Here is a 111,279-nt window from a genome sequence, read left to right as displayed (position 1 = left end):
ACTCAGGAGGCAGTTCTCCTCTGTGAGGCTGCTGTGAAGTCAAAGCATCTGAATTATGTGTCAGCAGGGAGGATGCTCAGCCAGTTGCACTTCTGCATGAGAACTGAGAATCTCATCTCGGGTACCTCCTAGTGAAGTTTTCCAAGGAGGCTGCCATATTCACCCCAGACCAAGGTTCAAGGCTCTCATCCTCCTCAGATCCAGTCCAGTCATAGGGAGTTCCTCAGACCTCCAGGAGCTCTGCCACAAGGCATGGCATTGACCTTTGTCTCCAGTCTCCATTTCCTTCCAGAGGGTGAGAGGAACACAGGAGGGGATGGAATCTCTGTCTCCGCACTGTGCTCTTGGTTTCATTCTTCTCATACAAGGATGCCTTAGGGGTTCTTAAGCAGCAGCTTAGCCACCCTTACCAATCCTTTCTATGCTAAATTCTAAGCAAGTAGCTCAGAACAGCCTGGCACTGAATGCACTCAAGTTCCCATGTTTCAGTTTTGGGGCAGAAGACACAGTTGTAGTTATCAATCCCTGTCTTGCGTGTTAGGCGAGTTGTGTGCCACTGAGCCATGTTGTTAGCCCTTCACTTTCAGTTTGGCATCCCAGGCTGGCCTGAAACTCCTGATCCTGCCTGTCTCCCTAGTCTAAGGATTACAGGCCTGCTCCATCATGCCCCATCCTTCCATGCCTTTTAGTATGTCTACTTTTAAACAGTTTTACTAAGATTGAAGCCAGGTAAAAGCAAGCGAACCAGCCACCCCATTCATTCATTACCTTCCCTGCACTCTAAAGGGCCCCAGGGCTCCAGAGAGACTTGAAAACTCCCCTGCTAGTTTACATACTGAATGACGCTCACAGCTTGCTTGCCCTTTTAACAATTTGTTTTTGTCTTGAGACAGACCATTCTAAAACCACCATTGACCCACTTAAGAGGGGATGCGGTGGCACACACCTTTATCCTAATGCTCAAGAGGCAGAGGCAGATGGGCCAATTCCAGGACAGCTAAGGCTACACATGGAGAAACCCTGTCTCAAGAAAACAAAAATAAGACTGCACCGTGGGCTGGGCTAGGGTGGGCTCAACCTCAGTCTTAGATTGCTGGTAATGAACAGTGGTGAGTTCATTTAGCTTCCTGCTCTGCTGCCGGTCTGACCCCCACCCTGGTGGACTCTTACCCTTCCAGAACTGTAAACCGTCTGTAAGCTCTCTGTTCTAAGTCAAATTTTGGTTGTTTTATCACGGTTACCTTCTTCGAGGCTATAGGGAGGAGAGTTCTAAATTCAGGGCCAGCCTGGTCTACATAGCAAGTGCTAGATCAGCCAAGGCTACATAGGAGACCCTATCTCCCCACCCCAAATAAACCCAAAAAAACAATCTGTTAGGTCCAAAGGAAACTCCAATTTCCAAACTCCAAAAGGCAGTCGAAATATCCAGAACTATAGTCAGGAGGGTTTCTGGCCCTTAGACAAAAGCCAGTGTTCCTCAGGAACTTGGGAAGCTGGTTCCCTCTATCAAGATGAGTCACTTCCCTTACTTCTGGTGGAAGGGACATCTGTGCTCATGGTGGCCTCCAGGCTCCCTCACACCTGTCACACATTTCAAAGTTCAAGCTAACATCCTAGCCCTTCTCTTCCCTAAACTCCCTCCAGCTCCTGAGCTTCCCTCCCCACTGCTGTTTACAATCCTGCTTTCTCTCCCTCTTCCCCTCCTGCCTTCCCTCCTCTCCAGGGTCTCACTGTGTAGCCCTGGCTGGCCTGGAGCTCAGAGATCTGCCTGCCTCTGCCTCCTGTGCAGCCTTAGGATCCCAGCACCTACACACAAAGGCAGATGTGGTCTCACTTGCACCTATAATCCCAGTGCTATGGGGCCAGAGACAGAAAGGTCATTGGGGCTGCCCTTTATGTGTGAACTATTGGCTATGTGCAGGTTCTCAGGAAGGAGGAATCACTCCTCAGTTGTGTGACCTACTACTGAGCTCAGAAGGGCTTGAAACCCAGTCCACACAGATGGCTCAAGAAATTGTGGACGTGAGATTTTTATGAGACAGGAGTCAGGGTAAGGGTGGTCAGTATGTGAGATTTTTATGAGACAGGAGTCAGGGTAAGGGTGGTCAGTATGCAAAACTACTATTTAGGCTTGATGAATAAAAAGGCAAGGTCTACACCCTCCTGTGTGGAGCGTGTTTGTCCCCTGCTACACATGAACCTAGTGGTCTAAAGAGTTGGGCTTTTAATTTAAAACAGTTGACAGGGCTGGGGGAAATAGCCATTTCTTACTGACAGAGCTGGGGGTGGGGGAGATACCTGAGACCCCCAGGCAAGGGGTCATAGCATAGTGGGTCACTGCTACTGTGGGAACTTGAAAACCTGCTCCAAAAGGGGATGAGAATAATGACTACTGAACCAGCAGGCTTCTGAAATTTAAACATTTTACAGTGTTTATTTACTGAACATCACTGCCTACTTTTATAAACATAGATTTAGGGTAAAAAAAAATAAAATCATAGTTGTCAGGGTAACTGAGACCTTAATCTTTTCCGTTCCTGCAGCTATCCAGACCAAGTAAGACCTTTGTCTAACCAGTGAGCATGGAACTGTCTCTAATAATACCTACCCACATAGACCTATATATGGCCCACACTTGAATCGTTTATAACAAAGGGCAAAGTGGAAAAACAAGCTTGTTTTTCCAATTCTAGACAAAATTAAGAGAATGCTTAAGTTATTTCAGAATGTTCATATCCAGACTGTCTTGATGACAACCTGTCACAAACTAATCACATAATTTGTTAGTCTTCATAGCAGTGGCCAAACACTTGGGCAGATATTAAGTCAGACATGTAAAAGTTAGAGATAAGGTGATTTTCAGTACTGAAAAACAAGAAGTGCTTCTAGGTAAATAACTACTTTTTAATATAAACTATAGAATATCCTGGTTTGGCAGCAGTGACAGGGTGCTTTTCACAGTCATTAATCTGGTTGAGGTGTTGCGGACTGGCTTACCCATGCATCAGCTCTGTACACTATACATGAGCTTCAAGCTGACTAGATCTATCTAGAATTGAAGCTTATCAAATGGAGCCAATGAGAGAGCTCAGTCTCAGTGGGTAAAAGCACTTGCTGCCAGGCCTAATAGGGGTCCACAATGTGGAAGAGCCCTGAGCCCTGTAAACAGCCCTATGACTTCTGCATGCACAATGGTACGCACACACTAAATCAGGATTAAAAGCAGGCTTCTGTTTTTTGTTTTTTTTTTTTTTTTAAAAAAAAAAAAGAGTTCCTGTAACTGGTTCTAGCACTTGAGAGGTAGGCTCAAGAGTTCAAGGTTATTCTCAGCTACATAGCTAGTTTCAGGCCAACCTGGACTGTTAACACGTTTTGCAAATTCTCTCTACTAATAAGACCTGTGTCTGCCACATCAGGAGCTCTGCAATCTGAACCCTTCCTTCCTGCCTTTGACATCTGGAGATGAGAACATGGCCATTTGAGCTACGTCAGTAGATACTATTGATCCCATGCACTCTCTAGGGGTCCTGAACATATATGATACTAAACAGATGTGCTCCGTTTGCCTGTTTGAACAAGGCAGGCCATTAAGTTATCTAAAGAAATTGCCTAAAAGAAGGTGTTATCCACCTCAGCAGCTAAATATGGCTACCCACTTTGCCCAGGGCAATCCATGCAAGTGCCAAGTGTAGAACAAGCAGCAGCCATGGGCAGTCGCTGGAGTCCCTCCTGACCTACATCAATCAATCTAAGGTTCAAGTTGCAATGCCTTATGAATTGATATGATCAGAAACGATCTTGGAAATTAGCAAAGCAAGTTTTAGTATATGTGGAAGTGAAGGTTTTTAAAATATCTTTATAAATAAAAGGCATATCTGACTCTAGAAAATGTAACCTGGTATTAAAATTATGAACCAGAGAACTGTTGCGAACATCTCCACACAAGCTGTAGCAGTTACTGTGCTGCTCTGGCCAACTGCCAAGGAAGTTCCAGTCCCCAGCAGGGATTTGGAGGGGGCTATTTTAAGTCCCTTGGAGGTTTAAACTATGACCAGATTATTGATGTGTGTCTTCTGTCTCCTGAGACCATTTCACCAGGCAGGCCAGGCTGGGTTTGGGTATCCCCAACACAAACTTATCTGCCTGCCAGCATCTATAACCATGTCTGAACTATAGAATTTAAGCTGTATATGTTCTTAGAAATAACCTAGTTTACCACAATCATCTGGACAGCAGATCTGGAGGTTACAAACCATCTGCTGACTCACTTTCCTTGCTGAATGTCCAGCACCCACACCAGTGCAGTTCACTCAAGCCTAAAAGACAAGGGTAACACTGTATCTAGGCAAATGCTATGCCGGCATGTTTATTAGTTACTAAAGACAACTGGAAAACCAAAGCTTGTAAGTTTTCCCGCTGCATGTAGTCTTTCTGGAATCAGCTGGTGACGCTCTATGACATGTGACTCAACAACAAGTTCAAGTATTCTTTATTCAAAGTTGAAAAATGTACCACACTGCATTATTGCAAAAGTTCACTGGTACAAAACACTTTGCAGCTGGTGAGAAGGCAATAAAAAGTCGATTTTAAACTCATTACTATAAATTACTGTTACAGTACTTTGCAAATTCAGAATTTCAAACTGCATTTTCTTTTTCTAAATTGCCCACAGTACTCAAGGTTCCTGAAGCTAAGGCAGCTGTTTCAGAGAGGAGGGGAAGAGGTAGTGATGTCAAGGGATTTCCATTTCTCTTTCGATGCCCACATACTTCAGGGCATCAGCCTGGCTGTATCTGAAATGACATGAACAAGAAATGACTACTGTTCAATATTAGGAAGAACAAGCCTGCTGACGTGGAGAATTATGTCCCTAAAAACACACACACCCCACCCCAATACACAGCTGCAGGCATGAAGGGAAGCATGCACCCGCCACTGATCACAACTAGTGGAGAACGCCTGTGCTAGAAGCATCCCCAGCCCTCCCTGTGCCCTGCTGCACTCTGCTCTGAACCAACTCCACCTTGTGATGTCTGGTCTAATACTGAGAAAGCAAAATCATGATTTGGAAAGAATGGCTAGTGCCAAAGAGCAACCCCATTGGCTGTGCTGAGTCAGAAAATAGGCGCCAAGACGGGCACTAAGGAAGCTGGACAGCTTTGCTTCTAACCCTGGCCTGCTCGTAGTGACCTCCCCACGAGGACCCTGTTCCAGTCGCCAGATGTCACCTAATTCCCTCCAGCTGTACACCACAATGTGCTAGAACTAGGCACACACAGGCCCCCATTGCAGCAACAGAAATTCTCTGACTAGAAATCTTTACCAGATCACCTTAAATAACTTTGGTCAGGTTTGCCCCACAGCCTGGCGGGCTACACTGCCAGCCTGCCTCCTGCCAGTGGAGCTCTGCACTGTCAGTGGTTGGGAATAGCTTCCCCCAAAGAATCCAATGACCACAGGGTAGCACACGCTAACAAAACAATGAAGATATAAATGTGCCACCCATAAAGATATAAAAACTGCATCATCGAGAAAGGGTGCTGTAGAATACAGATGTGCCGTGAGACATCGTAAACCCCAGGGGCACAGCAGGGTGCTAAATGCAGGTTTTGGCATGGGTTTTGTTTGGTTTTTTTGTTTTTTGTTTTCAAATAAACATTGTATAATCAACACACGAGAACTTACATTGAGGGAACATATACCTCTCTACTGGTGCCCATGGCAAACAGGGACTCGAGTTAAAAGAATGCCCCTTCCAATGACGATGGCAGATCTGGTAAAGAACTTAAAACTAGCCTTTTACCTCAGCCCACAGTACAGGAAGGGAAAGCCCGTAGATTATACTAAGAGTGTATTTTACCAACCTGTAATCAAAAAACAGCTCTTCACCAGTCTGGATGGCTCTCTTAGCAAAGATGCCTATCCTGTGGTCACCGTTCACCATCATAACTGCAAAGAGAAACAGGGGGCCGGTAGTGAGCATGAAGACAGGCAGGGACAGGGACCCAGAGGTACTGAAGTCTGCTCTCACTTGGTTGGTTTAAAAAAAAAGGAATTTTTACATGAAATTGGCAATTCCAACTTAAAAGCTTACCTTTTGCATAGCAGTTTGGATTTACGGAATGATTAGCAAAACGAATTTTGTTGCCCTTGCGGGTTGCGTCCACCACAAAATCTAAAAGGAAAAAACAATCCAGTGAGTAGTTTCAATCATGGATCAGCTATTACCATTTTAGGAGGAGTTCTTCGGGATTCTACTTCAAAGGCAAATAATACATTTAATTTCATTCAATATGAAATGACATTTGGAAGAAAATGCTATTCTAGATTAAAATGAGTCCTTGGTTGTTAAATATGGCTCTCAAATGCCATGACTTCTAAATTATAAATTGCTGAGCAAACATGCCTTAAAAATGTGGTCCTGCCAGACTTTTCTGAACATCAACAAGTAGACATATGAACATTCAAGATTACAATATTTCTATAGAACATTTTCATTAAAAAGCAAAACAAAACCGTTCTATTGGTCTAGCTGTAAGTTTCTCTGAATGTATTGCATACACATTTTCACAGACTGAGCTGCTGCCTTCCTCACAACCCGTGGGCAGCATCCTGGGCCGCGGGTGCTTCCCCAAATGTGCCTGTCCTCCCAGGCCAGAGGCACTGACTGAGAGGGATGCTGAACTACACAGACTCCACGTCCCAGGGAACATGCAGCAAGCCACATCAGTGGGAGACACAATGTCCCCTCAGAGCCAGAGTCTGTGGCAGTGGCTTGGACTCATTGTCTCCTGCAAACATAGCCCTTCTACTCAATGGGGACTTCCCCTCTCCTCACACAGCCCCAAGCCTAGGTCTGGTGATAAGCAATTCCAGGAGCTGTTTCTGTGGACAGATGCCTCATTTCCAGCATCTTGCTGACCTCAACCAGCAGTCAGATCCCAAACCAATTCCAAAGCTCAGAACATACCATTGTTCAAGTTGAACAGGAAGCTGCACATATATTTGTCATACACTTTCCCTCTTCTGTCTGCTTCATCCTGAGAGATGATCTAAAAGGAAGAAGATGCAGGGAAATTGTTTGGATCAAGTGATCACACCTGTTAGGACATGACCAACCAACAGAATTTTGGTCCCTCCTCAAAGGGTCACAGTAGCCAAATTCTCTTCCCTTTTTAGGAATGTACAATAGTAAAGAATTTTTAAATTTCATTACATTTTATTTATTAATTTATGGGGGAAGCAATTGTGTACTCATGTGTATGTGTATTGTGTATGTGTGAAGGTCAAAAGACAACCTGTGGGAATCATTACTCTCCTTCCACCATGTGAGTCCTAGGAACTAAGGTCAACTTGGCAGCAGGTACCTTTACCACTGAACTGTCAAAAATGACTTGTTTTTTGTGTTTCAACACAGGATTTTTCTGTGTAGTTTTTGGAGCCTATCCTGGAACTCGCTCTGTAGACCAGGCTAGCTTCAAACTCACAGGCATCCGCCTGCCTCTGCATCCCAAGTGGTGGGATTAAAGGCGCGCACCTCCACCGTCTGACACCAAAATGACATTTTTTAAGAATTCCAAATCAGAGAGACTTCTAAGTCCTAAGCAGTATGCCTAGAGAAAATGACGTCTTTCTGATAAGCAAGAAACAAAAATGCAAACTGTGACTTTCAGGAAGCTATCATACAACCACCCCCCCCCCCCCGCCCTACAACTAAAAGGCCAAGTTAGTAATGTTGCTGTTTCTGGGTCCCCATCAGCTCATCTGCCAATTACGTAGGGCCACACAGCAAAGCTCTGGTTCCCAAGCCCCTTATCTCCGGGCAATAAAAGCCAACATGACAAGGACTAAAGCAGTCTAGCTAGTCACCATGCGAACCAAATCTACACGTAAGCCCGGGCTAAAGGGTGTTTAATATTAGTTCATTCTAGTATGGGCTTGTCCAGGAAATCTGTCCAAAACGACGCAAGTGCTGCTCTAGACAAAACCACTGCATTATGATGGCCTTACCTCTCCACAGTACTCTGAGATGAACTCATTTTTCTGTACAGGATCTTTGATGAAGATCCCCCAGCCTGCTACATCAGACGGCGCCAGCAGCAAGTGCTAGAAAGTAAGCACAGTCACATGTGAGCAGAGCGAGGCAGGCAGACTAGCAGGCTGCAGAGACCGCAGAGACCGCAGAGCCTTCCTTCCAGAGTGATGTGACAGGGTTCAAAGTTGTCAAGTGTGTCCGGAAAAAGTTCAGGATAAATATCCCCTTATAGGAAACCAAACTAAGCCTTTGGTGTTGTGGCTACTGCAGCAAGGGAGCTATATAAGATCTGCTTCGCCCTTACTTCTGATCCTCCTCTAACTCACTTTCAACCAAACACAATCCAAACGGTCCACGTGTCCTAAGCTCGGGCCCCAGCATGTGGATTGATCACCTAGAGGTGACTGAATTGTGAGGGCTCTGAACCAATTAGCAGATTAATCTCCAGGTAGACTCAAATTGACAGCATTCTTGGGAGGGGGTACAGACTAAGTGAGCTCTGGTTTGGAGGAGGTGGTCACTGTGTGTCTTTCAAATGCCTTCTTCCTGGGTTCCCTCTGCCTCCCGAGCGCCATGGACTGAGCTACTGCCGCTCACTCGTGATGCTCGGCCTCACTCTGCACAGGCCAGGAGCAGCAGACCAACCTCAGCCCTTCAGCTGTTTCTCCTCGGGTATTTTGTCACCATGGCAAAACTGAGAAATACAAATTTTACTTTTGTTATTTATCTATTTAGTGTATTTGTGTATGTGTATGCATGTGTGTGTACATGTATGTTTGCCTATGTATGTAACATGTGCAGGTTAGGAGCACCTTCAGGTACTGTATCTATTGCTCTCCACCTTACTTTGGAGACAGCATCTCTCTCACTGAACCTGGAGCTGTTTCAGATAGACCCCAGGCCCACCAGCACTGGACTGTTGCTGCATGGCTATGCCTGGGTTTCAATGTGGGTGCTGGGATATAAACTTATGTCCCCACGTCAGCAGGCAAGCTGCTTACCTATAGCACCATCTCTCCAGACCCTGGTTTTTGGGTTGAGTCAGACATGGTGTCACTGTGGGACCCAGGCTGCCCTTGAATAGGGGACACCACCACAGCTGTCAAAGCAAATCTTAAGGGAGTGCAGCAGCCACTCACCTCAGCCTTCCACTCTGCAGCCTGCTCAAGCCCACAGCACATTCTGGGGTTTTTGTATTTTTGTTTTGTTTTGTTGTTGTTTGGTTGGTTTTTTGTTTTGTTGGTTTTGTTTTTTTTTTGTTTTTTTTTTTTTGAGACAGGGTTTCTCTGTAGCTTTGGAGTCTGTCCTGGAGCTACCAGGCTGGCCTAGAACTCCCAGGGATCCACCTGCCTCTGCCTCCCAAGTGCTGGGATTAAGGGCGTGCGCCACCACCACCCTGCCATGTTCTGGTTCTTTCCTGGTGTTTATTCTGGAGACACTGCCATTTCCTCCATAGCAGCTTCCTTCTAGCGATTTCTCATGATAACACAGAAAATTGCCATGAAGTGTGTTATGATGTATCAGTCCTACTAAGAAGGCCAAGATGACCACTATTTTCTGTTTTTCAAGTCAAGGTTTCTCTGTGTTGCTCTGGCTATCCTGGGACTCTCTGTAGACCAGGCTGGTCTCACACTCAGAGATCAGCCTCCCTCTGCCTCCTGAGTGCTGGGATTAAAGGTGCACACCGCCACCCAGGTGACATAACTTTTCATCATGGCTCTTTAGCATGCTTCACTCAGAACCTTCTTGTGACCTTTAAAGGGATTCCCAGATCATCCAAATGTACCTATTCCTATTCTGTTCTACCCTTGTCAGGTGCATTTCCCAGTCTTTTACTATGCACAAAATAAATAAATAAATAAATAAATAAATAAATAAATAAATAAATAAATAAAACAAAACAAAACAACAACAGCAACAGCAACAAAAATCCACACGCGGAGAATGGGCCTGTAATCTGACAGAAATCACCATCTGTTTCCACTGAGGGAACAGAATATCTTTGTGCTAAAACAAGGAAGTTTGAACCAACTATTAAAATACTAGATAATAATGCCTATTTCAATTCTGATAGCATTTCCGACTACTTCTCAGAACATCAGGGTTACCTTACCACCTAGTAAGGCATTCATTTTATGGGAAATATGAGAGTGCAATGGCTCAATGAGGTGGCTGACTGTGTCAAGACAAGGCTGGGTATCTGCTCTCCAGCCACCAGCTGTCAAATATACTACTCCCTGAAATAGACGACGAACGCAAACTTCGTACATCTATAGGAAGCTCACCACCACAGAAGAAGCTGTTGATGTGGTCTGCATCAGCGGTGGGAAAACAAAAGAGGATCTCCCATGAAGCAAGGTATCTTGACCTACGGCCAAGTGTGCACCTGCAAATGAGACTGGGCATTCTTGTTACAGACAAAGGAGAACTGGAAAGAGAAGTTCAAGTTTGTTTGTGGATGCCAATGAGTGTTCTCAATTTGGTAATTTTGTTATAAAAAAAAAAAGGAGAGAAGGCTATTTCTGGACTGACAGATACTGTTCCTCAGTGGTCTGGGCTTAAAAGAGCTAGTAGAATCTGAAAGCTTTTCAGTCTCTCTAAAGATGATGATGACCACCAAAGTATTGCCAGAAATCCCTTAAACAAAAAAGGTTGAGGACTAAAGCACCCAAGATTCAATGTTACTCCTTGTATCCTACAACACACATACCAATGTATTGCTCTGAAGAAACAACACACTAAGAAAAACAAGGAGGAAGACACAGAATGTACTAAACTTTTGGCCAAGAGAATTAAGTCAAAGAAAAATGCCAGGAACAGACTGCCAAGAGATGGAGGCTATCCTTGTTGAGAGTTTCCACTTATAAGTCAAGAGTTCAGTCAAAAATAAGTCTTGAAGAGTAACAAACAAACCTTCAATCTGGGATGGGGAGGGGATGACACCTGCATTATCCAAACAACACCTGAGCGTTTCTCTCAGCGGCTGTATCTTTAAGGGTCACTTTTATTTCTGTCATTGCCACATAAAATCTGAGACCATCTCCCAAAGGATGCGGATGAAGGTGAGCTCTTGGTAGAGTGATTATCTAGCATGCAAAGCCCTGGGTTCAACCCACAGCACCATATAAAATCACATGTGGTAGCACATACATAGGTCCAGCACTCAGAAAGTAGAGGCAGGAGGATCAGAAATTCAAGTTCATTCTCAGCTACAGAGAGAGTTGGAAGACAGCACAGGTTACATAAGATGCTATCAAAAAAAAAAAAAGTTTCCAGACATGACTATCATTTACCTTTTTAGAGCCCCGCTGGATGCTGCAGTTCTTGCAGGACACGTTTTTACTGTCCCAGTGGTCGGCAGCTCCACAGGTGAGACAGAGGTCAGGGTCACACTCTCGAACAGCCAGGTAGCATGGACACTGCTTGGTATTGCACTGAGCTTTGCACCGGCATCCAGGAAAGCGGTTTTGACCTTCGGGGATAAATTCATCACCATCACCACCATATCCAGCAATCATCATCTTATACAATCCTTTATAGGAACGTAGCCAATGTCTTGCTGAGCACATGAATCCTCACAGCCTTCCCCTTACTATTCCACTGTAGAGATGAGGAAATGGAACCGCAAACATGAAGCTGCTAGGACTGAGAAGGAGCACTGCTGGGTTTTGTTGTCCATTTTATAGTTATGAAATGGCATATGAGTTTAAGTTCTACGATTAAATAGGTGAAGGGAGGTCTTGGACTGAATGGTATTCATGGCCCTTTACCATTCCAATAAGCCAGCAGTTCTCAACCTGTGGGTCAAAACCCCTTTGGCAAACTTTCATCTCCAAAAATATTAACATTATGGCTCATAACAATAGCAAAATTACAATTATGAGGTAGCAACAAGAATAATTTTATGGCTTTGGGTCACCACAACATGAGGAACTGTATTAAAAGGTCACAGCATTAGGAAGGCTGAGAACCAGTGTAATAAACCATATTTCTAATCCATCCCCTGGTATTCAAATTCTTTGTACAGCATCGTTAAGTGATTCTAAAAACCTACTGCCCGTATGCTACTTTCCTTTACTCTGCAAACTAAAACCCTAACTCACTCCTCTGATGCCCACAGAAGGCTTGGGTAGATTGTCCTTACATTCTATGTCACATTACTGTAATTCAAATGACCAAAGAAGAGAACAGACAAATCCAATCCATTACTACAACTCTGCCTACCTCATGTGTACACACACACTCACATTGCCCAAAAGGCTGACTAGACATTAGCACATAAAGGCTCAATGGTCCTACAGCAAGCAATAAGAGAACACTCCCAGTCCTTAGGTCTTAATATAATCACCATTTCAGTTGCTGACCAAAGGCCTATTCAATTCTCATGCAATTTCACCAAAGCAACAAATACTTACACTCTGAACTACATTGACAAAACTTTTCACAAAAATTTTGTGCTATCACACAAGGGCACGAACTGTCACAAGGCTGTCGTGGATGGTCACAGGGTTGATAGTTGTAAACATGGTTAGAGGAGCCGTCTGAGTAAAGATAACAGCACGCAGCCAATGAATCCAGGGAGATGGGAAATGATCATCACAATTAACAAGACATTCTTCCCCAGTACCTCTGGAACGTCCTTTACTGGCTGCCTTCACTGAAATACACACAGTTCTGTGGAAAAAAATCACCTCCCACCCCCCAAGTGCGTAAAACCCTGCTTCACATGTCAGCCCCCCTGCCAAAGTGCTACTTCCCTGCTTCTCACTGCCTCGCTCCAATCAACTCACTTTCCCTTTCTGAACAGCAGTAACTGGACAGCAACAGACACATTTCATTTAAATTGATTTGCTAAGCAGAAGTCAATTAAATCAGAATAACCAAAACTTCAATCCAGTTTCTATTCTAAAACAAATGACAACAAATGAAGTTCCAGGCTGATAATGAGGTTAAATGGGAAGATGCTGACCCTTTTTCAGCTGTATCTTTCTGCAGTGTGCAGCCCACAACCTGCAAAAAGAGAAAAAGAAACTTCTGTGTGAAGGCGCAAGAACAACCAGCTACAAATCCACCCAAGACCTGTTTAAGTGAACCTGTCTGTGTGATAAACGCGGCAGTGCTGGAAAGCCACGGTGAGCCTGACAGTACCACTCTCTGCTGGCTTGTCAGCCAGACCGACCAGGGAAGCAGCTCAGGTTGCTGTGCCACGCCCAAAAGATGGGCAAGAAAGCACTTGTTCACGCTGCCTATAAGACTATGGAGGCCTTGTGTATATCTACTGATTTAGTCTTGTCTGAATTACATGGATATTGGTACTTTTCATAATTTCAGCATCATTAACCATCCAATTGAACTGCATGGTAAGAAATTGTTCAACCAAAAATTTAGAAGCATCTACTAAAGCCTAAATTCCTGTTCCTATGGGAAAATTTCTCTAAAGTTTTAAATGATTTACAATAGCAATGAATCACATACAATTTGGGCCTATATAGAATTTTTGAAGCATAACCTAACTGCTCCCATACCTGAGTATATAGTTGAGTAACTACATTTTCATTTTAAAAACAGTGGGTTGGGGAGGGGGGTCCAGTCATGGTTTCCCTGGCTCTACATTTACAAAAGCATCCTGTATAGTCATTCACTGTACGTATTTGTGAGCGGCCATAGCCACAGACTGGGAGGAGGCTCACTTTAAATATCAGAATGTAATGGCACACACTCAGAAAATCCAGACTCCTAGAGTAAGACACTTCCAAACACTGGCCCACAGAGCACAGCAGGAATCCATCTTACAACATTCCACACCAAATGGCTAAAGGAACTGTTTATGTAGTATGTACTTCAATATGTTATTCTCAACCAAAACCAATATGGTAACCAAAATTTTTATGACTTGACATAACAAATATACTGAAGTGACCACATATAAAAAGTCACAGCAACCATGAGAGAGAAATGAGGTTTCTCTAGGTCTATGTCTGAGGGCAGTTTAAAGCCTTTTTCATAATCACTCAAGTGAAAACTGACTCCTGTCCTTGGGAGAAGCCTGGCAGCAGCACCGGCTCCTCAGCAGACTCACCGATGTTTTCTTTTCTTCTTTCTTGGCGGAGTATCCACATCCTCAGTGGGGACAGGCGCTATGACACTGGACTCTTTGACTCTGAACTCATACACCTAGGTGAGAGGCAGAGTAACATGAACAGCCATTCCATGCTTTTTTATACTGGGAAGATGTTTGTCTCTTGCGACAGTGCCAGGTATACAGATACACAGTAGAAACCACTGCTGTCCATCACATTGGGAGCATAGCTAAATTTAGAGTCTGGCCAAATTTCAATTCTGTCTATTTAGATCTACCACATTCAAATTGAATTCTAAACTGGGGAAATTCAGAAACTTAGCTAGAGAATACTACTGTTTTAATTTTCTTAAGGGAAGGAGAGAAATAATTCTTTTCAGAAGATGAACAGAATGCAGTTAAGACACCCCAAGTCTGGACAGTGAACACCTATTATCCCTGTACTTAAATCTCTTTGAACACACATGCTTACCTGTCTACATGTTTTGGTCCCAATTAGCCTAGCAATGGCGCAAAAATTATCGTAGTAAGTACCGATGAGCACTCTAAACATGGAGGCTTCAGCACCGCTCCACTCCACGTTCTCAGGAGGTTCAATATTTGGCTTCATCTTTATTGGTGTTTGACACCGAGAATTTGCTTCTACAAAACCAAATGTTAGCACTAGTCAAGAAATAATGACTAAGAGATTGGGGAGATGAGTCAGTGGGTAAAAGCTTTTATCATGCCACCAAAAGGACCAGAGTTCAAATCCTCTCAACCACATAAAAGTCAGACACATAGCACAGGCATCTGTTATCCCAGCACTCCTACAAGGAAATAAGACAGAGACAAGAGACTAGCCAGCAGTTCACAGGCCAGCTAGCCCAGAGAAGGCAGTGAAAAAGCAACCAGAAGATCTTATCTTAAATAAGATGGAAAGTGAGGCCCTACCCAAGAGTTTATTCTCTGTCATTCATATGTACACCATGGCATGTACACACACACACACAATATGAACAAGCAAAAATCGGGGTATGCTTAAGAAAAACACAAGGCACATAATTATATTTTAGAATTAAGTAAAAGCTAGAAACAATATCAGAAAGATCTTCATCCTCCCCGACAGAACCCATGAAATTCTGCTTCCTTTAACACAGACTTATCAAATAAACACATATGGGGTCTATTGTCATTTACAGTATTGTTCACAGAGTTGAAAGAGCTAAAACTCAGTAAACAGAAGATAAACTCCGCAGCAGTATTTATTTTCTCCCTACCAAAACTATGCATAGACCCTCAGTTTCATCATGCTCCAAAGACAGATGGAACAGGGAAGGGTACAACAGCAAGAGCAAGGTGCGACCTTCCTGCTGGAAGACAAGGCTGGCAGGAGGTGCAGTGGGGAGAGAGCACAAACCATTCAGCCAGAGCACTGAGAGAACTCTCGGATCTTAGCAATAAAAGGGGAGAGAGGTAAGAGCCCCGGAGAGACGGCTCTATGGTTAGGGAGCATACTGCTCTTGCAGAGAGGATCTATATTTGGTTCCCAACACGCACATCAGGTGACTCACAGGTGCCTGTAACTCCAGCTGTCTGAACCTACATGCATTCGGTGATCTTAACCCTCAGAAAGTTCAACTTTCAAAGCAATAGCAAACTCACTCATCCCACGCATCTTACCAGAGGAGCTAGAAGTTTCGTCTTTCTTCTCTTCTTCTTCCTTATCGTTGTTCTCTCCCCCAGTTTCAGTCCCTGCTTCCCTGTCACTGTCTGTATCCTTTGACTCCAGCACACTGATGGTGGGGGTGCTGGGTCTGCTGCTGTTATTTGGAAGTCTTCCTCTTCTGCGGCCCCCGGGGCGTTTGGGTGGTGTCTTTATCCTCTCAGCAGTAAGGGCAGCAGCAAACTCCTTAGCTCCCTCCTGCAAAATGAAAAATGGAGGAAGCATCAGGGTAAAGTTCTGAACCTTATTTTGGTGGAATAGAATAAGACATCGCATAACACAAGTTGGTCACGAATCTATCACAGTATCCATTACCAGAGTCATTTGTATATCAACATACCCAACTTTTCGTCTGCTTTTGATAGTTCCAAGAGTTCAGAAACATAAAAATAGGTTCAATATTTTGTTCTAATGATGCAAAATCAGGCAAGGCAGTTCTACACGATGAATTTATAAAATATGTTAAAAGTTAAAATATAAAAGTATTTTGCATAATAAAGGTATTTTCTCTACATATACATACAGTACACTTAAAAGAGAATCTCACAAACTAAAGTGTGTCAAGTCAGACTTCCTATTTCAAAGTTTAAAATAATACATACCTCTTTAAAGGTATTATTTAAAGTATACAAGGACACAAAACATATACATGCATGACTTAGTCACTTCTGGTCTTACTATTAAAACATCCAATATTTTTTCCTGTGAAGGATGCAAAGTCACAGGAAGACATGAAAGAACTTTTAGGAACAAGAGAAGGGTTACATTTTGCATTCTGAAGTATCACAATCCAATCTCAGAAAGTATAAAACAATGGTAAGAGTATGGTTTGTAAAAGAGACCACAGAAACATTTTAGATGAGCCAATAAAGTTCTGCCTTATAAAGAATATAAAACAGTGCTCAAGAATTCCTTTTTGTAATTTTTATTTATTTATTTTTTTAGTGGAAATAGAAGGGAAAAGTTTGAAAGGAGCCAACAGTTTTATACTTCACTCTACAAAACCAAATTGCTTAAAAATAGGATACCTTCTGTAGGTGTCATTCATTGAATCTTCTGTCCAAAATCCAACAGGCAATATATACCCACTTAGTTCCTAGGTAGGAGTGGCTTGGTTCAAAGAGGGGAAATGGTAAAAAATAAGATAGTACCCGTAAAAAACAACTTTCCTGCCTCATATTTCCCTAATCCCTTACTCCTAATCTCTGTAACTTAAAAAAAAAAAAGAAAATCTGTGGGATCTATGGTACAGCTCAAACTACAAGTGGCCTAAAACATTCACAGAAGGGATACGTCCATGCGAAAGGCTTAGGAATGCCTGCACACGATTACTGAGTTTCTGGTGTCTTAAGTGGGCTATCTATGCCTCATACGCCCATAAACTTTGTAGAGAGTCCTTGATCCTAAAGACCGAGAAACATTGCTGAAGAAATAACACAGATAAGGAAGAGTAATACAAGATTAATAGACTACACTGTGCAGTACACAGCTATGAGAGAAACGAGGGTGAGAACACTGCCTGTCATATGGCCATGTAAGTATGGATCCAGACAGCATTAGCACTGCTTCACCACCTCCACCAAGTTCTTAAGAGCCCTCCAGAGAAACAAAGCACTAAATCTCACCAGATGCTGGTAACACTGTGGTCCACAAGGCTTGTTGTCCAGAGCTGTCTCTGTGTTCTTCCGCTTATATGTATTGGGTGTTGCGTGGAAGGCTGTAAAATAAACACAAAGTATCTGAATATGGCTATAAAGTTTACTTTTTCATTTCCCCAAATCCACTGGAAAAATCTACCAATATCTTTCAAGTGTGTAGTTTATACAACCCCTCCATCTATCACAGCGTATAGATCATTCTTCCTCCAACCTCCAGGAAAGTTAAAAAACATAGCAAACTCTGGAATGATTCATAATTTTTATTTCCCCCTTGCAAGTATGACTGATGGGCATAAAGTATGACTACAAACATTTACTTGAGTATTTAGTATCTCCAACAAGTAAAAATATTGCAAAAAAAAAAAAAACCAAATTTCCTAATTTTATAAAAAATATTCTGGTATCAACAATTTCTCTGTGCAGGGAGGTTTTTTTTTTGCGGGGGGGGGGTGAGATAAAAGGGTTGTATCTTTCCCAAGCTGTCTTTAAACTCAGGGCAATCTTCCTGCCTCGCCTCTTGAGTACTAGAATTACAAATGTTTATCACTGTGCTGAGCTCTGACATGATTCCTTGATTTCTAGAGGAAGGTCAGTTTACTTGGCATGGGGTAGAAAATGGCTCTACCTGGTATGTATCTAGAGAGACGCCCCCAATGGCGTCTACCTGGTATGTATCTAGAGAGACGCCCCCAGTGGCGTCTACCTGGTATGTATCTAGAGAGACGCCCCCAGTGGCGTCTACCTGGTATGTATCTAGAGAGACGCCCCCAGTGGCGTCTACCTGGTATGTATCTAGAGAGACGCCCCCAATGGCGTCTACCTGGTATGTATCTAGAGAGACGCCCCCAATGGCGGGTTCAGTTCCAGGGAGTGCACACCAGTTGTTCTCTCACAAGACGGAAAACACCATAACTATTCAAAATCACCAAGATGAAAATGATCTTAATTTGGCTAAATAAGTGATATTAATGGAACCAACCATGTGGGACTTTTGGCTGTTTTCTCTTTGGTGGTAGAGTTTGTAAAGACCTTTTCCCATAAAGGCTCCGCTCTATCTTCTCCCCTCAAATATTAGGGATCCAAACCAGGGCCTTGTTAGGCAAGGCTCAACCATTGAGCTAAGTTCCCAAGTTGTTTTCAACAAACAAACCTTTTTAGTGGTAGCTGGGTTTTGTTGTGTTGACCAAAGCAATCTTGCTTCTGCCTCAATAATGCTCAGGTTATAGTTCTAATGTGTTGTGAATTTGTTTTAGCTCAAAATAAGTTATTCTTAAAATACACTTAAAGGGACTGGCAAGATGGTTCACCAGGTATAAGGGCGCTTATCACCAAGTTTGATGACCTGAGTTCAATTCCTAGAATCCACACGGTAGGAGAGAACCGACGTCAACAAGCTGACTTCCACATTCACACAAGGCACATGTATGTGCCAAAAAGTAAGCTCACATGCAAAAACAATCACTCAACCAATGCTGTGAATAGGAGAGAGCCTAATAGTATTATTTTGCCAAATGGAGAAAGTATTAACTCAACTTCTAGTAACATCATTATAACCATAAGTCGGTGCATTTCTTAACCGTCACTAGAGAAGCTTCTATTTGCAGTAGATGTGATTAACACAGAGACCCACAACTGGTCAGGATGCAGAGAACAGGAGACTGAAGAATGTTCAGACATAAATGGGACATCACCACACCCCCTTCCTCCAGGCTCAGGGATAGCTGAGGAAAAGAGCGCAGACTTAGTTTAGAGCCAGAGGCAGTGGATGCCTTGAAAGCGTTGTTATTTTGTGTTTTGGAATGTCACTTTACTTCAAGCTTACTGACTGACAGGTCCAAGTAAGGTGCTCACTCACTGTCTAATAGACAGAGGGAAATTAAGACAACTTCCCAGGTACGGAAACTAGCAAAGCATCACTTCAGACGAGGAGCACAGTCAACAGAGACGGGGCTATCAGTGGAGAAACCTTCTTCAAGAATTTCTAATTTAAGATTAAAATACTATAATCTCTCCCCCCCACATACAGACACACTTTAATATTTCCAGGACAAAATTTGTGTTATTACAACAAATTATAAGTGGAAAGACGCAACAAATAGAAACAGATAAGGTAAAAAAATATAAACTAGGTGAAAAAGATATGGCTGTAAGTGTCAGCACAAGCCAGGCGGAATCCCTTTAATCTTAGTGCTCAGGAAGCAGAGGTGGGTCTTGTCTATACAGTGAAACCTTATCTCAAAAAATAAAAAAGGTATGTTCAAGTACTCAAAAGAGCAAATTAATACAGGGCTACTTAGTATAGGAGAAAACAACTTCCCAGAGTCCATGGCTCCTAAGCTATGACCACGGAATTTAAGTACAATGACCTGCAATAGAAAGGCTATTTATGAACTAGACAGCACTAGTAAAGTGCAAACATTCTCAAAATGTGTGCTTGAAACTGACGCTTTTTCTACTCTGCAAGTCTCAAGAACAGGGATGTGACGTGTGCCCAGCGGGGCAAGGCCTTGGTTCAGTCCCTAATACTACAGAAAACAAACCCACAGATTAGCCTGGAGGGAATTCCAATTTTAGTGGAATGTGGTGGTAACTCTGGGAATTCTAGCACTCAGGAGGCTGAGGCAGTACAAGGCTAGCTTTTGCCACTACTGAACGTAAGACCCTGTCTCAACAAACACAAATTCTACCTACCTGGAAATTTTACTAGAAACCTCATTCCCTAGAAATGTCAAGGGAAAAGTAAGTTTTCATATTGACACTAAGAATATTTTATGTTTGCTTTGTATTGAAATGCAAATACTTATGAAGCAATTACTCAGTGGATCAAAAAGAAATAAAATATTTTAACATTAGGCAAGAACTTGTTTATATAAATGCCCTTCAGCCAATTTGCTACTTAGTAAAACTTATTCAGAAATACCAGTGATATTTTTCTGAGCTATGAGTTCTTTCACTGTCAGAACTTCACTAGATAACAGCCTTGTAAAGAGTCGCTGCCTGTACTCCAAGTTAATGGGAAGCAATAACTGGAATTAAATGTGTACAAAATACGTCAGAAGAAACCTCTATCAAGGTAAAAATAACAATACAGGGATGTAACATATTTCTCAACCTTTACTACAAGATATATCGGTACATTCTAGTTGCGATAAATGACAAAACTTGCTTTAATACATATTTCAACAACAAAAATAGAAAATGAAAACGTACAATAATTGCACTTACGATGTAGGAAGCAGTCATACTTAAAACATCGCCGACAGAAAAGTGTATGAAATGAATGTAAGCTCTGCTCCCTCTGAACAGACTTAGCATTTGGTCCATCTATGTTTGGGGTACATTCAGGAGGCAGAGCACCGGGGAGCTGCTGCTCAGTGAGTTCCTTATATCTGTCAACAAGCGAAACATGTAAGTAAAGCAGGAAGAAAAATCACTTTATAAAAATAAAATTTCAAAAAGGTTTCTATGGGTTTGATTTTTTTTAATGTTTACCTTAGCTAAAACACACACACACAAAAATATGTAACCCATAGCAGTCTTTACTTATACAAAGAACCAGTCATGGCAAAGCAAGAATCAAGCTCATTAACACAATTCAGGTACACCACAGAAGAGGGTATTATATTAGTCTCAATTAAATATAAAAATCTCTGCCAGTGCCCAGAAATGGTTTGCTACAATATACTAGTGCATACTGTACATGAACACTCATGTGTACTTATTCTCTATGCAATAAACATTTTATAACACATATGCAGGTGTGTATGAGAGAGACTGGGCTTGAAATAATAGCATGTGAGCTGTAAACTGTGGAATGGCTCAGACACAGTAATTCCATTCAGAATAAACCAAGATGATGAATTACATGCAAGACTGCCCATATTTATTTATTTATTTTTTTAGATCTTACTTACTTTTCTTTAAGTTCTTCTGCTGTGCCCTTATCTGGAAACATTGAGGAAATAGCTTCGAAAATTTTGTCAGCAGGGAACTTCCGAGGTGGGCAGTGCTCTTTATTATCTAAACAGTGAGTTGTGATGAGGGAGGTGAAAGAAACAAGTTTCAGTCATTTTCTCTGCATCACAGTACCTCAACAAAGCTGATTTTCTAAGAAGCTATCAACTTTGGTTCATTTTGGGGGAGGCTGGGGAAGAAGACAAAGTCTCTTACTATGTAGCTCTAGTTGACTTCAAACTTTTGGTGGTTATTTTATTGTTTTTAGTGTGTGCACCGTGTGCATGTGTGTGAAGGTCAGAGGACCATTGTTGAGCCAGTGCTCTTCTTCTGCAGTGGGATTCGAGCTCGAGTCATCAGGATTGGCTCAACACTCTTTCCCGGTGATCATCTCACCAACCCACTTTTCTAGTCTAGTGTTTCTAGCTACGACTGGCTGGGGCTTTTGTTTTGTTTGGTTTTCTTTTTGGGATGGGGGTGCCTAGCGTAGCCCAAAATGACAGAAAGCTCAACACGTAGCTGAGGATGACCTTGAACTTCTGACTCTCCTGCCTTCACTCTCAAGTGCCAAGTGCTGAGATTACAGGCGAGTGCCAACAAGCTCTATCACTTCCTTCTAATGGAAAAGCCTGTGGAGTATTTGATAAACAAACATAAAATTCGTTTTAAGAGCTCTAGAAGACAGAACCCTCAGATTTTGATTATTTGCAACTAACAGCTTTGTGTCAGAGATGATCACTAATCTCACTAATCCACTTTCAGATCTGCCAGCAGCATGCAGAACTTTGCACTCATCCAGTTGATCCTTAAGGTGTGTTTCTGTTACAAAGAATCCAAGCCTTTTGAAATCGCACTTCTCCCCTAAATTCTACTATGCTTTTAATACTAGGCTTATTGAGAGAGCAGTGTTATGGGCTCTGCCATAGGACAGACCGGATTCTAATAATCCGTAACAAGAGCACAGGCAACAGCACAGCTCTAGAGCCAGACCTAGGTCATGGCCTTGGAGCGCGGGGTTCTACTTCCCACTATTGCAATCTTCAGTAAGTTCCTTAGCTTTTAGCCTCTCTGAGCCCATTTCCATTATATAATGGATCTGATAACGCCTGCACTGTAGAGCTGTGGAAGGTGAGTGAGCTGCTGAATATGAAGTCAGCATACAACGTACATAATATATGTTATTAGATAGATGATTATGATAATTGATCAACAAAGTCCAAAAGGATGATATTCCTTTGCCTGGCAAAAGAAATTAGCTCCAATGGAGAATGACATGCTGCAGAGAATATATTTGATTGTACTACTAAGATGTAACATTTAACAAAGCCGGCAGTAGTGGTGCACACCTCTAATCCCAGCACTTGGCAGGCAGAAGCAGACTAATACCTGTGAATTTGAGGCCAGCCTGGTCTATGTAGGTGCCACAGTGTATGCTAATGTGAAGATATGAGGGCAACTTAGGAGTCAGTTCTTTTCTTCCACAGTGCAGGTTCCCAGGGATCAAACTCAATTCATCAGCTTGATGGTAAGCACCTTTACCCACTTGAACCGTCCACTAACTCCACACATTTATTTTAAATGATGGAAGGCCCATACAAAAAACTAGTATTAAACATACCATCTCGACTATCCTCTAGATCTTTCTGTTTTTCTTCTCTTTCATCAGGATCATCTCCATCATCATCATCGTCATCATCATTGTATTGGCCAAGAGCATTTACCAACTCCACAAAAATTTCATCATTTATAAATCCACATTCTAAGGGTCAGTAAGAAAGAGAGGGGAAAGTGTAACTGACACAAGATTATGTATGTGTTTCCTAATCTGGAAGGACAGTCATGGCTATCAGCACCGCACTGTAACATGGGGGCAGATAAGGCCAGTCAAGATCATTTCACAGCCAGCAAGAAAACAGTATCTATCTTAAACATCTATTGCTTTCTCAGGAATCACCCCAACCTAGACGGTCCAGAGCCCATTATCCACCTAATCTTTTAGGACCTGTGGCTTTAGCCTTCTCCCAACCTGTGTCACTGACTGGCCACTTCAAACCTTATTTTCCACTATAATATGACCATAACTCCCTTCTCATAGGTATCAAGGGAGCCTCCTGTACACAGAAACCTGAATTCCGGATTCTGATGACTCACTCAATTTCAGAAGCTACGGCAGCCCTGACGAAAGGCATTTTGAGCAGGGAGGCTTTCTGAAGCACACATCCCATAAATAGAGCCTTAAACCTAATTAATTTTACTATTTAAAGCTTACCAAATACACACACTCCATTCCTATAAAATCTGTATGTCGCTGCTACAGCTCATAACCAGTTACTGGTGGTTACCAAGTAGCAAATAAGATCTTCCAATGGAAAAACAAAAGAAACGCTAAAAATGTAGGTCTGTAAGTCCAGGCTAGCCCTTTAGTGTCAAGCACAAAAATTAATTTTATTACAATTTTTTTTGCAAACCCTATGCTAAGAAACCAAGCATTTCAAGTCCTTAGCAAAGCCTCCAAGAGAATATACATATAGCTCACCTCTGTCTCCATGAACTTTTCCATCATAATTTTTTATTAGTTCTTCAATGAAAGTGCCATCCTGATCTAGTACTTCATCTCCCATATAAGGAATGTTATGTAAAACAGTTTCATCCTCCACCTAAAATTTAAAAAAAAAAATTAAAACCAAGTGTATTCTAATTATTAAAATATTTTTAAAACTCATTGCAAGGGCCAGAGAGATGGCTCAGCAGGTAAAGACGCTTGCTGCCAAACCTGACAACCAGATTTCACCCCGCAGATTCATGTGATAGGAGAACTCCCAACAAGCTGTCCTCTGACCTACACACACACACACACACACAATTTTAAGCCCTCAATATGAGGAGTACTGCAAATATTAAATGGGAGACACTTGTTCAGCATGCTGAAAACCAAGCTCAATTCCCAGCACCACACACAAAAGTCAACGAATAACTAAAAATAGTCTTTTTCAAGAGCACTTGTCTTTACCCAGATCTCTAGAGCAAACTCTTAACTACTATAACTGTATTTAATCTCACATGTAATCCTCCCTTTAAGAACCTCTAAGAGCTGGGCGGTGGTGGCGCACATCTTTAAACTCAGCACTCAGGGAGACAGAGGCAGGCAGATCTCTGTGAGTTCAAGGCCAGCCTGATCTACAGAATAAATTCCAGGACAGCCAGAGCTACACAAAGAATTCCTGTCTTGAAAAATCAAATAGGTGGAGTGGGTGGCAGAGAACCTCTAAGAAAGAAAACTGCTGCAGGTTACATGAGCCAGCACGATTAATAAAAAACCAGAGACAGATACCGGGGTTCAACCTAAAGGTTAGAAAAGCAAAATAGTCAACCACTGGCTCTTACCTCTACCTCAGTTTGAAATAGCGATTCTGCCTCCAGGAATCTCAGAATGAGACTGTGAGAGCTGTCTCCTCCTGTTTTATAATCTTCTCTACAGTGCTGGGATTAAAAGTGTGCACCACTACCACCCGGTTTCTATGGCAAACTAGTGTGGCTACTGAGATTAGATGTGTGCCACCACTGCCTGGTCTGTAAGGCTGACTAGTGTAGCAGTTTTATGATCTTCAGGCAAGCTTTATTTATTAAAATACAAATGAAATATCACTATAATAGCAAGTTTAAGACATTCTTATTGCAGATATTGAAATGGAAGGCATCTGTACTAAAACTAACGAATGTGACTTATCAAAATAAACTATAATCATCAAAAAAGTAAAGAGTTATTGACTTCATTTGATGATCTAGGGAGTAAGGTATTCAATATAATAAAACTCTAAGCAATACTGCGGTAGTCTCAATGAGAAATATCCTCCATAGATTCATATATTTGGATACTTGGTCCCCAGTTGGTAGTGGTGCAGCCTTACTTGAAAAAGCATGTCACTGGGTACAGGCTTTTAAGATTCCATAGCCTTACTTCACTTCTAGTTCTTTCTCTCCCTTTCTGCCCACCTCGTCTCTGCTTTGTAATTCAGTTGAGGATATGATCTCTCAGTTTCTTGCTCTGGCCACCACGCCCTGCCTGCCATGGTGGAGTCTTACCACTTCTGGAAACATAAGCCCAAATAAGTCCTTCCTTCTATAAGTTGCTTGGGAATTGGTGATTTATCACAGCAACAAGAAAATAACTGATACAGATATGAAACAAGTATCAATGATCCTGTTATAAAGTTTATGCCAAAATGGTTTATGCTTATAAAATCAGAATATTCTACAGTGACAGAAAATATTTCCAATACTTTGATGAACAAGACGTACATCAAAGTTGATAGTGCTAATAAACAGGATGGGTAAGTTACATCAAATTCTAACAGACAGCTGGGAAGGGCAAAGAACAGTGTGGAGGAGACTAGAATAGTTGAGAACACAGAGGACAAAAACCGAAAATCATAGAAGGAAGAAAAGTCTCAAAAATGACAGCAACTATACATGACTGGATGGTTCTGAAGCATGTATAAAGAAACCAAGTTACAGCAGGCCTGTACAAGCCCTTGAACAGGTACTAATTAAAATTTGAGATTTAGAAAATTAACTCTGAAAAACAGGACAAACTGGCTAAGACTCACTCAAGGTCACGGGGAATATTTTAAGAATTAAACGTTATAAGCCTAGGACCAGACTACGACAACAATCAACAGGAAAGACCACACTAGAAAAGACCATGATAGACATAGGTGACCATCAGGCAACTAAGAAACAGGAAGATACATTTTTTTTCAAGTGATCACTAGATAACAAACTTTGAGTTTATTATAAGTTTAGATAAAGAAAGAAATGAAAATTGAGACAAAAGCAAAGTCTGAAGTACAAAAGGAAAATGTAGAGATTAATGTATTTGTTCAGGCTCAAACATATCTACACACTCTCTCTCTCAGGTCCACGAATATCAGCACACTCTCTCTGGCCCAAGCATATCTGCACACTCTCTCTTTCTCAGGTCCACGAATATCTGCATACTCTCTCTGGCCCAAGAATATCTGCCCTCAACTCAAGTTTCATTTCATTTTGCATGCACAACTCCCATCTAAACTGAGTACATTTCTTTGAAAGTAAGTCAAAATTAAATATTTGTTCACTTTATCTTCTCAGTGGTAGCCATCCAACCTTTGTTCCTAAAGTATATGTTAGTCATAACAGCCATCTAATTTGCTTTGGTCATTGACGAAAGCCCAAAAATGATCTAAACTACCCTCTGGCAATCTTAAACATTAGATTCTTTCACAATCCCAATCTGAAAATATGAAGCCTCATTTAAGGTACCAAAATGATTCTCAAATGCAGTATTTTTTAGTAAGGCCTTAAATGCAAACATTTATTCAACTTCACAAGAGTAACTTTAACCGACACTGTGGGAGTGGAAGAAAGTCACTAACTACAAATGTCTGCTGTCCAAACAGCAGCAAGACAAAAACCTTCCAGGAAGCAATTCTATACAGTGAGTCTCGAACTTCATCAAGATATTCTCTCAACATTTCATTCCATACATCAAATGAGTAGGTTAAGGTGCTTCTATTTTGTGTGGTGTGTGCGTGCATGTCCGCATGCATACGCGCAGCATTCACATGAGTACATGATGACTGTGTGTTGAGGCCAACAGCCAACTTTGCCTGTTCTTCAAGAGCATCCACCCTGAGTTATTCTGGACTTTAGACTACAGATCACTGATTAGGCTTGCCTGGCTGGCCAGCCAACGAGCCTGTCTCCACCTCCCCAGTGTTAGTATTACAAGTCAAGCCTATACCAACATGCCTGACTTGTTCATGCATGCATAGAGCCATCTCCCTAGCCCCAAAGTGTGTATTTTTATTTAACAATACAAGCCAAGAATACACTCTTCAATTTCTTTTGTTCTACCTTCCTTCATTCTATTTCCATTAAGAATTAAATTAGCAGCCAGGCGGTGGTGGCGCACGCCTTTAATCCCAGCACTCGGGAGGCAGAGGCAGGCGGATCTCTGTGAGTTCGAGACCAGCCTGGTCTACACAGTTAGTTCCAGGACAGGCTCCAAAGCCACTGAGAAACCCTGTCTCGGAAAAAAAAAAAAAAGAAGGAGAATTAAATTAGCATTTTATTACCAAAGTTTGGACTGGTGTTCTTTGTTATGCAGACCAGGCTGGCCTCAAACTAACATAGAGGAATGCCACTATCTCTTAACTTTTCCTTAAACTGTTTGATGACAAGCTCTCAGTTAACAAAATGGAAAGTCAGGATGAGGTCACAGAACACTGCACTTTTAAAGAATAAGAACTATAAACTCCATCTTTTAATGTGTTTACTTCTACTTTTGTTGTGGAAAATGTAGGAAAAGGAGATTAAACAGTTTTCAACTATTATTTTTAAAAAAAAATCACTTCGGGGCTGGAGAGATGGCTCAGTGGTTAAGAGCATTGCCTGCTCTTCCAAAGGTCCTGAGTTCAATTCCCGGCAACCACATGGTGGCTCACAACCATCTGTAATGAGACCTGGTGCCTTCCTTGCCAACAGTACATTGTATGCTTAATAAATAAATCTTTAAAAAAAAAAAAATAAATAAAAAAAAAAAATAAAAAAAAATCACTTCAAGTGATATCATTTTGGTAGCTTTTAAAAATTATTTTATCTTTATCACCATGACAAAAATTAACATGTTTCTTATTTAAGTACATTATCAAACAGACAGAAGCTTTATTACTTACGTACCATGAAATTCTGCTGTAAGGGTGACCAAGAATACATTATGGGCACCGATGCGACCGCATTCAGGGTCTTTAATGGGATGACTTGCGCTGGAAAATCCAAGTCACTGGTCACTGAACACTGAAAAAGAACACAATAAAATTTCCTCTTAAAAATAAAAAGATCAACCTTAAGCTACAGTCGTCATACTGTGAACAGATGCTGAACTCTTAAGTAGCTTGGAACAAGATTTTTACCTAAGATGGAAAGGCTCATAAAATCCAAAAAGAATTCTCTTTTTTCTCAAGGTGAAAACATTTTAGAATTTGCAAGTTTTAAATCCCTCCAGCCTTTTTCATACTTACCATTAACAGTTAGGATCAAGAACAATTTTCATATTAGCCTCAGAAATCTAATCTGCTGCTGCAAACTTTCTCTAAAAACTTAAGCTTATATTAAATTCTGACCCCCCAACCATATAGAATAGAGTGTAATATATATACCAACTGTGTACTTAAATCATAAGATTAAGAATGTTACATTGAGCATTGTTTTTTGAGACAGGGTCTTGTTATTGAACTCAATGTGTAGACCAGGCTAGCCTTGAACTCACAAAGATCGACCTGCCTCTGCCTCTTGGAATACTAGACCCAGGCACATCAACCTTTCTTTTTGATTTGCATACTATATCTTTTTTGTGTTTGTTTGGGTTTTGAGATTGTCACAAAACAATTACAGATCAGGCTGTCCTCAAATTCACAGTCCTCCTTCCTCAGCCGAGAATGCTAGGATCACAGGCAGACATCACCACGTGTGTCTAACCTTTCTTATCTTTTATCTTCCTTTCTGTAAAATGCCATCCTTTCTTTATATTATCAAATAATACATTAAGAGTAACAGATTTAAGTTTCAATTGCAAAACATATATTCTAATCATTTTGTATAATCTCTAACTGTTCTCTTTTTTTTTTTTTTTTTGGTTTTTCGAGACAGGGTTTCTCTGTAGCTTTGGAGCCTGTCCTGGAACTCCCTTTGTAGACCAGGCTGGCCTCGAACTCACAGAGATCCGCCTGCCTCTGCCTCCCGAGTGCTGGGATTAAAGGCGTGCACCACCACCGCCGGGCTCTAACTGTTCTTATGAAAAGCACTACATTGAGCACAGTAAATGTCTCCCCATAGTTCTTATTATAACACTTATAAGATCTACTTATTATAAGACCTACTTTGCAGTGAGTACAGGTAAAGAAAACACAAGTAGTTTGCCCAAGATCATACATACAGCCGTGACATAAACACTGTGGTGATACCGCTCTGACCACTACACGCTGCCATACTTCACCTGTATAATGCTTACACCTTCTGTTCTGGTCCCTTGAAATGCCATTTTATATTGTCTATAATGATAATGATTTAATGTCAGATTTCTGAGGCAGCGTAGGAAGACAGAATGTGATAGATAGAACTGTTTATTATTGCACACAGAGGGGACAGCTTCTCTCGAGAGGAAGAGACTGAGGGGTCCGTCAGGGACGATTATAGGTGTGGAGTGGCTTGAGAGAGGAAACTGTAGCCACGGTCTCTCCTTCCTGAGACTGTTTGCCCGAGGCCATCAGACTACACAACTGTAATCTCACAGGAATCCTGTTTCAGCACTGAGGCTGTCAGATTTCATAGCACACTATTTCTCCTGCATCAGAGAAAAACCTGCCAACTAAACTGTGATGGAATGCTTTCTTATCACGGTGACTTTAACAAGTATGTTCCTTTAAAACTGTTAAAATTTTTGCAACTTTGATTCTAGCACATGGTACAAGTCTGTTCTAATAACCATATTACTTTCTATCCTGGTGAGGACTCCATCTTTTCTTAGAATTCTGTTCTAAAATGTCAAGTCCCCAAAGCCATCATAAAATACCCTATATATGTATTGATGATCTATAACTAACAAAAATAGAACAGAATAAAAGGGACCCGTATCAGTCACATATGTATTCACACATATACAGAGTCAGTGTCTGAGTTTTATATAGTGTGTTTCCAAGTCAGCAAGATCAGAAATGGACCACACACAGGCCACGAGCCCTCAGCTCTACACAGCTACTGGGTTGCTCTATCACAGTGCTCACTGCCAAAGACGACCTCTTCCTGACAGAAGTGAAAGAAAGACAGCACAGTTCCAAACAACTACAACAGTGATGTCTACTAACATGCTTTCCAAAAAGGCAAAGGCAAAAATAACGAAAAGTACGAAAAGCTCAAAGTCAAGTAAATAACGTGGGAATGACTTGCCAATGTTCTCTTCCTGCTAAATGGCTTCACATACAGATCTTCGTCCCTCCATTCACCAAAAACAAGAGTTAGCAGTAAAATTTATTGAGCACATACTATGTTCCAGCCACTGTGCTAAGTGACTGCTTATCTACATGATCGTAAAAAGCTTTCATTATGACTTTATGATAAAATTTTAAGTATCACAATCCAGGGGCCAGAAGTCAAATCTTCCTAAACAGAAAGTAAATTTAGAAGACAGGATTAAAGCTAAATCTAACTGCAACATCCAAGACCTTTAATTTATCGTGCTCTAGTTCTTTCTGCCAGAAGCTCACAGGAAAAACTCATGACAACAGGCTGCGGTGTCCGCTGCAGGGAGCAGACAGCCAAGGTCACACAGCGTCTCTTCAGTCCCTCACCTCTTACTCCACTAGTACAGTTCCTTCCCTTCACCCTAGCCAAGAAAATTTAGGTATGGAAGTGGTTATAATTTTATTCTTAATTTTATTTACTTCTTAAACAGTTATTGATGTTTGTTTTATATTTGGTGGTGATAAACTAATTCTGAGGCTTTAATTCTACACAGCCGCTCTTTTAAAGCTTAAAGAGACAGGTTAGCTCTCCAGCTCTGACTTACCTGTTTCAGCTTGTGAGTCCAAGCTCACACGCAGACAGTTAAATATTCTTTTCAACCTCTAGATGGGGGATAACGGCTCTGCAGAAAACTCTCTGGATATACTAAATAAATGAAAGCTAGGTAGACCATAAGCAGAACTGACAGAAACAGAGAAAACAGGAAGGCATGGGTTACAGCATAAATTACCACACCTCCAGTGCCACATCTCTGCCACACGACAGGCACCCATCACTTCAGTTCTGCGGCATCCACAAGCCCCCAAGGGATGAAACATAAGCTCTGTAAGGGGAAAAGTAACTGAAGGAAAAAGTACGATTTTCCCTCTCTGCCTCAAAATAATGCTCAGCACCGTATCTCAAACAGGTTTATGGAATCACAGACTGCGCTTGCTGATTGTCCCTAGCAGAAAGTTCGGTTCAGAGCCCTGAGAACACCTACGTGGAAAACCGACCTGAGTTCTGCAGCACCTCGGGATCCTACCTCACCCTTAGCCGCTAACCATGCTGTAAGCATACCCATCTCCCTAATGAAATGATCTGGAAATGCCACGGAATTTGCAAGTAAGACAAGTAAGGAAATGTTATGTGTGGTTTTACAGGAAAATTACACAAAACTGCCAGCTACTTAGCAACTTTACCTTCTTTGAATCTTTCACATTCAACACTTTAAATACTCGTAATTTAGCAGGCCAAAAACTGTTGCAAGTCTCCGTAACATTTTTACCGGTTCAGTGTGTCTCTAGGAGGCCTACTTTAGCAATTTGAGTTTCTAATTCTAATTCCAATTTCAAGATCACACAGGACATTACAGATGATTCGCCAGCAATGGTGAAGACAGAAAACTAGTTATAACGGTGCCACATTTTCAGAGAAACACAGCTCACTGCTAAGTAACAAGGCTCTTCTGAGCTTGGAGACTCACAACAACCAGCTGGTACAACAGGCAACTGTGTGGCTGGAGAGGGAAGTCACGCCAAAAATAGTAGTTGTAGGAGTACACAACCAAACTGAGACTCTTGGCAGAAGAGTGGTTCCAAGTAAAAACTGTGTTATGGAAAACCGTAGAGGGAGTGCAGGTGAATGGCCTGCTGGGAAGGGAAAAAAATTAACACATCCTACTACGTGCCAGGCAGAGACTTTACTGAAGCTGACATTAAAATTCACCACTACCCTATGAGTAAATCGTCCCCATTTTAGGTAGGACACCCCAAAGGACAACAAAGCTACACTCATCGCGCCTCTGAGTGATCTTTAGCCTAAGGCCAGTTAAGACCAGTCTCAAAAAAATACATGGGAGTTATACCAACAGCTACCAAGTGTGTAATCATACATCTTGGACACTCGATGGCTCATTTAATTAGTTCATGCTGAGACACAATGAGCTGTCAATAGTTTCATACATACTTCTATTTCTCCAGGAGAACAATGAAGAAGGAACAGGAAAGTGTTCATCCCAAAAGAAAATGTGAAATACCATCAACTCTAGGAAGGCCATCAGCCAAGAAAAGAGTGAGGAGACCTCGCTTCCATCAACCCTAAAGAGAAGCTGAAAATCATTTCTAAAACTACCTTAATTTTTCTTCAAGACTTAAGGAAAGAAAGGGAGCAAACCCAGGTTTTTGTGCCGTGTTTGTTGTTGTTGTTGTTTGTTTATAAGATGTCATGGTGTCCCTAATTGGCCTAGAACTTGCTTTGTAGACAAGGCTATCCTTGAACTCAGAGATCTTCCTGCCTCTGGCTGGGTTAAAGCTATACACCAGCACATCTGGCATTAAAAAAGTTTTAATTAGCTAGGCATGCTGGTAAGAGATTCTGGTAAGGGCAGTATAGATAATTTAAATTCAAGACTACTGTTAGGTGAAACAGGAAGAAAGAAAAGATAGAAAAAACAGAATGTGTTATGTACCATGTATTAAGGAAACTCAATAGCAAACCTGAGTTTCATTACCACTTTTAAGGACAAAAGAGGAGAACTGAAGGAGAGAGTCTTAAGAAAAACAAGCGTCTCTAACAGGAGAGGGTCAGAACCAAAACAAGAATGGTCCTAACTTCTCCATGCAGATATTTAATGAAAGCTAAGAAATAAACAGCAGTCCATTCCAGATTGTAAATTGCTTCCATTTTTGATGTTACACATTAATGTCAAAGAACCATTATAGACTGGAGACTCCCTTGTAACAAAAAAAGAATGAGCATCATGATAATATTAACCAACTTCTAACATCTCAGAATAAAGTTAGGGACAACAATGAACTCAGTTATAAAACTGACCAGCCCTAGATGCATATACAGACTAAAGTAGTGGTTCTCAACCTATTGGTCATGACCCCTTTGGGGGGTCACAGATATTCTGCATATCAGATACTTGCATTACAATTTTCTTTCTTTCTTTTTTGGTTTTTCAAGACAGGATTTCTCTGTAGCTTTGGAGTCTGTCCTGAAACTAGCCTAACTCTTGTAGCCTAGACTGGCCTCAAACTCACAGAGATCCACCTGCCTCTGCCTCCCGAGTGCTGGGATTAAAAGTGTGTGCTACCACTGCCTGGCTTACATTACAATTTCTAAGTGTAGCAAAATTACAGTTATAAAGTAGCAACAAGATGATTTTAAGGGTAGAGCCACCATAACATGAGGAACTGTATTAAAGGATCATTATTAGGAAGGTTGAGAACCACTAGTCAAGGTTTCTGTGTATGCCCTGGAAGAGAATCTTCTCACCAACAGCCACAGCTCAAATTGCAGAAAATCAAACTAAAGCCTTTATTATAAGACTGACTGAATTACAAACAAAATTCAAATCCCAGCCTCAGAGAGTGTTAAAATTAAGGGCACTAACTGGTAAAGAATAAAATTTAACTTGGGATGTAGATGTGTGGAAGGACCTTATTGAAACTGAAAACTTTGAACTCTCAGATTCTAAATAGTTTATTTATCTCACCCAAGGAAAGTAGTTTCTCCACCCTCAGAGGAAAATGTACTCCCACCCCCAACCCCTGAAATAGTCCCTTTACAGTTTTACCTCAAGGATCTATTAACTCTCTGATCCTGTGTCATAACTTAGTTCAAAGAGATTGTGATTGTCTGCCTCTTCTGCAAAATATCACATTGATTCACTATACATCAGTGAAATTCTTAGGAGTCCAGTAGTGTGGGGCATGCAGATATTCCTTCTAAGGTGAAAGATAAGTTACTGCACCTGGCCCCTCCTACCACCAAGAAAGAAGCACAATGTTTAGTGGACCTATTTGGATTCTGGACACAGCACATTCCACACTTGGGTGTGTTACTCTGGACCCACATATCAAGCTTTGAGTGGTCCTGGAAGAGGAGAAGCTCTTCAACAGATCTAGGCTGCTGTGAGGGCTGAGCTACCAACTTGGACCATATGATCCAGCAGACCTGATGGTATTTGAGGTATCAGTGGCAGATAAGGATGCTATTAGCTGCCCCCTAGAGGTGAGTCACAGAAGAGACCTTTGGGATTTTGGAGCAAGGGTCTACCATCATCTGCATACAACTATTCTCCCTTTGAGAGACAACTCTCAGCCTGCTATGGGGTTTTAGTGGAAACTGAATGTTTGACAATGGGCCACTAAGTTACCATGTATCCCAAGCTGACCATCATGAGCTGGGTATTATCTGACCCACCAAGCCACAAAGCAGGCCGTGCACAACAGCAATCCATTATCAAATGGAAGTGGCATATACATGGTCAGGCCTGAGCAGGTCCTGAAGGCACAAACAAGTTACTCAAGAAGCTGTCCAAATGCCTATGGTTTCGCCTCCTGTTAGAATGTTGTCTGCTCCCAAGCATGCACATAAAGACTCATGGAGACCCTGTGATTGGTTGACTAAGGAAGAGAAGCCTAGTCTGGTTTACTGATGATTCCGCATGCTATGCAGGTACCACCCAGAAATGGACAGAAGCAGCATTAAAATCTGGGACAACCCTGAAAGATACTGGCAAAGAGAAATCTTCACAGTGGGCAGGACTTCAGGTAATACACATGGCCATATGCTTTGTTTGGAAGGAAAAATGGCCAGATGTACCACTGCTCACTAATTCATGGGCTTTATCCAACGAAGTGGCTAAATGGTCAAGAACTTAGGAAGAGCACAACTAGATTAGTAAGAAAGACATTTGTGGACAGATCTCTCCAAATGGGTGAAGGATGTGAACATACTTGATGTCCTATGTAAATGGTCATCAAAAGGTTACTTAAGCTGGAGGAGTTCAATAATCAAGTAGATGACTTGTCTTATGGACAGCCAGTCTCTTTCCCCAGCCATTCCTGTCATTACCCAAACTGGCTACGGCTGCTGTTGAATGCCAGATCTGACAACAGTGGACACCAACACTGAGCCCCAGAGGTGGCACCATTCCCCAGGACGACCAGCTAGTGACCTGGTGGCAGGTTGACCACACTGGACTACTTCCTCCATGGAAAGGACAATGCTTTGTTCTTACTGGAGTACATACTTATTCTGGTTATGGATTTGCCTTTCCTTTACCTAATGATTCTACCAAAACTACCACCTATGGACTTTCAGAATGCCTTATCTACTGTCTTAGTATTCTACACAGTATTGTTTCTGACCAAGGAGCTCACTTGATAGCCAAAGGAGAGTGGCAGTTGCCCAAGATCCTAAAATCTACCGATCTTACTATGTTCCCCGCCATCCTGAAGCAGCTGGCCTAATAGAAAGATAGAAAAGCCTTTTGAAGACCAATAGAGCACCAATTAGGTGGCAGTAGTCTGGAGGGCTGGGGCAGAATTCTCCAGAAGATGCTATATGTTTTTAATCAGCATCCAATATTGGTACAGCTTTTCCCAGAGTTAGAATTCATGGTTCCAGGAATCAAGGGGTGGAAAAGGAAATAGTTCCACTCACTAGCATCCCTAGTGATTCACCAGGAATTTTTGCTTCCTGTTCCCGTGACCTTAAATTCTGCTGGCTTAGAAATTTTGGTTGCAGAGTAGGAGTTCTGTCAATAGACACAACAAACATTCCATTGATCTGGAAGCTCAGACACCTCCCTGGCCTCTTTAGGCATTTGATGCCCTGAAAGCCAACAGGCTAAGAAATGAATAGCATTGTTAGGGGAGGTGGTTGATCCAGATTACCAAGAGGTAATTGGATTGCTTCTCCACACTGAGGAAAGACTGTCTGTAGTGCAGGAGACCCTTTAAGGCATCTCTTGGTGCAACCATGTCCTGTGATTAAAGTCAATGGGAAACTACAACAAGCTATTCCAAGCAGGATGACAAAGGCTCCTTCAGGAATGAAGATGGGTAACTCCTACAGGAAAAGACCCAAGACCCGCTAAGGTTATTGCTGAGAGTGGGGGAAATACAGAATGGATAGTAGAGGAAGGTAATTGTAAAAACCAGCTAAGACCACACAACCAGCTGCAGAGACATGGATTATAAGGTACACAAGTAGTTCTCATGTATTTTGTTTAGAATGTGTTTGTAAAGATATTTGTATTTTCTTTCCTCAATTTCTTTATCATGTACTACAATATCAATTAAGAGAATATCAGTGGTCACCAAATTTAAGTTTGAGATACTAAAGATACTATGTCCCTCAAAGGACATAGCCACCTATTCTAAATTTATAATGTTTTTCTATGAGGGATAGTTATATTGTGCTAGATTTAATTATGAGCTAGTTATTATTTTCATTTGGAAATTAAGCATGACATAAGGAGATATGATTGTGTGTCCATCTGACAAGGGGTGGCCTTGTAATAGCTACTACTGGTGTCAACTTGACTACAAATGAAATTAACTAAAATCCAAATAGCTGGGCATGCCAATGAGGAATTTTTTTTGCTCAATTAAATCATCTGAAGTGATGAAATCCACTTCTAATCCGGATCTTTGAAGTAGGAAGATTCACCTCTAATCTGGGCCACACCTTCTGCTGGCAGCGTACATAAAGGACATGGAAGAGGGAAGTTTACAGTCTCTGCCTGCTTGCTCTTACTCTCATTGGCAAGTCAATTCCTTCACTGATCTTAGAGTCTACTTCTTTGGGATTCGGTATAAACCAGCTGAGACATTCAACCTCATGGACTGACTAATACTGGATTCTTGGATCTTCCATTGGTAGATAATCATTGTTGGACTAGTTGGTCAACAGCTGTAAGCCATTCTAATAAATCATCCCTTTATATAAAAGACAGACAGACAGATTCACTATATAAATTCTGTTCCTTAACACCCTTCCTTGCATCCCCTTCTTCAGAAGTTTAATCCTAAATGAAGGGTTCATAAACAACAAACCTAATCCTATGGTAAAATTCAAGACAGTCTGTTGGCTAAGGCCATGAGGTTAAACATATCCCTTCATTATATGCTGTTCTGCTAAAAACACAAACCATTGTGTACATGCAGTCTCAAGTACCTACTTCAATAATGGTGCTGTGGACATAAAACTAAACCATTACTACCACTGAAAGGAAAGAAACTAAAACCTGAACAGAGCATTATGTGAGTTTGGGCCACCTATAAGCCAAACCTGTTTCAAAAACTAACAAAGCAGAGCAGTCCCACTAAACATGAACAGGCAAGGCTATCACAACTCCGGAGTGAGCTACACTTAGGTTCTGGTACAGGAGATCCTGCAGAGTTGGCAGCTTCTGCTGATTTTGCCAACAAATAATTAAGCGCTCTCTACTGTTGACTGACTAGTCAAATAGTATTGAAGCAACCAGACAGCTCAACAGAAAGGTACACCCCACCTTCACTCACTGTTTTTGCCATGAAAATTCTTAATGGGTTAAATGGTTATTAGAATACAAAACCAAAAACAGAAAACTAAAAGATAGGTAATTTATAATCCTGAAGAATTTCTAAGTCCTTGAGGAATAAAAAAAAAAATCAAAAATTTAAAATATAAATAAATTTACTGGAAATATCAAAATGGAAAAATATGAAAGATGTGAAGAATAAAAAACTACTATTTCTAATCCAAATTGTATGAAAATCTCAATTAACTTAGGCCAGATACCAAAGTAGTCAACTACAAAACAGAGGAGCCGGAGAGATGGCTCAGTGGCACTCTGTCAGCAGACCAGGTGGAATTCCCAGAACTCGCATGGTGGATCACAACCAACCCTAACTGATGTGGGATTTCTCTCTGTATGCTGTGATTACCATTGATGAATAAAGAAACTGCTTTGGACCTATAGTAGGGCAGAACTTAGGTGGGCGGGGAACTAAATTAAATGCTGGGAGAAAGAAAGGTGGAGTCAGTGAGAAGCCATGGAGCCGCTGGAGACAGATGCTGGATACTTTACCTGGTAAGCCAAAGCCATGTGGCAATATACAGATTAATAGAAATGGATTAAATTAATATGTAAGAGTTAGCCAATAAGAAGCTAGAGCTAATGGGCCAAGCAGTGACTTAATACAGTTTTTGTGCGATTATTTTGGATCTAAGCTAGCCAGGCAGCAGGGAAGAACAGGAGGTCGCCTCCTACACCTAACTCCAGACCAAGAAATCCAATACCCTCCTCCTCTGGCCTTCATGAGCAACAGACACACAAGTGGTGAACAGACATACATGGAAGCAAAACACCCATATATATAAAACAGAATTCTAAAAATACCTCATAACAAAGACACATAGAAGGAGGGAGGGGAGGGGAGGGGAGGGGAGGGGAGGGAGGGAGGGAGGGAGGGAGGGAGGGAGGGAGGGAGGGAGGGAGGGAGGGAAAAAATGGGGCCTAAAGAGATGTCCCAGTGGTTAAGAGACTGCTCTTGAGAAGATCTAGTTTCAATTCTCATCATCCACATGGTGTCTCACAACTCTTTGTAACTCCAGTTCTAGGGAATCCCACATCCTCTCTGGATTCCTCAAGCCACAGGCATGCACATGGTACACATACATGCAGGCAAGACCCTCAACTACACTGAGTTAAGGCAAACTGTAACAACATGTATCTGTCATACTAGCAATATCCTGTGTTGAGAATAAAGGTAAAGAGACATTTCCATAAAAAGCTAGTATGAGTGAGACAGATGACAGGGAAGGCAAGTACTGGTTAAAATCTGCTTAAAATCACTAGTAATGGGCCTATAAAGTAGTTCTGAGAGTAAAAGCACTGTCATCAAGTCTGGCAAAGTTCAAACCCCAGAATCTACAAGATAGAGACAGACAACTCCCACAAGTTGTCCTGACCTTCACAAATGTACACACAGATGCACACAAAAATAAATGAATAAATACATAAATAAAATGTAAAAAAAATTAAAGTGCATTCTTTCAAGAAATGCCAATAAACTGTTTGTTTCCTTAAAAGCAGACAGCTAAGAATAAGATGATCTGACCCCCTAATTGTCAGCTGTTGGGCAATCCTTTGCTGCCTTGACAGTCTAAAACAAAAAAGGACTGAGTAGAAAACCTAATGAATTACCCTTAATAGCAGTACCAGCTATCTAGGTCACACCTTGGACATCTTGAAATAACAATAGCATGATCGCAGCTGAGGGTCCTCACTCCAAAGGCAGCCTTAGCCAGGGCTGTCTGAGGCACTACCAGACATTTTGCTACCACATGCCTGGATGAACCCAAGATGAACTACAGCCAATTTCATCTAGGCCAGAGAGGGATCACTTTCCCCAAGTATCTGACCAGGGACTACCTGGACTGTGGCTAAAGACAAGGCTCACACTACTGGTACAATACACAAACAGCGATTGGTGCTAAGAAGTAGGCTGGTGGTCCAAAACATGCCTGAGACTGATCCAAACACCCTTTCTTCAGCTATATAAGTAGGCTATTCAGGCTCAGTGACTTGGCTAGGAGACATTCTCCTCTGCTATCTTCCCTGATGTTCTAACAGTTTTAGCCCAATGAAGGCTTCTCTCAAATGGTCCTTCCTTGTCTAGTCTCAATGGTGCAAGGTAGGCTGGAAACATGGAGAGAAGCAGAGCTGGCAGGGACCTCAACAGTCACTTGGCTGAGCTGTAGACCCAGGGCACCTGCCTCTACTGGGATTAAGGCCATGTACCACCACACCAGCTTTAAAACCTTGAGTTCTTATAATCTCAAAACTTGCAAGAAAAATGTTACTGTACTGAAGCTTAAGAATGTATCTGAGGATTGGGGTGTTACAAAATGGTAGTGTCATTTTTAATTATGTGCATGTGGGTATGTACACCTGAGTAGGGGTTCTTGAAGAGGCTCAAAGAAAGCTATGGAACCCCTAGAGTCCCAGAGTTACAGGCAACTGTGAGTCACATAACAGTGGTTCTGCAGCTGAACCCTGCTCCTTCTTTTACTGCATGTATGTCTGTGTGAGGATGCTAGATCCCCTGGAAGCTGAGTTACAGACAGTTGTGAGCTGCCATGCAGGAGCTAGGAATTGAACCCAGATCCTCTGGAAGAGCAGCTAGTGTTCTTAACGGTAATAACAGCTTGCCTACAATATGACTGCTTTTTCTTTGCAAATTGTAACTAAACGTCCTCTTTACAATCACCTGAGTAAAGACACTAAGCCATGAAATCAAGAGTTTACTTACCTGTAAATCAGACCCAGTTTTTCTTCAACAAAAATGATCAGTTTAAATTGCACTTACATGTTCTATTATTTTAACAGAACTTTTAAAAAAATATTACTTGTATCATAAGCCAATAATTTTAATTGCCTCAGATATTACCAGAAAGAGCAAACCTGCATAATGTATTTAAAAGTCCAAAAGTTTTAAAGTTCTTCATGAATATAAAAACTACTATTATCGGGCTGGAGAGATGGCTTGGCAGTTAAGAGCATTGCCTGCTCTTCCAAAGGTCCTGAGTTCAATTCCCAGCAACCACATGGTGGCTCACAACCATCTGTAATGAGGTCTGGTGCCCTCTTCTGGCTAGCTGTATACATAATAAATAGATAAATATTTTAAAATATAACTACTATATCTAATGCTATTTCTATTGCTAACAACCCCACATTTACATGCACAAAGTTCTCACTTTTCTCATTAATAAGACACAGACACTTACAAACACATTCTCCTAGAGATAAATATAGATGGCGGGTTATTTTATTAAATTACTTATCACGTCATTTACCAAGCAGACAGACATTATCTAAGCAAGTCATTCACAGTACAAAAAACAATCTACACTCAAAATAATGAAGGGCAAGTGTAGTGGCATGCACCTTTAATTCCAGCACTCAAGAGGCAGGGGCAGATGGATCTCTGTGCTGGAAGCCAGTCTGGTCAACAACAGTGAGTTCCAGGCCAGCTAAACCTACATAGTGAGATTCTAGCTCAAAAAACAAACAACAAATCACTGAAGAAAAAATACTTCATAGTTTTTAGTGGGGCAAAAATGACAAATATGAGAAAGACACTAAGAACATCAAGAGCAATGCCAATTTCCTTACTAAACCTAGGCGGAAAACAACTAAAAAAGTGAAGATTCAAAAGTTTTCTAGTTGTTAGATAAAGTTATAGTCACTTGAAAACTGTATTTTGGTAAACAGTCACATAATAGCAATAGGTATGTATTCTTGGTATTGCTTAATGGCATCTTAATGCTAAATAATTCTTTAAAAGACTATCTGAAGACCAAAGAAAATTAATTCAAAACATACTGTCACTGCCTTCAGGTCAGAAATATATATATATTAATATGATTCTTGCAGAGGACCTGAGCTCAGATCCATGTCAGGTTGCTCACAACAGCCTGTAACTTCAGCTCCAGAGGATCTGATGCCCTCTTTTTGGCCTCCCCAAAAGAGTAGGAGGATGATGAGTGATGGAGGAGCAGAGCGGTGCAGGTACCAGGGCTAAAATAAATGGTGGTTATGTCCTGTGCAGCAGCCCAGAGCGTAAGCAGATGCAGACTCAGCCCCCAAACAAGCTGACCAGCTGTATGATGTAAAGTCCCCAAATAATCAATAGAAATATGTTGGAAACAAACAAAAGTACAAGCATCATTAACTGGACACAGTAGTGTGTGTGTGGTGTGTGTGTGTGTGTGTGTGTGTGTGTGAGAGAGAGAGAGAGAGAGAGAGAGAGAGAGAGAGAGAGAGAGAGAGAGAAAAATTAAATAATTCATGAATTTACTCCTGAATGAAATACTATAAATTTTAAAAAGGTCACCAGACAAAAACTTTCAAATGAAGGGGATAGAGAGATGGCTCAGTAATTGAGAGCACTTGCTGCTCTTGCAGAAGACCTGAGTTCAGTTTCTAGCATTTACAAGGTAATTTATAACCAGCCTTAATTCCAGTTCCAGGGGAATGGGTTCCTTCTGATCTCTACAGATATAAGGCACATATAGTCCATTTATATACATACAAACACTCATACACATAAAATAAAAATAATTTTTTTAGGTGAGGGCTTTATTATGTAGCCCTAACTAAACTTGAATTCACAGATTATCTGCCTGCCTCAGATGTGGTCTATTATATCCCATTCAAAAATAAATCTTAAACAAATAAACAAACCTTGCAAAAGAATCACCTGAAAGGCCTGTCTTAGAATGTTCAGGCATAGAGAAGCACCCTTTATCCTTCATATGATAATGAAAGCTATCACCTCCAATGTCTACTCTTTGATTTGCATGAGATAATGGGGAAGGTATCAGTATAAAACATGTATTTATAAAATTATAAATCAGACTTTAAAGAGTTGCCACCTAACAAATTATAACTAGGAGCCTTTCCAAATCATGTATTCTCACCAAAACCACACCATTAACAAAGTCACCATAAGGATCATGTATGTAGCTACTTAAGCCTTTGAAGCCTGTGTGTCACACCACCTCCACAAGCTTCATACGACAGCAAATTATGGCTTGTTTATTATAATATGGTATATTTTAAAATTCTCATTGAATAATTACTTTAAAACAAACAGATGTTCCCGTTTATACACTCATAAATAATCTACTACAATGGTATAACCTTAATTCCAAATTACTTCTTTTTCCTTTGGTTTCCATTTAACACCCTATACCAAGTCTTTCTACATAAAACAGGCACCTAAACAGAAATGCTCAACCTGAATGCTAATAATGACCTCTCTTCTGTTTAGACCTTTGCCATGCCCCTCATCTCGCTGGCAGCATGCTTTGGTGAAATATTTAATTACAGACCCTACCATAGGACTTTTGAGATTATAACCTGATGGTGATTAAGATCTACCTCACTCAGAAAAGAAAATACCAATCTCAAGATTGAATTTTTTAAATTCTCATAGAAGCCTTAGCCTTTAAACATGAAATATGAAAAGTTTGCTTACCACATGGCTAATTTATATTGAGACAAGGAGGAAAGCAATTGCAAGTTAGAAGGCTTTGCTCTACATACTGAACTGATGAGCATTTTAGAGATTTGATTTCAAAGTTATTTTTAAGTCTAATATGCTTGGACACACTGACCAGGAATTGTGAGTAGTGTGATTGAAGGCTGCCATTCGTACACACTGAAACCAACAGCAATTAGAGAAACATTCTAAAGCCAGGGACTTCTTCCCAATAAGCAATAAACATTCCAATAAGAAAAAAAAAAACAAATGTGTGGATAATTATCACAACACATTGTGTTCACCAACCTCCCTGGTCCCGCGCAATGAGCTCACGGAAGTCATGATGTGCACGGGTTGTATCCTTCGCTGCTTCCATTCTTGGTTTAAAGTTTCTGTTCTTTCCAAAATTTTCTGACGATTGGAACTAAACATAGTCTTTTAAAAGCAAACAAAAATGGTTCATTGTTACAATATAAAGCATCTCTAAAGCATGTTAAAATCTAGTGAATCCTCGAAAGTACCATGACCACGTCCTCAAATGGACATAGACTGTACACACTACATGACAGTTTCCCACACTCTAATACAAAAACACCGCCCCTACTACTTCACTGTAAATGAGACAGGAACAGGAAATTACTCCCATCCTCTTTAACTTTGTGTTTCAGAAATCACAATGACTTTAGAAACACAAACAAATGTCTGTTTGGGCCCAGAGTCTACACCAGCAGTGCATAGGCACACTGAAAAGACTAATTTCCAATCAGCCTAAATAATCCTTAGACTAAAGTATTTCTGTTACCATTAATGAGCATGATTTTTTTTTTTTGAGAAATCTCATGTATCCCATGGTGACCTCAAATTCATTTATATCCCATGATGATCTTTAATGTCTTTATGATTTTATTACATTTTGATTCACGGGCCTGTACATGTATATGCCACAGGACTTCTATGGAGGTCAGAGGACTTGTGTGACTTGGTTCTCTCCTTCCACCATGAAGGTCTCAAGGATCAAATCAGGCCATCAGGCTTGGCAGTGAGTGTGTTTACCTGATGAGCCATTTCCTCAGTACAGTCCTGAACTCCTGATCCTCCTGCCTCTACCTCTCAGGTGCTGGGATTAGAGGCTACACCACTCCACCAAGCAGTCATAATGCCATTTTAATTAAGAAAGATCAAGGACCATAGCTTTCAAGTCTTTGTTGACTTTACTGTAAATATGACTATAAATTTGACTGAAATGTATCACTTCAAAGAAAAACTATTTAACTTGGGGGGTGAAGGAAACTAGTTTCAATTCTATATGCAATTCTGTAAAAGATTAAAATTACCTTCACTTCATCAGCTCTTCTGAACCTCTTGAGCTGTCTCAGTCTCATGTACTCTGATTTTACACGTTTCCGCCAACAAACCGGTCCCTTCTCAGATTTCTTCCCAGTCTGGCCCATGATTATTCTAAAAGCAATGATTTCATATTAAAATCATTTATCCAATTTGTTGAATAAGATCTTTTAGTCCCAAGAAAGCTGATATCAACAAAACATTTTTACTGATATTTGTAGAGAAATGCTTATGTGTTCTGTATGGTTAGATCTTGGAAATGTGTCATTGAATGATTTCATTTAATGACATCATTTAAAGCATATTTTTATTTATAAATAGTCTATCATCCTAAATAGTAATAGATTTACAGAAATGTGACCTCATTATAGAAAGTATGTATATTATACCACAAGATAGTTTTTACTCCACAAAATTCACATTTTTAGAGAGAAAAAATGTAAAACATTAAGTTTTTAATTGTTAAAAGGCTATTATAGGGGCTAGAGAGATGGCTCAGTGATTAAAGGTACTGGCTGCTCGCCCAGAGGACTCAGGCCAATTTCCAGAACCTACATGCCGGCTCACACCCACCTTTAACTCCATTTCTAGGAATCTGACACCATCTTCTGGCCTCCTCAAGCTTCAAGCACACAATGGTGCACAGACATAACATGTAAGCAAACCACCCACATATATAAAATAAAATACATTTTTAAAAGCTATTATAGAAGCAATGTGTAACTGAATATTATTCCCAATATTCACAGACTTCACATTTATGGACTCAACAAATTTCTGTTCAAAAATATTCAAGAAAAAAAAATATTCAAGAAAAAAATATTTCCAGAAAATAGGAAACAAAACAAAACTTGAATTTGTTACATACTAAGTACTATGCGTTCCACACAAAAAAATGAGGGTAAGCACACACTGCTATAGCCTAGCCACTCCACAGATCCCTAGCCAATTTCCAACACTTGAAGCATTGTCTTCCCATATATCACTCTGGCTCTATGGAGCCAGGTCTACAACGGTCACTTCTATAGTGAACATGTACAAACTTCCGGTAATTTCCCCTAAACAGTAGTAAACAACAAACAGCAACTATTTAACTGTGTCTGCATTGTATTAGTTACAGTAAGTATACTGCAGATAATCTGAAGTACACAGAAGATGTGCACAGGTTATGTCAATTATCTTCCCATTTTATATACCATGGGTTTCAGTATCCAAAGGGCTACTACGATCAATCTCCCGCATATGTAAAAGGACCACTGCAGCTGCAAAAGGTGAGAGTGAAAAGGTGCATTTCATGCATCACTAAGGATAATAGGGGCAAAACAGGGTCAGGTGCGGTGGCGCTTGCCTTTAATCCCAGCACCTGGGAGGCAGAAACAGGCAGATCTCTGAGTTCAAGGCCAGCCTGATCTAAGTTAAGTTCCAGGCCAGCCAGGGCTACACAGAGAAACCTTGCTTGGACGGATGGACAGAACGAGAGAGAGAGACAGAGACAGAGAGAGACAGACAGAGAGAGACAGAGACAAACAGAGAGAGACAGAGACAGACAGAGAGAGACAGAGAGACAGAGAGAGAGACAGAGACAGACAGAGAGCGCGCGATTCCTCCACATACCCCAGACCACACTTCTCCGCTCAGCTCCTGTGATGGCGTCTTTGCTTCTTGTGCTACTTTTATTGTCATGTGGGGTTTTGTGAGCAGGAGCAAAGAAAACACAGCAAATGCAAACAAAGTAAACGCTTCTACTTTAACTTTAGTTGTAAACTCTGAGCCAGTTATTTGTCAATGTGGGAACTAACTATAGTTCAGACAAGTAACACATTCCAGAGCCTGTACCTGAAGTCTAAACCAGTGTCCTTTCCTAGAACATTTCCTTATACGAGTATCAGAACCATGCTGAATCTTCAAGAGATTACAAGAGCATTTCTAGCTGTATAAAATTCTATGATTTTCAAATTTATCTTGAAAGCAACAGGAAACCAGAACACTGCATAAAAGGAGAGGAGAGGTGATTTACATTCTGAAAAGACAAGGCTTGGCAGCCATATAGAAACGGAAGAGGAGACAGAGGAACTGAGAGTTAACTGTGTGGCAGGCTAGATGCCACTACAGAGCAGTCCCTGAAGCAGAGGATACTAGTTTAGAACACAATGGAGACCAGAGAGAAAAGTGATCACTTAGTCCCCAGCTGGTTGGCACTAGAGGTGGAAGAAACTACGAGGCGGGAGTAGCCGGAGGAAGTCACTAGCTACAAGCCTTGAAAAAAGACTTTCCAGGCGCTTTCCTATTCTCTCAGCTTCTTGTCCATCAGAGGTGAAGAGCTGACTCCTCCACAAGTCCCAAATTCCACCAGTGCCATATAACAGTTAAAATCATAATTTTCACTGTCCACTACCCCCACTGTAAACAAATTCCTCACTATCAAGAGCAGGGTTTTTACTCATTTATAAAATCTCAGAGACTGTCTCTGCGTCTAGCAATAATGACTTAAAAACAAATGCAGGTTTATCAGTAATTTAAACTCAGAGTGAGTCACCTGCATCTTATTAACACACCACTTGTAAGGTTTAGCTCTGCTGCAAGGAAGAAAAGGAAAGGTGGACATCCTGGACTATCTATGCAGAAGCCAGAAAGAGGGAAGAAAAGAGGAAAAGGGAGAGGAGAGGAGCAGAGGGGAGAGAGTGGAGAGGAGAGGAGCAGAGGGGAGGAGAGGAGGAGAGGGGAGGGGAGGGGAGGAGAGGAGAGGAGAGGGGAGGAGAGGAAAAGGAAGGGGAAAGGACAAAGAAAGAAATGAAGAAAAAGGAAATGTGCCCAATTCCTAAGAAGCCAGGAGAAAGGAGCATGAATCTCAGGGACACGTAAGATCCTGGCTGAGCTATTCTAATGACAACACTCGAGCCCTACCATCAAGCGAAGAGTAAAATCAATTTCAATAACTGCTCAGTTATATGAGCTTAAAAAAAATACATGCAACCCCCCCCCCCGCAAACACACACACACAACAAACTACTTTGGGTTAGGTTTTCCAACCATCACAGATGGTATCTGACACTTAGTACTGAGACCATATATACAATTACATCAACTCATGTTGGCTGGCTTTTCAAAGCTTGTGTTACCATCATCACAAAGAACAGCTGAACAGTACCTCGGTTCTGCACCAAACGCTTCCTCCATTTTCCCTTTTTGTTCCATAAGGATGGAAGCCCCTATGAAGTGGTAAAATCACAGCTTTCAACCTCTAAGTGACCAGACAACACCATCCCAGGGATTCTATGCTTCCCAAGGAAATCAGGTGCAAAACACACCATGGAATATATAAGCTTTGCCTAAAAGACACACCTGACTCTCCTTACCCAGCTGCCAACAACTAAGAGACTACAAGAATTGAAAGAGTAGTTCCCGCAGTACTGTGGCCCTTGATACCTTCTTTAAAGTCCTTGCTAATCAAGACAGCAGTTATTATTTTCTCTTGCCTAATAAATATTTCTTTTTGTACTTGACTGGAAAACTGATACACAAACTACTTATCTTTCCAACTAAATTAGCAGCTTTAACCATGACTCTTAACTAAATATCAGACTAAATAGGGTCAAATCCAACCCCCAAAAAAGTATAAGATTCTCCGTGGTTTTTACCTTTAAAAAATACTCTTTGGCCTTTCTGTGTCAATATCACCCTGTAAATGGCCTAAGACCCACCAGACTTTCTGCAAGATACGCACTAAGAAGCAGCCCCATGAAGTGCCACAACACATGAAGGGCAAGGATTCTCTGTATGCCCAGGGAAAGAGGCATCACGATAGGAAAGAGTAGCTACAATGGGCACACTAAGCCTGCTTTCTGAAAAAAGACTAAAACTACAAAGAAGCTTGTGCCGGCTTGAGTATGCTGAGCCTAACTGCTGCTCTAAGATGATGCTGGCTAGTAAAAGATTCAAGCATTCTGAAGGGGCGGGGGACAATAAGAGAAGGGGCCAAGTGATCCAGTTCTGAGCTGATTTTGTTGTTATGAAGACAATAAAATAAAAGTTTTTATAGTACAAGGCTGCCATAAAAGGACATATTTTGAAAAACACATCTGTCTCCAACAGCACTTTTTAGTATTTCTTTTGTGTGTATGGGTACACGCTTGCCATGGTGCATGTGGAGGTCAGAGGACATCTTTCAGTTCTTTCCACCATGAAGGTCCCAGGGACTGAACTCAGTTTGTGGGCTTGGCAGCAAGCACCTTAACCTCTTCAGCTATCTCACCAGCCTTTTTCAATTGCATTTTAATATTTAAATGTTTTGATGGCAGCTGTTAGCCTCAAGAGGTCCTGAGTTCAATTCCTAGCACCCATAAGATGGTTCACACCATCTGTAATGAGATCTGGTGCCCTCCTCTGGCCTGCAGGCAAAACACTGCATATATAATTAAAAAAAAAATGGCATTACAGAAAGTAAGCTGAGCAAGCTATGAGGACCAAGCCATTCATGCAGCTCCTCCACGGTCTCTCCTCAGTTCCTGCCTCCATGCTCCTGTCTTGAGTCCCTGTCCTCACTTTCCTCAGGGATAGTTTTTGGTGTAGAAATTTAGGCCAAATAAGACCTTTCTTTCTCATTTTTTTTGCTTTTGGTCAGAATGTTCAATTTTTTTCAGCAGACCCTCCGAGAAATTATTTTTATTTAACAGTCGATGGAAATAGCAGTGAATGCCTGTAATTCAAGGCAAGCAGGACAGGCAGTTCAGGGCTAGCCTCAGTTACATGAGACCATGTTCTCAAAATAAAGGAAAAAATAAGCATTATCTTTATGCATACTTAAGCTTTCTGTTTCTGGTAGGCAAATACTCTCCAAAGACATAAAATTACTTAAGGAGAGAAATGGGATAACTCTAACACTGACTTCCTCTAGCTGTCCAAGCAGCATTTCAATTAGCTACAAGTCCGCACTGATTAATTTAGAAAGGTTACTTCCCCCACCTTCCCTGACTCTAAAATATTTTTTAAAGATTTATTTATCTTTATTTTATGTGCACTGGTGTTCTGTCTGTATGTGTGTTGTGTGAGGGTGACAGATTACCCTGGAACTAGAGTTACAGACAGTTGTGAGCTGCCATGTGGATGCTGGGAATTGAACCCGATTCCTCTGAAGAGCAGTCAGTGCTCTTAACCACTGAGTCATCTCTGTAGCCCCCATTCCTGTGTTTGTTGTTGTTTGTTTAGGGTGGGAGGGGGGTCTCAAGACAGGATTTCTTTGGGTAGCCCTGGCTGTCCTGGAAAACTCTGTAGACCAGGCTGGGCTTGGACTCAAAGATCCGCCTGCCTCTGCCTCCTGAGTGCTGGGATTAAAGGCGTGCGCCACCACCACCTGGCTCTTAAATATTTTTGACAGCCACATATCTTATAAAACAAGTTAGGAATTTAAAAATAAACTTGTCAACTTTGTTTATACTATAAAACAATTTGAATATAATACATCTAAATTAGAATTTCAAATACTACTGTAGCTTTTTGCTACCAAATGATAGACAAATTTTTTTTTTTTTTGGTTTTTCGAGACAGGGTTTCTCTGTGGTTTTGGAGCCTCTCCTGGAACTAGCTCTTGTAGACCAGGCTGGTTTCGAACTCACAGAGATCCGCCTGCCTCTGCCTCCCGAGTGCTGGGATTAAAGGCGTGTGCCACCACCGCCCGGCCTAATGATAGACAAATTAAAAGAACTTATAAAGTTCACATAATGCAAACTGTCAACATGTGTATGTGTATCTGCATGCTCATGTGGGTACATGTGTGTGTGTGCAGGTGTGTATGCATGTATGCATAGCCTGTATTAACCTGAGTATAGTTCCTCAGGTACCAACCACCCTGTTTTCCAAAACAAGAAACTCAATGACGAGGTTAGGTTGCCTCCACAACCCTGGTTTGACAAGCATGCACCATAACACCCAGCTTTTTCATATTGATTCTCAGGATCAAACTCAGGTCTCCATGCTTATGTAAAGTACTTTACTGACTGAGCTATCTCACCCACCCAAGACAATTTTTTATATATACTTGAGAAGATGCTCCTTTCCCCAGTTAAGTGTAGATTTACTTTTACACTAACATGCATGATTTTCAACAAATTCAAAAGTAAAATATTGAAGAGCAAAAGCACGTGAAAAGATGTTGAGAAGCCCTAGTGCAATCAAAACAAACAAGTCAGGCATGGTGGTACTTGCCTATCCCAGCACTTGGAAGGCAGAGCTCCAGGCTAGTCTGGTCTACATATTGAGTTCCAGAGCTACACAGTGAGACTATCTAAAAACAACAAAACCCACATACACATTTGGACGACCACTATACAAAGAACAGAAAAATAAACTGAAAATGACAACACATAAACAAGCTGGAGATGGTGGAGGCAAGAAAATCATGAGTTCAAGACCAGCATGAGAGAAGTAGGAAGACTCTGTCTCAAAATACTTAGCAGGTATAGTGGAACATGCTTGTAATCCCAATAGTTAGGAGGCAAGGGGTTAACCCTAAGTTTAAGGTCACCTAGGCTACATATTGAATTCAAGGCCAGCCTAGGGTACATAACTGGAACCTTTGTGTCGGAGGAGGTGTGGTAAGGAGGGGCTGTAAAATGGCATACTCATTATAGAAAATAGTGCTGAAGTTCCTCAAAACTTAAAGAGAATCACCTTGTGACTGAGCAGTCTCCCATTTGAATGAATATATAACCAAAAGAATTCCAATCACAGCCAGCATACGGGACATAAAGCAAGAGGAGCCAGAGTAAAGGGTTAGGGGAGAATAAATTCAGAGCAGGGGGAAGAATTTGTCCAATATGCATTGCAGCACCATTCAAAACAGCCAAAGGACAGAAACTACCCACATGTCCATTGGCTCATAATATAACAGATTTGAAAATATGGTTTATATCTATCATGGGATAGTAAAATGCCTTTTAAAAAGACAATTCTAGGGTTTTTAGTTTTTGATTTTTTGATTGTTTGTTTGTTCATTTTGCCTGTTTGCTTTTTAAAGACAGAAAGATTTGGAGTTGGACTAGTAGGGAGAAGCAACCATGATCAGAATAAACTGTATCAATTTTTTTGATTAAAAAAAGAAGAAAATTGTGGCACACCCTACAACACAGACAAACTTCATACACTAAGAAAAGCAAGCCAATCACAGGAGAACAGATAGTCCATTTTCATTCATACAAAGTTGATGTGAAGGTAATTTCAGTTTTTAACTTATTGAAATTTGTCCTGTGTTCCTGGAACACATTGTTAAATAAACATGGTTCTGTTATACATCATTTTAATGTGTTTTTCTTGCTTTAAGTCTTTTTCTATGACTTACTCATTGCTATTTTGCATTTATTTTGTACTACTTGAAATGATGTTAGACAAAAGGTAAATTCAAAAGATTTCATTATTCAAGTTCAAAATGGGTCACAAAGCAACAAAGACAGCTTGAAACGTCAGCACACATTTGACCTAGTAACTGCTCAGCGTGTACCAGGAAGTAGCAGTCTAACAAGTTATGTAAAGGAGATGAAGCCTTGAAGATGAGGAATGAAGTGACTGGCATTGGAAGCTGACAAAGCCAACGGAAAACAATTACTGAAGCACCTCTCACAACTACACAAGAAGCTGCCAGAGCTCAGTGTGCACCACCCAATGGTCATCCGCATTTGAGACAAACTGGAAAGGTGAAAACGTTCAGTAAATGGGTACCTCATGATGAAAAGTCAACCCTTGATGTTTTGAACTGCTCTCCTCTCTTTGACTATGCAGCACTTACCTATTTCCCCACCTGACTGTGATATACAAAAAAAAAGGGGATTATACACAACAACCAGGATAACCAGCTCAATGGAAGGACCAAGAAACTCCAAAGTAATGCCCAAAGCCAAGCTTGCACCAAAAGGTTATGGCCACATTGCAATCTACTACAGCTTTCTGAATTCTGAAAAGATCTTTATGTCCAAGACGTGTGCTCAGCAAATCAACAACATACACCCAAAACTACAACACTTGCAGCCAGCACTGGCCAACAGAAAGCCCAATTTTTCTCCACGGTAACACCTGACTGCATCACACAACCAATACTTCAAAAGTTGAATAAATTGGGCTATGAATTTTTACCTCATCCACCATATTCCCCTGACTTTGCGCTCACCAACCATCACTTCTCCAAGTACCTCAACAACTTCTTGGAGGGAAAACACTTCCATAGCCAGCAGGATGCAAAAAATACTTTCCAAAAGTTTGTCAAATCACGGAGTGTAGCAATGCAATATTCTGAAAACACCTCTTCCATTCTAAAAGCCAATACTTTCCAAAAGTTTGTCAAATCACGGAGTGTAGCAATGCAATATTCTGAAAACACCTCTTCCATTCTAAAAGCCTGGAACCTTTGGTGGACCTCACACCCAAGTTAATAATATACCCTGAGGTCACTTAAGACTTAAGACTGCTAACCTACTGTGTACTCACATTGTTTACCTGCCTTTAAGAGAACAATGTAACAACCAACCTTACTTGCCTTGGATTTCGCGTGTAATCAACTTTTACAACTGAAGCTAATGTATAGCTGGAATCTTAAACTGTATATTCTTCCATGCCCCTGACCCAGAGTAATACATGTATGTCATTTACTGAGAGCAGCAAATACAGAAGTTGAAAGCAACTTCCTAAAATCTACCATGAAGGTTGAAAGTAACTTGTGGTTATTGGTTGATAAGCAATGATGTTTGTTATCTGGGTCAGTTGGGTTCAGTTGGAGCCAGTGACTTAATCCCTTGTAAAACTCTGTTAAAGATTTCTTTAAAAGTATCCTATTCCTTCACCATGTGATGCTTTCTGTGCATTTCAATAAATACAGAGCGAAGGACAGTCTGTTAAGGACAGACCTATACAGCTGATATGACAGGCACACAGCTCATACAATAGACACAGAGACAGAGTCACAAGACAGCTCTTCCAGCAGGTACAGGTTCAGATTCATGCAACAGACAGAGGACAGAACATAGAGCAGTTATGAAGCAGAAGAACCACTCTGTTGATTAAACAACTCCAAAAGGAAGTGCTTTTATTTCTTTCCTTAATGAGACATCAATGCATTATTGACAACTCAAGAGTGAATCCCGATACATTATAATCCATTACATAGAGCAGTTTTTTGTTTTGTTTTATACACAATAGAAAGAAATGAAATTTATCTTGCTTGCAAAAATGTGTTGACTGTAATAGTAATTAATTTTGATTAATAAACATGTGTGAGCCTGTTATAATATTTGAAATTCAGCCCAAAACACAATTCTTTTCACATTAACTTAAGAGTCAAAAAACTCACAGAAACAAAAAGTAAAAAAGTACTTTCCAAAGATTGTGGACAAAAAAATAAAAGTTCTAAAGATATGTTACACATCAGTGTGAATATATTTAACATTAGTGAACCAAACACTTTAAAACAGTAAACATAAGGGCTGGACGAATGGCTCAGCTGTTAACAGCACTTACTGCTCTTGAAAAGGACCCAAGTTCAGTTCCCAGCATGTTGCGGGAGGTCCTTCCGCTCCTCCAGCCAATAGCCACTGAGATACCAACCCATTGGGGCGTGGTCTCTCTTTAAAAAAGCGGCCACTTCCCTCCTTGCTCTCTGCTTCCTGCTCCATTTCCGGCGACTAGACTCCTTCCTGATTGCGCAGAGGGCTGTTGTCTGGGACCGTGATCTGTAAGTTTTTTCCTCTTTAAATAAATACCACCCTATTAATCATAATTCCAAACTGGTGTGGGATTGTTTGTGACTTAAACGCCTTCTTCTGGCGCCCGTTTGGTTTTAGGAGCCCTCCTTCCCCCGCTCGGCTGCCTGCCGCCAGTTCGGCTTGGTGCGAGCCCTCCCTCCCTCAGCCGCGGCCTGTGCCTTGCGGCCTGTGCCTTGTGCGTGGAGCCAGCAGTTTAATATAAATTATTACGCAGTGGCTTTTCTTGCTGCAGTTCTTTATATTTTCCCTTTAGACACCTCAGATTGACTTCAAGTCCCCACGCACTCTATCGTTTGCCTCCCCACATGGACTTAAACTCCACAGGCCTTTAATCTAACTCGGAGTTTTGTGGTAGTGAGACACAATTGCTCCTGGCAACACCGCTCTATTCCCGAGAGAATGCTGAGCACCAAAGACACTCCACCTGGAGCCTTTCTCTTGGCTGAACTGGCCTTTGGGTAAAGAAATGCCCATACCTCAACCACTGACAGAAATACAGAGTATCCGTGAATGGAAAAAACAGGACTGTCATATCCTGCCAAGACAGGGTAAGATAGTTTTGATAGTTTTCTTGCCTTTGAAAATGGTATGTCAGTTATGTTAGGCCTTAGCTAAAGTTGGTTGCTTCAACGCTGCAAACGTGACCTTGGGTGATTGCCCAGGTAGCTAGTTGTCTCTGTGATTTGTTGCATGTTTTGGAAGTTGTTTGATTGCACTTCCTAATTACTCAGGTAACATTATTTCCCTTCTCAGATCTTCGATGGGGTTGAAGACTATATAAATGTAGTTACTTTCCACTCATGACTTGGCCAAGCTATTATATAAGACCTAAGCTAGTTAGAATAGGATATTTGTACTTATTGTCTATAATTTCGTAGTAGGTTTAGAACTCTCTTACTTAAACAAAAGGGGGAGGTGTTTCGGGAGGTCCTTCCACTCCTCCAGCCAATAGCCGCTGAGATACCAGCCCATTGGGGTGTGGTCTCTCTCTTTAAAAAAGCGGCCACTTCCCTCTTCGCTTCCTGCTCCGTTTCCGGCAACTAGGCGACTAGACTCCTTCCTGATTGCGCAGAGGGCTGTTGTCTGGGACGGTGATCTGTAAGTTTTTTCCCCTTTAAATAAATACCACCCTATTAATCATAATTCCAGACTGGTGTGGGATTGTTTGTGATTTACGCCTTCACCAGCACACATCAGGTGGCTCACAACTGCCTGGAACACAAGCTCCAGGGACTATGATGCCGATGGTCTTCGCAGGTACCATCACTTATGTATGTATTCCCCAGAGAGACATGCACATGTGATTAAAAATAATCCTTTTCAAAAGATGGCAAACATGTCTGTAATCCCAGTACTCAGGAGGCAGACAGGTAGAAGAACCCCAGTCAGTTTGAGTCCACCTGGCCTACACAATTAAGTTCCAAGCCAGCCAGGGTTACACAGTTAAGACCCTATCTCAAAAACAAACAAGGATAGGAGAGAAGGCTCATCATTTAAGAGTGCTCACTGCTCTTCTCTTGCAGAAGACAGAGGTTCAGTTCCCAGTACCCACATGACAGCTCACAATCATCTGTATGTAATTCCAGTTCCAGGAATCCCATGCTTCTGACCTCTGTAGGCTCCTGAACCAACAGGATGCAATACATGCATACTGTCAGGCACAACCCAGGCACATAAAATTATATAAATACTTTAAAATATATTTCTAAAAACACAAAAATATAAACGTGGTATCGTGATATTTCATTTGTATTTTAATAAATAAAGCTTGCCTGAAGTTCAGAGAGAGAGTAAATCAGTCGCACTGGTCAGTCTTAGAGACCAGGCAGTGGTGGCATACACTTTAATCCCAGTAGCCACACTAGTTTGCCATAGAAACCAGGCGGTAGTGGTACATGCCTTTAATCCCAGCACTAGAGAGAATTATAAAACAGGAGGAAACAGCTCTCAGTCTCGTTCTGAGATTCCTGGAGGTAGGATCGCCATTTCAGACTGAGGTAGAGGTAAGAGCCAGTGGCTGGCTGTTTTGCTTTTCTGACCTTCAGGTTGAACCCCAGTATCAGTCTCTGGGTTTTTATTAATCGTGCTACAATGTGGTTTGGTTTGGTTTTGTGGTGCTCTAGTGGATTAAACCTAGGGATCTGTGTATACTAAGCACATATTTAACCATCAAACTATCCCCAGCACTGTTCTGAGTTGTCTTTTCTAAAGAGCACTGTTTCACTTAGAAATTTCATCTACAGTAGGCACAGTAGAGGTCCAACAAATAATTAGTTCTATTTTTTACAAGCACATGGTTGGTACTCATATGTCAACAAACTAAATACACTTAAACTTCCCTACAGACTATTAACATCGAACACTAGAAGGAAGACTTCAATGATTTATGTCAGCTCTCCCACTCCCTAAAGAACATCAACTACCTCACTCAGTTTTTGTTTCTTTTCCAGTCCTCAGTCTTTGTGATTAAAAAAAAAAAAAAAAAAAAAAAAAAAAAAAAAAAAAAACACTAAAACAGATAAAATGTTTTAACTTGTTGACACTTTTCTTTAACTTACTTGAAGATAACTTGAAACATTTTGCATAAATTTGGTTCCTACGAATATACTTGATCACTTGGTAACTTTGCAGAATTGTCAGTTTCCTTCCTTATCCACCCCTCTGCCCCACCCCCTCTTGTTTTTCATGGCTGGGATTTCTAAAACTTTCTGGCTTTAATCAAGTCTAATAATTACTTAATTCTTGTAATAATAAAATAACGAGTTAGCAAAGTCGCTATGTGATAGAAAATGGCCAAGTAAAGCCCATTTGCTGGCTCCCCTTTACAGACTCTACATTCAGGAGGAAGGGCAATATTTAAATAACAGTTCAATCCTTTTTGCTGAAGCTATCCAGATCCTCTTCTTCAACACACCCAAAAAGGTGACAGCCTATGCCAAGAAGTGAGGTTGGGTTCTGGGTCCTAACAACTCTTACAGCTTTGCCAGCCAGTAGTAGAAGCCAGAAGACACCCATCCTCTCCACTGAGATGGCCAAACAGGTCATGGAGTATGCCCAGCAGCTGGAGATGATTGTGTGAGCTTCAGCCAGGGTGGGTGGACATGGCTGGTTTAAAAAAAAATGGAGTATGGACTGGTCTTCAAAACAGGCAGATTAACCTCTTGATAGTCTCCCCAGTGGGATGATGGGAGATAGTTGCTCCTGGAAAAAGAAATATTTTGAACCACAGGCTAGACAGCATCTTGACATGTTAAAATAGTAAAATAATCCAGAAAAGAGCAATTGATTATATCATAGCAATCTTTTCATTCATTACTTATCTTTTTGGGGGTGGAGGGAGGGGGCAGTTTCAAGGCAGGATTTCTGTGTAGTCCTGGCTGTCCTGGAACTCCCTCTATAGACCAGGCTGGTCTCAAACTCAGAGATCCGCCTGCCTCTGCCTCCTGGAGACAGCGCTGAGATTAAAGGTATGGGCCACCACCACTCGGCTTCCTTAGTACTTTCATAGGAGCTATACTTCCTATAAACAGGAAGACCTGACAGACGGAGTGACTGAGACTGATGGAGATAAATGTTTATTCTGTACATTACCCGGAATGCTAGCTTTACAAGTTTCTTACCTGATTCTCCAGCCATGGCAAAATTAAGCTCAACAATGAATGGCATGACCACCTACAGAGGTAGCTCCTTACACAAGAGGGAAGAAAGCTAAAATTGTTAGGGGGCAAAATTAACTGTTGTAGAAGAACAGGCTGCTATTTTACAAAATGAAAACAGTATACCAAAATCAAATATTTGAGGATGAAATTTAAAGTCAACCTAGACTACAGTAAGTTCTAGGCAAGCCTATGCCAGAGTGAGACCTTGCCTCAGAAAAATCAAAATTACCATAAGATAATTAACATATTAGATGGCCATCAATTTTTAAAAACTTTTTAGGGATCATTTTTGCCTACATATATGTATGTGTATTATGTGTGTGAAATGCCTGAAAAGACCAGAGCGGGTATTAGGTTCCCTGGGATTGAACTTACCCATTGCTCTTAGCTACAATGTGAGGGCTGAGAATTGAACTCGGTTCTCTGGAAGAGCAGCCACCAGGGCTCTTAACTGCTGAAGCATCTCTCTAACCCAGTCTCAAGACAACCATCATTTAAGGACTACCAATAGCAAACTCGGTGAGGACTGGGGACACTGTAGACCCTGTGTCATTTCCACCAGAACTGAAACTGCCAACATTAAGTGGCACAACCAGCGTGGGAAAGCGTGGTAGTCTCTTCTGAAGTGAAATCAGTATTTACAACATGTCACCGCAATTCAACTTGGAGGCAGTTATTCAACAAAAACTAAAATGTGGGCAATAAGATTCCATGCAAACGGCAACAGCTTCCTTAATAACCAAGAACTAAAGAGTTCCACTTGTCCATCAACAGACAGAACGAACAAACAAAAACCTAGAAAATTCACATAACACAATACTGTAAGTTACAGTATAAATATACATCAAAAACATGCTGGATGAAAGGACAGTCACAAAAGAACACAGTCTACTGTGCTCATGTAAAGTCCTGAGCAGGAGAAATCTGATCAACAGTTGAGGGGTAACGAGATAGGTGACTGTGCTGATGTATACATTTGACAAAACTCCTCAACCTATACCTTTCAAACCTGTGCGTTGTATACAAATCACAGTTCAGTAAAGTGTACTGTTAAATGAAAACTGAATGCCATTCTAGGAAGTAATGTGACAATACTCAAAGCTTGGACGGTGCACCACCTTGAAAAGGAAGCTCTCCTTATAGAAAGTTACCCTACAAATGTTCAAAAGACTCCTGGGGGAAAGATGCTAAGATAACTCACCCAGTAAGGCTCCTGCTGCATACACCTAGCAAACTGAGTTCAATCACCAAAACCCACATAAAGGTGGATAGAGAGACACAAACGCAGGCATACACACAGTTTTTAAAAAAATAAAGACAAAAGATGTATAAGGGTGATTGATAACTTTGTGTGCTGATAAGGGCAACAATTTTTCCTGTAAAGGATTACATGGTAACTCTTCCACGGCTGGCAGAGGACACAGCAGTCTCCCTTACATAATTTATTCTTGAAGGGGTAGCACTGTTTTACAACTCTTTTCTTTAATGCTAATATTCTTAATTTGTAGACCTTACATAAAACAAGCTGTAGGCTGGGGTGTAGGACAGTGGCAGCAAACAGGAAGTATTAGGTTGAATTCCCTACACTGCCCCGAGCAAACAAGTGGAGGGAGAGCAGAACCTTAAATTAAAACCCAATATCCAAACGCCCAAGCTCACCTTTCTCTACCAATAACAAGCTCTTCTTTCTAGTCTTTCTAGTCCTTGTTATTATTTTTTCCTACAGAAAATAAAGTAGCTGGGCATGTTAGCAAATAACTCTAATCCCTTGGATCAGGAGTTCAAAGCTAGCTAGTCTGAGCTACATGAGACCCTGTCTCAAAAAAACAAAAGCAGAGCTCATGAGGTTTCATCCCTAGCTAAGGAGTTATTGGAAATTAATGGTTACTAAAGAAAGGGGAGTCATTTTCTTCAGTTGTGTAGATATTGTTTAAGTTGTCCATGCTCCAGTAAATTTCATGCCCATGTCCATGCAATCAACCCTAATTAAGCTCAATAAACTATTAAAAGGGGGAAGGGCAAAAGCAGGAGTGAAAGTTTTTGGGGAAGAGTCCAGAGGAAGAGAGGAGAAGGGGGATAAAAGAGGATAATATGAATAGAGGGTGAATATGAAGAAAACACATTATACAGATATATGTGGAATTGTCAAATAAAATACATTATACATATATTGTGAAACTGTCAAAATACATTATACAGATATATGTGGAACTGTCAAATTAAAAAAAAACACTTCTAAAAAGAGATCGGGGCTAGACAGATGGCTGAGAGGTTAGGAGCATGAACTGCTCTTGCAGAGGACTGGAAGGACCTGAGTCTGGTTCCTGGTAGCCATGTCAAACAGCTCGCAACTGTCTACAACTCCAGGCCGGCTCATGCACACATAGCCACACACAATCACATGCATAATTAAAGATAATAAAAATTTTAAACAAATAACATAGATTACTGTTTATTATTAGAAGATATTTGGAAGCTGGAAAGGCTAAGAAATTAAGAATGTATGCTGTTCTTGCAAAGGCCTGAGTTCGGCTCCCAACATCCAAGCCTGGCAGCTCACAGTCGCCTGTAACTTCAACTCCTTCCATCATGTAGGTTCCAGGAAGCCAACTCAGATTGTCACACTTGGCAGCAAACACCTTTACCCACTGAGCCATCTACTGACCCACTGCTGTTGTATTGAGATAGCGTCTCAGTATTTTGCCCAGGCTGGTCTTAAATTCAAGAACTCAAGGGAATCTCCTACCTCAGCTTCCCAAGTAGGTGTATACCACAATACCTAGCTATCCTATATACTTCAAATCATCTCTGGATTACATATAATACCCAATATAATAAAAACAGTATGTACATAGCTGTTATACTGTATTGCTTAGAGAAAAATAACAAGAAAACATATCTGTTCAACACGAACTATTTTTGGTAGTATTTTCAAGGAAAAGATAATTGAATCTGGATCTAGAAGGCTGATTATATATTCAATATACTGTTAAGCTATCTGGAGAATTATTTCATAATTCTGAACAAAAACCCTATTCACTAAACAATAACCCATTACCTATCTTCTGAGTCACTGATAACCTCTACTCAGTCTCTAAGAAGTTGCCTATTCTAGCTACCTCATATAAATGGGATCATTTGATTTTTGTTTTCTATCAAAGTTGTTAAGGGGATTCAGAAGTTAAGAAAGAGCATGAACTATCTATCATTCTACTGTACCCAAGTTCAATTCCCAACACTAATATCAAGCAGCTCACAACTGCCTGAGCTCCATTTCCAGGGGAATCCAACACCTCTAGAATCTGGGGTCACCTGCATTCACAAGCATGCCCCCACACACATACACATAATTAAAAATAATAAAAATAAACCTTTTTTGAAAGGGCTTTTAAAAGTTGTTGAGGGTTTTTCGTTTTCCTTTAATTATACTTTTGGATTTTTTGTGTGTATATACATATTATATGGTATGGGAAGTCCTTCTGTATATGTGTTGCTTTTATTGGTTAATGAATAAAGAAGCTACTTTGGCTTGTGATAGGGTAGGATAGAGCTAGGTGAGGAAGACTGAACTGCTGGAAAGAAGGCAGAGTGAGGGAGAAGCCATGTAGCCCCGCTAGAGACAGACACCAGACACGGGACGGAATGGAACCTTGCAGGTAAGCCACAGCCGTATGGCTATATACAGATCAATAGAAATGGGTTAACCAAAGATATGCTTAAGCTAATAGGCCAAGCAGTGTTGTAATTAATATAGTTCCTGAGTGATTATTTTGGGCGGCCAGGAAATGAACGAGCGTCCTACTACTACAATTATGCATATGGGGTCGTGTATTTGCACAGTACATATGTAGAAATAAGAGAACTTAGAGGAGTTGATTCTCTTCTGCCACATGGGTCCCTAAGATGAACTCAAGTCATCAGGCTTGGTTGCAGGCTCCTTTGCAGCCATTAAGTCATCTTACCAGCCCTGTTGTTTTGAAAACAGGGTTCTCACACAGTTAAAGTTGAGAATTATTTTGAATTTATGATCCACTTACCCCTAGTCTTGCTGTGGAGTTGAGAATTACCTTGAACTTCTGACGTACCTGCCTCCATTTGCTAAAATTAAAGGTAAGTACTATAACAGCTGATTTTATGTGGCGCTAGGGTCAATGCTAGGCAAGCATTCTACCTAATGAGCTACATACTCAGCCTCAAAAACAAGTTAATTCAAGGGAACTGTAAAGGTGGCTCAGTCAATAAAGTGCTTGCCATGTAAACAAAAAGACCTAGGTCCAGATCCCCAGCACCACACTAAACAAAACAAATCAAAAAAGCTTGGGTTTAGGTAGCCGGTCTTTAATCCTAGCACTTGGGTGGAATTCGAGAGTGAGTTCGAGGCCAGCCTGATCTACAAAGCAAGTTCTAGGACAGGCTCCAAAAGCTACACAGAGAAACCCTGTCTTGAACAAAACAAAAAAGAAAAAAGAAAAAAAAGCTTGGGTTTGGCATTAAATGTCTGTAATCCCTACGCTACAAGACAGCCTAGCTCCATTAGTGAGCTCCACATATTATAATGTTTGAAAGACTGTCTCTTTCAAATAAGATGGTATCTTACTCAAAAATAAGATGAAAAAATAACTGAGAAAGACATTGATGTTAACCTATGGCTTCTACAAATATCCACAAATACAATACACCCCACACACAGAAAGTTGTCTCAAGGCTGGTATAGTGGTGCATGCCTATAAATCCTAGCATTCAGGAGGCAGAAGCATTGAGACCAGCCCAGTTGATATAGTAAGTTTCAGACCAGCAAAGCCTATAATGTAAAACCCTGTCTCAAAAAATAAATAGACCCTTCTCGTGCCACATCCAGGCATGCATTCAACCTTGCAGCCCATTTAGGTCCAGCACCTCTTGCACCAGGGCCCAGCGGGATAAGAGTAGATCTCATCGTTCATTGAAGACACTTCTCTTTTCAACAAACAGAAAACTACACCAAGTCAAAGTGCAGAGTACAAGTGATCATGTGTTGCCTAGCCCCAATTGATACAACTCCTGCACCTAAAGTACAGGGAATATATCAAAAAAGGGGGAATAAAAATGTTAAGAGCTTTAGAACCAAGAAATCTGCAGTGAGATTATGTTTCCTAGAAGTGATAAGAAAGCATCTTCACCCATGATATCTCAAGATCTGAAGTACAACACCAATAGACATACTAACATGGAGGAGGAAAATCTCGGGGTCCCACCCCTAAACAGAGAACTACGGGCAAATGAAGAATGCTGAGTGGGAGGAAATCAGGAGGAGCACCCTAGATTAGTTATCCAGTAATGATCAGCCCTGAAATCATGTATGTACACATAACATTAAATGGACTGAGTGTGTTGTATTTATATATTTAGGTAAATACACACACACACCCTAATAACAGAGAAAGTGACCATGAGCAAGGAGGGGTACATGGGAGGACTTAAAGAGAGGAAAGGGGAAGGGGAAAATGATGTAATTACATTTTTATTTTTAAATTCTTTTTGTTTTGTTTCTTTCAAAATAGGTTTCTCTGTGAAACAGTCCTATCTGTTCTGACACTCAATTTGTAGACCAGGATGGCCTCGAACTCAGAGATCCACCTGCCTCTGACTCCAAGTGATGGGACTGAAGGCATGCACCACCACACCCAGCTTATATCTTTAAAAATTAAAAAAAAAATCTCAACAAAAAAATTAATAAGCTAAATAGATGGCTTAGTAGTTAAGAGAGATTACTCTTCCAGAGGACAAGTTGTTCCCAATACCCACAAGGGAGCTCATAAAACCATCTGTAACGGCAGTGCCAGGATATAAAGAATGCACTCTCCTGGCCTCCGTGGGTTCTAGGCAGAAACACGGTACATATACACACAAGGAAGCAAACACTCAAAACACATAAAATAAAAACAAACATATCTTGAAAGTAAATAAAAAGTTGTTTCTGGCTTATTTCACTTAGCATAAGGTCCTCCAAGTCCATGTAAGTTACACCACGCGTCAGAATCTCCTTTTATGTCAGGATATCTTACTGTGTAGGTAGGCGTTGACTATTTTGTCATCTGCTGAGAAATGAATTAAAAATAAAGTAACATGTCACCACAATTTTTAAAAAATATGGCAACAGTAGATATTTTAATATCACAGTCATAAACTGTTTAATGACAGAGATACATTTGTAACACCTGGAGTGTACTTAGACAAACTGAAACAGCTACATTGTCATTAAGCAATATTATGATACTATGCTCATATACATGGTATCACTGGCCAAAACTTCATTATACAGTGCCTCATTTCATTATGTAGAAATTCCTTTTCTCACTTCATTTCTGTCATATTTTTGTGTCACAGAGGTATATTCTGCTATAGTATGGAACTATGTGATTATTTTAGAAATTTATCAGCTACATGGGCTGATAAAATGGCTCATCAGTCATGAGCACTTGCTACACAATCATGAGGGCCTGCATTCTGATCATCACCCATTTAACAGCCAGGCATCTTGCAAATCCCTGTACCTACAGCTTGAATGGATTGGAAACCCAAGTTTGGCTTCCTACACACACATGCACGCGCGTGCGCGCACTCATGTACTCACACACACACACACAAATAAATAATTTTTAAATTGTGTATTGCATGCGTGTGTGTATGTGTGTGTGGTTTGGTGCGGAGGTCAAAGGACAACCTGCAGGAGTCAAACTTCTCTCCACCATGTGGGTCCATGGAGAAGCAAATTCAGATCATGAGACTTGGCGCAAGCACTTTTGTCCACTGAGCTATCCAGACAGCCCAATAAATAAATCTTTTAAAAAGAAAGAAAAGAATCAGCTCTAACTTCTATAACTTTTGAGATCTCACTAGATTTATCTCTACTTTTGTCATTGAGAAAGAACGAAGAGCAGATTGCAGAGGTGCACAGCTGTATACAGGACCATCAAAGAACGATGAAGACCACAACCCAGTAAGTGACATAATGACACTGGCACTGCTTCCTCCAGTTTTAGCTTCAAAACAACTTACCTGAAGTTATTACAGTAAAGAACTCATAAATTCCAACACGGTATCTTTCGATTATAAGACCAGCCACCTTCAAGCTAAGCACAGTGACACATGCTTATAATCTTAGCTACTCAGGAGGCTAAGGTAGAAAGATCATTGACAGCCAATAGTTTGAGGTTATTCTGAACACAGCAAGATCCACTTCCAAAGAAAAAGAAAGAAAGAAAAAGCAGGAAAAAAAGGAAAAGCAGAGCATGGTGGTGCACATTTACAAACCTAGTACTCAAGAGGCTAAAGCAGAAGGACCTCAAATTCCAGGTCAGACACAGCTACAAATCAAGGCCTGGTCTTAAAAACAGAAAGTGTAACACTGTGGCATGTGTCTATAACCCCAGTACTCAAAGGCCAAGTTGTTTCACTGTATCTTTTCCTCTTTCCTTAATTCGTTTGATTATTAAAATCTCAGCTCTCTGGAAACTATCAACCTAGGTGTTAGGCATACAAACAAAACCAGTGCAGAACCTCTGTCCCAAGGCACTCATACAGCGTGACGCATAGACAACTGAACCATTTGATATGTGCTATAATAAAAATATGAATAAAACCCTGTGGAAATGACATAAGTGTGCCTAGGAATTCTGGGATGGCCTCTCCAAAATAAAGCACTCCACAATCTGCTGGACCTTTTTCTTGATTTAAGGTATTTAAGGTATTGCCCCACTGTAAAGATTTCACCAACCTGGGAAGTAGAAAAAGACAAGATCTCCTGAGTAAATTGGGAGCATGGAGACCTTGGGAGAGGGTTGAAGAGGAGGGAAGATGCAGGGAGGGGAGCAGAGAAAAAAATGTAGAGCTCAATAAAATCAATTTAAAAAAAAGATTTTACCAACCTGTAACTTCTAATTTACAGAAAGACTCTTCATATCTATAGTGACATAAAGACTTCAAAGCTAATCAAACAATTCTTTTTTTTTTTTTTTTTGGTTTTTCAAGACAGGCATGGGTCACCACTGCCCAGTGATAAACCATTTCTAATTAGCCCATAATTCATTGTATTAGCAGAGGAATTTTCCTTGTTGGTTTTTCAAAAGCAAATCTACTTTCTTCTTTATTTAAAGGGTAATAACGAAATAAATCTAAAGTTCTTGAGCATACAACTTCAAACTGTAAAGGTCATCTTAAAGCAAAAAGAATTTCAGATTTGAGAAAATGTGTGATTTGGGAAATCTACTAAAACCTTTACATGGCCAACACTAAGATAATGGTTACATGTATCCATGCAAGAGAAAATCAGTACCAAAAAGAACACTTCTAGCTACACTAAATCAACAAGTGGCTTTCTTTTCTATCACTAGACTGCCTAAACACTCTCAATTCTACCAGAACCTAAGGCGAAAACCTTAACCAATTCCTCAAAAAGAGGTTTTAAGAAATAATCTGTGGTGAGTACAAGATAGCAAATGTCAACTAGAGAACAAATCACATGCTCAGGCAAAACTGAAAATTTTAATTTCTAACACCCAAGTTTCTACCAAAATTCTACACAACTAGCTCACACCATAATAAATGAGACTATCAATAGGATTTTAAAATAAATGCAAACCTTGTTCCACAATCTCAACACTTGGAGCAGCACCTGGAACGTCTGTTCCGAGATGCTCCACTCCACAAATCAGAAGCAGTAGAGCTTCGACACTGCATTTCTTTGTCTCCATTTGTAGGAAGCTATAAGTTAGCAGATGTACTTTAGGTCTCCATCAAATAAAACAATGCAATAAGGAGAGTCAGGGCTTTCCTTTTGGTTTGTTTTCTTATTAAAAAATATATTCAGGTCCCATCAAAATAAGAATTTAGGATGCAATTTTCCTAAAGTGTGTCTAGGAAAATATTTTATCCTCTAACACACCCGAAGAGAAAAAGCGGAGTTCTTTTCATTTAAGACCAGAATCCAATCCTTTTCCAACTTGAGAGAAAAGAACAGGAAATTAATTATAACCTAAATATTTCCACGATCTTGCAAATAAAATTATAAGTTAATTATACGAACAAATATGAATTCACTGCTAATGTTCATTAGTGAACGGTAATAGAAAATAGTTCAAAAATCGCCAGAAACATAAACTACATTCAACTGTGACAGCATTAGTATTTTAAAATATTTTTTAAAATCTTTTATGTGACATTAAAATTCCAGAAAATTAAGCTGGCAACGACTTTCTTGAAACTAAGAAAGTGTTGTTGTAAAGCATTTTAAATATCAAAGGCAGATTTTTACGTCAAATGAATTTAGATTCTACCGATCCTATGTGATAAACAAAGGAAGTTTCATTGAATTGTGACCAGAATACATTCGAATTTCTTAGACAACAAACGTCTTTTCTGACTCACCAAAGCTATTGTTCAAGGGAAACATGACCCATTAATAAGAAATTGTCAACCCTACAGCCTAACCCACATTTCTCGTGGGCATTTTATTTCGATCATCTAGTTCTACCATCTCTTCCACAGTCTACCCCTGGAGATTTGGGAATAGCTGAGTAAATGACAGTTGATTTCGTTAGCACCTGTCGCCATTCTCAGAAGCACACAAGTGGCCAAAACAGCCCGTAATTTTTTTTTCTTAAGATTACGATTCTTTAGAAAGTGGAACTCCCACGGCGTTCACCAAGTTTTCGAAAGCCCGTGTTTTATCAATTTCTCCCATTTTCAAAAAGTAGCCCTGCGGCATAGATCTAGTGCGTGCAAGGGAGGGAGTTATACAATGAAGTGAGAACTCGGCAAGAAAGCCCTCCACGCCAATACCACCACGAGAAGGGAACACAGCTCGACTTTTCCAGCGAACTTAGCACAAAGCCAGGCGAGGACACCGGCTGCCCCAGGCTGTGGGAAGACTCCCGGCTCTCGGGGAAATGTCAGCCTCGGGGCTAAGGGAGTTCCCACCTCGCGCACAGTCCCGACGCAGCCGGGCTGGGCGCTGGTCGGTCGCCCCCCAGCAAGGGCCAGGCAGGGACCAGCCCTGCCCACTCGCGCTCGCGTCGCGCCTCCCCACGCCCCCACCCGCGCGGCGGGAGCCCCGAGTGTCGCGTCCTCCCCTCCCCTCCCGAGACACAGTCTGTCCTTTGTCTGAGTGCGGACTCTCGGCTCGGTCCCACCAACTTGTGTGTAGGTCCCGTCCCACCCGGGCGCTCGCGCCGCCCCGCCACACAAAGGAGACTTGCGGCGCGGAGCTGCCGGCCCCGATCGGCCACAGGAACGCCCCCAGCCCCAGCCCGGCGGGAGCAGGCTCCCGGACAGAAGCCCCCACCGCCGGCCCCCTCCCGCCCGCATCTCCGGGGACCCACACAGTCCACTCGTGGGACCGCGTGGACCGACCCGCACCTCACGACCCCCTCGGAAAGGTCTCCCCTCGCCCTCCCACCGCGCCCACAAAAGCGGCGCCCGGGTGAGCCCCGCTTGGGCGATGCCGGAGACTGGCCGGGCAGCCGCGCGGAGGTCCCGCGATCGCCGCCGCCGCCGCCGCCGCCCCGGGGCGCGTTCCAGATCCCTGCCTGCCGACGGCCGATCGCGAGCGCTACCTTCGCCCCGCGCGCCAGCCCGCGCCTCTCCCGCGCGCCGCCCCCACGCGCCGCCGCCGCCACCGCCGCCGGGACTCCACTGCCTTCGATGTCCCACTGGGTGTCGGACGCGACCGGACCGAGCGCCAAACGCAGCAGCCCAATCGCCATCGCTTTTATTTGGCCCCCCCCAGCACAATCAAGCGCCGCCCCGATTGGCGGATGCGAGAGGGCGCCCTCCAATCAGAGGGCCCGTCGGGCTGGGAGCCTTTCGGGCGAGTCCCAGCCCAGAGAGCGCGAGGCTCGCAGGCGGCAGCGCGTGCGCGAGTGACAGGGCTCGCTCGGAGGAACGCGGCTGGCTGGGTGGAAGCGCCCCGGTCGCCGTCTTTGTTCTTTTGCCAACGTGCGGTAGCGCTCAGGAAAGCCGTGGGCAGGCACGCGGGGAGCCGGCGCTTGGCGGAACCCGAAGCCCGCATGAGCGGGAGGCGGGGAGGTCGGGGTGGCGGGAAGCGGCCGGAGGGCGGGCCAGCTCTTGGCGGGAATAGGCGCCGAGTCGTTCTCGGGAGGGGGAGGGGACGGGCGGGCGCCAGAGCCAAGTTTGAAATAGTTCAAAACTCGGGGGTGGTAACAGTTTTAACCGCCGTCTTCTGGCGTGCACGTCCTGGGCCGGGGGTCCTACGCTCGTGTCGGCGCCGCGGAGGGGAAAGCGCGTGGCGGGCCCCGCGGGGCGTGTTCTGCCGGGCGGGCCGTCTCCTCGCGGCTGACAACCACCGGGCAGAGAAAGTTAGTGCGCTTCCTTTCGGCCCCCGGCGGCTTTGGCTAGCAAAACTGCCGCCTAGTGCCCTGGCAACGTTAGAAAAAGCGACATGACAGTGACTTCAGATTTCTCTGAAAGGCCTTCCAAGCCATGCTTATGGTTCTCAGCACTTGTCAGGTTTCAAATTGTTCATTAACAACTTTTGAATGCGGATCGCTTACCCCGTGTCAGAAAGATTGCAACATTTGTCAATGGTTAGAAACCATCTTGGGACAGAGGAATTAGAAAAAGTGCTTAGTATACACTCTGTCCTCTGTTGGATTATCTGGCAACGGAGTGAAAAGTATTTCGAATTTACTTTTAATAAAATGTACCTGTATGGCAAAATCCCACAGACCTGTAAAAACAGATTCAATAATAGTTCAGACTGAGAATTTATGACACTGGAAATTGAGTTGTGTTATCTGTATTAGTCATGGTTCTCTAGAGGATCAGAACTGATAGAATGAATACATATATGTTTGTGTGTGTATATATACACATACATATATACATATGTAAGCATGTACACAGTTATATATTTATAGGATTATATATAAGATTTACGTGTATATTTGTAAGATATATATTTATAAGGATAGCTTACAACCTGTGGTCCAGCTAGTCCAACAATTACTGTCTGCCAATGGAAAATCCAAGAATCGAGTGGTTGGTTGTTCAATCTGCAAGCCTGGATGGATGTCTTTGGTCTTTAATAAACACAGGAAACCCGAAGAAGTGGTCTCTTCTGCAAGAGGGACTGGATTTGCCAGCTAGAGTGAGGACAAGTAGGTATATCTTCCCACCTCAAAAGATCCAGATTAAAAGCCAAACAATTTAATTAAGAAAAAAAGTGCTTGCAGGTGTACCCACCCTCTTGGGTTTTAGTTAATTCCAGATATAGTCAAGTTGACCACCAAGAATAGTCAACAAAGTAGTCCTTCATGTATACAGAAACAAGTCAATGCCGAGAAGTATACATAGAATCTATAAGATTAAAAGCAAATGCAATCATATCCAAATAAAAACAAAATATGTACACCCAGAGTGCTCCATAATGTGACAAATCCCAGCAGCCATACCGAAGAATTATCAACATATTAACCTCTCATGGTAAGCATGCTTCTGGCCAGCTGCATCAGCGGCTTACACTTGCTTTTTTCCATAAACAGTGTGAACTCAGGAGGTAACTACTTATCTCTTAAGTTTGTGTTGCTATCTCATCTGTACTTTAATATTAACTATGATAGCATTTTATAGAGGAAAAATCAAGGAAATTATATTAGGGGTCATTAGTATAGAGATGGGGCTTCTAGTGAAATTCAAGAGTTGTAATGAAAATTGTTAGGTGTTTAGAAGAAAGAAATGGCCGGGCGGTGGTGGCGCACGCCTTTAATCCCAGCACTCGGGAGGCAGAGGCAGGCGGATCTCTGTGAGTTCGAGGCCAGCCTGGTCTACAAGAGCTAGTTCCAGGACAGGCTCCAAAGCCACAGAGAAACCCTGTCTCGGAAAACCAAAAAAAAAAAAAAAAAAGAAATGTTAAATATTTATACAAAACTTTTTAAAAAGGACATTTTAGCCAGCTTCAGAAAAAGCACAAGACCCAGAATGGGTACGGCAACAACAGTACTTGAAATAGACATGTACCAGTCATAGGTGGTTTTTAAACATAAAGCAAAGAAAGCCAGCCTACAAACCACAATTCCAGAAAACTTAGACAACAATATAGACACTAAGAGAGACTTACATAGATATAGTCGACATGGGAAGTAGAAAGTAGAAAAAGACAAGATCTCCTGAGTAAATTGGGAGCATGAGGACCTTGGGGAAGGATCGAAGGGGGGTGGGGAGAAGCAAGGAGGGGAGCATAGAAAAATGTAGAGCTCAATAAATATCAATAAAAAATTTAAAAAAAGAAATAGACATGTACATCTACATAGAGAATATAATTAGAGCTGAAAATTGTCATTTGAAAGAATGAGCAGAGTTAGTGTTTCTGTATTGTTTGCTTCTCCAATTAAATATAAAGTCAAGGTTGGAACAGTGAGGTTGAATGGATACCAGTGACTCAGCATTGCTTTAATTCCTTACAAGATAGTTTAGGCTATAGTGATGGGCAGATAAAAAGGGATAACTGGACCCTACAAATCATTTGCCTAGGTGTGTAACATCCTAAGGTCAGTTTCTAGCATAACTGAAGGAGGGAGTTCCACTTAGACATAAGAGAAGTAAAAGTATGCATGCAAAATGGTGTCCTCTCAGGAGAGAGAAGGGGAAGGGATACTTACTAGGTCATGGTCACGTATGACTTTAGTCCCAGCACACAGCAAAGACGGGTGGATCTCTGAGATCAAGACTACCCTGGTCTACAGAGTAAGTTCCAGGACAGCTAGGGCTACACAGGGAAACCTTGTCTCAATTTTTTTTAAAGCTATATTAATGTATTCCTGTAATTTTAAAAAGTAAAACTGTATAATTAATTTTTAGAGACTAATTTTTAAATACCATTTAAAACCGTGCATGTGTGTGTAAAAGTGTTGGTACATGACACGTGTGAAGGTGGTTCTGTCCTACTTTGGGGCCCAGGGATTGAACTCTGGTCATCAGGTTTACATGTAAGCACTTTTAGCTCCTGAGTTATCTCTCCAGTTATCTCTCCAGTCTTTGTTGTTGTTAGTTTCTTTGAGATGGGTTACATCTTATGTCAGTTTGAAACAACTGGAATCATCTGTGAGGAAGGAACTTCAACTGACAAAATGCTTCGGTAATATCTGTAGGCAAATCCACGCAGGGCATTTTCTTAATTTGTGATCGATCTGGGAAGGCCCAGCCCATTGTAGGTGGTGCCTGGGTTAATTGCCTTGGGTGCTATAAGAGAGCAGACTGAGCCAGCAAGGAGAGTCACACCAGTGAGCAGCATTCCTCTGCCTCTGTGTCAGTTCTTGCCTCCGGGTTCTTGTCCTGTGTGAGCTCCTGTCCTGATTTCATGGTGAAGTATTATATGGAAGTGAGTGAAATCAACCCTTTTCCTGTCCTGATTTCATGGTGAAGTATTATATGGAAGTGAGTGAAATCAACCCTTTCCTCCCCCAAGTTATTTTTGGTTACCATTTTCAGCATATCAATAGAAACCCAAAATAAGACATGGTTCTTGTAGCCAAGGTTGACCTCTGTCTCACAATGTAGCTGAGAATGATTCTCAAGTCCTGATCCTCCTACCTCTACCTCCCTAGTGATGGGATTATGGGAGTGTGCCACCATGCCTGATTTCAAATAATACTCTTTAGATTACAAAAGGTATATTTATTCTAAAACATATAATACAAGAAGGTATAATTAAGAAAGAAAATCACCAAAAGCTCCCTTCCTGGTAGAATTAGTCAGTCACTCTCACAGACCCCAGAACAAAACCCAGTTTCCCATTGTTACTTGGCTTCATTTTGAGAGAACTTCTAATTTGCAAATCTGATATAGAAAAAAATTAATATGCACAGAGACATATTAGGACATGTACAACAAGGTGTGGGCCACTTGCTGTTCCTAGGGACTCCAATGAGTTTATGAACTACACTGTGCAGCAACAACACACTCCCCACTGCTTGGCAAACTGAGATATCTGGTTGCTCTTTCTAGATCTGATTTGATTTCCTTGACAATGTGAAACTTCTCTACCTACTGTACTAATCTGACAACTTCTTTTTCTCTCTAGACTTAAGTTTCTCCAACTAAATCAAACATTTATCACCTGACCTGACATTTCATTAAAATGACAGTCACTTCATAGAAGCTAGTACTGCGTATACCAATTACAAAAAAGTATGACAAAATGACAATACTTATCCATGAATAAACAGACCAGAATCAATCAACAGCACTTTTTGGGGGGAATTCAAGATAGGAATTCTCTGTGTAACCACCCTGGATTCGTTCTGTAGACCAGGCTGGCCTCCAGCTCACAGAGATCCACCTTTTCCTGTCTCCCAAGAGCTAAGATGAAAGACCTGAGCCACCACCTCCTGGCAACAACATACTTTTAAAAAGGCTACTACTCTCCTGTTAAGTACTAAAACTCCCTTAGGTAGTTATATCATTTGTTGTCCAGTCTCTGCTTAACAGGAAAGTTTAGGGCTTGTCTCAAGTCCTGGCTAGAGTAGTCTGTGAGGCCGGATCATCTTAGCCATCTCTGAATTGTTTTGGGCAGTTTGTAGTTCAAAGCTGATCTTTAGGTATTGTTTTGAAGCTTAGTGGTGCTATCACAGTCCTGGAGGAATCATCATTGTGGTGCCCCATCCTCTTTATGGAGACTTCAAAGTTCGCTATTATGTGTGCTTTTGGTTCACTACAGAAAACTGATAGAGACTCAAACGCGAAATCATGTATAGGAAGGTAGGTAAGGCTTTTTCTAGAATTAGTACTCTATATGATGATTAATATGACAAAAGTTTAATATATATTAATATTTTAAACATTATTCCTTTATATCTAAGAAAAGCTGCTAAGGAGTCCATATAAAACCAAAGGATTATGAGATTAGTAACAATGAGATTTTGGTTTATCTTCTGTCCCATATCAGTTGGCTCTTCTAACATGAGACAGAGATTTTGGATTTCCCTTTAATAAACATGGTTGGGTTTAGAGAAGGAGAGAGCCACACTTTATCTCCAAAGTCAGCTTTGATTTTAATTAGACTGGAACTACAAAAAACAAACAAAAAAGATTTATATTATTTGTATGTAGAGAACAACAGAAACAAACATTTGGGAAGATTAATGACTATTTACCCGGATGCCGAAGCGTGTCCACGCCCCCTTCTTCTCTCCACCTCCCCCCCCCCTTGTTCCCGTTCACTTATTCGGCTTGTTTTGGATCGGGTCTCCATCCATCGTTCAAGCACAGAATCCTAATTTGTAAGTTTTCCCCCTAAATAAATAACGGTCTATCTCTCAGTTCTTAGCCAGTGTGAGATTTCTCTTAAGCGCCCGGTGTCTCTACCACCGTGCATGAGTGACAGATGGTGAAAGCTGCACACCTGGAGTACAGAGCACAACTTTAGTAACTCAGTAGATCGGAGGGTGTGTTTTTCAGGTAACTTCAGTTGGTCTGAGCTGCTTCCAGGTAACTCAGTTGGTCTCTACCTCTTCCTGGCAGGTTAGCTTATCTGAGAATGTCTATCAACAGTCCTTAAAGTTTAAATATGCTGGGAGTGGGGTCCTCAGTCTAGCAGTTCAGGAAGCCTTTCAGGGGGCCCTCTGGTGCATACTTCATCACTTCCTGGTGTCATTGTGTGTGTCAGCTTCCTCCAGGTGATGCGTCAGATCCAGGACAGACACACTGGAGGCAGTCATATGGAAGGCCTTGCTGGTAAGCTTTACATTCCACTCTGGGGTGACCTCACAGCCAGGAGATAAAGGGTTCTGGACAGCCGCAGACACCATGACAATTTCCCCAGGGGGTCTTCTGGATGGTGGTGTGTTGTGTAGTAGCTTCCTCTAAAATTAAATTTACATGTTGGAGGGAAGCTCGTTAAACACAGGATGCTAGAAATAAAACAATAGGACATTCTGAGTAGAGGTGAAATGTCTGGACTGCAAGGAAGTTAAGCTCAGGGGCTGCAGTCTCTGAAACTGACCAGATGAACTAAACAGATTATCTCCTGTGACTTTTAACCTTTAAGTGATACCTTTGATACAGGGCCTGGCATCACCCTCAATGACCACATTGTCAAGCTAATTTTCTGGTATGACAACAAATTTGGCTATGAAATTTGGCAACAAAATTGGCTACAGCAACAGAAAGTCCACAGACTCTAAGGCCTCTAAAAGGTAAGAAAGTCTAGACCAATCACCCCATCAAGAACAGGAGAGGAACAGAGTGGCTCTCAGCAGCTGGGGACTCCCTGCCCCTACTCAGCCCTAAGACACTGAGCATCTACCCTCACATCTTCCAGGTCAGACTTCCATAAGAAAGACAGGGACTTAGGAAATCTTTCTCAGTCATACCACTAATAAGGTCTACTACATGGGATGGAGAGATGGTTCCACGATTTAAAGTACTCGCTGCCTTCCCAGGGAACCTAGGCTTGCAATCTTCAGTAATTCAGTCCCAGAGGGTCTAATGACCTCTTCTAGAGTTCACTGCTCCCTGTCTCCCACAAAAGGATTTTATTTGTGTGCAGGGGCAGTCATGAAGGTCAGAAGAGAGTGCCAGAAGTTAGCAGCAGTTGTGACTGCCCAGTGTAGGTTCTGGGAACTGAATTCAGGTCCTTGAGAAGAGGAACAAGTACTCTTAACAGTGAGTCATCTCTCCAGCCATTATCCATTACTATATATTTATTTACATTTGTGAAGGAAAGGGAGTGCCCATCTCACAATGCATATGTTAGTAATATAAGAGTCTGTTTTCTCCATCCACCATTGGGGCCATAAGAACTGAACTCAAGTGTCAGATTTTTGTGGCCAACTGAGCCAGCTGAGCCATTCAACTGACCCCAAATCCTATTTTAAAGCTTTATCAATGACAAGCATCTATTGCAAAATAGTGTACATAGGTAACTACACGGCTTTAGCTCCTCCCAAGAATTTATAGTTTTAAGCTCAGGTGTTGTAGTCATCAAATGAAGTGGAAAGACAGATAATGTTGATAATATTTGATGAGTTTCACAAGTGTAACCTGTTTTGAAAATGGAAAATTCTGAAGTCAAATTCAAATTCTATGCATTTGGACAAATTAGAGCTCGCTGGGAATGTCTTAGATTACATCTGCTAAATGGAATACTGTATCTGGGCTGGGATGACGCTCCCTCAACCCTTCCACACACATAAGTAATAGCTTTGTTTTGGTTTTGTGGTGTTGGGGTAGAACTGTGAGCCTCCCCCACACTAGTCAATTACTCTAACACTGGGCTATGTCCCCAAACCCTTAATAAATAGATGTAATAAAAATTGAAAGAATACTGTGTCTCCTTTGATTATGAAAGAACAGTGTAGCAGTATTGTGTGCAACCCTATGTTTAAAATGTAAATTAAGCCAGGTGATGGTGTGTGTGGTGGCGCACATCTTAAGTTCCAGCACTTGAGAGACAGAGGCAGGCAGGTCTCTGTGAGTCTAAAGTCAGCCTGGTCTACAAAGTGAGTTCCAGGACAGCCAAGGCTGTTACACAGAGAAAACTTTGTCTCAAAAAACAAAAAAAAATCTAAATTTGTGGTTCAAATGATCACATTCTTCTCCAGCACTTCTTTGCTTGGTCTCAGCAGATCTCTGTGTTTTGCGCTGGTTCTGATCTCATGAAGACCTGAATCGTTCTGAAGCAACTATGAAACATTTCCCATAGAGTTTCAGCCTAGGGCAGATGGAGGCATTGACTCAAAAGACAGAAGAGCCTCAAGCAGCCGTCTGCTAAGCAGTGGCCCTCCCATCAGTGATTTCAGGAAAAGCCTTTGCACAGAAAACATCAGCATGGTTGGCAGATCAGCAAGGCCAGGGGAAGCAGAGCCTGGATTCTCTTGGGTTAAGGTTTCAGTGAAAGACAATAAGATTCGATTTCCTCCCTGCCTGACCCAATCAGCTAAAGCTTGTTGGCTGCCTGCGATTGCACCCCGTTGGCATCTTATCACTGCCTTCTGGCTGCACATGGAGCTCAAGTACATTTTCTAACCTGCTCCTGACCTACTGTGTCTCCAACCCTTCCAGGACTTCACGGAATGCATAAAAGCCTGAATTCCAGGGAAAACAGTAGCTATTCCCCTTGAACTCTGTAAAAAGTATAGTGACATAACCTCTATTTCCTTTTCCTTTTCTGTCTTTTCTTTTTGTTCTATGTATGCTCTCTTGGAGGTTCTTTTTTAAAAAACAAATTTAGATCATAACCCTGACATTCCAGTAATCTAAAAGTTACTTTAGTGTTAAATTTGTATTGCATTTCATGAATTTTCCCCATTCACATCAGCTAACCATTTCTAACCAAAGACTCAAATGCATATAAAATTAATAAACCCGAACGTGGTTTAGCAGCACAACCATGGCAAATCTACAAATTAAAATCCCTGTTGCAGCCCAAACAGCTTTTATACACTAAAACCATATGGGCTGTATGTGGTACCCCATGCCTTTAACCTCAGGCAAAGGCAGATGGATCTCTGTGAGATCAATGTCAGTGCTTGGTCCTCATAGTGAGTTGCAGGACATCCAGAGTTTTATAGTGGATTTCCTAACCAAATAAACATTTGTCCTACAGTGAGTGGTTTTAGTACCAGTGTCAAGTGAACCACAAGAGCAAGTTCAGATGCTCTTATGGTCCTTGTGTTAAGATAACAGCAAAGGGAGCAAAGGTTGGGAGTCCATGGAACTATCCTGAAAGAAGAGAGTCAGTTTCTCTAAAGTAACCAAAAGCTGGAACAGCAGAAGCTCCTGCAGGAGAGGCAGAGGTGGGAGTGGGGTAACCAACAACTTTGGAATATTTAATAAATGCCAAGTGCTGACTGCTTCCTTCACATCTACCAGTTCCTTAAATCTCATGTTAACTACATGAGGAAAGGAGGTTCCCTCTTAAAGAAAGGAACTGATTCTTGGGAAAGCCTATGTATGAGTGACCTGATACAACAGATCCTATTTCTTTTATTCTCCTTGTAGTTCTGTGATTTTTGTACTATGCCCTGTGCATAGAAGACATTTAATAAATATGTGTTACATAAACAACCTGCCCTATCTGTTTTCCTGATGAGGTCCACTCAGAGCAGATGGTGCCAGACGTTAATAAGATGTTAACTAATTAAGGGTGCTCTCTGTTTCCTTTGAGGCAGAGGATCATCTATAAGCCCCCAGTTCCCTGATATAAATCAGGACCACATGCTCTGTCCATGTTTGTGTCTTGATCCTTGCATTCATCTGAGGAAGTTGCTCTGGGGGTCAGGTTCCCAGATCTGCACTCCAAGCCCTAGAGTAGTACATATGATTTTCTCTAAATAATACAAGCATAAGACAACCAGTATCTTTCCTTCATCTGACTTATCATCCCCCTATCAAGTATCTTAATGATAATTTTGTACCCTGTGTCTCCACAAACATGAAATAAAAGCATTTGGAACAAATGCAGGCTCTTAAGAGAATTATAGTGCTATTATTTTTTTTTTTTTTTTTTTTTTTTTTTGTTTTTCGAGACAGGGTTTCTCTGTGGTTTTGGAGCCTGTCCTGGAACTAGCTCTTGTAGACCAGGCTGGTCTCGAACTCACAGAGATCCGCCTGCCTCTGCCTCCCAAGTGCTGGGATTAAAGGCGTGCGCCACCAACGCCCGGCGGGTAGTGCTATTATTTTTAATTTTACATCTACATTAGTCAAATTAATTTCTTCTGAACTGATAGTTACATATATTTCACAATGGTTATAACAAAAAACCAGAATACTTTCGTTTTCTGTTCTGATTTTAGTTAATTACATGTCTTTGTAACTAGCAAAGAGATTGATTCTCAAAATATCTGAGAAGTTGAGGCAACTGCAGAATTAGTATGCATGATCAACAATTTCTTTGAAATTGATACAATTGAGTTTTTATTGTTCCTTATCCACTCCAATATACATACACATTCAGATATTCCTCTACCCCGCCACCCCTCCCCATTGCTCCAAGGCTTCTAGACCATGTATTTAAACTTTCTGTTTTGTTTTTGTTTTGGAACGATGTAGACTGAGAAAAGAATAAACAAGCTAGTATAAACAATTCTCAGCTTCCCCCGTATTAATATTTTACCACATTGGCTGACTTGCTTTCTCTGTCTTGCTTTCTCTGTCTTTCTGTTTACAATAGACAGACAGACAGATAGATAGACGGTAGATAGATGTATACACATTTTCTCCAGAAACAATGAAAGTAAACATTGGTTAAACTTCTTATCCTTTAAATAATTCAGTATTGTTTTCCTTAAAAAAAAAAAAAAAAAAAAAGCCGGGTGGTGGTGGCGCACGCCTTTAATCCCAGCACTTGGGAGGCAGAGGCAGGCGGATCTCTGTGAGTTCGAGACCAGCCTGGTCTACAAGAGCTAGTTCCAGGAGAGGCTCCAAAACCACAGAGAAACCCTGTCTCGAAAAACCAAAAAAAAAAAAAAGACTTTCCAGATGGGCATGATGGCACATTCCTATAATCCAGTACTCAGAAGGTAGAGGCAGAGGGACTAGTAGTTTAAAATCAATCTGTGCTACATAACAAGTCAAAGGCCAGGCTGGGATAAGTTAGACTGCCTCAATTTTTTCCCCTTGTAGTTCTACAGTACAATTTCCAAAACCAAGTTTTTAACACTGGCATAACTGATAGAATACTATTGTTCACGCTGCAAAATTCATGCTGCCAAACTGACTTGGCTTTTATTTTTAAGAAAGGGTCTTGCTGAATAAACGGCCCTGGGTACTTGCTGTGTAATCAAGCATCCAGACTGGCACAGAATTCAAAGCAATCCTCCTGTCTTTACCTTCCAAATGCTGGGATAATGTGTGTCACTATATCTAGATTTTGACTAGCCCTTTTTATTTTTCATTTCTATTTTATTTTGCCTGCACACATGTCTGTGCACCACTTTGATGCCTGGTGCCCGGGGAGACCAGAAGAGCTCATCTAATCCCCTGGACCTGGAGTTACAGATGGTTATGAGCTGCACAGCCAGCCTCCACGTCTGCCTTTGTGACTGTTTCCTAGGGTGCTGCATCTTATGGAATTAGCTCTAGCGAGAGTTATTGGTAGCTTAGTACATACACTTGGTAAAACTTTGGGGGTAAGCCTCGAAGAGGACAGACCAATCACCACCACCCCCACCAGCAGCAGCAGCAGTGCCACTACGATAAAATCCCTGTAGATCCGGAGGTATCATCTATGTCTTCTGGCAATTTGTCAAATCACAGGAGAGGATCTCAGAGAGCTTCCCTGGGAAACCTCCCAATTCCTGGGCATCACCAGATACAGGGCAGCATTTGAAATAAATGGTTCCAAACCAAGAGGAGAGGAGATGTATCCTTCCGACTCCGGAGCTGTAACCCCAAACTGAAGACCTGCCCTGTGATCTAGAAACCGTGGGGCCAGTGAGATGGCTCAGTGGTACTCGCCACGCAAACCTGCTGATCTGAGTTGGATCATTGAAACATACATAAGGGTAGAAGAGCCAACTCCATAAAGTTCTCCTGTCAGCTTCACATGCTCATTATACAGACAGACACACAAATAAAATGAAATAAAATTCAATTTAATTTAAAAATCAAAAACATTGGAAGCTTCAGTGCTTTCCTGGCTCCCAACATATCACTAACTATTTTGAAGAATAATGTTTTCTACAACTTAACCTTGTTACCATCAGAGGGAAGAATCTCTCTGTCCCTAAGTCGCTAATATTTGGGTTTAAAGTGAACTACATTGCTTATTGTAGATCCATGGGAAAAGGTGGTTCTCAACCTTTCTAATGCTGCAATCCTTTAGTACAGTTCCTCATATTGTGCTGACCACCCAACCATAAAATTCTTTTTGCTGCTACTTCATAACTAATTTTGCTACCTTTATAGATCTTAATGTAAACGTCTGTGTTTTAGGCAACCCCTGTGAAAGGGCCGTGCAACACTTCCCCCAAGGAGTGGTTACCCACAGGTTGAGAAGCACTGTGCTAGATTGTGTACTGCAGTGACAATCTCAACCCAAATTCTTTTCTGCACCAAGGCCTCCCCATAGGCTTGGCTGCACAGAACACAGCAGAGCTAATAATGTAGAACCAGTTCCCACCTGGGGCCTGAGGGCACCACAGTGTCTCCTTCCTGCCTCTTGATAATGGCTGGTAGTCAATATTCCAGCATTTCTCTTTGGAGACATGGGTCTCACTGTGTAGCCCTGACTATCCTGAACTCACTTTGTAGCCCAGGTTGGCCTTGAACCACAGAGATCCATCTGCCTCTGCCTCTCAAGGGCTGAGATTAAAAGTGTGCACCACCACATCCGGGATCTTTGAGCATTTTTCAGCTTTGAGAAAGGCAGCTGGTCCCAGGCAGGGAGCTGTGTGGTGGGTGAGAGCCACTCTGCGGGTGAGAGACAGAGATGTGCCATGCAGAGAAAGTGGGTATTTATTTAGTGGGTTATGGAGGAGAAAGGAAAGAGGGAGAAGGGGAGAAAGGGGAAGAGCAGAGAAAGGCAGAGAGAGAGAGACAGAGATACAGAGAGAGACAGAGACAGAGAGAGACACAGAGAGAAACAGAGAGAAACAGAGAGAGAGACAGAGATACAGAGAGAGACAGAGACAGAGACACAGAGAGAGACAGAGACACAGAGAGAGACAGAGAGAGACAGAGACAGAGAGAGACAGAGAGAGACAGAGACAGAGAGAGAGAGAGAGACAGAAACAGAGACAGAGAAGAGGAGAGGAGCCATGGCAGCAGCTACCTCTTCAGGAGAGAGATGGAAAGAAAGGAGCTCAGGCTGGAAGTGGAAGAAAGATCTGATTGCCTCAGTGGATGGGGGAAGGAGTGGGCGGGCTTGTCTCTTAAAGGGACAAGACAGACCATTACACCCCCAAAACAAACTAGAAGACTGAGTCCTGTATATAAAACAAAGAGCTTTTATTCTTACACTAGTTTGCAAACTCGGTTTCTTCATGGGTCAAACATATTGGAGTGGTCAGAGGGTACCGAGCTCAGTTGAGGTTGGGTTTCTGCAGTAGCAAAGGTAGGGTGAGGGATTCCTAAGGTTCAGGACCCCTGATTAACTGACATTTGAATAGGGGTGTCCTGGTGGAAAATGCTATGTGTGTGCTGGCAGGTGATCCTATCTACAGTGGTTGGAATGTTAGGAATTTCCTTTGGATGGTCTGTTCCTGGGTGGTGCCTGGGTCGTCTCAGTTTGTAGTCTTTTCTGGGAACCAGGGTAACCTACTGAGACACAGACCTCTATTGAACTGGGTCCTACAATTCCCCCTTCACAAGTTCCAATAACAGGACTCAGTTGGCTTTCCCATGGGTTTAAGGAGATATTATTGGGACCTAAGAACTGTTAGCTAAAAGATTTTTCTGGAACAGTGGCCATCCTACCAGGCCCTGTAGCTCTGATCTTTGAATATAACAAAATTATAATTCTAATCCTGAATGTCCTCGTTGGTTCTGTGATTCTGCATAAAGAACCAAAGAGTCTTTTTTATTCTAGAACCATTTCAGTTAATAAATCCATTAATTGACAACTCTGGGTCTATCTTTTTTATTGGTATGTCAATGGGCATTATAGGTAGCCATTTTTGTCCCCCATGCCAGGACTTCCCCCTTGACTCAGCATTTCAACCTATTCTGGGCAGGGAGCTTGGGGTGCTTTTTTTCTTTCTGCAACTACTTCAAGCTGACATTGGGGCATTGCTATCCAGGCCCCAAACGGATGAAAGGCTGGCTAAAGGTAAGGAGGGAATTCAGGCAGTGGGACACTCATTGGAAGCATCTGGTTCACAGACTCTGTTGAAGGGACAGGGAGCATCCACATCAGCTGGACTGGTCCACATCAGCTCTCAGCAAGACCAGGGCTCGCAGTCATTTGGAACAGGTTGAAGTCAGCACGTGATGATTAGTTGTATCTGCCAGACAAGTGGAAACCTATTGAGATAAATTTAAACTAGGAACAGAAGTTAAAACTTATGTATTTAAAAGAAAATAATACATTTACAAATTTCAGGCCCCTATTGTAATCTATATCATAGGAAAAAGCAGATAACCAATATCTGTAAACAGCAGGAATAGACTCATATTGAGTCCTAGAAAAAAAATATAGATTTTGGTTAGAAGCATGTATATTTTTCTGCTGTCCAGAGAGCCAGGTATGGATTAAACAGAGATGTCTTTGGCCTGATGAGAAATATATTTAAATTCATATTTAGATGGCAACCAGAATAAATCTAAAATCTTGAGCTTGTGACCCAAACAGTAAGTAGTCATGACTCTATCAGCTTATCAGAACCATACCATAGAAGCAGAAAGAAATCAGAAACATTTTTTATATCTTAACCTGTATTTATATTTTAAAACATTTTAGACCCTCAAAGCTTATACGCTTTTATATCCTCAGACCTTTATATATCTTAAAACATTTTTTTAAATAAAGAGACCTAGTAGCTTCAGAAAAGCTACTGATATGTGTGTGTGTATTATCACACACACACAATGAGCTAACAAGCTGGCTATAGCCTCGTGTAGGATCTGGATGTCTACACTGCTAAGCCAAGCTAACAAAGTTATAGCTAGCCTAGCCATCAATACTCTCAGAGATCACAGAAGAACAAATAAAGTATACCTGAGTACAGATCAAATAGTTTCCGAATCTATTAAAAACGACAGGAACCAGAGTCCGTATATAGTTAGCCACACCCAGGTCTCCATAGCACTGGAGGCAGAAGTATCCAGAACAGCAGTCTTACAGTCTTTGCCAGGCCCATAAGGTGATTTTTTTTCCCTGTGGAAGAGAGACATGGAAAAGACTGCCCTTATTTTATCTAGGCAGAAGTGGTGCGATCAGTTCTCCAACGTGTTGGTCCAGGACCGGGTCCTGGCAGCAGGCGTTGCACTGGGGCATCTCGCCCAGTGGTCAGCGTTATCATAATCCAGGTGAAGACATCATGGAGTCTCATAATCTTCTTTGGAGACCTTGGATTACAGCTAGGATCTTGGAGTCTCTGTCTAATATAAACTTTTTAATTATTATTTTAAATGCCATATTCTGCAGATCTCTGAAGTATGAGAGCTGCCTAGGTATGTCTGCTTAGACAAACTTTATTTCTAGTTACTTGTTTTAGGTTTTACTTTGAAAACATATACAGGGACCTAAATAAGGCTTATTTATTATTATTCCTGTAATTAATTATATCAGTACTTTAAGGATGATGACTAACTTGTTGTACATAACAGTCTATAAGTTAGCAGTTTTCATAAGACTTTACATTTTGTCAGGTTTAGCCTTAAAAAAAAATAATGATTTTGAATTGAAGCTAATAGTCATTCCCAGGGTAAAAACAGAACAAGTTTCTATCCAACTGCTAATGCTGTCTCCTGCTAAGTCAAGGAAAAGTCCCAGGGTGAAGGGGACAGGAGGGAGCCTAGGCGCTAGCATTGCCCTTGACAAGTTCTGAGGTGCGATGGCCTTGTGTTGGGAAGAGCCACAAGTTCTTTTCCCCAGAGATAAGGAGGGCGACACCCTTTTTAGGGAGTAAGAACTTTCTCCATACAAGCTGACGGTCTGGGAGCTTTATCCTAATGCCTGACCTTGGGGAAAGGACTTTGTAGTTTTATCTCTGTTAAGTGTGAACATTAGAAAACAACAATTTTCCAACTGAAGTATACAAAAAAATTATGAGTCAGTTTATTCAAATAGCTTAAGCTTAGCAGAATTAGCAAAGCCAAGGAGGCTAGACATACATCCTTACGACCTTGGTAAAGAGAGACATTTTTAAGCCATGGGTTCTTAATTTTTTTAATGCTTTGAACTTTTAATATAGTTTTCCATGTTGTAGTGACCCCCATTACAAATTTTTTCCATTGTTATTTTACAAGTGCAGTTTTTTTTTTTTTTGTTTTTTATAAATCTGAATGCAAGCATATGGCATGCAGGTGGTCCTAGGTTACCCCTGTAAAAAAGCTTTTTTTTTTTTTTTTTTTTTTTACCACCCAAGGGTCAAGACTCAATGGGCTGAAACACTGTTCCTGCCAGACTGCTTAGGTCATTGCCTTGCTGTATTACAAGAAATGAACATCCCAATTTCTGGTTAGCATTTTGTGCTTATGGCTGTGACCCCAATTTTTAGCTTTTTAAGTCCAGATATTAACAATATAAAACATTCCCTATAAGCACAAATGTCCCATAGTCTTAACTGCTCTTTAAAAATCAAAATCTCTTGAGTGCCTTCCGGCGATATCAAAACTAAAGCACCTCTTTGGCTCTATCTTTGCTGGCATACACACAGCCTGTCTTTTAGATCTCAGGCTCTTCTACTTCACTGCAGCTGCTGCTTCTGGTGACTACCACCTGGCACTGGCATTTCTTTCTTTTTTTTTTTTTTTTTTTTTTTTTTTTTTTTTTTTTGGTTTTTCGAGACAGGGTTTCTCTGTGGTTTCGGAGCCTGTCCTGGAACTAGCTCTTGTAGACCAGGCTGGTCTCGAACTCACAGAGATCCGCCTGCCTCTGCCTCCCGAGTGCTGGGATTAAAGGCGTGCGCCACCACCGCCCGGCTGGCACTGGCATTTCTAAAGCCATTAGGGTCCATTCTTGCAAGTGCACATTCCTTGGGACTCTGGTCCTGCTATACATTTGTAAACCTCAGCTGTTTCCTTTGATCCTTTGTCTTTATAACCATTGTCACCCAGGTGACACTCTTAAATTAACAAAGTCTAGCTGGCAGAGCGAGGTACATTTTTTAGTATAAAAACATTGAGGTGCAGCTTTAATATCTTAAATTTAATATATATTTTTTAAATCTTATTTTCAGAATGGGACTTGAGTCACCATACAAAAACCTATCCCAGTCCAAACTATCTTGGAGATCTGTTGCGGCCTCCTATTCAGACCCACTCCACATGGTCACCTTTAATCAAAATGGTGGTGAAATCACATGGCATCCATTTTTTTTTAACTTTAGCAAAATGGCAATCCAAAATTTAAAATGGAATCATGTCTTATGTTTTTTTTTAAAAAATCCATGCATATATTTTAAATTATTAATCCCCACAGTTACTAATTAACTTTTAACTAGTTTTATTTTAATGTTAACAGATTTTTGACTGTATCTAATAAAGTAAACTTATAAATCTAAAGCTACAGAATGTTCACATATACCAAGTTCAAATTTTTTTAACTGTTCTGCTTTATTGTCTTCTCCTTGTCATTGTGTCAGGGGCTCAGATTGACAGTGACAGAGGAAACTTTTAAATAAATATGGGTCTAATAAAAGAAGAGCCTCCCTCCAACTCTAAAGCCAGCTTTTCAATAAAAAAAAAAGCATAAAACAGTTTAACATTATCTATACCAAAAAGTCATCTCTTTTTCCGCTAGCCCAAATTCAGTAACCAGAGCTCAGAGATAAATTCTAAAGTCAGGCCTGTAAATGTGGCCACAAGCACTGATGGGTTGCAGAGACAGCAAAAATATCCAAACCATTTCTGTCTCAGTTCCATGCTTGCAAGAAAACTTACATAGACAAGCTTTACAACAAAACAGGCATATTCCATATTTGCAGATATGAGAAACCACAGAAAACATTTCACTTCTGACCTTCTATAACTTTTTTTTTTTTTTGAGACAAGGTTTCTCTGTAGCTTTGGAGCCTATCGTGGAACTAGCTCGTGTAGACCAGGCTGGCCTCCAACTCACAGAGATCCACCTGCCTCTGCCTCCCGAGTGCTGGGATTAAAGGTGTGTGTCCCCACCGCCCGGCTATAACTTTTTATATACCTTCAATTCATTTTTCCTCTCTTCATTCTTTCAGTCTCCTTCTTTCTCTCTCGTCTTCCAGACAACATATCACAGTCTTTCAGACAACAAAAAAACTCTTACCAAAGTCTTTCTTGTGGTTTCTCTCAGTAGTTTATAATATGTTGTATGGCTACAATATTTTGAACAGAAACATGCATATACTATAACCAAAATAACTTTAAATTTACATCACATAACATTCTGTACCAGCATGAAATATCTGAGACTAACAGAGTTTTTTTCCCCATATCCTAACTAATAGTAATTTGTAACCAGCCCTTCAAAATGATGATAGATATTTATAACCCATTGAATCTGAATGACCAAAGCAGCTCTGGTGGACGGAAGTCTGGCTACAGTGTCACAACACAGCCACTGCAGTTTAACACCTATAGCCAGTGCCTTTGGTCCCTGGAGCCAAACCTTAGTCAGGTTTGGCTAGAAGCCGAGGCACACAGCACCCAGGGCAGACCGAAGGAACTTATCCATCAGCATGGGAGGGGGCAGGGTGGCATGCAGTATGGGGGAAAAATGTTAACTTCTCCAGCAGTAGCAATTAACCCTAGATTCTCTGTTCAGTGTTTGAAATCTTATTGGGGCACATCTGCCCCCTACAACTGTGGCTGGCAGCCTTGCTACATTGTAACAACAAGGCAGCCACCGGTCCATACAAGCAGGCCGCCAGGCAGCCTTGCTACATTGTAACATCAAGGCAGCCACCTGTTTATACAAGCGTGCCGCCAGGCAGCCTTGTGCTGGTATGGCAAACCTGCTGGTGTTGCCCCCACACTACAGGCCAATGCTGACTCCTTTCAATGAAATGTTTAAGGTGACTAGAGGTTATTTGTCTTACCCCTTTCGGGAAAATATACCCCTATGCTTATGGTCCTATTTCTAAAGTTCTGTAAGTGATCCCAATATCAAAGTCAAAGAAGTCGGGATTTGAGTCTGTCCCATCATGTCAGTCTTGTAAGTCAAAAAGAGGATGCACAAAAGACAAAAACAAAACAACACACAAAACAATACAGAGTCCTCCTGGTGCCGGAGGCAAAACCAAACTGAAGCCGGACAACACTTGAAGCCTCAAGCTGTTTTGTGATGCACCCATCTATCTACAGAACTGAGACACCAGGAGCATCCCACACAACTGTCTACAGAAACCGTAGGGACAACCGGGCGGTGGTGGCGCACGCCTTTAACCCCAGCACTCGGGAGGCAGAGGCAGGCAGATCTCTGTGAGTTGGAGGCCGGCCTGGTCTACAAGAGCTAGTTCCAGGACAGGAACCAAAAGCTACGGAGAAAATCCAAAAAAAAAAAAAAAAAAAAAAAAAAAGAAAGAAAGAAAGAAACCATAGAGACCTACTCTCATACAGAATGGCCCTGGGACCCAATACAGAAGGGCCCTGGGGACGTCTCCCCAGGTACCCCGCCTGTGATCTTTTCACGCATCCGGGTAGATGGTCACAGATGCCCATTTACAGAAGGATATCCAAACAGAAAGACACTAGAAAAGAAACACACACACAAAACAAAAACAAACAAACAAAAAAAAAAAACAGAAAACTTACCAACCAGCTGAAGGCACTACTTCTACAAGGGCAGTGGGACTGGGGGAATCCCGGAGAGCCCCTAAATGTTATGGGTAGATCACGGAGTCCCCCAAAACCAACCAGGAGACCGAGTCCTGTATGAAAGCAGAGAGCCTTTGTTCTTACACAAGTTTGCAAACTCTGTCTCTCCATGTGTCCAACATATTGGAGTGGTCAGAGCTTTTGTAGTAGCAAAGGTAGGGTGAGGGATTTCTAAGGTTCAGGACCCCTGATTAACTGACATTTGTCTAGGGATGTCCTGGTGGAAAGCGACGGGTGTGTGCTGGCAGGTGATTCTATCTACAATGGTTGGAATGTAGAGATTTCCTTTGGATGTTCTGTTCCTGGGTGGTGCCTGGGTCGTCTCAGACTTGGGCCTCTGTTAAGCTCTTCATGGCTGAATTTTACAAGCACACAACTCCGTCCATAAAATAGGGTAGTGGGGATTGGGGCTGTTTTGTTCGCTAGTGTTGTTTAGTCAGGGGGCTGTTTGTTTAGAGACAGAGTCTAACCCTTCTTGGTCTGTTACTCACTGTGTTGCTCAGAACGGCCTCAAACCTTCAGCAATCCTCTTCTCTTGGCATCCTGAATGCTGGAATAAGTGTTGGGCACCAAGGGACCACACCCTGCCATGAATAACTCTCCATTTTGGAAAAAGAAAATTCCATGTAGCGATAAAAATTGGGGATTGACATTCCTTCAGTGAATATCTGGTTATGCCAGAAACACAGGCTAAATGTGTAAAAAAAAAAAAAAAAAAGGAGGCCACGTTAAGTTTTCAAAAGTTGATGTAGAGATACTTAAAACTTACTGCTGGGCCAGCGAAATGACTGAGCAAGTAAGGGCACTCACACAGAGGTGATGACCTGAGTTCAGTCCGTGGGACTCATATGATAGAGGAGAAAACTGACACCCACAAGTCAATGCCCATTCTGACCTCCACGTGGGCACTGTGGGGTAGACACACACACTTGCACTTGAACACACACACACATACACACAAAGACACACAATCATCTGTGCCAAATAAATAAATTAATTTAAAAATAAAACGAAATGTACTGCTTAGAGGTTTGCCTTGGTTTTATTATGGAGGTTTTTTCTTCTTTAGGTGTTTTGTTCACTAATCTCTATTTTTTTTTTAAGCTTGGAATTTTTTTTTTTAACAGAACTTGTCTCAAGTTTATTTGTAAAAACAGCATAAGGTCCTGATCATCTGCAAATACTGTATAGATATTCACACCAGTCCATCTGTCTTCACATCGGCAGACTGAGACCTTTTTTATGGGGCCTTCACAGGGTCCTGGGCACCTTTGGGAGTCTGAGCTGCAGCTGAGGCCTCTGCCTTGGCTTGAACCTTGGGCTTTGTTTTTTGGAGCCTATGACCCCTGGCCATGTAGCTTCTAAACCACTTCTCAAGCTTGGGATGAGCAATTAAAGCCAGACTGGTGAGTTTGCAGCTGGGTCCCTTTGGCACCTTGGGCTTCACCACCTGGGGCTTCACCAGGGCCTTGATGGCCTCCGCACGTGCGCTCACGGCCTTTGCATTATTTGCCTGCATCTTCTTCAGGCCTTTCTTGTGCTTCTTGGCAAAGTGCATGTTCCTCAGGAACTTGGGGCCGACACCCTTGAGAGATTCGTATCTTTGTGACCCGGGTTTCTTGATGCTATTTCTGTGCCATTTCTGGGACTGGTTGTGTATGGTGTGGTTCTTAGACTTGGCAATGGCTGGATGGTAACCGGCGGCTCCCGAAGCACCTGCGACTGGAAGAGAAAGAGCTAAACTAGGAATTTTTATCTAAACCCATTGTCGATGAAGAGCAGTAGCTGACCATCTGAGTGAGTTCTGGAAAACCAGGCTTTCTAGACAGAACCTTTACTCATTTAGACCATTTACTAGACTCCTGTAGTGTATTTTGGTGTGGGAAAGGATTCACACCCCCACACACTCCCAGTCTATTTATAGCTATGGTAGCTGAGCCTGGGTGGCTAGGGCCCTGTCGTAAACTAGCTACACTCTGATCACATTCCTCTATAAAATGACGTAATGCATTTAGAATACTTTCCCCAGGGATTCGTTCAAATAATTAAACCGATTCTGATTCAAAAGCTATAATTTATATTTTCCCATTCTGAATTAAAGAAAATGCTACATCCCATTAAGCTTAATGCATTTCTGAGACCCAGCAATGTTGACTGCAAAATCACATCACCACCACTTCCCCCACGGTGATGCTTACGGATTCTGGAGCAGTGACTAGGAGGTCTCATCCAACCCTTAGAGGGTAGATTGCGCCTTTCGCACTCTCTGTTGTGTGATTTTTTTTGGGGGGGGGGGTCGAGACAGGGTTTCTCTGTAGCTTTTGGAGCCTGTCCTGGAACTAGCTCTTGTAGACCAGACTGGCCTCGAACTCACAGAGATCCGCCTGCCTCTGCCTCCAGAGTGCTGGGATTAAAGGTGTGTGGCACCATTGCCCGGCTCTGTTGTATGATTTTAAAGATCCTGTTTGACTAGCATTTGTTAATGTCTATTTTTTTTAGCTATAAACTGATTGGTCCATTAGCTCAGGCTTCTTATTAACTCTTATAACTTATATAGCCCATTATTAGCCATTATTCTTATCTGTGTTAGCCATGTAGCTCAGTACCATATTTGGTGGGGCAGTCACATCTTGCTTCTTCTGTGGTCGGGTCAGGACTGCAGAGGAATGGGATTTCCTCTTCCCAGAATTCTGTTCTCATTGACCTGCCTCTACTTCCTGTCTGGTTGTCCTGCCTATACTTCCTGCCTGGCTACTGGCCAATCAGCATTTATTTAAAATATAATTGATAGAATATAGACCAGACCATGGTCCCCTACCACTCCCCCCCCTCAAAAAAAAAAAAAAAAAAAAAAAAAGAACATCCATAGTCCAGTTTTTGGGAATGTGGGCATGGTTTTCCAGACTACTTCCTCCTGGTTTGGGGCACTGATAATCTTATGGGGACCTAAAGAAAATTTACAATTATGATCAAGTCCTGACTGGAGTATCCTGTGAGGCTTGATCATCTCAGGCAGCATCTTTAATCTGTTCTGGATGTAGAACTCAGACAGCTGGGCCATCTGTTTCTACCAGAGATCTCTCAGGTGGTCTTCCTTGATCAAACCTGATTTTTCTTAACTCAGAATGAATCCATAGCCTCTCATTTTCTGTGGAAACAAAAACAAAACCTCTTCTCCAAAGTAACACTTCTTTTGACTTATTCAGCGAGGCAGTAACATCTTGCTTCTTCTGTGATCAGGTCAGGACTACCCCTATATATATCTTTTTAAGTCTCCAAAATACCTAGTAAGGCAAATCTGAGTCATAGGGCTCATTTGAAAAGAATACAACTCTAGAGAGAGTTTTCTTTCTCCCTGTACCCCACCTCCCGCCCCCAGAGGTGGATCTTGAACCCAAAATCTTAAACATAGTAGAGAAATAAATACCATTGAGTGACCATCTACCCCCTTTTTCGAGACAGGGTTTCTCCATGTAGCTTTGGAACCTGTCCTGGAACTCACTCTGTAGACCATGCTGGCCTCAAACTCACAGAGATCCGCCTGCCTCTGCCTCCCCAGGGCTGGAATTAAAGGCTTACACCACTGCCTGGCCCCTTTTCATTTCTTATTTTGATATAAGATCTCACTTTAGTCAGCCAGACTGGTCTTGAACTTGCCATTCTCCTGTTTTAGCCTTCCCAGGTAGCTGGGATTATAGGCGTGCACTCCTAGCTGTAGCCAGATTTAGGAAGGGAAAAAGAGTAAAACTAATATGGGGGAAGAGGCATGCTCGGAGAGAGGCATGCTCGGAGAGAGGCATGCTCGGAGAGAGGCATGCTCATCATGCACAGTTTCCTTTGCACACTGGAAGACATCTCCTATGATGTCATGGAAAAGTGTTAGGATTGTTCGTTTGAAACTGGAATTGTGTGCTGGATTCATCCTCCAGATATGTCTAGTATGAAGCTTTAATGACCATAGGAACATTTACGAGGATGAATTACTTCTAGAAATGAAAGGTACATTGTATAAGATACAGGTTAGCGACCACACAGCCTCACACTGTAGTAACCAGAGAATATGAATGCAGGTGAGAAAGACAAAAGCTGAGAGTGTGTCTGCTACCTGAGGAGGGCCTAACAGCAGCTTCTGTGACTCTGAATGCTGAGTACCCAGCATGGAGCATCTGTATCGGGAGCCCACAGAAAACAAAAGGCCATGTCTTTGTTCTCAGGCAGAAGTAACAACTTCACTCTCTGTTCCCATATCCTTGATTTAAAAAAAAAAAAAGACAACTTTTTTTTCATAGCACTTGGCCCCATCTGTGGGAATTTTTGCTTCTAGTTTATCTGGCCATCCTGACTCCGAGTGTGTAGGAGAGACATTGTTCCCATTCTCTTCATTTACCTGGGGTCTGCCCATGCCTCAGGTACAGAAGATGACCAGTGACCAATAAACAATCTCCCTCTAGTCCTTCAGCTGGCAGTAAAGATGCAGAGTGACCAGGAGCACACAGGAGGGGAGGGGAAATCACACTGAATTAGAACAGAGTTCTCCCCTCAGGCAGGGGCCAGCGGTCAAACAGCTATTGTTTCTACATCCTCCCCCCCCCCATCTCTCCCTCCCTGGGGCACAGGAACTTCCCAGCCGCTGTACGGCCTGTTGGTGCTCTTTGGTTCTCAGCCCCTGAGCAGCTGGTTCCCTGGCTCCCGCCACTTCCTTACTCAGAAAGCAAGTCCAGCTGGTCTTTCATGGTTTGCCTCAGAATTTCAGAATCACTCAGGACCCCCTCAGGGAGCTGGAGGTCTGACTCACACATGCCGATGATGAAAGAAAGGGAAGCAATCTCAAGAAAGACAGTTTTGTGACATGATGGAGCACTTCTTCAGGATTGGTGTGTACGCATGCTGGCAGTCCACATAGTCCCTTCTAGTTGCCAACTAGCAAAGGGCTTGCTTTCCCTGACAGAGGCGTCTGTCACCAGCTCCCTGCCTCAGGCTTCTTCCTTTTCAGATTGTCATCTCTGGAGTCTGGGGACAAGCCTGGCAACTCCACTCCCAGCTTCAGGGGTCGATCCTGTGGTTCTTTTGGGGAGGTCTGCAGCATCAGATACTGGAGCAGAAGGGGAAGGGCTTTTTGGACAGTAACGGCTTAATATGGCATTGAGGTTTGCTGTGCAAGGTCTCTCTCAGTAAATCCCATCAGAGCCTGATATGATTGCATCTTCAGTTGCTCTAGATGCTTTTTCAGAATTCTTTCTTCCTTCTTTCTGGTCATATTGATCCGTGGGAGCTCAGTTCTGCCTTTCAGCTTTGCCATCCCACAAAATGGACAGGTGGCAGGGCCTCGGACATGGTTGAGTTGCGGAAAGTAGCTGAGTTAAAAATAGAAGCAAGAGAGAGCCAGGGACTGCTGAGGGTCTGGACATGAATCCGGGACCTTCAAGGGAGCAGACCTAAGCCAACACCCCGGTGGGTCTTGGCGAGAGTCTATGACTTCCCAGGAACTAGGCTGGAGCCAGTACCTCTGTCAGCCTGGGAGTGAGTGAACTGGGGTCCTCCAAGAGAGTAGGCAGGAACCAGAGATCTCAGCAGGGCCAGGCATGAGGGAGAGGGAGTAGGCCTAAGCCAGGTCCTCTGTGGGTTCAGGCATTGGTCTAGGACATCAAAGGGAATAGGCAGGAACCTGGAACCCCTGCGGGTCTGAACACAAGTCTGGGACCTCTGTGGGAGTAAGCAGATCCTCTGCGGGTTCAGGCACACACGAGCCTGGGACCTCCTAGGCAGTAGACCTGAACCAGAAACCTTTTCAGGTCCAACTCCAACCCAGGGACTTCTGCAGGAGGGAATCCAGACCAGGATTTACAGAAACAGGACAGGACAAAGCCGGTACCTAGGCCAAAAGTTTTCCTGAGGCAAGGAACTCCACCTTGGGCAACAAATTCCACAGGAGAGAAACTGAACTAGACTCCTGGGACCGAGAAGCCGGAGGAAACAAGCTCCACCTGGAGCAGAAGCCAGGTGCAAATCCAGCCCTGGGCGCCAACCCAGTCCCAGAACACTGGCAGATCAGGACTGACCCAGCAATCAGATCCAGAGTCAGCATCTCCACAAAGACAGATCCAACTCCAAGGCTTCTGCAGGAGGGTATCCAGACCAAGATTCACAGAAACAGATCAAATACAGCAGCCTAGGCCAAAGTAGGCCTGCAACAGTAAATTCCAAGGGAGCAGAGCAAAGCACAGAAGCACTGAGCTATCTCCAGGAACAGGAATAACGAACAGGGTAACTAGAACTGTGACACCGACTATACCATCTGAGCTCTGGATTCACTAGCACCTAGAAGATTACTCAACAGAATCTCAGACAGCCCCAACCACACCTCTTCGAAAAGGTAAGATCACACGCTACACCACAAAGAGCAACACAATACCAGTAAAACCCTACAAAAGCAAGACCTGAACAAGCAAATGTGGATGAACCAGAATAAAATGGTCTAAAAAATAACCTCAAAAGGGCTGGAGAGATGGCTCAGAGGTTAAGAGCAGTGACTGCTCTTCCAGAGGTCCTGAGTTCAATTCCCAGCAACCGCATGGTGGCTCACAGTCATCTATAATGAGATCTGGTGCCCTCTTCTGGCATATAAACATACATGGAAGGAATGTTGTATCCATAATAAATAAATAAATCTTTAAAAAAAATAACCTCAAAAGGTGAAACAAGAAATTACCATTAAAGAAATGGAGGAAAAGACAAACAAAAGATGGGAGATATCAGCAAATCACTTAAAGAAACAAAAAAAAATAAATCAAGCATATAAAAGAAACCATTCAGGACTTGAAAACTGAGATAGAAACAATAAAGAAAACACAATTATTATAGAAACAGAAATCATGAGAAAAAGATCAGGAACCACAAACGCAAGCATGAACAAAATAGAGGAAATAGACTCATCAGTTAAAGAAAACATTAAATCTAACAAAAGCTTAACCCAAAATATCCATGAAATATGGGACAACATAAAAAGGCCAAGTCTTAGAATAATAGGTATAGCCGAGGCCGGGCGGTGGTGGCGCACGCCTTTAATCCCAGCACTTGGGAGGCAGAGGCAGGCGGATCTCTGTGAGTTCGAGACCAGCCTGGTCTACAAGAGCTAGTTCCAGGACAGGCTCCAAAACCACAGAGAAACCCTGTCTCGAAAAACCAAAAATAAATAAAAAGAATAATAGGTATAGAAGAAGGAGAAGTTCAACTCCAAGGCACAGGAAATTTATTTAACAAAATTATGAAGAAAACTTTCCCTATCTAAAGAAAGATATGCCTATGAAGCTACAAGAAGTTTACAGAACACCAAATAGACCGGATCAAAAAAAAGTCCTCTTGCCACATAATATCAAAACACTAAACATACAGAGTAAAGAAAGAATATTAAGAGCTGCAAAGGAAAAAGGCCAAGTAACATATAAAGGTAGACCTATCAGAATTACACTAACTTCTCATTGGAGACAATGAAAGCCAAAAGGTCATGGTCAAGCATTATGCAGATATTAAGAGACCATGGATGCCAGCCCAGACTACTATACCTAGCAAAACTGTCGATCACTATAGAAGTACAAAACAAGATATTCCATGACAAATCTAGATTTTACCAATACCTAGCCACAAACCCAGCCCTACACAAAATACTAGAAGGAAAACTCCAACCCAAGGAAGATGGCTACATCAACAAAAACAGACGATTGATGATCTCATTACAGCAAATCCCAAAGAAGAAAAAAATGCACAAAAAAATCACAATGAAAACTAAATTAACAGGAGATAGCAACCACTGGTCATTAATATCACTTAATGTAAATGGACTCAACTCACCTATAAAAAGGCACAGGCTAACAGATTGGATACAAAAACATAATCCATTCCTCTTTTGCATACAAGAAACACATCTCAACCTCAAAGACAGACATCATCTCAGAGAAAAAGGTTGGGGAAAAATATACCAATCAAATGGACCTAAGAAACAAGTGGGTATAGCTATCCTAATATCTAACAAAAATAGACTTCAAACTAAAATCAGTCAAAAGAGACAAAGAAGGACATTTCATATTAGTCACAGGAAAAATCCATCAAGAGGAAATTTCAATACTGAACATCTATGCCCCAAATACAAGGGCACCCTCATATGTCAAAGAAACACTACTAAAGCTTAAATCATATATTAAACCCCACACACTAATAGTGGGAGACTTCAACACTCCCCTCTCACCATTGGAGAGGTCAATCAGACAAAAAATGAACAGAGAAATAAGAAAGCTAACAGATGTTATGACTCAAAAGAATTTAACAGAGCTGGGCGGTGGTGGCCCATGACTTTAATCCCAGCACTCGGGAGGCAGAGGCAGGTGGATCTCTGTGAGTTCAAGGCCAGCCTGGTCTACAAGTGCTAGTTCCAGGACAGGCTCCAAAGCTACAAAGAAACCCTGTCTCGAAAAACCAAAAAAAAAAAAAAAAAAAAAAAAGAACTTAACAGACATCTGTAGAATATTCCATCCAAACAGAAAAGAATATACCTTCTTCTCAGCACCCCATGGGACCTTCTCAAAAAGACCACATACTCAGTAACATACAAACCTCAATAAATACAAAAAAAACATTGGAATAACCCAATGTACCTTATCAGATCACCATGCTTTAAAACTAGAAGTCAATAGCAATACTAATTCCAGAAAACCCACAAACACATGAAAATTAAACAATGCTCACCTGAATCATCAATGGGTCAAAGAAGAAATAAAGGGGGAAATTAAAAACTTTCTAAAATTCAATGAAAATAACCACATAACATACCCAAATTTATGGGGCACAAGGAAAGCAGTGTTAAGAGGCAAGTTCACAGCACTAAATGCCTACATAAAGAAGCTGGAAAAATCTCACACTAGTGAATTAACAGAACATTTGAAAATTTTAGACCAAAAAGAAGCAAACTCACCTAAGAGAACTAGACAGCAAGAAATAATCAAATTGAGAGCTGAAATCAACAAAATAGAAACAAAGAAAACAATACAAAGAATCAATGAGACAAAGAGTTGGTTCTTCGAGAAAAATCAACAAAATAGACAAACCTTTATCCAAACTAACCAAAAGGCAGAGAGAGAATATCCAAATTAACAAAATCAGAAATGAAAAGAGGGACAAAACAACAGACACGGAGGAAATACAGAGGATCATCAGATCATATTTTGAAAACCCGTACTCCACAAAATTGGAAAACTTAAAGGAAATGGACAACTTTCTGGATAAATATCACTTACCAAAATTAAATCAAGACCAGATAAGCAAATTAAACAGACCTATAACTGATGAAGAAATAGAAACAGTCAGGGCTGGAGAGATGGCTCAGAGGTTAAGAGCACTGGCTGCTCTTCCAGAGATCCTGAGTTCAATTCCCAGCACCCACATGGTGGCTCACAACCATCTGTAATTCGATCTGGTTCCCTCTTCTGGCATGCAGACAGAACACTGTATACATAATAAATTAATTTAAAAAAAAAAAGAAATAGAAACAGTCATCAAAAGTCTCCCAACCAAAAAAAGCCCAGGACCAGATGGTTTCTGCTCAGAATTCTACAAGACTTTCAAAGAAAAACTAATACCAATACTCCTCAAATTATTCCACACTATAGAAACAGAGGGAACATTGCCAAACTCTTTTTACGAGGCTACAATTATCCTGATACCCAAACCACAGAAAGACAATACTAAGAAAGAGAATTACAGACCAAACTCACTCATGAACATTGATGCAAAAATACTAAATAAAATACTAGCAAATCGAATCCAAAAACACATCAGAACCATCATCCACCATGACCAAGTGAGCTTCATCCCACAGATGCAGGGATGATTCAACATATGAAAATCTGTCAACCTAATCCACCGTATAAATAAGCTGAAAAATAAAAACCACATGATCATCTCATTAGATGCCCAAAAAACATTCGACAAAATACAACATCCCTTCATGATAAAGGTTTTAAAGAGAGCAGGGATACAAGAAAAATACTTAAACATGATTAAGGCAATATACAACAAGCCAACAACCAACATCAAACTAAATGGAGAGAAACTCCCAATGATTCCATTGAAATTAGGAACAAGAAAAAGTTGTCCACTCTCTCCATATCTATTCAATATAGTTTTTGAGGTTCTAGTTAGAACAACAAGACACCAAAAGGAGATCAAGGGGATACAAATTGAAGAAGTCAAACTCTCACTATTTGCTGATGATATGATAGTTTACATAAGTGATCCAAAAATTCTACCAAAGAACTTCTAAAACTCATAAACACTTTCAACAATGTAGCAGGATACAAGATTAATTCAAAAAAAATCAATAGCCCTCCTGTACACAGATTATAAAAGGGCTGGGGAAAAAAATCAAAGAATCAACACCCTTCATAATAGCCACAAATAACATAAAATATCTCAGAATAACTCTAAACAAACAAGTGGAAGACTTGTATGACAAGAACTTTAAATCTTTGAAGGAAGAAATTGAAGAAGACACCAGAAAGTGGAAAGATCTCCCATGCTCTTGGGTAGGCAGAATTAACATAGTAAAAATGACAATCTTACCAAAAGCAATCAATAGATTCAATGCAATGCCCATCAAAATCCCAGAAAATTTCTTCAAAGACCTCAAAAGAACAGTACTCAACTTCATATGGAAAATCAAAAAACTCAGGATATCCAAAACAATCCTGTACAATAAAAGAACTTCTGGCGGCATCACAGTCCCTGATTTCAAACTCTACTGCAGAGCTACAGTACTGAAAACAGCCTGGTATTGGCACAAGAACAGAAAGGAGGACCAATGGAACCGAGTAGAAGGCTCGGATATCAATCCACACACCTTCAAACACCTGATCTTTGATAAATAAGCAAAAAATATCAAATGGAAAAAAGAAAGCATATTTAACAAGTGGTGCTGGCATAACTGGATATCAACTTGTAGAAGAATGAAAATAGACCCATATCTATCACCATTCACAAAACTCCACTGCCAAGTTTGGGGGATAGGTCATGGAATTGCATCTTTTTTTTTATTTGGTTTGCTGCTGTTGTTGTAGTGATAGTGGCAGTGAGTTTTTCTGGTGTTTTTGGTTGTATTGTTTTGTTCTGAAGCAGAATCTAGCTATGTAGCTAGCCCTGTCTAACCTGGAACTCTCTATGGGGACCAAGGAGGCCCCCAAGCTCACAGAGATCTGCCTGCCTCTGCACAGAGACTAAAAGCCTGTGCCAGGACACCTGTCCTCACTTAGTTATGTCCTGAAGTACCTTCACCCTGTGCTTCTGCTTTATTGTTTATATGGACATCTCAAATTTTAAACCATTTGAAAATCTGATTGTAATTTTGCTGACAACTCTATTGGGTCAGAGTTCAAGTTAGCATGTTTAGGTCAATCTTCCCACAGCACAATCTGTGGACAAAGGTCCAAAAATGTTCGCTGCTGCCAAAGAATAGGCAGAAAGGCTGAGATATACCATAAGCAGTAGAGGCTGGCAACATTACCCTCCCCTTACTTGCAGATTACTCTGTATAATCCTCCTGCCTCCACCTCCAAAGAGCTTTGTTTGTTTGGTCAGGTCTTTATTGGGAGGAAAGAGTTTTGAGACAGGGTCTTGGTTACATAGCCCTACCTAGTATTGAACTTAGAGATCCTCCTGCCTCTGCCTCCCAAATATTGAGCATGTGCCACTATCTCCAGTTTCTTGTGGTTTGGGGTTTTGTTTTCATTTTATTTTTCAGTAACTCATTTTTATTGATTTTTATCGAAGCATTAGTCCAGAAAGAAAAGCAAAACTTGCCTTTGACTGTGAATGGTCTCCGAAGACCTGCTTACTCGGGGAAGGGGCACAATGAACCCTGCAGTGTGAGGAGACCACTTCTGAGAGTAAAACGTACTTCCGCAGGTCCTGTTCCCATTTGAACCAGCAGTTCATGATTCGTGAACCTAAACATAACTTTCTAACTTCTTTCTTTGGTTGTCCTAGGGACCAAACCCGCGACCTCATGCACAGAATACATTTCCCGCTGAGCTGTGCTCCCAGACTGCAGAGTCATTAACCATGGCACAAAGCACAGCCTCTAACTGCAGGGCTAGCTCTCATCTCTGCTGTGGTGAGTCAGGATCTCACTATGTGCCCCTGGCTGGCCTGGAACTCGCTGTGTAGACCATGGTGGACTCAGTCTGTTTCCTGAGGACCAGGGGCATGCCCCACCATGCTCAACTCCATCGTGCACCTTCTTTAAGATTTTCCTCATCTATGCAAACACATCTCAGCCACCCCGTCTAGGTGGACTTTCAAGGGGTAACAGATCTTTTCCTGTTCAAACAGTGCTGTGGCACACCCCTCACACGCACAAGCAGGGATCACCTGTGACGGATGACTCTGTCACTAGACTGCGCTCCCGGGCTTTGACATGCTACTTCTTGTCGGTGTCGCCAACCTCGGTTCTGAATATTAGTATGTCTTTTTTATTGCAAAAGCAATCTATGCTTATTGTAAAAATTCAAATAATGCAGAATATGCAACTCTACAGGCAAAAAACAAGCAAACAACAACAACAACAACAAAAAACCTCTATAATATCACTCTGTCCTGGTGCTTAGCACCACTGAGAAGTGTAGTGTTTAACCTTTCAGTGAGCATGTGTAGATTTTAAAAGACGGCATCTGACTGTGTATTCCATACTACAGCATCATCTTTAGGCAGTAAAGGTGACATACAAAGCCAGGCAAAGGTAAAACAAAGACTGACTATGAGTACATGTTTCCAGATTATAGAATTGTAAAAAGCCACCAATGTGTAGCCATATGGCTTTGTTCTTTGAAGTTACCCTGTTTGTGAGGTCTCTATCCTATAGAATTTCAGATGAAGTTAACCATGGCTTCAATACTTTGTGATGGCAAAATCTGCAGAGCTTAACCTTGTCTGAATAGTGGCCAGCAGAACTTCAAATTCAACCTCCTGTGGGATGTCACCCCACTTAACAAGTATTATCAATTGCTCACGGTGGGTCCCCAGAAGGTTACTGTGCTGCGGAACAATCTTTGTACACTGTAAATGTGTATTTCTCTCAAGGCTAATAAAAAGCTGATTGACCAATGGCTAGTCAGGATTTTTAGGACAGAGAGAATGCCGGGAAGAAAGGCAGAGTGAGAGGAGTCTCCAGTCATTCTGACAGAAAGGAGGCAGGACATGCAGGAGAGGTAAAAGCCATGAGCCTCAGGGCAGCACATACATTAATAGGAACAGGTTAATTTAAGTTGTAAGAACTAGTTAGTAATCAGCCTGAGCTATCGGCTCAACAGTTATAATTAATAGTAAGTCTCTTAGTGGTTATTTGGGAGAAGCTGCCAGGACACAAAGAAACTCTGCCTATAATGACTAGATCTTTCCCCCAGATCATTCCTTCTCAGAACTTTCCTGGTGCTTACTTACTAAGTAGTATTACTTACTAAGGTCTACACATAGTTTTTAAAATGGAAGAGAGACAGAAAGTCTATCGTTTTTAAATCTAGTTCACTGGTCAGTAGAGATGAATCATGCTGCTGTTGGATAGACTGTGTCCCCTGACAAAGACCAAACGCCTGAAGCCCAACCCTATGATTCTGCTGCATTAGGGCCTTTGCAGACGGATTTAGTTCACACGAGGTCATCTTAGTCCAATAGGAATCACACTGGCTCTGATCCCAACAATGTTGATGTCTTTAGGGAAGAGAGAAGACAACGGCCTCATAAACACATGCAACACATGCGTATGCATGCGCGCTCGACAACTCTGGGTTTATATTGCATCTCTTTAGTCTTAGTATAAAAACAAACTAAAGAACAGGATGACAATGAACTGTTGTTGAGCATTTACTGTAGGGACGAGTCCACACACACTCAGAGAACACCAACAAAATGAAAGCATGGCTCACCCTGCAGAACATTCCAAGGCCTGTGAGAGTCCCCTCAGCTCCCTGACACGACCCCAGTACCTCCCATTAGCCGACTTAGGAAAGCAGCCATTATTTTCCTCTTCTTTTTTTTTTTTTTTCTTTGTCTGAGACAGGGTTTCTCTGTGAGCTTTAGTGCCTATCCTGGAACTAGCTCTTGTAGACCAGGCTAGCCTCAAACTCACAGAGATCCACCTGCCTCTGTCTCCCAAGTGCTGGGATTAAAGGCGGGCGCCACCACCACCTGGTTCATTTTCCTCTTATAATGGCAGATGAGACAAAAACAAATTTCATCTAAGATACCCCAAAATTAACTCTATTGACCATGTTCCTTAGAAAATGACTTTTCAGCACTTGGGAGGCAGAGGCAGGCGGATCTCTGTGAGTTCGAGACCGGCCTGGTCTACAGGAGCTAGTTCCAGGACAGGCTCCAAAACCACATAGCATGAGGCTACGAAGCTGGGTTTAATGAAGTTGCTTCAACCCTCACAAGTTTGTACAAAATGAGGTGGTGATGGCGCCTGTCGGTGAAACTGTAGAGGAGGGTCAGGTTTTTAGTTGACTGCATCAGAACGTACCTCATTCGGAGCCCCTCAGATGGAATGAATATCGATCCCCAGAAGACAGGTCCGCTTAGAGTCTGGGGGAATGAGCTTGTTTCACGAAAAGCTCTTTTCAGACTGAAGGAAACTCTTAGGACAAAGTCACTTGAGTCAAAACGAACTCGAACTCTATTAAGCATCCTAGAAGAAAGGAAAAGAGGCTTGGGAAGGGAGGCAGACGTTGGGCGCGCGGTCGATCTGCAAGATAAAGGACTCAGAAATTTGTTGATCATCACTAGATGCCAGGAGAGAGGTCTGGAATAAATTTGTCTTCAGGCCCTCTGGGAGAAAACAACTGTGCCCACAGCTCTTGTTTTTAAGACTGACAGTCCCAGGGGCTCAGAGGTTAAGAACATTGGCTGGTCTTCCAGAGGACCTGAGTTCTGTCGGAACTCAGTAACCAACCACATGGTGGGATCTGATGTGATGCCGTCTTCTGGCATAAATGCACCCATATTCTGGCATAAAGGAACTCATATACAATAAATACATCTCTTGAGCCACCCAGCTAGGACTAACTAACACTGCCACTAGGCTTCAGGGGGAGGTTTTCTGCTTCCCCTCTCACCTTCCCCAGTCCCCAGGGTGCAGCAGCCCTTGCTATGCCGGACTGGCTTCCTCCTGGTACATTTCCTCCCTTCCTCAGCAAGGACAAAGTGACTGTGCAGCCCTCTTCTTTTCCTTATTTATTTGCTTGTTTGTTTATTATTACTTTTTTTTTTTTTTTTTTTTTTTTGGTTTTTCAAGACAGGGTTTCTCTGTAGCTTTGGTGCCCGTCCCGGGACTAGCTCTTGTAGACCAGGCTGGCCTCGAACTCACAGAGATCCGCCTGCCTCTGCCTCCTGAGTGCTGGGATTAAAGGCGTGCGCCACCACTGCCCAGCTTATTATTACTTTTTATTGTTGTTTTGTTTTGACAGGGTCTCTCTCTGTGTAGTCTCGGCAGTCCTGGAACTGAGTTCCAACCTGCCTAAATCAAGTGCTTCTAGGCCTGGCCATTTTCTTATTTAAAATTCCCTTCTAAAGCAGAATATGCAACTGTCTCAAAAAAAAAAATTCTTTTAATTAAATTTAAAAGAATTCTTCCTAGGGATGCAATTCTGAGGTAGAGGTCTAGACCAGCATGCATAAAATCTTGGGTTCAACCCATAGCACAACATGTTTAAATGCACGCATACTTGCCGTACAACTCTCTCTCTGTCTCTCTCTCTGTCTCTCTGTCTCTCTCTCTCTATCTCTATCTCTCTATCTCTCTCACACACACACATCCTTAGTGAGTTTTCTCTACAACACTCAGCCACCTAACAGACAATGAATGGCCATTATTTGACTTTTTAGTTTGTCTTCCCTAACTAATCCCTAAGGTCCATGAGGATAGTAAGTACTCAATAAATTTTGGTGAAATGAATAACGTACCCTTCAATCACTCAGCAGAACTCTGCATCACTGTTGCCTTTTCTATCTTTCTTCCTCTCGCGTCTAAATTCATAAGATTTACTGATTCCTCTTTCCAGTTGCTTCTTCACACAAATCTTTTTCTCATCTTATTTGCTTATTTTATTTTTATTTTTTATTTTTTTTTGGTTTTTCGAGACAGGGTTTCTCTGTGGTTTTTGGAGCCTGTCCTGGAACTAGCTCTGTAGACCAGGCTGGTCTCGAACTCACAGAGATCCGCCTGCCTCTGCCTCCCAAGTGCTGGGATTAAAGGCGTGCGCCACCACCGCCCAGCCTTATTTGCTTATTTTAAAAGTTTATTTATTTATGTTTTATGTGTACAGGTGTTTTGCCTGCATGTTTGTCTGTGCTAGATGCTGCTTGGGGCCTGCAGAGGCCAGGAGAAAGCATCAAATCCCCTGGAACTAGAGTCGTAGAGGGTTGTTAGCCCATATGAGTGCTGAGATAGGCATCGAACCTGGGTCCTCTGAAAGAGCAGTCGGTCCTCTTAACCACTGAGCTTTTGTTTTTAATCTTTATTATGTTTAATTATGTGTTTGTATGTGTTCATCTGTGGAAGTCAGAGGCGTTGGATGCCCCCACTGGTGCTGGAGTTAAATGAGGTTGTGAACCACTTGGTATGGATGCTTAGAACTAAACTCAGATCCTCTGGAAGAGCAGAAGATGCTCTCACCACGGAGCCTTCTCTCCAGTCCCACTCTTTCTCTTCTCAGTCACTGCTACCATCAGCTTTTGGCCCAGTGGTCATTACAACATCTTCCTGAGTGGTCTTCCTGCCATGGTTCTTCTCTGGCATATGCTAAGTTGCCATTGCCATTATTCCTAAGGACAGCATTTAAATCATTCTGCTGAATAATCGGTCTGCCTTCATTTTAGACTCCCACGTCATCTTATAGTAAAGATTAACTAGGTTCATTCCTGCTTACGATTAATCCTCTCTAGGATTGGACGATGCCTCACCTGAAACCTTAACTAGAAACAGTTCAGTGCTGCCTGTTCTAGGAATGGCAATCACGTCTTTGTTTCAAAAGCTGTTTATAACCATCTTTCCACCTTATCTTGGTTTGAAAAGGTTACGTGACCACCTTTTGAACCATGGTCGCAAAGGTTTTGCACACCTTGCAACCATGTTTGTAGGGAATAACTTGTTACGCTTGTGTTCTGCTCCTGTAACCCAGCCTATTTTGCCCACCAAGTCCCCTATTTGGAAACGCCCTATCCCTAAGTTATAAAAGCCTTGTCTTTCTCATGTCCAATGCTGACCTCTCAAACCCTGACTTAGTGGGAAAAGCCTGTGTACATGAGTATAAAAGCTTGCCTTAATTAATTTGGCCATGATGATTTGGGTCAGCTGTCTTTCTCCTCCTATTTTTGGGATTAACACTCCATAACAAGAAAAAGACAGAAAAAGACACTATGGCTATAAAAAAAATTAGATTATGAACAACAACAAAAAACCATTGACATCTTGAATTTTGTATGCAAATGGGTGGAATTAGAAAACACTACCCTGAGTGAGGTAACCCAGATCCCCCCCAAAAATGAATATGGTATGTACTCACTCATAAGTGGATGATAGCTATAAACAAAGGACATTGAGCCTATTGTTCATGATCCTAGAGAAGCTAAGTAATAAGGTGAACCCAAAGAAAAACATATATAGTCCCACCTGGAAATTGGAAACAGACAAGTTTGCCTGACAAAATTGGGAGCATGGGGGCAGAGGGTAGAAGGAAAGGTAGAAGGGGAAGAGGTGAGGAGAAAGGGAGGGTTGAGGAGAACTTGGGGGAATAGGATAGTCGAGATGAAGGAAGGACAGAGATGAGAGCAAGGAAAGAGACATCTTGATTGAGGGAGCCATTATTAGGGGTTAACAAAAAACCTGGCTCTAGAAAAATTCCCAGGAATCCACAAGGATGACCGCAGCTAAGACCCTAAGCAAGAGAGGAGAGGGTGCCCGAACTGGCCTTGCCCTGTAGTCAGACTATTGATTATCTTAAATATCACTATAGAACCTTCATCCAACAACAGATGGAAAGAGAGGTGGAGAACCACATCAAAGCACTGGACTGGGCTCCCAAGGTCCAGTTGAAGAGTGGAAGGAGGAGAATATGAGCAGGGAGGTCAAGACCATGAGGGGTTGGTCCATCCACTGAAACAGTTTGCCTGAGCTAATGGGAGCTCACTAACTCCACTTGGACTGGGAGTGAACGAGCATGGGATCAAACTAATCCCTCTGGATGTGGTTGACAGCTGGGGCAGACTGAGGGCCACTGGCAGTGGCACTGGGATGTGTCTCTACTGCATGTACTGGCTTTTTGGGACCCTATTCTCTTTGGATGTAAACCTTGCTCAACCTAGATGTAGTAGGGAGGGCCTTGGACTTTCCACAGGGCAGGGTGCCTTGCCCTTTCTTAGGATTAGAGGGGGCAGGGGTGGGAGATTGTCTGGAGGAAGTGGGAAGAGGGGAGGGAATGGGAATTTGGATTGGTATTTTTTTAAAGTAATAAAATAATAATAAAAAAGAAAATAAGACACAGCATTTGACAATATTTCTAATATTTTTGCTAAATTAGTTGTAAGTTTTAAAAATCATTGAGTTAGCTATCTTAGTCTTCAGAAATCCCTAAGCTTTTGGTCCCACCATTTAAATTTTTAAGAAAGTTTTATTATTTTATGTGTAGAGGTGTTTTGCCTGCATGTCTGTCTGGGTATTACATATATGCAATGCCTGAAGCAGCCAGAAGAGGGTGTTGCATCTCCCAGAACTGGAGCTAGCAGACAGTTGTGAGCTGGTGGGAATCCAATCTGGGTGGGTCCTCCAGAAGACAGCCGATGGTTTTATTTTCTCTATTTGTAATTATGTTTAAGTGTCTCTGTGGATATATGCAAGTGAGGGCAGGTCTTTGGGGAGCAGAAGAGGTGTCAGGGCCTCTGGAGCTGGTGTTCCTAGTGGTTACAGACCGCTTGATGGGAACTGAACTCTGGTCTTCTTCAAAAGCAGCAGCAATCACAAAGGCTGAACCATCTCTGTAGCCCCCTGCACTACCATTTTTTTTTTTTTTTTTGGTTTTTTCGAGACAGGATTTCTCTGTGGTTTTGGAGCCAGTCCTGGAACTAGCTCTTGTAGACCAGGCTGGTCTCGAACTCACAGAGATCCGCCTGCCTCTGCCTCCCGAGTGCTGGGATTAAAGGCGTGCACTACCATTTTATCTAGGTTAACTTTTTTTTTTAAGATTTTTATTTATTATGTATATAGGTTTCTTCCTTCATGTATCCTGCAGTACAGAAGAGGACACCAGATCTTATTACAGATGGTTGTGAGCCACCATGTGGTTGCTGGGAATTGAACTCAGGACCTCTGGAAGAGCAGCCAGTGCTCTATTCCTCTGAGCCATCTCTCCAGCCACTTAGGTTAACTTTTTAATGCTAATTTAAATTTAGGGTTTTATTCATGGTTTTGAAATTATCAACTCAACCCTAATGGGCTTTTTTTTTTTTTCTGAAAAACTCTGTGGCTTTTCCTTCACAGGAAGAACATCAGCCTACTAGGAAAACCCTAAGAAATATTTTCAATAAATTGCTTTATTTTGAATCAGTGGAAGAACTCTAACAAAATCCCCCTAAAGGTGTGTGTGTGTCTGTGTGCGCGTGTGCGCGCGCTAAGGACTCAAAGACTTCTCTATGCTAGGCATGCGCCCTACCTCTGAGACACTTTCCCAGCCCCACAGTTCTAAAGGAATTAAGTAAACAAACAAAAAAGACAAATGCATCCTGAGATAGAATTTAGATATTCAAACACCCTCAAAGGTTTGGGTATGAGCTCTGCTTTATATTTTAGTTTCAGGGCTTAATTTGTAGCTGGCAAAATCACCCAGGTCCAACCCACATCTTAGAGAAATGCCCTCTCTTATGGATAACTTCGTGTTATATTGGCAGTTTTTATGTGCATAAATAACTCTTAAGTATAGGCAAACTCTCCCTTTGTCCTTGGACTCTCGTTAGAAATATTTAAATTCGTGAAAAGTCATTTTCTTAGTTCCAAAGGGGGTGGAGAAGCCATGAGTAATATAGGGAGTGATGTAAAAGGAAAAACCCTTCATAAAGGGGATTTTACACGCACAGAACCTCACAGAAAGCATCTGAGATTAATGAGAAAAAGCTGAGAACCATGCTGAAGGCACCTGCTGATCTAACCCTTACTCTCCACCATCGGCGACCCAGGCGTGGACCACCTTCTCTGGGGGGGGGGGGATACGCTAGACCCCGCCCCAAAAGGCCAGGTTCCCTCACCAAGACGCTGTCGGACCTCGGGACACTTCCAGTCCTCAGTGGCCCTGCCTCCCGCCCACGTGCCCATCAGAGCAGGCTCTGAGTCTCAAGACTTAGTGTCCTCGTTTTGCCCTCCCTACTGGGGCAGAGCGAGAGTTTCCAGCAGGGACTCTTACAGCCGCCCACAGCCTCCGGGTTTACTTTCATATTTAGCTAGGTTCTACCCACAATGCATTTGTAAAAAAAATGAAATGCAAAACAGCTCGGTGATTAACCTAATTCTCAAAGTCATTACTTGTAAGAGCGTAATTTTGTTTCATTTTCATCGCATTTGGTGTGGTGATTTTATGTGTTTTATTTTTGATGGTTATGGCATAAAACCCTGAAAAATCTCCTTACTTACAAAAGATCCTAAAACGGAACTATAAATACTCAGAGACTTGCCTTAGCTTCTAGTTGGTCCGAAGGCTGTGGGTTATTGTTAAGTTGTTTAACATCGTCTCCCCCCACACCCCTACTTGACTAGCTTGTGGTTTTGTGGACAGCAATTGGGAACGGTAACCCTCAAGGAGACCATGACGTCCAAAAGAAGGCTTCTAAAACAGACCGTTTGCTTTTAAGTAGTTTTTGGTAAGATTAACTTTCTAGTTACACACATGTATTAATCTTCAAAGTATGTGGAAAGAAAAAACGGTATGCAAAACGAAGCCATCATGTTTTAGTTAGTTTACTAAAGAGTATATTAATTTCTGTTAAACAGCAGTAAATTTCCATTGTAAGAAATTATGGAGATTGGTGTTAATCCCAACGGTGAGAATAAGATCACTACCACAATTTGAATCAAATTTGAAGTAAGCTTGATTTTTATTGGGTTGCACCCGAGAGCTGGCCAGAGACTGCCTCCTAAGTAGGGTTAAAAAGAACACCCCAAATACATCTCTTGCCCCTCGCCATTTTTTTTTTTTTTTTTTTTTTTTTTTTGGTTTTTCGAGACAGGGTTTCTCTGTAGCTTTGGAGACTGTTCTGGAACTAGCTTTTGTAGCCCAGACTGACCTCCAACTCACAGAGATCCACCTGCCTCTGCCTTGTGAGTGATGGGATTTAAGACGTGCGGCCACCACCGCTTGGGCCTCTTTTTAAGGAGCAAAATCACAAGCAGTTTTACAGAAGAGAAACAATAAGGCAATAAGAAAATACAGGGAAAAAAATCTCAAAACAAACAAAAAAAAAAACCCATCACGTGGTCACCACGTGATTAGGAGGGTTCAGGGAGGGCCAGGAAGGGTAATGGTATCCCCCACCCCCCCAAAAAAAAAAAACAAACAAAAAAAAAACAAGTCAAGGTCATGGGTTGGACAAGGCCAAGTTCCAGGAAACAGAGATTAACTCAGTAAACAAAGATTTGTTTCTTTAACAATACAGCATAATGGCTACTGCGTTCAAAATGGAGTCAGGTAGGTTTCTTACAGGGGGAGCCTTCATAGCAGAAGCCCCCTTCCCAGATAGTGGTAGCTCAAGATATGTGTCCCATGCACTGCCTTGATTTGGTTTACTCCAATGTGGATTTTTTCAGGCTGACTAGTCTTATATAGCCTAAGCTGGCCTTAAACTCCCTAGATGAGCATTTAACACCTGCCCCTTTAAAGAATATTTTTGAGGGGCTGGAGAGATGGCTCAGTGGTTAAGAGCATTGCCTGCTCTTCCAAAGGTCCTCGGTTCAATTCCCAGCAACCATATGGTGGCTCACAACCATCTGTAATGAGGTCTGGTGCCCTCTCCTGGCCTGCAGGAATAAATGTAGACAAAATATTGTATACATAGTAAATAAATATAAAAAAATATTTCAATTTATATAATTGTGTATGGATGGGGGAAATCTTGAAGATAATACATGAAATTATTGACAATGTTCGCATAACTTCTCAGGAGTGAGATATCAGCATTTGAGAGTGCACTCTTTTTTTTCTTTGTATGTGATGGGGAGTGGAGTTAGATGGAAGAGGGTTGTCCAGGGAGCTGAGAAGAGGACATCAGATCCTCCAGAGCTGGTCTTAGAGGCAGCTGTGAGCTGTCCAAGCCCAAGGTAGACTAAACTCTAGTCATCTGCAAAAGCAGCCCAGTTTCCTTTTCTTTTTTCATTTTGTTTTTTTCTATTTCTTTTTTCATTTTTCTTTTCTTTTCATTTTTCTCTTCCTTCCTTCCTTCCTTCCTTCCTTCCTTCCTTCCTTCCTTCCTTCCTTCCTTCCTTCCTTTCTTCCTTCCTTTCTTTCTTGACAAGGTCTCTCCACGCAACCCTGGCTGTCCTAGAACCCTATCTGTAGACCAGGTTGGCCTTGAACTCCAGAGTTCCTCCGCCTCTGCCTCCCAAGTGCTGGGATTGTAGTCCTGTGCTACTATGCCCAGCAAGTACTCCTTTTTTACTGTTTTGTTTTGAGACAAGGTCTTCCAGTGTAGCTCTGACTGTCCT

At 41.7% G+C, this 111,279-nt stretch overlaps 1 protein-coding gene across 5 annotated transcripts; it reads right to left on the bottom strand.

Moving 5' to 3' along the window:
- Positions 1–4,478: 4,478 nt before the first annotated feature.
- Positions 4,479–68,763, bottom strand: Ezh2 (enhancer of zeste 2 polycomb repressive complex 2 subunit). 5 transcript variants are annotated; one of them, XM_057765024.1, is made up of 20 exons: positions 68,645–68,763; positions 44,641–44,764; positions 43,613–43,741; positions 28,152–28,268; positions 23,968–24,088; positions 23,050–23,190; positions 21,392–21,497; positions 20,688–20,866; positions 17,445–17,536; positions 15,777–16,017; positions 14,587–14,756; positions 14,115–14,209; positions 13,005–13,045; positions 12,451–12,576; positions 11,329–11,507; positions 8,011–8,106; positions 6,971–7,052; positions 6,095–6,175; positions 5,865–5,949; positions 4,479–4,793 (listed from the first exon to the last, which is right to left on the bottom strand). In XM_057765024.1, the coding sequence occupies exons 2-20, from the start codon at positions 44,755–44,757 to the stop codon at positions 4,733–4,735; spliced, it is 2,259 nt and encodes a 752-aa protein (XP_057621007.1). In that variant the 5' UTR covers positions 44,758–44,764; positions 68,645–68,763; the 3' UTR covers positions 4,479–4,732. The 5 variants fall into 5 exon arrangements, with proteins under 5 accessions (XP_057621007.1, XP_057620986.1, XP_057620997.1 ...); XM_057765003.1 differs by lacking the exon at positions 68,645–68,763 and adding an exon at positions 47,799–47,921; XM_057765014.1 differs by lacking the exon at positions 68,645–68,763 and adding an exon at positions 47,799–47,921 and having other exon boundaries at positions 20,703–20,866.
- Between the last annotated feature and the right edge of the window lie 42,516 nt (positions 68,764–111,279).

This window comes from Chionomys nivalis, chromosome 1 (assembly GCF_950005125.1).
Source record: "Chionomys nivalis chromosome 1, mChiNiv1.1, whole genome shotgun sequence".
Lineage (NCBI taxonomy): Eukaryota > Metazoa > Chordata > Mammalia > Rodentia > Cricetidae > Chionomys > Chionomys nivalis.
Note: the sequence above shows the minus strand (reverse complement) of the source record. Positions and strands in the feature narration are given on the sequence as shown.

Coding starts and splice junctions, on each gene's coding strand:
- Ezh2 (XM_057765003.1), bottom strand. CDS start 47,845: ATGGAACAAAAAGGGAAAATGGAGGAAGCGTTTGGTGCAGAACCGAG. Junction 23,191..23,967: donor AAAAGTTCATGGAGACAGAG/GTGAGCTATATG, acceptor ACTGACCCTTAG/AATGTGGATTTATAAATGAT. Junction 5,950..6,094: donor TCCAAACTGCTATGCAAAAG/GTAAGCTTTTAA, acceptor TTCTCTTTGCAG/TTATGATGGTGAACGGTGAC.